This window comes from Elaeis guineensis, chromosome 11 (assembly GCF_000442705.2).
Source record: "Elaeis guineensis isolate ETL-2024a chromosome 11, EG11, whole genome shotgun sequence".
NCBI classification, from domain to species: Eukaryota; Viridiplantae; Streptophyta; class Magnoliopsida; order Arecales; family Arecaceae; genus Elaeis; species Elaeis guineensis.
Window position 1 is genome coordinate 114,145,346 of NC_026003.2, and position 144,179 is coordinate 114,289,524.

The 144,179-nt window shown below is 39.2% G+C and overlaps 9 protein-coding genes across 16 annotated transcripts in view; 4 read left to right on the forward strand and 5 right to left on the reverse strand.

Annotated features, from left to right (window-relative positions):
• LOC105054059 (uncharacterized) overlaps positions 1 to 1,281 on the reverse strand; it is an 8,099-nt gene extending 6,818 nt beyond the window's left edge. Inside the window, exons 1-2 of the mRNA XM_010935453.4 lie at positions 1,022 to 1,281; positions 1 to 3 (exon numbers count right to left, since the gene is read on the reverse strand). The exon at positions 1 to 3 is cut by the window's left edge and continues 167 nt beyond it. Of these exons, the coding sequence (XP_010933755.1) occupies positions 1 to 3; positions 1,022 to 1,187 (169 nt within the window). The 5' untranslated portion in view covers positions 1,188 to 1,281. The remainder of the gene's footprint in view (positions 4 to 1,021) is intronic.
• Positions 1,282 to 5,214: 3,933 nt separating this feature from the next.
• LOC105054058 (uncharacterized) lies at positions 5,215 to 33,495 on the forward strand. Of its 2 annotated transcripts, XM_010935449.4 has the most exons (15): positions 5,215 to 5,589; positions 5,683 to 5,764; positions 6,966 to 7,469; positions 12,915 to 13,080; positions 13,180 to 13,332; positions 16,273 to 16,370; positions 16,552 to 16,643; positions 21,999 to 22,069; positions 22,153 to 22,288; positions 22,696 to 22,755; positions 22,846 to 22,928; positions 23,018 to 23,094; positions 32,937 to 33,007; positions 33,077 to 33,134; positions 33,217 to 33,495. In XM_010935449.4, exons 1-15 carry the CDS (start codon positions 5,345 to 5,347, stop codon positions 33,340 to 33,342), a joined length of 2,022 nt encoding a protein of 673 aa, XP_010933751.1. In that variant the 5' UTR covers positions 5,215 to 5,344; the 3' UTR covers positions 33,343 to 33,495. The 2 variants fall into 2 exon arrangements, 1 of the variants encoding a protein (XP_010933751.1); XR_002165708.3 differs by lacking the exons at positions 33,077 to 33,134; positions 33,217 to 33,495 and having other exon boundaries at positions 22,875 to 22,928; positions 32,937 to 33,013.
• A 1,587-nt stretch (positions 33,496 to 35,082) lies between these two features.
• On the reverse strand, positions 35,083 to 55,230 carry LOC105054057 (uncharacterized). 2 transcript variants are annotated; one of them, XM_019853671.3, is made up of 11 exons: positions 54,655 to 55,230; positions 54,487 to 54,566; positions 52,938 to 53,125; positions 46,208 to 47,129; positions 45,915 to 46,042; positions 43,235 to 43,291; positions 43,091 to 43,141; positions 42,873 to 42,943; positions 38,194 to 38,342; positions 35,834 to 38,098; positions 35,083 to 35,749 (listed from the first exon to the last, which is right to left on the reverse strand). In XM_019853671.3, exons 1-11 carry the CDS (start codon positions 55,089 to 55,091, stop codon positions 35,199 to 35,201), a joined length of 4,899 nt encoding a protein of 1,632 aa, XP_019709230.1. In that variant the 5' UTR covers positions 55,092 to 55,230; the 3' UTR covers positions 35,083 to 35,198. The 2 variants fall into 2 exon arrangements, with proteins under 2 accessions (XP_019709230.1, XP_010933749.1); XM_010935447.4 differs by having other exon boundaries at positions 43,235 to 43,294.
• Positions 55,231 to 62,978: 7,748 nt separating this feature from the next.
• On the reverse strand, positions 62,979 to 64,047 carry LOC105054056 (photosystem II reaction center proteins PsbY, chloroplastic). The gene has a single exon (XM_010935446.4). It carries the CDS (start codon positions 63,889 to 63,891, stop codon positions 63,280 to 63,282), a length of 612 nt encoding a protein of 203 aa, XP_010933748.1. The 5' UTR covers positions 63,892 to 64,047; the 3' UTR covers positions 62,979 to 63,279.
• Positions 64,048 to 66,962: 2,915 nt separating this feature from the next.
• Positions 66,963 to 75,779, forward strand: LOC105054055 (kinesin-like protein KIN-7F). The gene is made up of 14 exons (XM_010935445.4): positions 66,963 to 67,159; positions 67,656 to 68,115; positions 68,634 to 68,723; positions 68,806 to 68,906; positions 69,055 to 69,168; positions 69,249 to 69,330; positions 69,414 to 69,481; positions 69,588 to 69,653; positions 69,742 to 69,866; positions 72,455 to 72,782; positions 73,159 to 73,263; positions 73,350 to 74,246; positions 74,760 to 75,088; positions 75,192 to 75,779. The coding sequence occupies exons 2-14, from the start codon at positions 67,869 to 67,871 to the stop codon at positions 75,523 to 75,525; spliced, it is 2,886 nt and encodes a 961-aa protein (XP_010933747.1). The 5' UTR covers positions 66,963 to 67,159; positions 67,656 to 67,868; the 3' UTR covers positions 75,526 to 75,779.
• Positions 75,780 to 84,793: 9,014 nt separating this feature from the next.
• On the forward strand, positions 84,794 to 103,420 carry LOC105054053 (CDPK-related kinase 3). The gene is made up of 12 exons (XM_010935442.4): positions 84,794 to 85,616; positions 88,658 to 88,788; positions 89,397 to 89,438; positions 89,521 to 89,629; positions 89,789 to 89,867; positions 94,921 to 95,217; positions 95,441 to 95,550; positions 98,603 to 98,710; positions 98,893 to 98,955; positions 102,794 to 102,961; positions 103,039 to 103,174; positions 103,286 to 103,420. Exons 1-12 carry the CDS (start codon positions 85,041 to 85,043, stop codon positions 103,399 to 103,401), a joined length of 1,935 nt encoding a protein of 644 aa, XP_010933744.2. The 5' UTR covers positions 84,794 to 85,040; the 3' UTR covers positions 103,402 to 103,420.
• A 3,818-nt stretch (positions 103,421 to 107,238) lies between these two features.
• Positions 107,239 to 116,127, reverse strand: LOC105054052 (uncharacterized). Of its 2 annotated transcripts, XM_010935440.4 has the most exons (14): positions 115,957 to 116,127; positions 115,435 to 115,523; positions 115,180 to 115,271; positions 114,235 to 114,904; positions 114,046 to 114,113; positions 113,869 to 113,951; positions 112,862 to 112,961; positions 112,404 to 112,489; positions 111,756 to 111,838; positions 111,479 to 111,615; positions 111,299 to 111,400; positions 110,638 to 110,931; positions 110,429 to 110,551; positions 107,239 to 107,838 (listed from the first exon to the last, which is right to left on the reverse strand). In XM_010935440.4, the coding sequence occupies exons 2-14, from the start codon at positions 115,436 to 115,438 to the stop codon at positions 107,449 to 107,451; spliced, it is 2,232 nt and encodes a 743-aa protein (XP_010933742.1). In that variant the 5' UTR covers positions 115,439 to 115,523; positions 115,957 to 116,127; the 3' UTR covers positions 107,239 to 107,448. The 2 variants fall into 2 exon arrangements, with proteins under 2 accessions (XP_010933742.1, XP_019709374.1); XM_019853815.3 differs by lacking the exon at positions 115,435 to 115,523.
• A 9,428-nt stretch (positions 116,128 to 125,555) lies between these two features.
• On the forward strand, positions 125,556 to 126,458 carry LOC105054051 (auxin-responsive protein SAUR32). Its single transcript, XM_010935439.4, has one exon. It carries the CDS (start codon positions 125,866 to 125,868, stop codon positions 126,271 to 126,273), a length of 408 nt encoding a protein of 135 aa, XP_010933741.1. The 5' UTR covers positions 125,556 to 125,865; the 3' UTR covers positions 126,274 to 126,458.
• Positions 126,459 to 129,573: 3,115 nt separating this feature from the next.
• Positions 129,574 to 134,834, reverse strand: LOC105054050 (probable methyltransferase PMT17). Of its 5 annotated transcripts, XM_019853554.3 has the most exons (7): positions 134,573 to 134,834; positions 134,163 to 134,219; positions 132,671 to 133,371; positions 132,354 to 132,564; positions 131,500 to 131,797; positions 130,880 to 131,347; positions 129,574 to 130,048 (listed from the first exon to the last, which is right to left on the reverse strand). In XM_019853554.3, the coding sequence occupies exons 3-7, from the start codon at positions 133,364 to 133,366 to the stop codon at positions 129,823 to 129,825; spliced, it is 1,899 nt and encodes a 632-aa protein (XP_019709113.1). In that variant the 5' UTR covers positions 133,367 to 133,371; positions 134,163 to 134,219; positions 134,573 to 134,834; the 3' UTR covers positions 129,574 to 129,822. The 5 variants fall into 5 exon arrangements, with proteins under 5 accessions (XP_019709113.1, XP_010933740.1, XP_073102244.1 ...); XM_010935438.4 differs by lacking the exon at positions 134,163 to 134,219 and having other exon boundaries at positions 134,573 to 134,833; XM_073246143.1 differs by lacking the exons at positions 134,163 to 134,219; positions 134,573 to 134,834 and adding an exon at positions 134,470 to 134,491.
• Between the last annotated feature and the right edge of the window lie 9,345 nt (positions 134,835 to 144,179).

The following is a 144,179-nucleotide window of genomic DNA, read 5'->3' on the forward strand; positions in this document are numbered from 1 at the left end:
GTACTGGTAAAAGGCACAAATGTAAGAATATGTAGTGGTTTCTGAAATAAAATTGCATGGGACAAGTTTGCTAGCAAGAGATTGCAAAATAAAACTGAATAACAGCACACTGCTAAAAAACAATATTTTCTATTTAACTCTTCAATTAAACTAAAGTTAAGAAATGAGTTAAGGTAAGAACAATAGTAAAAGTGATTTTTTTTTCTTTTTTCTTTTCTTTTTGTTTTTGGTGGTGAGGGCACCACAGAAAAAAGATTAAACAACCACTTTCGCCATTCATTATGTACAAGAGCATTGTCCTGTACACCTACAGGTTTGGAGATCTACGTAGACAAAAACAAGTTATAAAAAAGATTGTTATCTCAATGCGCATGTCTGTATAATTAGTATTCAAGTTTTATGTAGAATTTTTATTCCATGTGGTGATTGAAGCAAATACTTTCCCACTGCTTCCTCACTGATTCAGCATAATGCACTGTCCAATTTGTATGCCAAATCTTAATTGCAAAGTAATCTAGATATTGCTAACAAGGTAATCACGAAGAAACAAAAAGATGCAAAAAATGGCATCCGACAAACCGGTATCCTGGTTTTGTTCCTGAATAGATGAAACCAATTCTCGGTCACAACCAATCTGGCTAAGCTACACAACAAGCAGCAATAACATTCTCTACGTGACCATCAATGTCAACAATTCCTGATTCATGAATGGATTTCCATTCCTGGTTGTTTAAAAGGCTCGAGCAATTACAAGGTCAAAATAAAAGGACAGTTTCACGATTCATCGTATGCTCTCCCAAATAAGATGGATAGTGAATGAATCTCTTGAATTGGACCCCCTATTCCAATTCATCTGCTTGCATCATTAATTCCTTTCTTTTGGTTAATTTAAAAGTAGAAAACACCCAAAAAAACTTCTTTTCCAGATCACTGTAAACAGGTAAGCAAAATCAAAAAAAAATCCAAAGAATCTGGCAGAAAAGCGACAGCAAGACTACGAGAAGGGTGGGAGACGGCGAACCTTGTGGCAGGGTCCTGGTGATTCCAACGCAAAGCGGGTTGCGGGCCTCGGATCTGAGGACCGAGGAGTAGTAGAGGTATCCTTTGCATGACTTGGCCTTGGAGGTCGAGGCTGGGCTCGGGCTTTGGCGCGAATCGCCGCCGCCGTCCGACGAATCCCCCTTCATTGCGCGCGGGATTTCTTTTTGCCCTTGCTCCAATTTGCCTCACCCTAGTGGATCCTAATCAGGCGTAGAGGACGGTGATGGTTGTCGATGGAGCCTCGTGGGCGGACAGGATTTAGGTTTAGTTTGTTAGCAGACAATCTATTCAGATATTTGAAAATAAGCTTATTATTTGATATATCTTTTAGATGATAATTTAAATTATCTTAATAATATAAATTATCTTGAAGAAAAATGACTATCAAGATTATTATTTATTTGATGATATTATAAAAAAAAAAATTAGATAAAATTATGCTTAAAAAATACATATAAAACCCACCTCATCACCTCTCCTCCCCAATAGCTCTCATTCTTTCCTTCTTCTTCAAACTCTCATGTGCCCTCCCCATCCTCGATTATCTCCCCTCCATCCGTGCCCTCATTATCTCCGACTATGGCCCCCAATCCTATATTGGCATTGACATCTCCTCCCTCATCTCCATCACTGCCATCTCCGACGACGACGACCTAACCACCGCCCCTTCCTCTCGTTAGACATATATTGAGAATTTTGATTTAAATTTAGAAAATAAAATCAAAATTTTCTTTAGTAATTCAAAATTTCATAAAATTTTATGAGAATATTTTAGAAAGTTGATTTCACATTGATAATTTGATTGTCATATTAAATATGTCAATCAGAATTTATTACTTGCATGTATCAAACATAATAATCAACATTACTGATAATCTAATAGTGGCAATCTATCTTGAAGGCAATCTACATTACTTTCTAAGATTGGCTGGTGGTGCACTAAACGCAACCTTAGATACCACCACACAAATAAGATGTGTCTTGGATAGTCCTTATTCTAAAAGAAAACCAAAAATCATATAGTGCGAACACTAACAATATCATATAGGATGACTTCAAAATTTATCATAATTTTTTTAGCATTAATTTTAAAAAATAAATTTATTAAAATCAAAAATATTTTCTATTAATAGAATTATTAGTTTCGTAATTTTTTTAAAAAAACAACATTCTCTGTCTTTCTCATTTTTAATATATATTTTTTATTGATATATATATATATATATTATATACTTCCTAATATATACTATAAGCTTTTTTGATATACACTCGATAGTAATTTAATTTATATCTCCAGATAAAAAGTATATCCTAAAAATTATATTTTAATTTATCTAAAGGTATATATTAAATTATTATAAATGTATATCAAAGAAGCTTGTACTAATATCAAAAAATCAATAAGTGTATATCACCATACTATATAATAGATACCGATGAACATAATATTCTGAAAACTATATCAATTTACTTGAAGATGTATATTGGATTGCTAGATGATTAATTTATTAAGTATGTATCATTGGTCCTATACTATATATTGATGAAATCCATATTCTAAAAACTATATATAGATTTATCTAAATGTGCATATTGAATCATTGCTAGATATATATTAAAGAAACTTGCAACATATATCAAGAAGTCAATGAGTATATATCACTATACCATATAGTGTGTACTAGTAAATATAATATTCTAAAAATTATGTATCAATTTACTTACAGATGTATATTGAGTTGCTAGATGATTAATTTGCTAGTGTATATTATTTAACTGTGTATTGTGTATTGGTTAACTCTATATTCTGAAAATTATATATTGATTTATTTGAAAGTATATATTTACTTACTTGATGATTAATTTTTAGTATATATCATTTGGCCATATGGTATATATCAATAAAAAGTATATTATGAAAATGAGTAAGAAAGAGAATACTATATTTTTTATTTTTAATTATAAGATTAATGGTTCTGTTAGCAGGAGAAATTTTTGATTTTTACATTTATTCTTTAAGATTGATATTAAAAGAAACATTGCAAAATAGGAAATCCATCCCATATGATATTTTATAGTGCTCTCCTTGTATGATTTTTGTTCCTAAAAGGATAAGTTATGGATTTGTATGATGAGATCAGGCCCAATCAAACTTAGAGGATCCAAGTAGACCCAAAGCGACTGGTTAATATAATAGATCTAAGAACAAAAGGCATGTTTAGTTGAGGAGAGTTAGATTATAGAACGAACATGAAAATAACTTCCATTCAGTAGTTTCATTCGAGGAGTTTCATTCCCATTCTGAATTTAAGAAGGAAGAAGATTGCCCCACTCCTCCAAAACTTAATCCTTATTGTCCTCTAGAATTCAAAATTTTATTCAATTTTAATTTTGATTTCAGTCACAAATTAAACATATTGAAAGATATAGCCATTTCAATTCTTATTCTAATTCACTCAAATTTTAGTTGTGAACCAAAGACATCCTAAAATCTTTAAAATGTACGAGCAATCTTTATCTAGTGAGTGCATTTGGCTTGCGAACAAAACCAAAATTGAAATCGAATCGGAATGGATTGGAATGAAAATGAAAATAGCGACCCATATATTTGGTTTGTGACCTAAATCAAAATCAAAATTGGAATGGGATTCGAATATCAAAGAAGAGTAAGAATTGGATTTTGGAGGATAGCACCTCGATTTTTCCTTGGAATTTTAATAAGAATGGAATTTCTTCCCACCAAACGATTGGAATAGATGTTGCTATGGTAGATATCGATTTATTTGATCTCGATAATAACCAAAATGGAACCTTCTTGGTATGTCTAATCTCATTCACCTCAGATATTGATGAACTAAAGAGACGATCGTATTTATCCAAGAATATCGACAATAATTATGTTATCTCGATCATCATCATGCATTTCGAGCTACTATAACTATGAGATAATATGGAAAGTCATTATTGTGTAATTAAGCACGATTATAGCTATTGTCATGCAATTAATGCATATATCATCCATTTGAGTAGTAGCTACCGAACTCCTTTTATAAATAGAGATGAACAGAGGACCTTCAGGTAAATCATTTGATAGCTTCTACATACTCTCTCTCCCTCTATCTCTTTCTAATGCCTTCTGAATTCTAGTTGATTGGATTGTTGGAGAGTTTTCGTTGAAAAAGCTCCAACAAAAAGATTTTCTTTCAAGTCCATCTATTATTTGAGGAGCTACAACAATTATATTCTTCAACTCACATTGCATATTAGAGGGAGACCGACCTCATTGTTACTTCAGCCTTGTCAATTTTATCTGACCTAGTAATTTCAGCAGCTCTCCCTATCAAACATGCCTAATAATTACTATGGATAGACACCTAGGATGCTAATCCATACTTTTATAATGATCTAAATTCTACTGCTTAGAAAAATCTAAAATTTTAAGATGCTGTAATTCTGTGGAATTTTTGCATGTAGATAGTCTCTGACTCTACCATATTTATACGGTGTCAGCATATAGAAAAATAAAAGAAAAAAAATTAGGAGACACAACCGGCGTCAAGTACCAACGTTCGGACGCCAGCCCCCATTCATACAAGCAAAGCGCAAACGGGATTATAAATTACAATGGGGCAAAGAGCCCGTCAAACAAAACTAAAGGAACCAGTAGCGTTAAGATATTTCAAACGCTGGTCATACAACCTTGAGAAAAAGCCTTCTCACTTAGAACCGTCACTGGAACACATTCTATACGGATTCAATCTCACCGTCCGTTTTGCCCTCGGAACCCCCACAGACGTCGTGATTCGCCTACATCAACAATCCGCCGGCTGATCCAACATTCCAGATCTAACGTCCTGCATGGAAATGTCCGCATGCCCGCATCCACGGGACAGCACCACCTGTTTCCATTGGACGGCCCGATGGGGTCGTATCTTTCGGGGGAAGGAAGGTTTCAGCTTCTTACCAAAAAGAAGGTTTCAGTTCCCATTGGGCGGATCCACAGTTGGATCGGCCACCATCGCTTTAAGATCTGGACAGGCTCATGAATGACGAAAATTGGATTGCTTTGAGATCCGTCAGTGGGTAATCCAACGGTAGATTCGCGCGAAGGAAGGTGATCCTTCATTTGCGCGAAAGTTACAACCCCACCCCTATTTCCTTGGGTGTCTCGGCGAAACGGCACGGAATCCGGCTATTCCCGCAAACGGCTATCGGGGCAAGAGTCAAGTGCGGAAGATGAAATAGTTTGGGTGTGTATATATATGCCCACAGCCGGCCGGGGGGCTGCTTGAGATCATCGAGCATGATGGCGTTCTCGACGCTGAGCCCGACCCAGAGGTACGCGGCGGGGGCGCTGCTGGCCCTGGCCCTCCGCCAGGCCCAGATCCACCAGACCCAACCCCTCGACGACGACGACCCCGACGCCGGATCTCGGGACCGGTGCAGCAGCGCCAGCGCCAGCAGCAGCACCAGCAGCAGCGAAGGCGACGGCGATTCCTGCCACCTCTGGACCCACGAGTCCCGCGGCCTTCTGCGTCCCGTCTTCAGGTCCCTCTCCACAAATGTCAACTCTTTCTTTCCTTTTGATGCATGAAAGATAATTGGTCGGGATTCTTGATGTTCTTGATTTTGTTTCTCTAGGTTCTTGGATATTGATCCCAAGGCCTGGCCGGGGCTGGAAGAAACCGCTGCGTCATCAATAATCAAGCATCATGTGGGGGCTGTATGACTTCTTTCCCTTTTCCAATCCCTTTCTTCTCTTCCATTGACTAGTATTGATAACAAAATTTATTCTTGATAAAAAGAATCTGCTTCAACAAGAATACCAGATGGAAATTTGGCTTGGCAATGTACATTAAGTTGGTTTATTCGATAGTAACAGTAGCCACAAAAGGTTAAGCATCTTTCTCCACTAGGTTCATTGTGGGTCATGTATAGAAGTTTGAATGGTTCAGTTATCAAGGTGATCTTAACTTTTTTCCTTTTTTAATCAGATTTTTGGGAACTAAGAATTTTGTCTTTCATGTTTGCTTGGACAGCCGTAAAATGCCCATATAACTTATTCAGAGGTACAAATAGTTAAAGAAATTTATCAGTTAGGAATCTCAAATAGGAGAATTTAATTACGAATTCATAGAGATCTTTCCCTTGCAATCAATTTGATGTCTCCATAGCCTTTCCTTTTCCTGGTGCTCTGGTTTTCCTTCATAACCCTAGTTGGATCAATTGTTCCCAAATGTGATAAAAGTCATAAACTTTTTGCTAAATGATATGTTATACTTGAAATTCTTATGCAGTAGCATCAAAAGTATCAAATACTGTCATGAAGTGTCCCAAGCATCTAGCATGTCAAGAAACTAGAAATTTGGAGTCTCCGGGTAATGATGAACGTGGTTGTTTGCTAGTCTCATCAGGAGTGGTCTTTTACTTGTCCAATTCCCTAACCAATGTCTCTCTGGTGTTAGTCATCATTACAATATTTTTATTCTTAATGCAATCTGAATTTAGTTGCATTATATTGCAAGATATTAGTTAACAGTAGCTTAAGGTAACAATTTTCTTTTGAGAAGAATCTTAAGCTAACAAATTAGTGGTAGCAGTCATTGATTGCTTCCATAGAAAAGAAATTGGACCTAGGTTATAGACATACTCACTCGCATAAAGTCATTTACTTGTTTTTTATTTTTGGAAGAAACTGCTTCACAAAATTTAGGGAGTCAGCAAAACTTATCATTGCAAGTTGCTAGCGCTTTTATACAGTATTCATCGCATTTACTTTTGTAACCCTCAGTTCTTGAAAGGTTAATCAGGGTTCACATTGATACCCACAGTTTTTACCATTTTTTTAATATTTTTTTAATCTTCCTTTCCTTTACATTTTGCTAACCATCCGGGACTTGTTTGCTCTATTCATGCTTTTCCAGTATCTAAGAATAATCTTTGAAGAGGATGATGAAAAATCTTCGGAAAGATTTGAAAAAGAACTTGCTTTGGCAAAAGCTGTTGATGCTATGGTAATGAGCTTGGAAGCTTCTTTAACCTCAGCTGAGGAGAGTAAAGAGAAAGATCATAAGCATGAACGTGATAGTCACAAAAGAAGTAATTCTGGTACATTGTACAGTGCAAGTTTTGGTGCAACAAGAAAACCTTTTGATACTTCAGAAACAAAAAACTCCAAGGGATCATTCAGAGAAGAGGATTCATTGGTTCAGTTTGAGAATGTGTATGATGACAAAACAATGCTAGAAGACAATTCGGTTAAATATCAGCAGAAAGTTGCGGTCTTGTATGAACTCCTTTCTGCTTGTGTGGCTGATACACCTCAAGACAACAAGAAAACTTCTCGAGTTAGGAAGGGCTATGATGCTCGACATCGCGTTGCTCTACGGTTGTTAGCAACATGGCTTGATGTCAAGTGGATCAAAATGGTTTGTCTATTTAAACTTCTTATTGCTCATGAGCTAATGCCTCTTAGATATGATTAATGTTTTTGTAATTATGTCCTACAAATTTTGGTAACAATTTTTATGCAACCTTTTTCCTCTAGCATCAAGATGTGATCATCAATAACTGTTTGTATTGTTTTCTGGAAAAATACAAGAGTCCAAGACTACCTATTATACCTGATGATAAATCTCAATACAACATGTGGTCTCACTGCAGTCTTTCCCTCTTGATCATTTTCAGCTTAAATTTGTTGGGACAGTGGGGTGATTTTTTTGCTTTAAAGAACATGACAGAAGTCACAGAATGGCATAATGAATTTTTTCTTAATTAGAGATATTTTAGTTAGTTTAAATACAATCTGGTTTTGTGTTTAGAAATAGCTAGAACTTGCATTGCTGTGACAAGGAGAATGAGAGTTTAGAAACATAACAGAATGCATAAAACACAAAAGAAGAATAAAACTATAGCTTGATATACACATGATACAAGGTGGTTATTTTATTACAATGTTAACCATGCTGCAACTTAAAGAAGGTATAAGATCTTGGTAGTAGGAAACTTCTATACAGGTACCATACCTGCTTTGGAATCTTTTAGGAGAGTTGCTTCCATACCCAATGCATAAGTGATTCCATTTATGTCTCCCTTATTTTTTGAGATCCATTTTCTAGCATCGTACCCAAATTTGTTCCTGCACCCACTCCAACTCTAGGTAATTAAAATGAAGAGCACTCATGAAACATCAGATTTAGGTGATCTATGTAATTCTAAAATAGCCATAGTGCCATACAACATATTGGTAGTTGTCTCAAAAGCAACTGGGTCATGCCGGAAATTTGAAATTGCTAGTCCCGATGTGTGGCCATCATAATCAATGCACATATCATTGAAATTTTTGATATCCTTAAAATAAACCCAAAGATGGAATTATGTACGATGAAAAAGTACTATAAAGTATAAACCATAGCACTCTTAAATAAAACTCCTCTTACAAACTTGAATGTATTTACTTACACAATATTATACCTGCAATGATATCATCCATCATACAATACTATGTGGTTGTTGTAGCTTCAATATTCACTCAATCTAAAAACAACTCTAAAAGATTCAGCCTTCTTTCTTTGAAATGAGTCTTACAATTGAATCTGAGAAAGCTGTAAATAAATGGAATGAGCTATATAGTTCAGCAAGTGAACCTCTATCATGATCAAGAATTTAGGTTTTCATTAAAAACATATGATTCTCAAATCATAACATATAACTTAAAGTATATTGAAAAAAATCCAAGTGCATTTCATTGAAATAAAACCAAAAGCCTTAATAAGAAAAGAATTCTAAAAGAATTAAAACACATGATTTTCAGGAAGAATTTAAATAATGCATATTAGGTCACCAATCATATTTTTAAAAAATTCAGGCGAAGGCTCATTGGATCACTTTGATAAAAGAAATCTCAAAAATTGAAATCCACTAATAAAGAAGAAACAATGAAACAATGAAAACACATTTTACATCAAATTCTGATATTTCATATAATTTCATATATCCTATAAAGTTTCACTTATATTCTTGGGGCCACGTGTCCTTATTGCAAATGCAAGCAAGGTTACTTATATCCTTATGATAATTCGGATAAGACTGCTTATTATTCTCATTGTTAGTGCAAATGAGTTCATCCATAGTCCCATGGAATGCCGTACCGCCCCATACCGAGCGTATCATACCATATCTGTCTCGTACTGATACACCGTTATAAAGTGTACCAACACTACCGTACCGTACCGAACTGCGTACCAACAATATAGTAGGATTTTACTGGTATGGGCTCTAGTACTGAAACGGTGAACCTTGATTCATACCCTTGATATCCATGCATACCACTTAGCATATACCACATAGTTGGTGTTTCCCATCAATAATTCAAGTGAGGCTACTCATATGCCACTTGGATACTGGTATATTTAGATCTTCATTGATTATCCAGATGAGGCCACAAATACCACCAAGGCAAAGGTTTCTCACCAAAATTTGGGTGTTCGCTTTTCAATTTAGAATCATGTTAGTATTTCATACTTCAACAAGATTAACAAATTTCACACTAAACAGTTAATAGAAGCTCCAAAATGATGTTTTCAAAACACAAATAACTTTAGAGCAAAATTCGTAGTCTTGATACCGGACCCATATTAGTACAATCTTATTATAATGTTAGTACGTCCAGTATGGTATCCTATTTGATGTACCTAGTGGCAATTTGCTCTCCATACTACATAGTAGTTTGGTATCGGTACGTACAGTATGGTTGGTACTACCGAATGCAAACCTTGCTTCAGAGTGTTTGAATAAAAAAAAATCATTTAAAATAAGGGTCGCCAACTCGGAACTGGATGCCGTGCTAGCAGACTAGCAGTATGGGTCGGTACATCCCATATTGGATCGTATTGGGCGTGAATCGACGTGGAAATGAAGGTAGGATAGAGGAAGAACTGGAGAGAAAAATAGAGAGAAAGAGAGGGGGAGGGAGGGAAAGAGAGGCCGGCAAAAATGCTGATGATGGCCACCGGAGGGCTGCGGAGGCCGTCGGAGGGCTGTCGAGGACTCCGGGGCTCCGCCCCTCTTTTGAGAGAGGAGAATAGAGAGAGAGATAGAGAGATAGAGGGGGAGAGGGAGAGAAATGGATAGAGGGGAGGGTGGCGGAGAAGCCGCCAGAGGACCACCGAGGCCCTCGGATGGCAGAAATCGCCCCCATGGTGTCCGTAGGGTCAACTCGCCCCTATTTCATCGCGTAAATTTCTTTTATGCAATGCACAGTGAGACAGATTGGGCATGAGGCATGGCAGTGCCCTAGGAGAGACTAGGAAGAGAAGAAGATAGTTTAAGAGATTTCAATCGAGAGAGGAAACAGAGAATGTGTATTCTCTTGTTCTCTCACTCTCTGCTTGGGTCTCTTGTTTGCTTCTTCTGGATTTTCCAGAGTTCTTGTTTCTGCTTGTCTTGGATCAAGCTTCTCTCTAGGGAATGGATCAATTCCCCTCATGTGTGTTTCTTAAGTAGTGGATTGAAGTAAGGCAGAACTTGAAGGGTTGTTTAGAAGAGATGATTTTTCTTGGCTTAACTTTTTCATAAGCCTAGTATTGTTGACATGTTGAATCTTTCCCTTTCCTTGTGGTGGTAACTTGGTGTTGCATGAACTGTCTAAACTTTTTCTTCCCTTTATTATAGCTTTTGTTTTCTCCTGCTGGACTGCATGTAGGATAAATGTGTTTGTCACTTAACTTACAACGGCCTGTGGACAGGACCGGGTCCTGAATAATTCTAGCAAACCGCAACAGAATTCTCTCTTCACTTATTGATCTGCTAGGATTGCTTGTCCAAAGTTGCTTTTACCAGATACTTGGCACCTTCTTAAATTGTTAATTTATTTGAGAGCTAGGTGTGCAACATATTTAGATTTTGTTGGATTGAACTTTGATTTGGATTAAGCTGACCACATATATAAACTTGGCTTGTTGGTTGAAGATAAGGTAAGCAATAGTGGAAAGCTAAGCCTTCTCCTTGAAAGTAGGTCAATTTAATACTTTTTTGGGTTATGGCTAGTAGAGGTAGATATTGGACTTCTAGGATAACTTCGCTCACTGTGCAGATTTCATCATCATGTCCAGTTAGCAAAGGTAGGTAATGAGTGACCTTTTCTCTCATGACCAGGTCTCTTAATATATCACAATGAGTCAATAAGATGATTTCTCACTTTAGCACCATACAACGTGATAAAACAATGCTGCATAATGCAAACAATGCATTTTAAAGGGATGTTTCACCATGCATTTTAAAGGGATGTTTCTAAGTATATACACTTGCAACTAACCATACTTCCTTACATATAATGTAAGTGAACATATTTACAACATATTTCCAAGGCCATTTGTAACTTACCAACCTTCCTAACCTTGTAAACTTTGAATACCTTTCGGGGGTTTTAGTTAGCGATGGTCTTTGGGAACATTACTGGTTTTCAGGAGACCTGATTAGTTACTGAAAAATAATTTGTAATGCTTGGGGTTGCTTCTTGTCGACTAGGTAAGGAGCTACAAAGCAAAGTCCCATGTGGAGAAAATAATGATTACATACATGAAATTGTAATAGGATATAAACCACAAATAGAGACCAAGCATCGTGAAAAAGTGTGCAATGGCAAAATTCCTGAAACAATAAGGTGATTCTAGAGAATTAAAAAGCAAGAGATTGAGTGAGGAGGGCAAGTTCTTGGTCTTGAAACAATTGGAATCTCCCATGTTAGGTCCAATAATGAGCTGATGGAGCAGCTCAGAAAACAGTCTATTGCATCTGACCTGAGTCAACAAATTAACATTGTTTAGGCTTGTCCAAGATTTGCCGTACTGATCGGCATCATACAGTACTGGATGAACTGTGCTGTACCTATACCATACTGTACTGACATTCGGTAGGCCTAGCTATACCATACCAAACTGCATACCGATACTATAATAGGATGGTACTGGTTTGGGGTCTGCTATTGAGACGGCGAACCTTGGGCTTGTCTTTTATAGTGGTATTTTGGAGTTTATAGGTATGATGCACCTTAGGACTATAAATTACTCATATACATTCCATGCTAACTTTGATGACTAATCACTTGACATGAGGCTACAAATACATCTGAACATTGCCCTATTTATCAATCGGTAATAAATTTAGGCTGCAATTCTGTTATAAAAAAGGAAGATTTTACACTTGCACATAAATTAGAAAAAATCAGTTATAATTTGTGACAGATATATTATGCTGCAAATATATGGGCACTGTTTGCTATGGTGACATTGGCTATACTATTAATTTATTAAAATGCAGAAAAACTACAATGTATCTAGTGTTACTATTCACTATTCAAGTTCAAATTTCAGAAAGGATCGATAATAATTTTGCAAAGCCTTGTGGTCAAGTTTGTGGTGGCCACACTGCTGGCAACTCTGAGCATGATCGAGATTTATATCTCACAATGAGCAGGTTCCTTGAACATTACTAAAGATAATTTGGTACTTCCGAGTTATGCATGGATTTGGGAACAAAAACTCCATTAGGGCTTTGTCGTGCCTATTCATTTATTGTTAAGTTTATTGAAGAGCTTATCACATGTTATTTTGCAGCTATACTTGCATTTTTCAAATATACTGAACAACTATTCGGTTATAGGTAGTCAAATGATGTTCTTTCTTAGAAAAAATCCAGTCGTCACTTGCACTGTACAGCTCATCCATTTTCCCTATAAAAAGATGGCAACAAAATGCAATTTAGTTTCCCTCAGTGCTTCCCAATTAATTATGATGGAACCTACTTACAAGAAAATGCAGGAACTAAAGTTTCATGTGTTTTCACTCCCATTAATTGGAAATTTGGTTTTTTAGGTAGCTATGGAGATAATGGTTGCTTGCTCTGCAATGGCTGCAGCGAAAGCAGACGAGCAATCACAAGAAAGTCAATCAGAGAAAAGCAAATGGGCTAGATGGAAGCGAGGTGGTATCATTGGTGCAGCTGCATTGACTGGAGGAGCCTTGTTAGCAATTACAGGAGGTATGACACCCTCAGATTTAGAGAAAAATTATCAGATTTTGATCTGTGATCAGTCATTTCAATTATAGATTTTTATGAATCCTCTTTTTCATCCAACAGGTTTAGCTGCTCCAGCAATTGCTGCAGGCTTTAGTGCTTTGGCTCCCACGTTAGGGACACTGGTCCCTGTTATTGGAGCAAGCGGATTTGCTGCAATAGCTAGTGCTGCAGGATCAGTTGCTGGTTCTGTAGCTGTCGCTGCATCGTTTGGAGGTGGAATGGACCTTTAATATTTTCTAAATAAAAAACCTTTAAATGTTTGGTGTTAAACAATGGCAAACTTTTTGCTTCCAATATAACATTTGAAAGTTGAAACAATGAGATAAAAATCAACCTTGTAGAACTAAATTTATTCCTTCGACCTTTCTTTCTTCCCATTTTTGTTGCTATCGGGGATCTCATTGTCAATGCCTCCTTTTTTTTTCTTACCCTCTTTAGAAGGAAAAAAAAAAACTTGGAGAACTATGGTTCTTTTCTTTTTCTTTGTGTGTGCGTGTGCGCATGTGCGTGCGTGCGTTTGTGCGCGCGTGCGCGTGCATGCATGGAGTTAGTGTGTGGTTGGGTTGCAGGGGAAGTGTAGTAATTGAGCTCTAAAGACTGGAGATGAAGGCTTTTGCACAAGGCCCTTAACTTCCAAGGTACCAGGCCCGTGATCCAAATTAGCTTCACAAACCTCTACTCATGTGCCTGTTGTCATGCTGCCTTTGACAGCACCACAGTCAGAGAGCATGTTGATGAAAATCTGCAGAGACATAACATATAGAGGAGGTTATTTATCACGTCAGAAAGCCCTAGTATATCTCGTGTTCTTTACTAGAAAATGTATATCTTTGTAGCTCTTTGCTAGGATCGACATAGGAATGTGCCTGTTGTGTTGGAGGTTGCATAGGATTTGCTTATGTGCATTTTGAAAAGGTTGGCATGAGGATATTCCTTTATGATCTAATTTATAGATATTGAGAAAAATTTCTAGGAACATGAGATCTCAAGCACTAACTCAAAAAGAGGAACTGGAAAAGTTTCGCAAGCATTATGGTGGTAAAACCCAAGCTCATAGATAAAATGAATTCTGAGAAAGAATGCTATGGCATGAAGGGAGAGCCGGAGAGGTATAACAATTATGAACCCAGATAGATTTTAATCCTTAGTTATATTTATTTGGAGCATGTGGCTTCAGTGGAATTTCTTACAATTGGAAAATCATGTATATTTGCAAGATTGGTAATTCGAAGAGGAATACTGATTAAAAATTTTTTGGCAATAAAAGGAACAGTGGAGAAACCCACTTTGATAAAATCTAGTAAAACCGAGAGACATGGTTTAAGTTTCAAAAGGTCAGGAAAAGCCAGTATGATGGTGGAGGACTTGAAAATCATCTGTTTTAAAGTGGATATAGGAAGAGAGTATACTTTTGTCTAAGAAAAAAAAAAATTTCTAGGATTGGCGGTAACTTTCCATTCCTTGGGCTTGTCATTTTTGTGGAGAAATGGTGCTCATGGTTGCTTTCATAAAACACGAAGTATTACTGCACAGAAAATCTGGTTTCACAGAAGTTGAAAGTTCGGATAATGTGATGATCAAATGTGAGTTAAAGAAGTATCAAGCATATGATATTTATAAACAAGGTGTGAGTATCATTATTTTTGTAACATATGTGGATGAACAAAGTCTTTCTGTGTACTTGTGTAATTGAATGGTGATCGATGTTGGTACAAGACATTGAGTTTGAATCTGCCCTAACCCATATGGTTTTGACATGTGAAGCTGTCAAGTATCGATTTGCTTATCTGATAGGCTAAAAGTAAAATGTCAGATATTTTAATAAGCCAATCTGGTTTGTTGCCCTTGATTGGTATTGTGTCGGCACCTATCCCTGATACGGCAGATATGCTGACAATTTTGCTTGCGCCTTTTCAAAATCTGCACATTTGAAAAAAAAAGAAAAATCAAAGCTCAATAAATTTTTCTATCCTCATTATTTTTTTCATTTTCTGAAACTTCTTGGTTTAAACCATTATCTGGATCTAATCAAAGCTTTATATTTTCATAAGTTGATTTTCCCTGACCTTTCTTATTTTTCTGGGTTTTTTTAAAAAATATATTTTTGATTTGCTTGCTCTCAAGTTTTTTTTTTATAATTCTTCCCACTAGAATATCATCCACTAATAGTCCCAAACCATGTACTAGACAAAAGTACAATGAGGCATGCCGCCACCATTAGAAGCCTTGTGAATATCCCAAGCTGGAAATGGTCATAAATTGACATATTGACATAAAGACTTGAAATCATGTGAAGTACTTCTTGGAATTGTGGTGGCATGTAAGGAACAAGATGTATATATCACTTAATGAATGTAGGCTAAGCTCCTTATTTTATTCCAGATATTGCAAAACTAGGGGAACTGTCATGTGAATCTTGAATCAACTACCGATCTTACTTGTATATGGTGCTCACTAGTGGCTATTTATGTAAGGTTTAGTAGACAAGGCTGACTTAATTCATATGAGAATAGAACAGCATGTATATGTTTTAAGTTTTCACAAACTGCACAAAAGGATGACTAGTTGTTCTGAGATGTTTTAATAGCTAATGGTGTGTAGGGAGAGTCATAAGTCTTGCAGTTCACTGTAACATCAAGAATAATGTCACTACATGAAAATTATGTTAATGATTAATAAAAATTAGGACATATAATTATCTGTATATACAAAGCAGTGCATATTAATTTGCAGAATAATTATATTTTTGCATTTGATGCCATGGCAATTCCAATTATTGAGATTTTAATGCTGTTTACTATCTCAGTATGAGGTCACCTGCGTTCACATAGTCTGTGATTTTTTTCTCCATATTTCTATCTAATTGTTATTTATATGAAAGTATTCTTATTATAAAAAAAATTTCTAGACTTTCTTTTGAAAATATGAACGGATTTTAATATACAATTGTTCACAATTACAAGGTCAAAAAAAGTTACGGCATATTAGAAAAAAATTGTGCATCATACCTGTCTATATTGGCTGATAAATGTCTCCATCATCTTGAAGTCTTGCTATTACACATAGAATTGTGACAAAAATTGCACATAATCAAACATTACATCATTGTAGTCGTTAACGATCACTGATCAATGTGCTTAATTTGTGAAACAGCTGCTGGAGCTGGGCTGTCAGGGAGCAAAATGGCTAGAAGAACTGGAAGTGTTGAAGAATTTGAATTCAAACCTATCGGAGATAATCATAACCAGGGTGTAAGTTGTTCTCTATTTGCATTTTACTACATGAAATTGTAAATGGAGGGTGTCTCTGTTGCTTGATGCAACTACATGACTTTGTTAAGCCTAAGAGGCAGCTATACTAGCATTAAACTAGACCTTTTGCAAGTCCTAGAAAATATATATCTGATTCTCAGCAAACGGTTAATATTTTCAGCGCCTGGCAGTAGGGATCTTGGTTACTGGTTTTGCTTTTGAGAAGGAAGATTTTATAAAGCCTTGGGAAGGATTGGAAGATAACTTGGAGAGGTATTTTACTACTTTTACCATATATGCATGTTTTGGAATAGGTCTACGGTATTTTTACCACGGTTTCTCTACCACTGGCAGTTATTATCTTACCCGCATCAAACATTATGTTTTGGAGCTCTTGCGTGTGTCTTATCTTTTATATATATATAAAAGCACTTGCAGATACATACTTGTGATAGTTCATACATTTTCTTGTTTTTGATTGCTCGTGAAACATTTTATTTTGTAAATTTATGGATGAAAATGGCAAGATTGTCATCAGTTTTAGAGAATGACATGCTAAGCTCTCTCTACAGATTGAATTGATACTGATTTCGACCAGTTAACCAATGCCTATACATAGAACTGATTCTTAGGATGAATGCAGAGATTTATTCTTTTCAGAATACTATGAAATGACCAAGAAGCCTGCTTGACATTGTTTAAATTTATCTAAGAATACCAATACACTCTACACTTTTCACTTCTATTTTATGACACATGGAGCTTTTACCACAGTGCCTTGTTCTTAATGTATGAATTCGATATATTTAAACATTTCAAGTGGGTAGCAGAGTGTGATTGTGTGAAGAAACTTGCACTTGGAGCTGGGAGGAAACATATAGTAACTTTTGTGCGTGGGGGGCCAACTTCCTGACTTGCCCCTCCTAGGATTTTCCCTTTTTCTGTAGTCCCACTCCATTCTACTAGTTTTGGGGATCTCTTTGGATTTAGCTGTTCACCACCCGATCACATAACCTTTACATTTTTTGGTTTCCCTTTTTACATATCCAATCAAGCAACTTACATGCGATAAATGTTTTCTTCTTAAGTTTGAATTCTGATGTAGATTAAATGCTGCTAAATAGGCAGAAATTTATGATAGGAATCTTTCTTAGCCAATCTTTAGTGTTCAGCGAGTATTTTTTTTAAAGAAATACAAGTCCCAAGCATAGCAAAGAGTAACCCATGGAAACCAGTGCTCCTGTAATCCAAGGATGAGTTATTAGATGCATCATTTGAAAATGCCAACCAAATGTTTTTGGGAGGAAGGGGGGAAAGGGGTTATATCAGGTTAGCTATGACTTGAACCAGTTTTGTTTAAGAAAAGGAAGCAGGAAGAACAAACCAGGTGTTTTTCTAAAATGTCTAGATTCTCGCGCCTCCCCTGCCCGCCCATGCAACATCTCCCACTATTTTATCTATGTTTTCTAGAATCGCTTAACAACCTAATCAACATTTCTTTTTAGTTAGTACTTAGTTGTACAAAAACCCTCTTTTTCAATATATGTCTTGTTTCTCATAAGAAATGAGGTTGTTTAGCTCATGTTATTTTTAAGATAATGCTTTTTTCTTTAAAACAAAAAGAAGCAGTTGTGATTTATAAATATTTCAAGGTGGACATTATACTGAAATTTTTCAAAACTTAATTTTAAGAAATAGTGAATATGACTTTGTTAGCAAACAATTAATAATTCTAGCATCCTTTAGTGTGCCAGTAATTAAGCTTGCGCAAATATAAATGCTAGCTTATAGTCTAACAATTATTTCTTCCTTGCCCTTGAATTAGATAATGACTTTTCTGTTGATTTACTTTTTGCCTCGTAGATAACGTGATGGCTCCACTAATTATTCTCAACTGCTAAGTCATCGTACTATGTTCATTGTATAGTCATATTACTACAAATAGGATTCTCCTTTAAAAGGACTGCAGTGACACTCTTGGCAATAGCACATGTCACGGCCTAGTATTTTACATTCTAAAATAATATACCATGTAATCTCTTTTCTAAGGTTTTCATCACATTTTACAAGAAGGGCTTTTGACTCAAGGATCATTATACTGGTACCAGATCTTGAACTAGTCGGCTGATGGTATGGTTCGGTACGCCCTCGTACCATTTCGTATCGGGCTCGAACCGACACAGCGGGGTGGAGGGAAAAGGAAAAAGAGGAAAAGATGAGAGGGAGAAGGAGAGAGCCTAAAGAGACCTGTTGAGGCTGTCGGAGGGCTATTGTACCTGCAGGAGGGCTGGAGGAAGGCCGGCGAGGGGTGGGGATGGGGAGGGAGAAGAAAAGAGAGAGGGGGATGGAAGGAGAGGGAAGAGGGAGATAGAGCCTCTGGAGGCCTGTCCGAGGTTGCCGAAGGACTGGAGGCGGCTGGCCGAAATAGGTGTAGAAGCCCTTATTTCTTTTTTTTTTTGTGGGGGGGGGGTTATATGGGGTGAAATTGGCAATGCTATTGCTGACTTCACTTAATACCCCTTTTTTTTATTTTGCCGATATCGGATGAAGTTAGCAACTGTTTCAATCGGCTGCCTTTAGCCTTCCAGCAGCCTCAGTGGGCCTTCGACGGCCTTTGGGGGCTCTCTTTCCCTCTCTCCTCTCCTTGTCTCCTCATCTCTCTCTCTCTCTCTCTCTCTCTCTCTCTTTCTTCTCTTTCCTTCTCCCTCCCTCTCCTCACTGGCCCTCCTTCAACCCTTCAGCACGCGTAGCGGCCTCTGAAAATCTCTGGAGGCTCTCTCTCCCTCTGCTTCCCTCTCCCCTTTTTTTTCTTCTCTTTCCTTCTCCCTCCCCTCCTTGCCAATGTCTCATGTTGAATCTCGAAACCGTCCTAGTCCATTGCTGGTAGCTTGGTATTGTTCAGCACGCCCCAAACCGTGCGGTTCGGAATGGTTTCCTCTTCCTTGTTTTAACTAATAATTCATTGTTTATTGACGTGCTACAAATCACGTGACACATTGAGGAGACAATGCATCACAAATATTTGGACTTGCATTCTACATATAGCTAGTTTTGGATACAAGCAACATCATTAGATACATATTATGTAGTGGATTCTATTAAGAGGAAGGAGCTTGAAATTGGTAGTTGTAAACTATTCATCAAGCAGGAACATTGCAACCTTTGAGTATTGTGCATTTAAGTGGAACATGCAATTCATAAAAGGGGAAAAAGTCCTTAATTTGTGTTAATGCTACTCGAGGTCTCATAATTGAGCATAAGATCATCCTCCCTGATTTGTTGAAGGACAAATAATACTAAGCTATGATTCCTATCCTATAGATCATAAATCTCTAAGAATTTCCTTAAAGGGAAAAATAGTAAGAGGAAAAGGAAAGGATACTTGATTAATGCAAAGAACATGAAGAGAAATGTGAAAGTATGGATGGGAGAGAAAGGGTAATTTGGAAAAGGGAGAAGAGATGAAAGGAGGAACATGAAGGTGAGAGGCACAGTTTGTCTTGTTTAGGTTGGTTCCCTCATATGCTTTTTCATTTATCAAGGCAAGCATGCTTGTGCCTGAAAGATCTATATCTAGGGTTCGCCAAACCACTTAGTTCAAGGTGTGCGAAACTGTACTGACGGCCAACTGGGATGGTGAGGGGGAGAGAGGGAAGGAAGAGAGAGAAGGGGGAAGAAAGGAGAGAGAGGGGGTTTTTGAAGGCCACTGGAGGGCAGCCCAGCTCGCACTGCTGCAGAGCTCGATGGAAGTTGAAGAAGGGTGAAGGGAGGAAAGGAGAGGGAGAGGAGGTCGTTGTGCCATTGTGGAGGTCAGTGAAGGCTGGAGGAGGGACTCCACCCTCCCCCAATTGAAACAAGGTCTTCGGCCCTTGTTTCATATGTTTTTTGTTTTTATTGAGTGAAGTCGACAACTATGTTGCGACTTCAACCGAAAATTCAAAAAAAAAAAAGAGAAACGGTGAAGTCAGCAACCGTTCGATAAAAAAAAATATGAAACATGGTCCGAAGCCTTTATTTCGATCGGGAGGGCGGCTCCCCTCCTTTGGCCTTCCATGACCTTGCCGCTCCTCCAGAGGCCTCTTCCTCTCTCTCTCTCTCTCTTTACCTCCCTCTGCCATCCTCCAGCTTCCACTGAGCTCGGTAGTGGCGCAACGAGCTTGGTTGCCCTCTACTGACCTCCCGAGGCCCTCTCTCCCTCTCCCTCTTCTTCCCTCCCCCCTCTCTCTTTCTCTCTCATTCTCCCTGTGCCCCTCTCTCCGTATCGGTTTGGGCCTGATAGGAATGGCAGGGGGGCATACCAAACTATACTACTGACCAACTGGTTCGGGCTTCGGTACCAGTACAATGAACCTTACCTATATCTCTTTCGTGGGGTTTGTCACTCAAGGCCTGTCTCGCCATATGTTGTTATTTAAATTGTGTAAGTCAGATGCAATGAGAAGGATTGCCGATTAGTTAACCCATTAGGATGAAAATTCATGTGAAACATGATTAACCTATTAATTATCAAATGGTCAACATGGCCCCTACTCCCCTCAAGATTGAGTTAGATCTCAAAGCTTCCAAGCTTGAAATAACATTCAGTCAATGCTTCGTTATCAGAAACTTTGTGAATATATACTGATTGTTTTACCTGATTTATAGATAGACAACTTCCCTATTTCCCCCCCTTTTTTTTGTTTCATATGGAAGTGGAAACCCATCTTAGTGCATTTTAGCAATTATTAGATTATCAGCTACTTGCCTTGTGGTGTGTTTGCCGGACTCCAAGGACCTTTAACCATGTACTCCATATAGGCCATGACTGGACTTTAATCACGTAAGTTCATATGATGAGTCATGGATGGCAAGCAAAAGATCGCATAGTGTGCCCATCTGATGGTTTGATGTAGCTGATGAGGAGATTGTTCTAGATCACAAAATCCAATCATCATGGTTTCATTATTGGAAAGTTCTCAACAAGTTCCATGATCAGGGAGTTTTCTGTCACCTTTAAATTGGTAGAAAGGAACACTAATTTGGGACCAATCAAAGGTTTCATGACTTTCATCACAGTTGGAAGCTGTGTCATGAAAGGATTACTTGATGGATGATAGGGATTAAGGTATGGTCATTGGGTAGCAAAGGACTAAGGAGGGTATCCGATGGAGGTCCCTCAAATTTTATGAATTTCATGGACAAGAAAGCAGTACTATCTCTAATAAAAATCTGCGTTTGGATGTCCAATTATGTCCATGAAGAGTCCAAAGATTCCTCAACTCTTTACCTTTCTCTTTCTACCTTTCTTTATTGTCTTTGGAAATTAACCAAGTTTTTTTTCTTCAAACTTCTTTTACAATTAATTGTATAATTACATTTATTTATAATCTCACAGGAATCCTTTTAGTTTTGCAATTCCAAATGTTTTCTTTTGCTTTCTTTGCAGAGCAACTTGGAAATACTGTATGGAACAGATACTTGATGAACTTGTACTGCATGTGCAATATATAAGATATCTATAATTATCTATCATCAGTTTTCTTTTTTTCTTTTTGTGCTGAAAAATTGTTGACTGTAGATTAATTTATCCAGATCATGCTTGGTAGGTGCTGTATAGTGTTTCTAATCGCATTTCATTCAAGATTACAGGTATGTTCTTCAGTGGGAGTCAAAGTATATAATTGCAGTGAGTACTGCAATACAGGACTGGATCACATCAAGTAACTGCTGACTTTGTAGTTTTTCCATAGTGTATATTAGTACTGTCGCATTCATTTCTTGACATCACTGGTTACTGCTGTAGGTGTTACAATGGGGTTGATGAAGCAAGGTGCCATGCTGACTGTGTTAAGCACACTTGTTTCTGCATTAGCATGGCCAGCTACACTACTTGCTGCTACAGATTTCATAGATAGCAAATGGACAATGGCTATTGATAGGTACAACTGCAAAATTCATTAACAATTTTCAGAAGTGTTTGGATGCTTGGTCATTGTTTGCAATGATTACTTGCCTTGAGGTATCAGTCAGATTACACATTAAAATTTGCTGGCTGGGAAACAGTATTAATCACTTGGTTGGAGTTGAACCCTCCAAAATGATGGGGATACACCAATCAAAATTGAAGGGTGATTTATGGTATCCCTTGTATACAGGAAATGGGTTACATGTCAATCCTGAATCTGCAGTCTCCCAGCTTGTGTTAGTTTCTCTGCTATACCACACCATTTCTTGAGATGCTTCAGTCTATTGGAAAATGCTCTAGGCAATCTACCTGTCTGTGGCAACAACCTCTTAAATAAAAATCAAATCAGCCTTAGAATTAACTTTGTTTGGCTTGTCTCAGATCGGATAAAGCAGGAAAGCTCCTTGCAGAAGTTCTGTCGAAGGGTTTGCAAGGAAACAGGTATGTTTTTTAAGGAAAAATCATTTTTAACTCCACACGGTCTGAGCTAAATTAGCTCAATGACTTCTTTGACCTCCTTGAATTGCCCAGGCCTGTGACCCTTATTGGTTTTTCACTAGGAGCGCGAGTTATATTTAGGTGTTTGAGGAAATTGGCTGAATCAGGAGATAACGGTACTTTTAGGCTATGCTATATCCTACTGTCATTTCCTCTGGTAGTTAAGCTGCATAATTCTGTCAACTGAACTTATATAATTGAGCAGAGGGACTTGTAGAAAGGGTCGTTCTCCTTGGAGCACCAGTTTCAGTCAAAGGGGAGCAATGGGAGATTGCCAGAAAGGTATGGATATTACTGGATGTGTTTGGTGATATAAGTACTTGAAATAATTTCTGTTAGCATATATGCCTCTTCTTATCTCAAAATTACGAGAAGTAGTTGAGTTAAAATAATTGATTATATAGAAGTCATAAAGTTAAAAAATTATTTCAGATCATGCAAACGTCATTCTTTTCTAAAATGGATTATAACTATAACATATAAAATTTTTGAACTTCAATAGCAGATTTTTAGAAAAGCTTAATTTGAGTTTAAAGATTTCTGCAGACAGGAGATGCATTCCCTTTTCCTCTTTTGAAAGAAAGGAAACATATTCCCTTGTTTCTGAGATTATTATTCTGAGAGATATACTGAGAGCAGCAGCATGCTTGTGGCTTTCCACCTCCAAACCTGAATCTAGAGGGTAGTTTATCGTTCTCTTGTAGATCAAGACATTGATGGCGCATGCTTTATTCTTTTCACCCTAGATCTATTGGTGATTTTGTTATGCCATGCTATGTCTTAGTAACGTAGTTCTATTACAAAGAGAAAGAAAGGTGATTTTGCTATAAAAATTTGATCATAGTTGATGCCTTGTCTTTTTTGAGACATAAATGTCTTTCTTTTACTGTGTTGTTATATGTTTATCAACTAAAATGTGTATACATAGACATTTAGATTCCAAATAAAGTTTAGAAAACAAGATTTGAGATCTATCAAGTATCAACTATATGAATGAGTCCAGTGGCATAGGTTTTGGAAAGAGATAAGACTGGTCCAGAGAACATGTGAAAGAGATAGTTAAACAATCGGACGCAATCTTTCTAATATTTACACTAATTTGCCACTAAAAAAAATTGTTAAATAAAATTTGCTAAATTAACTGATGGCAATTTCAGTAGAAAAATTGATAGACCCATGGATTCAATTTATTAGCATATTGTCTGTACGCACACTCAAAATGAATTGCCGAGCAAGAGGTGAAAGAGTGATGGAATTCTCGTTGAGCAATGTTTGGCATCTTACTATCAGTCAACATTCCTGGCATCTCGCCAATATATTTTTCTTTCCCAACAAGGAAACCAGCAGTTTCGTTAAAATTTTATGTACATTTTAATCCAAGATGAGCACTCCTGTTTTGTATGATCTGTTCTGACTCCATATACAAGTCGAAAGTTTTTCATCAAAATGTATTACAATATATCATCTATAACCAACTCGAATTACAAAGATCTTGTTGGGTCATGCAAACAGCTGATCTAAACTCTCTTAAAAGATTATCCAAATTTCATATTCTTAATGAAGGCACATGAAACTGCACATGCACCAGTGTTGTGCTCCTCCATACCATGCTATCTTGCATCACATTTTGTGTGGGAATGTGGTATCATGCCAACTTGGAAGATATGTCAAGTAACAGAGAAGACTAATCATGAGCAATGTGGAAATATTTTAATTGCTAAATGAAAAGGCCTTTTCCTCCATCTCTAGTGAGTGACTATCGGAGACCGTTTGAAACAGTACCATTATGTCTCTTTGTGAGTGCTTTGAGATTACTGCTGTGGCCCTCTTCTTGTTGATCGCCAGTGATCTACCAAGCAGTAGCGTGCGTCGGCGCTGGAGGAGATGGCGAGCAACCTAGGGGACCGCCCTAGGGCCTCGAAGGTGGGAGACAAATCGGAATCGAGCTGGTGGAGGGCGGTGCAGGGGCTCACCGTTTGGATCTCACCAGAGCCATCATCGGAGGTGGACAAGCTCATTAGGTGGTTTTCGGAAGTGATCGAGCTTCTGAAGGAGGATCTAAGGGAGGAATCAGGGAGTTAGGCGGCCTCAGTGGTGGTGGCGAGGAGCTTTGGCAGGAGGGTGTCGGCAGAAAGGGTGGTTTGGGAGTTCCGATTGCGGGCAAGACTGAAAGGAGAGGTGGCGGGTTACAGGCTGGAGAAGGGCTTCCTGCTCTTCTGTTTTAAGGAGGCCGGATAGAGGGACCTGATCCTCCATCAGCCATGGGTTGCAGCCGAGCAGGTGTTGGTGGTGGAGCCGTGGCAGTCGAGGTTTTTTCCGACAGAGGGAGCTATCGGATCGGCCCTGATTTAGGTCCGATTGTCGCAACTCTCGATGGAGTTCTGGGGAGAGGCCACGATCCAGGAGTCCTTCACCTGGTTGGGGAGCTGTCCTCGATGGATGAGTGCATGGTGGATAGTAGGCGGCTGAGATTCGTCAAGGTGTGCGTGAAGGTCAATCTCTCTTGGCTGACCGTTGAGATCAGGGGTGCTAATCAAGGGTCTGAATGGCCCCTTCTGGCAGAGGTTCGTCTATGAGAACCTCGACGGCATTTGCCTCTGGTGTGATCATTTTCATTTGCCAAAGGAGGCATACCCAGCCAGAGGGGGAGGAGACGGTCTATGCTCGAAAAATGTCTTTCGGGCTGAAGGGAAGGACATGGGAGTGGCTATGGAAGGGCCGTGCTTGGGGTCGTGGTTGGTGGATGTCTGATGGTGGTAGCTTGGGCCAGAAGCACTGGTGGGTTTGAGGAAGAAGGGGGCCAAGTCGGAGCTAGAGGCGAGTCGATTCAGACCGGAGATGGCTCATATACGCTCGAATTGGGCTAACTCAATGGTCGGATCCAACAACTGGATCAAGCCGTCCAAGATCGCACGGCGGCGATCTCCCATCCGACTCAGGCCCGGATCAACGGCCAGATCGGATGTTGGGGGCGCCAAGATTGGCACGGGGTGCATCTCGGGCCTGAGCTTGAATGTGGTCTGACTTGCCAATTGCTTCGACCCGCTGGCGCTAGGGTTGGAACTGGGCTAGGGTCGGGCTTCGAGTTAGGTCCGCAATAATTCAGGCTTGGTTTGGGCTTTTAAATATGGAGCCCGTTTATCTTTCGGGTCAGGCTCGGGTAAACCTTTGGCCCGACCCAAGCCCAAATCCAATTTTCAGCCCGATCAGACCCTACCCCAAATGAATTTTAAGGTAGCCCGAGTCAATTAGCTAGTTCATGAGAGCCAAATAAAATCCATCTTCAAGTCTTCCTGAAGAAGGAAGTGTGCTCCAAGAAAAGCCACCAGTGGGCAACGGGTCAGGGTTGGAGCGATGAGCGCGGAGCTGAAGAGGGCCTACGAGATTGGAACAAAGATCACGGGGGAGGTTTGGCATCATGTATCGGTGCATTTCGACGAAGACCGGCGAGGCATTCGCCATCAAGTCCATCGAGAAAGTCCAGCTCTTCGATGCCGTCAATCGCGAGTGCATCGAGTAGGAGGCCAAGATCGCCTAGCTTGCTGCTGTCGGGAACCTGCACATGGTCCAGGTGCACGTAGTGTATGAGGACGAGGTGTGGCTCCACATGGTGATGGAGCTGTGCCCAAGGTTGGACCTCTTCGATCGGATCAGTCGGCGGGGGTCGTTGTTGTCGGAGGCGGAGGTGGATGTGGTGGCGGTGATGTAGCCGTTGATGGAGGTTCGATAGGACCCGAATCCATCTATTCGTCCGTTGAATAAAAGGCGATTAAAAACCCTTGCCCGTTCGTCGGCCTGCTCGGTTCTCCCCTCCCTCTTCCTCTCCCACCCCTCGATGCCACCACTGCCAGAGACAGAGATGGAGACGATAGGTGGGGAATAAGTGGGTCCATCATTGGCCATGAATCGCCGAGGGTCTCCGATTGACGTTGTTGATCCAAGTTCATCTCCGGTAAGGATGGTCCCCTGGCGCCGCACTGGCAAATCACTGTTGTCATCGCAGGGTGGTGGGGGGTGAGTTGTGTTGGAGAACGGGTGGCAGTTTGGGGCATGGTAATTGGGAATTAGGACTCCAATTGAATTTGGTATGTTCGGATCGGCCCGATTGAGTTTGGGCCAGGTTCGGGCCTGGACGCAGGCCGGGCTCAGGCTATAATTTTTAAAAAATTTTTGGGCCTAAGCCCAGTCCAAAGCTCGAAAAAATATTTCGCGCTGGCTCGGACAGGGTCGTGGCCCGGCCCAGTTTGGTCCATTTTCAGCCTTAGCTGGTGCTGGGCCAGGTCGCAGACATTGGCCCTTTTGTAGGCGGGCTGACGGTTGCATGGTGGGCAGGCTCAGGTCAACCCAAGCGTGCCTGGCCCCTTGACTTTGATGTGGGCCGGGCGCTTGTGAGGCCCAACGGGCGAGAGTTAGGGTTGAGGGGCCCAGAAATAGGTCTGCAAGAAAGAATAGGGCCAAAGCAAAGCCCTGGCCTTTCTGGAAGCCCGTGTGGAGTCAACAGCTGGCATTGGAGGCTCTGGGGTCTTCATCTTCTCAGCCAGGATCCTGGGAGAGGAGGGGAAGGCATCAATCCAGACGAAGGAGGTGACATGATTCGGGTGGCCTAAGTGAGGAGAATTTTGAGCAGAGGATGGAGCGTGTGATGGAGAGTGACCCCGTGCCTCTCAGGAGAGAGGACCCGATGCACATGGATGCATCGTTGGGGGGTCAGGATATAGCCCATGAGGATGCTGTTATTTGACTGAGATAGGCTATCCAGGGGGAGGGAATGAGCCTATCGGTGACAAACTCGACAATAGTGGGGACTGAGGCAGGCTTTTAGGCTAAGGGGGGCACTGATGCGGACCCCCTCCCCCGTAAGTCATCTCAATGAGGCCACTGATTTGGAATATCCAGAGGGTGAAAAAGCCCTTATTCCGATCGACCTTTGACAGATTGATCTAGCAGCATGGTCCTAACGTTGGTGTTTTGCTCGAGACTCGGCTCTCAAGGATGAGTCTTGCCTGTGCCAGATAGTGGATTCTGATGGCGTGGAGCACCGACGCAGTGGAGTCTAGGTGTTTGTCTGGGGGATCCTAGTGATGCGGCATTGTGGCTCGATCAGGGTGGATGCCTTCCACAGATGCAAGCAGCTGGTGGCTTTAGTCATCTTGGAGCAAACTGAAGGATCTTGGCTTCTGTCTGGAGTGTACACGAGCATCAAGTATAGGGAGCGGAGGGTGCTTTGGTCCAAGATCTTTAAGATGGTGTCGCAGGGCTTGCCTTCCCTCATCGCCGAGGATTTCAACAGCATTGTGGGGTCCCATGAGAAGATGGGCAGTAGGCATCATGTGGACAATAGTGACTAGAGAATTTAGAGAGTTCATTGGCAACGTGGGTCTAATTGATTTTGGCTACTCTGATCTTAGATTCACCTGGTGCAACAATTGACAGAGGATGGCTAGGGTTTGGGAGAGGACTGATTGGGCATTTGCTACCGTTGATTGGCTTCAACGGTTTTTGGGGCACCAGATGCAGCACCTCTCGAGGATCATGTCGGGCCACTGCCCAATTCTCATGCCCATGGTTTCGTTTGAACTCGAGAAGTTCTGGACCTATCTGAGATCATGAGATCTAATTTGGGAGGCGTGGAGGATGCTGATCCATAGGATGTGAGGTATCGGGTGATCCGGAGGTTGGAGTTAGCCAGACAGTCTCTGGTGGAATCGTCTTGAGGTTGGTGGCATCTTCAAGTGGATTGAGGGGATGGAGATAGACATTGCGGAGCTGCAGTTGAGGGAGGATCAGGATGGGAGCCTTCAGGAGCCTGACTTGAGGGAGCTTCGTCACAAGCTCTTGATACACTATTCCTTATTGAGACAATAGGAGATGTTGTGGGGGCAAAAGTTTAGGATTTAGTGGATCAAGGAGGGCGATCGGAATATCAGGTTCTTTTATTAGTCCACTATGATTTGGAGGTCTGTCAATCGCATCAGATAGCTGAGGGAGAACGATGGTAGAGTAGATGATAGTGACGAGATCAGGTGGCAGATCTTTCAATTCTTCATATCTCGATGGATGGTGCCTCTGGGTGGGGACACCCCATTCCAAGGGGTCCAATCTATTACCTATATCTCTTATCAAGAGAATGAGGTCTTGACTCGTTTGGTGTCTATTGAGGTGTGCGGAGCCCTCTGGTCTCTCGGGGAGGATAAGATCCCGGGATCGGATGGGTTCCCCCTCTTCTTTCGTCGATGTTGGCCTATTGTCAGAGGGGAGGTCATGGAGGCGGTGTAAATGGTTTTTGAGTTCAGGGGCCTTTCAGAGGAGTGGAAGAAGACGCTAATCACCCTCATCCCGAAGTGACCTGATGCATCAATCTTGTGGTACTTCAGCTCGGTCAGTCTCTATACTATCTCTACAAGATGTGTGCCAGGATCTTGGTCGAGCGGTTGAAGTTGATTGTGCTTCGTCTGATTAGTCCGAAGCATAGTGCTTTCGTTAGCGACCATTGCATCACCGACAATGTCTTGCTTGTCCAGATGTTTATGCATGATCTATGGCGAGCTCCTGCTCGTCAAAGCCTTATGACAATCAAGCTGGACATGAAGTGGGCGTATGATCAGATAAGCTGGCACTTTCTATGACGGACGCTTTAGGAGCTTGACTTTTAGGATAGGTGGATTGGTTGGATAATGGATTGTGTGGAGACTTTGAGTTTTGCCATTCTGATTAATGGTGCCTCGATGAAGTTCTTTCATTCGACGGTTGGACTTTGCCAAAGTTGTCCTCTCTCCCCCTATCTGTTCATTTTATGTGTTAATACTCTGTCTTGGATGTTAAGGGCGGTGGTTCAGGGGCGAGCTAGAGCCCTATTGGCCCGCCCTTGGGGCTCAGTTGCTTTCGCACCTTTCTGCAAATGACTGCCTTCTTATTGATAGGCTTCAGTCCGAAATGTCAGGTGCTTGGCATCCACTGTTGAGGCCTACTATCAGACCTCTGGCCAGCTTATGAATCTACATAAATCCATGGTCTTCAGTCTTAGAATGAAGATCCAGATGAAGCAGACGATTCGGGATAGGTTGAGGATCCAGGAGCAGACTGGAGTTTTGACCATCTAGGTGTTCCTATCACGGGACAGCAACTTCGGAGGACCAATTGCAAGGCAGTGGGTTCAGGATCATCTTGAGGGATGACAAGCCAATGACCTCTTCATGATGGATAGGACTATTATGAGATCGGTGGTAAGCTCCATTCTAGTGTACCTCTTGGCGAACACAATTATGCTGTGTTCCTATCTCAGGGGGTTAGAGCAGCGGTTTCGAAACTATGGGGCTTAGGGCATGATGGTCGTGGGATTCGCCTGTTGTCTTGAGAGGTGGTCTGCCCGCCTGTGAGGGATGGGGGTTTTGGGATTCAGTCCCTATTGGTTAAGAAGGAGGTCATAATCGTTAGGTGTGCTGCTAGATTTCTTATCCAGACTGATTGCTTGTGGAGCGGGATAATGAGAGCCCAGTGTGGGGTATGAAGTCAGGGGTCCCAGATACAGGCTGCTTGCAGTTGCTTTTTCATCTGAAAAGAGATTTGTGCCCACACCCCAGCAATACTGGCTCAGGTCAAATGGTTGATTAGGGATGGTACTTCGGTTGATGTGAGCCAACATGCTTGAATTTCTAGCCTACCTCATGCTCGCTGGCTGACCTACGTTAGCATCGAGGTGGACGACCATCTATATGTCTGCAACTTGTTCACTGCTAGAGATGGGCAATGGGCTGTGCTGTGCCATGCCCACCGGACCGAAAGTTTAACTGGTCATGTCAGGCACAGCCCACGTAGTGAACGGGTCGTGCTTGGAACGACCCATTTAAACAAAACCTTGGCCCGGCCTTAGGCCTAGGGGTGGCGGGCCATGCCAGGCATGGCCTATTGGCCCATTAAGCCTGCGAGCCTGATGGGGTTAACGGGCCTTTTTTTTTAAATTTTTAAAATATAAAAATAAAATAAATTATGTAATAAAAATATATGAGAGAGGAGGTATAAAATGAGAAAATTGGATCTTCAATCCATTAATATTCATAATATTAATGCATGTTAAAATTAAAAAAATTAAAGAAAAAAAATTAAAAAAAATCGACGAGTGATGAATTTTTTCAAAATTAAAAGCATGAGAAGAACTTTATTTTTTAGAATTATTAAAAAGATCAAATGATTTAGAAACATGATGAGAATCTTGTTTCGCATAAGGATCACAATTAGGAGCCCATAATGGATATAAACGGGTTGTACATAGCCGCCCATTATATGGTCCGGCCCGATGCCCATGTCTATTCATTGCTGATGGTAGAGGCTGGAGAGCTCAGGATGTTATCCAACTCTTTGGTAGTCTGCTCGCTAATTAGATCCTCGCCACTTTGATTCCTGTTCATCGTAACCAGGATTGGAGGGTGTGGGTTGCTCATGCTGCCCTAAGGTTCCCATGAGAGATCTGTCTGAGATGTGCAGGCCGGTGACAGATAGGAAGATCGAAGCTGCTTGAATTTGGAGAGTGGCTGCCCATCCTAAGGTGAAGCTCTTTCTCTGGAGGGTTGCTTGGGACCGGCTTCCGATTTTTTTCCCGGTCTGCGGGCTGGAGGATGAGTCGATAGAGCATGCCATTGTATTGTTTAAGGGTGAGGCTGATTTGGAGGACGGGCAGTCAATCTTGGGAGGTGAATAGTGGCCGTTGACTGGAGTTCTTCCTGGATGCGATCCATCAGAGTACGGCTGAGGGGATGACCTGTACCTGGGGGTAGGATGGCTTACGTCACCTATCAAATCTGGCTTTCCAGGAACAAGCTTGATCTTCACAGGCGAGGTGGTGCCTGCACATTGGTTATTTGAGAGAGCCATCTGCTTGGCTGTCGAGTATAGCCATTTCGATGTTGCCAGCCCGTCCCTTGATGTCCCCGATTCTTGGGACTCTCATGCTGCCCCTGCAGCAGTCCGGAGGGTTAGTTTCATATCCTTGAAGCCCCCTCCTTTGGGGTTTGTCAAAGTTAATTTTGATGGCAGTGTCAGGGATGGTTGGGGCTGTGTGGGTTTTGTCATCCGGGATCTGGATGCCAAGTTGCTGGTGGCGGAGGGTTTATATTTTTTTGAGCCTTTTGTCCCGAGAGTTGAGCTTCATGCCGTTTGGACGGATATTATCTATGCCACGTAGGAGCTGTGGATAGAGAGAATTTTTATAAAGGAAGATTTAGCAACCGTTATCGACTGGATTCGGGACAACATGAAGCAACTGGAGGCCCATCCGCTTCTCCGTGACATCTGGATTGCCCTTCATTTCTCAGTTGAGGTGTCTGTCCGGCATGTTTTTCAAAAGACGAACAGCAAGTCAAATTAGGTCGCATTTTATGTTGCAGAGCATTCTAGAGACTGAATCTGGAGACAGGATGAGACGTGCCTGTCAGCCTTGCGGGATCTTTTGTATTCTGACTTTATGGGCTGTGCTCACACTAGAGTGGGGTGACCACCTGTTTGTACCAAAAATAAAAAAAAAACTTGCACTACCCTGAGAAAAATTTCCAACCAAGAAAATCACTTGGGACCACTTAGGTTATCCTAACATCCGATGCCAGATTTATCATAAAATTTGTTGGTTTCCAACAATTATCCCTTTTTAGCTTTGTTTTGCAATTAACAAGAATAAGGGCATATTATCTCCTGTTTTAATGTGTTGTTTCTTTGACTTCCATTGGTGGTGATGTTGTCTGCATATGATGTGCCTAAGAATCATTGGCTTTGTTATCACTTATCAACCATGCAAGTCTAAACCTTAGATAACCAGAGATCTTTATGCAATGGCAAGCTATTGGGCGAATGCTTCAGCATATACAGCTCACTAGGTTTTAGCAGTCTGTTGTCAGTCATCTTGAGCTTGATGAGTGAAGTAGGATCTGTGTTCCTGTGAAATGTTAGCCTGATTAAAATTCATGAGTTAGACCTATTGGCATTTTTTCATTAAAACATGCTTTTAGCAGTCAAGAACATGGGAGAATCCAATAGTTTCAGAAAATTGCACCCTCAAATCTTTTTCCCTCAACCATGTGCTTCCTGTTCATATGCGGTGTTATAAATTTGAGATGCTTTTCTTCACTTGGTTGCAGATAGTTGCTGGAAGATTTGTAAATGTGTATTCCACAAATGACTGGATACTTGGAGTGACTTTTCGTGCAAGGTATGTGTGCTTGTCTTTTTGGAGATTTTCTTCCATGCTTTCTAGAAATTTACAGTTTCTATCGTGCAGTCTGCTGACCCAGGGTTTGGCTGGAATTCAAGCTGTTGATGTTCCTGGAATTGAAAATGTAAGCATAATTCTCATTCTTGTTGCTCATTTGCGTGCAATATGCATTCTGAAGATCAAATGATTACTTTCCTGATTTTCAGGTTGATGTTACTGACTTTATTGATGGTCACTCCTCATATTTGTCGGGTGTACAACAAATTCTTGAACAACTTGAACTTGATACATATTACCCTGTTTTTTCCTGCATTCCTATCAGTTCTAGATGAGGAGCTAGAAATCGATTCTTGTGGCTGTTCAAATTGATCAAAGAGTAATTTAAAAAGAGAAGCAAAAGATCCAAAGCATATTGGCTCCTCATGTTTCTTTTTTGTTCATGTAACATTGATGATATTTTCAATTAATCATAGCATTATTTTAAAGGATCGGTTCATCATATCGAGTCATATTCAGAATATGGATCAGTACCTCTTCTGGCCGTTTCCTCGTAGATGCTAACATGTACATACAATGAGAATGATATATAATTTGGGCGCTCGAGCATCATGGTAGTTCTACATGGGAAGGTATTTTGAATCCAATAAAAACTCAGATCTGAATTAGAGTTTTGAAGCACTGAAAATTTGTTCCTCCACATCAGGTTCACATCTAGTTGAATTGAATAGCAGAACTAGAATTAAGGCGATTTATCTGTCTGTATTTCGAGAGATATTAACTGGACTCGAAATCATTGTCAGATCTATGAACCATGATACTGAACCCATAAATCTCATCACAATAAATTTTATGATAATTGATTTGTTGTCACAATATATTCTATGATAATATAAACATTAATTAACTACCAGTTGCATGTCTCTTGGTTGCATAACTTCTTGGTGCAAGCTTTATGTTAGTAAAGCATTTTTCTTTGAAACGCTGTCCAAAGAAATTATTTGAGGATTAAAAATTGATTGTGGTAATTGTGAAAGCTAGAGCAGGAGGCCATCAACAAATTAGAGCTCAGCGTTGGAGAAGCGCCCAATCAATATTTGCTCTCTTGTTTCATGAAAATTATGCCGTTTCTACTGAATACCCTGCATCTACACCGATGACCAAAAAGTTTGGATGATAGAATATTGATGGCCGACTCTAATGCTTTAAAGAACTTGTTTTGAGTGAAGATCCCTTGGTCAAGGATGATTTGTCAGAGGTGCCTATCTCGGTGTAAATCCAGCCTTTCTGACAAGTGCTTTTGAAGAAAGAAAAATTTTTACACACCATCTTTGATATAAAAAATTTAACGTGGAACATATCATTTCATAACTATCATTTTTTAATACATATTTAATGTCTATAACTTTATTTTTTTATTTAAAATTTTGAATGATAAAAATATTTTTTTTTAAAAAAAATTATTATATCCTATATTAAAAAATATTATGACATTCTGTATTGAAATTATAATTTTTATAAAAAATTTTATAAATAAAATTTTGAATGATAAAAAAAAATATATATTTTTTTATGATATTTTATGAAAAATTATAATATGTACAAAAAAAAAAAATCATAATTTCAATGCAGAATATCATAATATTAACAATGACAATTTTTCAAAAGAAAAAAAAAAATATTTTCATGATTCAAAATTTTAAATAAAAAAATAAAATTATAAATATTAAATAAATATTAAATAAATATTAAAAAATAATAACTACGTGATTCAATCGGTAATGAACTCCACGTCAGATTTTTCTATGCTGCAGGCAGTGTACAAAGAATTTCCCGCTGAGGAAAAGGGACAGAACCAAATGGGTCCATCGGCCTTTTTAATGCAAATCCATCCGACACAGGTAGATACCAGCTTTAGCACAGGACTCGGGTCCTGAGAAGCCGTCCGGTTATCTCTTCTTCCAGTGCATCTTCACAAGGAGCTGCATGTCTCCTTTCACCGGTCGTGGCATATCATACAAACAGGAAAGAACGCAGAGCCGGAAAGAAAATTGTATCCTGCGCACATTTCTACATGGCATGACAAAGCAAATTCCCACCTGCTATTTAAGATCTCACATCAACTATCAGGGTGATTATGCTGTACAAGAAACAAGAAAGAAAAAAACGAGAAAACGTTCAACAGCTCCGATCATGGATGCAGATAATTACAGGATGCACCCTTCTTGCAGTGGCCACTCTCATGGAATTTACACACTCCTCTCTGCCCTAGTCCTCTCGGAATTGGTCGTGATGCCTCCCCACTCCCATCCCATGAGATTCTCCCACCACCATGCCCTGATTCTCTGCCCCTTGGGTACTTATCTCCATGGTGCTTCCGTTGACTTCCCCAGCCATCAGGATCTCCAGCTGGCAAATTCCAGCTCCTATTGCTCCCCGTCCCCCAACCAGCGCTCGCATCTGTATTACCCTGCTGTGTCTGTGCGCCCCAGCCAAGATTCTGACTTGCATTTCCTGTTGATGGTGCCCCCCAACCAGAATATTGGTTAGGGTTTCCCTCGGCGGTTGCTCCCCAAACAGTATGTGGATTTGAGTTTCCCGGGTTTGCTGCTCCCATACCCGGACCCTTTACGTTTGCCATTGTTGACGCTTCCCAACCTAAGTTTGCATTTACATCTCCCTTTGCTGGTGTTTCCCGATCACTGTTTGCATTGGGACTAACCTGTCCTAGTGTTCCCCAACCTGTGGTAGCATTTGCATTTCAACAGGAAGAAAGATCAGCACATTAGAATCATCAAACAAGACCATGATTGTTTCGGATATTACCTGACGTAGAATCAGCATCAATATCCCATCCAGAAGACCTGGAAGCTGGGGTTGGAGATGGCAAAGACCACTCACTGCCCATCATATCTTGTGGGCCTTCCAGATTAGAATAATTTATAGGCTCAGTACCTGAGAATCTCAGGTCTTGCCGTGGAGGTGCAGGAACTGTACTTGAACCATTTGGTTCCTGTTTCTGAGCTGGACCAGGTGGCCATCCATGCAATTCAGACACTGGCTTGGGAGCTGATGAAGCTTCTGATCCTTGATCTGAAGAAAGCTCCAGCACATCAAATTCAGTTGTCAGTTTAATATTTGAGACAGGATCAACTAGCTTCCGTTCTACGCCTGCTAGAGAAGGCTGCTTGTTCTGTTTTTCAGAGAAAGGCTTCTGAGTGGCCACATTTTGCATTTCAGTTATGATACTTTTATCCGCCACATCATCTGAGTACCTTGACAGTAGTTGCATGTTATCTACTTCAGGCGAAGGTTGAGAACCTGGATCTGACGGTTCGAATGCAAGAGAAGCAACGGCAGGATCAGACACCTGACTTTTAGAAGCTGAGCTATCATGTGCTTGAGGCCACTTTTTGGCAGGATCAGGATCATTAGGTACAGAAAACTCGTGCCTGTGACATCTTGGAGTTGGACTAGGGTAATCACTTTCAAAGCTCTGGTTCTTGTTCATGGCAGAGACTCTGGGAACAGCAGCATTATTTGAATAACTAGTTTCTCCCTTCTGGGGGAAAGGACCTGATTGGTTCACCAAAATATTTGGTGCGTTAGCTTCAGAAGGTTTCTGCTGACCGGGTAGCTGAGGATCACCCAAATGATCTACCCTCTCAGGAATCCAGCTGGTACCTACATCAGCCATTCTACTTATGCTAGGGACAGAAGCAGACGTAACAGACCATGAACCCTGATCCTCAGATTGTTTAGGCACATCCCAACCCCCATTAGGATTTGCTGTGGGTAAGTGATGTGCCCCAGTGAATCCAGTAGTTTGGGTGGTGCTCCAGCCAGAGCTTATAGGTTGAATAGAATCAGCTGTTGATGCAGATGTATGTAAAGAACCTTGAACTCTAGTCCAGTCTCTCCTACTTGGCTGTGGGGTGGGAGCAGGTAGTAGATTAGAATCATTTACTGGTCGGGCCTTCCATGGTTCTGCAAAAGTTTGTTGAGATTGCTGGTTTAAATAGCTCCAATTAGAATGCTGCCTGTCATAACCCTGACCAATTGTCCTTGACTCCCCAGGCCTGTCTGAATTCCACGCACTTCCATGATCCTGAACTCCGTTCCCTCTACCAGCATTTCCTTGATCCCCTCCACCTTGATAACATGGTTGTTGGTATGGATTCCAAAATGGGGTTGTAGGTCTGGGGCTGCTCTGACCATGAGGCTGGCCATACGAAGCATTATTGCCCTTGACCACCTCCATTTTTGGCACAGACAGGTTAGCTGACAGTGGAACCCATCTACCAGCACTCGCCAGGATATTAACAGCAGTTGAGAAAGTAGCACCATTCTGGCTTGCATTCCAGTTGCTTCCGTTCTGCATGCCTACCCATGTGGAATTATCAGTCCCTCTCAAGCCACCTCCATATCTATTATCTCTATTATCCATTGCACCTGCAAAATTTGTAGGCTGAGGATAGCTGTTATGCTGAGGTTCCTGCTGTGGTAAGCCATTCTGGGACTTCATTGCATCAGTCAATAATATATAGTTTTCTTGCCTGTCAGTTGTTAGCCATATCCTCAAATCAGGTGGGAAGAATTTACTCCACTTGCGCAACTGTATCATGGAAAAGGGCCCCTGGACAGTTCCAGCTGGATCTTGATAGTGCCAGACCTTATCATTCTCATTGATGTTCAAGGGTACTGAAAGTCTAGAAGGTACAGATGCTGATGTTGTTTCAGGTGCAATACCATATGTATTTCCAGGTTTTGTAACAAGTTGGTTATTATTCCAAATCCCAGCCTCCTGACCTGTTGCACTTGCTTGGGAATTTGGTGCTCCAGAGCTACTAGTCCACTGTGCATCCTTAACTTGATTCCACGATAATTCATTTTCCCTATCCCCACCACCACTGGGTGCTTCCAATTTGTCTTGTGCATCTTCTGTCAATGATCCTCTGCTCAAAACTCGGCTACCGCTTGAACTTTTTGATGCACCATTCCAATTGAAATTTGACCCTGACCCTCTGCCAATAGAAAAAAAATCCCTTCCCTTCCTACGAGATAAAGATTCTCTTGACCGACCGTACTTATCTGCATTCATACAAAGCAAAGTACCATGATTTAAAACTAAAAGAAATAACTGAACATCCGCAACTAGAATGCACCACATCTAAGAGGCGAAGTACCTCTTTTATCATCCGCTTCTTCTTCCTCAGCAGACTCATAATCCGGATCCATATGTGGGTCAGCATGTATTTCAGGAACTTCATTTAGTCTACGCATGCGTTCCTCAGGGGTACTCAGAAGCTGCAACCTTTCTACACATTCTCTAAGCGTGAAAAACAGTCAAGGATTACCAAATACTTGCTTGTATATGTTGGTTTTAGGACAATTTTTTGATAAATGAGATGTGGCTAACCAATTTTATGGAAACCAAATATTAACTCGCATATACTTCCATCAAAGTAAAATAAGTAGTAAATCATAAGTGATCGAACAGCAACATGAGAGAGAATTATAGAATAGGAAAGGCTTATATAACATTTATCTTGTAACAAATTTCAAAGATTGCCAAAAGCCCACCAAGAAGCAAGTGAGAAGAATCAGCTCCATGTAGCAAACATCAAATGGAAATGCTTCAATGAAATATCCAAGATGTATATTCTCATTTTTTTAAGCTTTTCATGCATTAAAGAAATTATACATAAAAATTGTAGCGGTTACCCATTCTCAGAGCACTTTGTTCTGAATGGTTTTAGCATGGAGACTATTTTGGACATTTAAAACAGTACAGTAGCATGGCTTGCTCCATAATTGGAGTGCTTTGCACAAACAACATGGAGACTGTTTAGGACACTTCAGTGCAACTATTGATACTTCTGAAACACTTGAAGTGCCATACAGTTTAATCCAAAGCATCAACACTACCAGCAATAGTTGGTTAGTTGCCATTGCTTTTCTCAAACTGAGTATAATGCTCAAGAATAAACAAATCAAAGGGTTAATCAACTTCCTCCCATAGCAAAATGTATGATTATGAAATGTTGTGCATGAGGGTTACCATGTTCAGTTCTTTTAATGGTTGTTGTGTTGGACATGCAGCACTCCTATGAAGATTCCTAGTAACACTTGCACAACTTTTGGTTGCAATAGATATAAAAACTAATAGAGAGCTCAACATATGACTTTCAGATATAACTTGGTAAAATGGATCCTAAGATGCCAAGGAGTTGGAAATATTTGTTAGTAAGGAGGTGAAGACATAAGAAACAATCATGTCCCTAGTGAGCAATATTACACTACAATGAGGCAAAATTGCATTTCCTTATAGAGGCCTCAACATCATTAACACACAAACTGCTCAAAAAATTTGAAATGGACATTTTTTTCCTCTAAGAGGGTTATTTAGTTGCCTGCATCTGTGCCTAGATGCACATACTAGTTTCAGGAAGAAAAATGCAAGTGTTTGGTTGCCTGCAACACTGAGCCAGATGCATGCAACTAACTTGCATTCTAAGGCCCTTTTATTGCATCAAGAGATACAACCAAAAAATGACCGCATCCTCAGATGCAGACTCTAGTTGTAGATTTAACGAGCTACCATCACCTCACTTTCTTTCCGATGATCATATGCTAATAATATTACTATGACTATGATAATAAAAAATATCATGATATTATCGTAACTCTTCTTATAATAATTTTTCCATGATAAAATAATGATTATTATCATAATATCATATAGTACTAGAATAATATAAAATTACAATATAATAAAACATCAATATTAATTAATTATAAAAACAAAATAATATAATAATTATATAAATTGATATTATATTATAATGTTATAGTATTATAATATAATATAATATCATACTATAACATATCAAATTATATTATATCATATCTTACCATTATTGTATTGTATTATATTATGTTATATTAATTATATTGATTATATATTTTAACATATTATATTATAATGTCATAAAATACAACGCACTACATAACATAATGTTATATATAATATATATAACAATATTATAATTATATTAGAATATAAGAATAATTATATGATATGATAATATGATATAATAATATTAGTGGCAGTGATCTCACCATGTTATTTGCAGGGTGATCACACCCTCTCCACATTAAACAACCAAACACATGAACTAAAATTGCAGCTTTTATAAGCAAGCAAGCCAAACAAACACTTGCAAATACAAATGCTGCATTTTCACTTCCAACTGCATCTGGAAATGCAGGCAACCAAACAACCCCTGAAAACAAGGACTTTCTCACTTGGAAAAGGTCCAAAAAGTTGAGGTACAAGACCTGATCATGAAATACATCACTCAGTAAATGTGCCACATATGCTCAAAATCATGGTATGATAAAGGTCAATTAGCGCCTAGGTGATTTTTTTTTTTTTTGCCTTCAATTGGGCTGGTTGTAATTGCAAATGATGCAATTAAGTTGCAGGCATCTAAAGCAACTGTTTGGATGCCTGCGATTGCAACTGCAAGCTGCATTTGAATTGCCAACCCCAATCTTGCAACAGAAACTATTAACAAGATTGACTGCAATTCCAATTATAACTTAAGTTGAAATTAGAAGCAACTCCTTGAAGAATTCTCTCACCACTAGCCAACCATCAAATTTTAATATTAAATAATTTTAATATATTAAAAACATATTAAATAGTTTAATAAATATTTTATCAAGTACAAATTTACTATTATAACAATATTCATAATTATTATAATATCAAATCAATTTTATAATCTTATATCACTAATGATAATTATAGTATTATAGTTAATTAATACTAATAATAATATTATTATTATTATCATAATATAATTAGTTAATTATTATATCACAATAATTTTACTTAATACATATTATTATAATAATATCAAAAATTTCTAATTATAATAATATATCTAAATATTATAATAACAAAATTATTTTATAGTGATTACAATAATCTGATGATAATTTAATAATATTATTCTTTGTATCATAATTATAAAAATAATATGAAACACTATAATAGAAAATAGACAATTCACAGTTTCCAAAGGGGTAACCTACAAGATTATTTGCATGAGCAGCAGCATGGATGACAACATCCTAGCTCATTTGAGGAAGATCCCGGCTCTTTTTACCATCTACTTACGAGGAAAGTCTCTTGTAGCATCAAAAAAGCGAACAGTCATAACTGCATTTACAATTTTCGGTTAAAGACAACCAAACAGGAGTAGCTTTTGCAGCTGCAATTCCAATTGCAGCTATATTTGAACTATAGGCAAACAAAACAGCCCCTTAGTAAATTGCCTAACCATAGGCATAATAACAATGGTGATACTGAGAAAATTAAGGGTATCTTCTCATATCCGGCAAGCATTGAGAAGTTTCAAGATTTTGAGAGAACAAAGAGACAACGTTCAGCCTACATGTGCTATGAAAATTTTATGGATGATAATGACATGCACGGCTGGTTGCTGAGAAGGCATGTCACTTTGTAAGGGCAACAATTGCAGGTTGGTAAGTCCCATTTCAATGGTACTGTGAATCCACTCTTTAGAACACTGCTTCACATGCAAAACTTTGTTGCTCAAAGCAAATGGAAAAGCAAGTAGAATAAGATGAAAATGGATCTGACAAGCCTAAATGGGCTCAAGGATATCAAGACTGCAGTAACATCCCCATAATCTAATGTCCCTTGAGGTGGCATCAAGTAACCAATAAAGAGTGAGCACATTTGAGTGTGGAAAATAATTTTGTATGGTAGAGGCCAAAGCAGTTAGTATCTCAGACTTGCTTAGAATAGGGAATAAGAGATTGTATAGCACAATCAATCAAGGGCATGTCTTAGCAAGTTTACATTAGCAAGGGAACATGAAAGGGAAATGCTAACTTAACTCACATTTTCCCCATATGAATACAAGGTAGTCTTCCTAACAAGTTTTCCTTAAATAGGCTGAAGCTATCCGATCAACACCTTTAAATGCTATCCTATACAACTCTAGGTGAATCAACAATGATCACAAAGTGTTAAAGAAATTTAAAAAGGCAAAGCTAAGACGTTGACAACATCGCACAAAATCATAGGCCTTACACATGCTTCGATGCAAGAACAATGTCCATGGACATTTCAAAATTGAGAATCATGCCAGAGTCATACTCCAAAGATTGGGAAAGAGATGTCTGGAGCAATACAAACAAGTATTATTGAGCTCAGTTGATTCTGTGGAAAGACCTTATCATAGCAGTAGTATAACATACCAAAAGCAAGAAAACATATGCATTCAAGGGTGTATGCAACTTAGCGGGGAGAGTACTATTGAGTGATGATATAGCTTTCGGCCCTAAATGCATGGCCATATATTGGGTAGAAAACATCAAACGTTCCCCCCAGTGCAAAGAGCCAAGGTGAAGCCTTAGACAAGAGAGTGTTTCTTTGATAAACAAAAGTTGCTTTGATTCAAAGGCATTCACCAATGGTGTCATGAAGAACATGTGAAATAACAGATTTATTCTCTTTTTGAATCTGATGCTGTTAAAGTTTAGCATGAAATTAGGAAAAGTGCTACAAGAATCATAATCCATTATATATGTAGCAAGTCTTCAACAGGGAAACAGGGAAGAGATAGAGATAATGGAAAAGAAATGATTCAGACAATCAAAAAAAAAAAGATATACTAATTAAGCCAAAGAACTCATCTCTAACCGAAGAATAAATTTAAAAGAATGCTAACCTAGCAAAGAACATTCTACAGTTCCATTGCAATAAGCAAGTATCAAACTTTCTACCAAAAGTAAAACCAATAATAATTTTATATTGCAAGGATATTCCTTTCTGCGACCTGTTTCACTGGCACGATCACGAAGGTGACTAAGCCGCAACTTCTCACTTTCCAACCACTGAAAAAAGAAAAATAAGAAATGCAAATTCACAAAGCAAGATTTATCATTTGGAAAGGGACATATTAACTAAAACCTTTAAAAGATAGGAAATGTTAGTAAAATTCTTGCATAAAAGTAAATATGATGCACTGGTAATGTACTCACAGCATCAACTTTGACAGCTTGAAGAACCCTAGCTTTGTTCTGAACATCTCCCTAAAGACATTCAAGTGAAAGGCATTATCAGATAGGGCCATGAAGACCAAGATCGGGGTGAACAACAAAGTTTGAAGTTTCATGTAGTATTACCACTGTCAACCGACTAATCAAACCACATTTTACGCTCTGCCTTAAGCGTTTGCATTCCTCCTTGACAAAAACATAGATCAGTCGAGACAAACAAAAGGAAACTCAAATAACACAAGCAGATGATATCAAATGTAATATATCCTTTTTATGCAAGACACAGAAAGGGAAGGACTTTCCAACACAAGGGGAAGCCGGACTTCTTACCAGCATTCCCAGACGCAAATCACAGGATGCTCAAAGCAATTAGCACCATTCAAAAATCTTGGACGCAAAGTTTGAAAAACTTGGTTCTGGTTGGGCCCACCAAGTTTTGATTTCAGGAATTTTGGTCCTAGTTTGAGAGTTTTAGTGTAAAAGAAATCAGAAAAATAGCATAAAAAATTAGGAAAAATAAAATCATCTGAGAAAACATATATCACAAAAAATTTAGAATGATTTGTAATATTAGGAATTTGGAATCACTGAATGTACGATATGGCTTTAGCATTTCAGACTGAAAGTTTAAAATTATAAATCTTTAAATCATACTAAAACCCAATGAATAAAAATATCTAATACCTCATTGCGTAAATATTTAAAAAAGGAAAATAAACAAGTATAAAATTGCATAAGAATCTGAGCCCGATATAATGATCACCGTTACATCAAGCTCCAAATACCAACATATAAATTCTAATTTGCAATTTAATCAATCTCCAAATCCTATATTTAGAGTTTAGGTATTCCATAATTGGAACTAACATGACCAACCGAAATCAATACCAAAACTGAAACCAAGTTTCCGAAGCTTGGTGGTATATTTATGCACACACAATTACATATATTGTTTACCCATGTATTATGCTTGCTTTCTGACTCCTATTCTTCAAGCAAAGTAGATAAAGATAACCATTTCCAGTATAAGCTTAAGACATATAAACATGCATTTAGTTTTAAACAAATACAAGGGCATATAACCATTTCCAATAAGACCTCATATTTATCCATCTACACAAAATACAGTTAACAAAAGTAAAAATGTGCAAGAAATAATAAAAAGTAGGGGCTTTTGCATGTATACCCTGCATATAGGTTACTGCATATCTACCCCAAAAAAAGAGTTGCAATGTTTAGAATAGCTCAATCGCTAAATTTCTCTAGAAGGTCTAACATTCATGTTTTAGGTTTAAAGCATGTCTGCTTCCTAGAGAAAAAATAAGTTCTCCTGAGGATCTAAGCGTGCCTATATTGTATAATTCACCAGACTCCATTATACAGCTATTTTGTTGCAAAATTTTCTGAGCTATTTAACAAGCAATTTTGGCTCAGATGCAGACGTTATTTACCCCTATGTTAGCGGGACACTTAAAAATTTTGGTTTTCAGCAGTGTCGAGACAACTGGAAACTTCATGAAACTCCTTGATATTTCGTATCAGGAAATAAGGAGGTCAACACAGTAATATATCAACTTTTGGCACTTTTTCTTATAAGTTTTTAGCTCCAAATAAAATTTAACAAAGGTTTTCAAGGAAGTTTCTGTATAAACAGGACAGAATGAAAGATTACATTTATACCTTAAACACAAGTTTCTCAATAAAACATGTCAAAGTGAAGACTGCCATGAAGAATTTCCCCATCAACTTCACCCTATCTTCTAAAATAAGACTTCCACAACAAACACATGAGATAAAGCTTTTCCACTGATGTATAGCACATAATGAATCATGGAACCAGTGGTCCAGATCCATTATTTAAAAGAGGGCCTTCTTAGTCCATACCAAACACAAGGATTGCCTTTGCCAGGTTTGGCAAGCCACTTTCAATTACTATTGTACCTTTTTTTTTTTTTTTTGGTGAATAATTACTATTGTACCTTTATTCTCTCATTCATCTACAACTATAGATGCTTCATCATAGACCATTACTTCAAGATGTGACCCAAAAGCCTCCCACTTCAGCAGATCCATGACATGAGCTAATAGTTTTCTTTCTTGAATGATCATGTTTATTGCTTTGACCATGACAGTGATGGTAGTCAATTATCTCAAACAATTTAAGTTCCAACCATGAATAACAACTGGTTGTCCCCAAAATAGTTTTAAAGCTACCCTCAAGATAATCTAAAAGCCCAATTACAGCAAACATAACAGCCACTATTCAAATTTTGCATCTTATGCAACATAAGTTATAAGAATCACACTCTCCAGGATGCATGTGTAACATCTCCAATATTCTTGTCACATAAAGTCGTGATTTTACTTAGCATATTCATGAGTTAAAAATAAAAATGACACTGTTGAAAATGGTGCACCAAGGCAAAATAATCAATATGGAAACAGAATAAAGCTTAAAAAAAAAAAGATAAAAGTAATCAACAGTCAGAATGATAATTAATCACTTAATTGCAATGACAGATGCTAAAGGAACCTCAAGGAATCAAAAGTATTGCATCCATACTACATCTTGGAGCTGAATTGTACAATAGACATTCTATTGCTGACTTCTGAACTCCTATGTTGCATTCCATTCCAATGCAAAACAGACGTCTGAGTTTTAGCAACAATGAGACTACTTCAACACCTAAACATTAACACCATGGCATACACAGAGATGCTTAAACCTATATATTCATTTTATTGGTTGTGTTGCTGGACAAGGTCAAAAGAAAGCAGAAACTACAGAGAGGCATCAAATACCAACCTCAGTGAACTCCTGATTTGAGATGACATCGATAGTTACAACCTCTGTCTTGTCCAAATTTAATATCTGCAGTGCAATATCAGTTGTTTTCTTACCAATTTTGTATTTTTCTGCAAACATTTGTGTCCCTGTATAGAAAAGATTAATGATAGTCATCATTAAAGATTCTGAGCTCAATTTGCATGAATAAAAGAATACATAACCATAACCATCAAGCATTGTCGCAATTTTTTGGTTCAGCTTTATGAATCCTCATTCGGCAAGCATACCTATTAGAGGGAAAAAGAACTTACCAACAACTTGCACGAGGCGATACATGTCTTGCCGCTGACCTGTACCAGGAATCTTTATCCTTACAAAGGATCCAACAACTTTCTCGTTGAACATGTCAATATCATCAATCAAATCCTCCATCAAGTTGCGGCGGAGGTAAATCAGATTGATGTTATGAACATCTATTGCTGCATAATCATCAAGATTGGTCTGTGGTTCTCTCTCCTCAATCTTCTTACGGGATTTCCTTTTCTTATCTAACCTCATTTTTGCTGTTGTATCACTGTATCCTTCAGCATCCACTTGACCGGTATCAGGATCCATAACTACTGCTTCATCATCATCTGCATCTATCTGTGATGCTTCTTTGATAAGAAAGTGTGACTCTAAAAGCTTTAACATTTCAAAATGACCCACACGTGGTTTCCCAAATAAGTTCTGAAGACGTAGATCACAAACAATTTGACTTTTTTTACGAGGATCACGAAGGTTATTTCGTTTTATATACTCAAGCAAAAGAGCCTGAACATCAAACTGCGATTGAACAGATTTATCACCATTTTTCATGTGTGCTACAAACTCTAAAAGCTCTTGTGAGGCCCACTCAGCATCTTCAGGCATGGATGTCCTTTCACTATCTACTTCTTTGGCTGAGCTTTCATCGTCAACAGTATTTCGAGAACGTCTTCTCACTTTTCTTCTTGAAGAAGTGCTTCCCTCATGATGTCCTGATGAGCTCTCAGAGCTATATTCTTGGTCATCGTTAGCATTATATAATTCATCAGAAGATTCCTCACTGTGTGCAGAAAAACGAGATCCTTTCCATGGATTTTTAGCATTTTTCAGCTCTTCTAATGTTAACACTAATTTTCTTTTCTGATCTAACCAATATTTCTTGAACAAATATTCCCAGCTATTCATGTCATTAAAATCAACACCAGCCTGTAGCAGATACAAAAAGAACAAGACATGAGAAAAACAAACTATGGTGCTACTAGAATACAAGTTAGACTTATACCTGATTCATACTAATTTAAGAGCAAACAAGTAAAAATGGGGCAATTCATGATGCTATAACAGAAAGCACATAAATAACAAAGCATTGATTACAATACTTTGCTTTTCTGTTAATAACTAACAACATAAATTCTGCACTCTACAAGATTTCTAGAGACTAAAACTATGGATTTTCAAGCACCACACTTTCTTAAAAATACTGGACCTGCAATCTGTATACAGCAATTTCCGTTTGTAATAGACAACATAAATATACCACTTCTTTAGGCATTTAGGCCTATGTGAGATATTGCTTTTAAGAAGATAAGATGAGACCCCCAAAACACATCAATCACCTATTAGAAAAAGGATCTTATTCTGAAGTTGCAAGCATTTGGACGTGTGTATATGAGTCACAAGCATATCATATAACATTGATCAAGACACATATACAGGCTTGAAGCACCAAGATGCCATGATTTATTTATATTTCATATCAAGCAGATGTGCAGAAAAAAGTATCACTTGTCAGACCAAAGTGCCGACCAATGCCAAAGGTTTTGCATAAGAAAGCCTCCAAGTGAATGTCTCAAGAATTCAGATCCCCATGAAACTTTGGCCTAGTTGGATTCTTTCAGGCAAACCCAGTCTAATTACTTTGTTTCTCTTAAAAAGTCCTGACAACTCACATTTGCTTCTATGAGTGGTCTAAATATTTAAACCATTCCTTGAGTCCACTGGTTGTTCATTAGTTGGCAACTTAATTGGAGTTGTACAACAACAGCAACTGGTAGGTAAGATTAGAAATTGAGGGCAGTTATGCTAGTAGCTATTTAAATCTATACTGAAAATGCTTTTTTGGTTGTATGGTGAGAAAATAGTATTTAGTAGTCTTGTAACCCATCTTCTTTTGCATAATAGACTCCACTGTAGACAAGGGAGAGTGTAATGAAAAATAGCATTTAAAAAACTTCTGATCACTACCAGTATTACTCCTTCCCCTGAATGATGATTTCCATCTACTTAGGTCTAGGCTTTACTAGGCTTAAGGATGGACTTTATGATTTTGGTTTGCTTATCCTTAAAATCTGATGGGAAAAATCAGATCTACACTAGTTTTGGATCTGATGGTTGACCTAAGAGCAGTAAGATTCTAATGGTAAAGCACAAGTTCGAGCAACCTCTTTAGCATGTTAACAATCACAGATAATGATTATAAGGCTGTGACTGAGACCTGGACTCAATCCGGACATGCAGGCTTAGGGGTTGGTTAGGGTCCAAAAAATGGACCCATAAAAAATTTGGGTCTGGTCCGAGTCTTGTAAAAGTGTATCCAGCCTAAACCAGGCCCAACCCGGTCATACTATACATTACGGTGTGGGATTGATTTTATGAACCACTTCTAATCCAAATCTGGATCTAATATGGACCTCATCCAAACATGGTAGTTTTCCCCATCGATGATATATAGTTTTACACTCACATTCCTTATGAAATATACCAATTATACCTTGTACATATGTCATTGGTAAATTATTTTAAGGGCATATGGGGATTAAATTTACTAAATATTGCTGCCCGCCTGGGTCCAATCTGCACCTAATCCAAATATGGTGAGTGTTGAATAGTATATGGGTCTTAACATACCTAGGCTAGACATATAGGCCCAATGGGTCTTACAAATTTAGACCTGAACCCTTATTGGTCCAAGTCCGGTTTAGAAGGACCTGAACACAAACCAACCCAACAGCATACTTAATCATTAAATGGATGAAGGCCTTCTATGTCTACACAAGGTGGAGGAAGAAGAATCTATAACATTGGGTAACAACAGATTGATGACAAAAGCATCTCTAGCCTCATTAGAGCTTGATGAGATCACAATTAGATCTTAACTCGGGTCTTTTAGCTTTCTTTTTTACCTCTTTCAGCTTTCCTTTTGGATCTTTCTTTTATGCCTCACAGGGACCCTATTGTAATAAATAATCCTTAGCATGGATCTTCTGCAATTTCATAAGTTGCCCCATGGCAACATCTTAGTTGTCCACGGGGCAGTATAATAATGGTCAAGATTAAATCTCATTCTATGGCTAGAGATCATTGTTTAGAAGGCAAACAACATGCAGAAGAAAAGAAAAAAATAGCTACTTGTGGAAGGTAATCTACAATCAAAAATTTCACCAATCAAATGTGATAATGATCAACCAAAAACAGAAGAAGCTCGAACCAAGGAAGATCTTTATGATTTGAGCTAAAATGAAATAATATCTAATCCAAAGATTCTAACAAATATCTTTATTTTATTGTACATTCCATTTGTAGATGGTAGGGAGACGCTATAAAAGCCAAATAGTGGTGTAAGTTCTGATCGCAGATGAATGAATGAGTTTCCTTGTTGCCTTCAACTTTTCGGTGGTGTGTGATCATTGATCCCCTCTTAGAGTGAGTACAATGATCCCACTACCTTCCAACCTCTTCTCTACTTAAAGTAAAGCCACCATTTCACCCTTACCCAGTCTTTCAAAACCTAAATCCATCACCAAACACCATTTCACCATGCTGTCCAAACCTATAACCACATGCAGCCCTTCAGTAAATGCTCATGTATCACCTCCAATACTTTTTTCCCATCATCTTGCCATACAACACTGCAATACCACACCAAACTCCACAACTACAAACACTTGTCCAGGCCCCAAACAGGAGTAAATTATTACCTTTTGACCAAGGACAGCTGGCACCAGAACTAGGTTGAACTTGGCATCATCAACATCAGATCTGAGGTGTGGTAGACTGCAGCAAATTCCATGTTAATGTTATCTTAATTAAGCACTCACATGGCTTTCATGTGCTAGTTTACTTCTTGACAAATGAAGCATTCTATTGGTAGGTTAACCAAATCATTTTTTTCTTCAATTCTATTGAAACCCTATCAATTGGCTGGACCACAATTCCTCTTTTTCTTATTAATAAACCCTACCATCCCTATTTCATGTGCTACACCATCATTTAAGATTTACCATAAAAGTCTTAAAATAGAAGATTGGACAAAGAAGAACCAACTTTTGCAGATCAATATGAAAAGCACTTTAATGATCAACTATTTGCAATTCGAAATTTGCACAAGGCTTCAAGACCAAAGATCACAATTCACACAAAGCATAAGATGATTAGGTTGTAACTTATGGTTAATTTTGGATTAGTGACCCAATATGGCTCCATCCAAAGGCCAATTGATTTATATATTAATAATTGAAGTAGAAAAGCTTTGGACACCCCATGCCTTTGCATCAAATTGTTCAAAACCAAAACATCATATCATGTCACTAAAACTGGTGATCTGGGAAGAGATGACTCACAGTGAAGAATCTCCAAAACATAAGATTCTTGTCTCAGAATGTTATTCTTCAAATCTACCTTCTCATGAAAGGCTTTGTTGAGAATGAGCGAATGGAAGTAATACCATCTTCATTCATAAAAAGCAGAAGCCAACTGGCATCTAAATTTTAATCATAACATATCTGAGTCTAGGCCATTTTGCTAAAATTTTTTGCTTTGTTTCACACAAATAAGATGTCTTTTTGGCTTACTGTATCAAAATTAAAAAAACGCAGAATAAAGGTTCTGCATCACAACCTCCACCAGTCATGACTATAAAAAGTAAACATGCCTGATGATTGCAATTCTACATGTACATACAACTCTAGATTTCACAAAACAGGACCTTTTTGAAATCATCTAAACCTGATACATCATAGAATATAAGTTTCAGCAGCCTTTTATCAAATATTATGCTTTTTCTTTTTTGGCCTGCACAACTGCATAATGAGACCTTCACTATAACAGCACCAAAGACCTGTGCAAACTGCAGCCTTGATAATGTGAATGAGCAAACTCAGCTAGAGAAACTAGAGTTCCCACCATCTCTGCCATGTGCCATATACACACTATTTCTGGTTTACTTATGCTAATGGATGATTTAAATCATATGAACTAAGCTCCTATATAATCTGTTATAGACACTTGGGTTACTTGCATGAAGAAATGTGGACCAGTTAGACGTTTGAAGAAGCCCACTTATTGAGATTAGAGAAACAACCACATCTATCTAATGACTGCAACTGTGTGAGGACTTCTTCATAATATACTAAATGTCAAGGACCTCAGCTCTTGGAATCACTCAAGATCTGCTACACGATAAACAATAAATTCATTTTATGATTCTGCAAATGGTGCATGAAATGTCTAATATATTCCATAATTAACAAATTTTTGTTATTCTAACAATTAAAAACATCTTTTTTTATATATATTAGTCATTACTAAGTCTATCCATAATTAACAAATTTTCATTATTCTAACAATTAAAAACATCCTTTTTTTATATATATCAGTCATTAGTAAGTCTACTGTTATTCCCGGAATTGATGATAATCAAGGTTTTAGGTATTGGTGACACAAGGTTAATTGGCCAATGGTTGCCATGGCATGTGCTGCGTCTCGCGTCATAAAAACACATAACACATGCCCACACTCCATAGACATGGGCTGGATGGCACTGGCTCACTTTTTTTTTGGAATGGGCATAGTTTGCTTTTTTAATTTGATGCTTTAAACTTCTTCCTAGGCTAGGTAAGTATTCTTTCATGCATTGAAAGTTTGAAACAATATCTTAAACTCCTACAAAGCATCATACACTAAAAAAATGAGTTAGTACATATACTAGATACCATTAAGTGTCTCTTAAGCTTATATGACAACTCGAAAAAGCATCAACATTAGCATCAATTTAACAACAATCCTTGACAAAATATCCAGTAATTATTGATAAAACTTTGGCTAAAAAATTTGGAGACCTGGATATCAAATGAATAAGGCATGCAAGCATGTTGAAGCATTTTTTTTGCTGATTAGCATCATATGAGATGAAAAAAATCTTGGAGACTAAGATTTATGAGCTTTTTACCAAACCACTAGGTCTTGGCAATATATCATATAACAAGACTTGTGAGAATTTAAGATTTGAGAATTTGCATCATTTTTCTTAAGTTGGCAAGTACACCTCCATATTTCAATGGAATTTAAATTTTTAAGTTTTTTTATTGAAGTCAGTTGGAAAGTAGTTCCTTGTTAACATGTAATATAAAAGTAAAGAGACAGCATTCATGTCAATTAGGTTTCTTTTTCCATTGTCTTCCCGCTATATCACAGGCTTTTCATGAGCAACAAACCTCCACCCACCTCCAAGGCAATGAAATAGGTAGAAAAAAGGGGCTCAGTGACATGTAGACATGTGAAAATAGCACTCAATACCAAGCAGCTCATCTAATGACCACCATCAACCAAGTGTGGATGCTGCTACTAGCCAACACATTATATGCCAGTTATCATGGACAAGCACAGGCTGGTATTTAAATCCATTATAAAATTGTTACACCCCATAATATTGAAAAAATTGATCACTATGCTTGTTAGTCTTAAAATAGATGGTAAAATTTTGCCACATAATGATTAAAGATGACTTCCAGTTAAAGAAGGAGAAAGGGAGAAAAAGCATCAAGTCAAGTGAATCATAATCAATTATTCTCTCAAATTTATAGAATACATCTTCGATCATGACTTGCAATTTGTAAGTTAAATGTATTATTTCAGATACATTCTTCTTTAAAAGGGGCCAACAAATAGAAGAATAACTATTAATTTTTTTGGAAAGAAAATAATATGTATCATGTAAGAGTCAGATCGAAAGCACACCTTATTCTCATTTCCATTCTCATTTGATTCTATCAACATTACAGTGCTATAGCAAGTATCACAAAATCCCTTGTTCCCTCTAACAGCAAAAAATTTTGCTTCTCGAATGCAACCTTTGCACAAAGAATAGGTACAAGTGTAGCACATGTAGTGAGCTGCTTTTTCACATATGCTGCATATATGCCAACCTGAAATGCAAAGTGAAAACAACCAGAAGTGGACGAAGATCAAGGACATAGTAGAACCATAGAAAAGTTCCAATGGTTTATAAACAAAAATATCCACATAAAGATAATAAAGCAATGTCTCGTTATATTCAATCCAATTTTGCTATCAAGGACAATATTGCACAGGAAAAGAGGATAATAGAAATTTGCAAAGCAATGTACAAAATTATATATATATAGCAACTAGATAATTATAAATCAAAATGGCAATGCTCCTAAAATATTTTTTCTGCCTTCTCAACTTTCCAACACCAGTTATTCAGATAAAATTTTCATGATGATCAGCTTTTCGAGGGACTTTTCTTCATTTTTTTTCTTTATAAACCCTCACCGTGCAGCAGCTATAAATTACCTCCTATTAAATTTATATCATAAATTAACTTATATAAAAATGTTATTGATTATCTAAAACAACTCCAAGCCATTTCTCACGAACACTAAGAATCTAATGCTGGAATGGAAGTACAATTGCATGTGTTATCTTTTCTTTCTTGATTTGTTTGTGGTATTTACACCCCATGGATGAGCTAATCTATGTTACCTCATGAATGAACTAACCTATGTTATAAGAATGAACAAAATGGACCATGTTTCCATTAGCAAATATTTATAATTTCCACCAAAAGATATAATAATATAATGAAGAAGTTCATAACTAGAAAATACAAAAATAAAGAAAATAAATAGTCAAGAAAAACATATGACAATAACTTTTACATTTGGTCGATGTTCCCAAGAAATTACTCCTAAAGAAAGTAATAAAGAAATAAAGTTGCTAACTGGATTCTATTTTGCCAATAAACAGAAGCCACTCTCAATCTAGGTTGAGGAAACCACGGAATCAACCAATTAAGCAAAAACATCAATCCCCATAACAAATGCATGGCCTCGCAATTCATTGTCAATTTGTCAACTTGCTTTATGTTATTAACTGGTCTTCAGTGGATCTGGCTCTGAAGCAATGTTTTTAACTCAACAACCTTTCCACAAGAAACTAAGTAATTAAACTGTTATGTCAAGATGGTATATGTTCTAGATCAATGCCCTTGGTGAAACAAAGGCTTCACTACTGTCATAGAAATAAAGCAGCAAAACTGACAGCCATTTAACAAGGTCTGCTGGACTTTTTATAGCATGCAGTCATTAAACATTTCCTCCATTCTTTTGTTCTTAGTTTCAATGACACGATATCCCAATAATTATGTGCAACTAACTAATCGCCAACTGAAATGGCCCATTCCGGATTCCAATTCTATAGGAGAGGCAATATACACGTACAATAGTGAACAAACAAATGGTAAGAACACCATGGTAAAACTTACCACAATTCCACCTTCCCCTCGTGTGAAAGAAGGCATCATCCCGGTTGACACACGCCGGGTGATACACTTTTGAACAACCCCTAAAATAAAAGGCATCATTGGAACCAGAAGACGAGAACAGACCATCAAAACCCTAGAAACGACGCACCGAGAGACAAATCCACTCACCTACGATCACAGACCACGAGATTACCCCCATCGAAGCATATGAAGCACACGTCTTCCTCCTCCTTCCTCTTCGCCGGCGGCGCCCTCCGGCCGCCCTGCCCCTTAGGCGGGCGTCCGCGCTTCCGCTTCCCGCTTGCCCGGCTTGCGGCCTCGGTGGCGGGATCCACCACCTCCACGCCCATCTGCAGGGCCGCCTCTCCCGCGGCAGCATCCCCGGGGGCGACCGGCTCGAAGGCGGCAGCCTCCTCCTCGTCTCCGCTCAAGGTAGACGGGCGGGAAGAGGGAGAGGCGAAGAGCTGCAAGTCGTCCGCCTCGGTCGCTCCAACCGCCGCTGCTTTCGCCTCCACGCCCTCCTCCCACTGGGGAAAGCTGGTCTCCTCGCTCTCCGACGTCGGCGACGGCGGGATAGGCGGGGGCACGTCTTCTTCGCGGTCCATGGACCAAGAACTATGGCTCGGGCAAAACCCTAGCGTTCGCCCTTCGCTCTGTCGGAGAGGATTATACCGGGGGTTTCGTTCTGCGCACGCAAACGGACTCCGTTGGCGAGGTGTGATTGGGATCTAGTAATATTTTTAACGGCCTTTGGGGGGGGGGGGGGTGGTTCTTGGTCGGGGTCATTCATCCCAACTCTCTCTCCCCGTGCCCTCCACACACCACCATAACAGTCGAACACCCCCGAAAATGACGCCCAACTCCTCACGGGCGTCGTCGGGTGAGTGACTAGGGTGGTCGCAGGTCGCGGAATTTATAATTTCCCGGTTCGAGGTTTATTTATTATTTAGGGTACACACACCAGAACTTCATTGTCGATTCCTTGTTACAGTGTTCGGATTTGAAGTGCTTGGGATGGAAAGAATTGGCTGCAATCAGATAAATGCCGTAGATTCGCATTTTTAGGAGTAGAACTTGTTGGGGTAGGACCTTGGCCCTTATCCCACTAGCTTTCTTCCACGTCTTCCGATCGATCAAATATGCTACACCTATCAAATTATTATGACTCAATCCGATTTGGATCAACTAGTTTTATCCCAATCGATGCTTAATCGACTACATTCACAGGCCTATTCAGATCGACATCTATCGATTCTGATTCGATGGGCTATCTTCGGTTGACTAACAATATTCTACATTCAGCATATGACCTACTACTTTCTCGATATCCTATCGACTATCCAGTCAAGTGGCACTGCTCCACGGGCTCATTCATCTAACTTTTGGACCTCAGGGCATAGGCGTCAGTCGAGCCACCGAATGCTAAATGTGGCCACCATGCTATCCCATCGAATCACATCAAGTCACATTATTTAGAAGCCATATCTTAGACGGCCGGTTGCGCATCATGATGGAAAGCCACGAGGTCATTAATTGCATCACACGTGCGGTAGTGTCCGCCACCGTGGCCATCCGCGTGCCGAACAAAAGATATATCTGCCGTCAGAGCCATTTAAAGATGCTCCATGCGCCTCCGTATGATGAGACATGCTCGAAATGACTGCCCGTCCTTCCGTCATTGACCTTAATCCTTTCATAAATAAAGATAAGCGAGAATTTCTCTAGGTACGCAAGGCTAACAAAAATGCCAAAATTCTGCTCCTCTCTCTATTGAGCGATATCTCTAACTTGAGTGTCGGAGGGTCCTCGTCGGAGATTGAAGCGTCGGAGGATCCTCATCGGAGCAACCTCCGATGGGGCTTTCCTTGCAGGTCTCGCATCCCCGGTGCTGGGCGGAGGTTAGCGCCAATACTCGCCGCCAACCCTCGCTCTCGCTCTCGACTTCTTTGACTGTGCTCCTTCTTCAATGACTAAGCATCCTCTTTCGATTTTCCATCATCTGACACTTAGATGCAACGACTCGACTTCCGGTCGACTATCCCACCAGAGACAGATCATAACAGTTTGGCACGTCAGGTAGGAAGATGAAAGAGAAAGTAAAAAAATATTCTCTTGAGAACTATCATGGCCAAAATGAGAGCGCAAAATACTTTCGCAAGTTTCGCTCGACACTCATCACGACGTGATGCACCTTCGGCGATCTTCGGAGAGCCAAGTGCTTCATAATCGATGATGACAGCGGATCATCTGTAATTCGCTGCTCTTGTGTAGTAAGTAAAAATTCTGACGGAGACCGTTTATGGCCTCCAACTCTAGCAGCAGGAACAACGACGGCTAGAAGAGCCAGCACCGTGTGATATGCTTTCCTGGCCCAGTCACTGATCTCATTCTTCATTCTACCACTCAGCTCAATGTTCCTGCCGGATGAATCCTCGACCCACTAACGTATCTTGTATTGGAGCCTTTTTGGAAATTCACATGCCATTGAAAACTTCTGTATGCTTTCAATCATTCCTTCATTCATTTTCCCAGTGTTACTTTTCTTTTAGGTCACAGATTCGCTTTAACATCTTCATTGTGATGTATAGGCCACAGTATGGGCTCTATAGCACCACGGCTAGTGTGCTCATGCAAGTGGTGACGTCCCAATTAATCCGTAGGGATGGCAAAAACCAACACCGTCTGGGGCCTGTACGTTATACTACAATTTTGTCCATTTTGGTTCAAGTGAGTACTAGGTCGAAAGTTTTGCTAAGTTAGAGCTTTGACTGGATTCAAATAACAACGCCAGTTTTGTATAGAAGCATTGGATTTGATTGGGTTAAGATTTTCAAAATGTAAATCCAGAGCCTGCTCGTCAAGACATGAGTTTGAGGCAAAGTGGTAAACCGGGTTGGGTTATATCCGCCGGGGACCGACTGCTGCAGGTGCAAGCGGAGTAAAATATGTAAGGGTTATATATATATATATATATATATATATATATATATATATATATATATATATATATATGTTTGTGTGTGTGTACATATATGTATGTATCTATATATATATATACATACATACATATATGTACACACACACACACACACACACACACACACACACACACATATATATATATATATATATATATATATATATATATGTATGTATGTATGTATGTATGTATACATATACATATACCTATATACATATACATATAGGTATATGTATATGTATATGTATACATAGATATATACATATATGTACATGTATACATACATACATATTCCTATATGTATATGTATATGTATATATATACATATATGTATACGTATACATACATACATATATGTATATGTAGACATACACACACAATATATATATATATATATATATATATATATATATATATATATATACATACATACATATTAGCAGTGCACCATAGAGATAAATTTGAGATATGGTGAGCATGATGGCAATTTGAGATAAATACCCGATAAATAGGACCAGTAGAATTTGAGATGTGTGATTGACATAGTGCATCGCTATATGGTGTACATGATATAAGATATAATTCTCCGTGCTGCACAAGAATAAGCGAGTAGATCTTAATATGATGTCATATTGGTTTGGATCAAGTATGTCTCAAAATCTCATACATTAACTTGCCCTAATATGTTTTTTGGGATATCCATATTTCTCATGGATATTGAATTTTATACGGAAGACTTTGTTTCTTAGATGTCATGAGGAAAATGCCATGCTAGGCTCTGTTTCGCATGGTGGTGGCAGTTGATCTCTTTCGAGGCACCAAAAAGATGTCTCCAATATCACAGAACTTAATTGTCAGACTTATTAAATAACCTAACTTCTGATGATGATGATGACTAATTATTGTTACGTTCTTCAAATGCTTCTAAGCAGGGGAAAACAAAAAGGCTTTTGATTCCAGCATGATCTCCTACCGGTACCATGAATCTAGCACCAAATCCTCCTTCAGATGATGCACGTAAAAGATCACCTCCTCCTCCTAAGAAGCCATCTAAACAACTTCGTCCCCATGCTATAAAGAGAAGAATAATGGCCTAATGAAGAAATCCTATGAGCTTGCTACCATTTGTGATGGAATTGTGCATATCAAAGTTATCAGACTCTAATCTATTGTAGAATTTTGGATATTATGACAACTATATATTACTTGTAGAATCTTAGTATATCAATTCATTATAGAATCTTGGATATTGTAGCGATTACATATTGCATATTGAATCTTAGCATATCAGACCAGATCAACCTTTAATGATCATGGGATCTAATTATTATATTTATATTTTGTTGCTATTTAAATCGGTCAGAGTCGGAAGATGGATACATGAAAACCTCGCACGGCAGTGTTGGCACTAGAGTGATCTATAAAACAAGTCTCAAATTGAAGGTTGTGGCTCCGGTGAGAACCTTCCGATGCTCAAATCAGAAAAATAGAGAATAAAGAAGCAGTAATGGATTCTCTGAGAGGGATTTGATTGAACTTACATGGGTCCTTGGATCTCTGGTTGTTTATATAGAAGGATGTCGGACAGCTGGATTATTAGCTATGAGATTGCACGATCCCAAAATTGTCGGTCCATTGGATATGCCAAATTGGATGAGATAATTCAGCTCTTAATTGCTCCCATAAAGTGAGGAGATTGTTGCTAGTAGCATACTGAGTGGAGGATTTGAATACTTCTTTTGAATAATCTCGAAGATCATGCCTGATCTTTTGACCTTGTTGAATGAGTGGTGTTACCTCATGGCAGATGAGAGTCCTACCTATTAATTATATAGATTGTCAATCAAGAGAGATTTTAACCTTTATATGCTCTCCACGTGGGGATATTTATTACTTTTGACCTCAGCTCATATCAACATAGATGCTCAGGATACCTCATATTAACATAGAGGAGCTTATATCAAGATCAGCTCGGCTCATATGAAGGTAGCTCTTCACAGCATATCTTTTCACAGCATAGTCATAGCCCATAAAGCTGTAAATCCGAGGCATCCATGATACCGTAACATACCCCCCACTTTTGAGTCTGAGAATCAGATGAAAGGAGTATTATTGACATGATGCCTCGGACCTAGGGATGTCCATTCATATATCCCATTAAGACGTTAATACGGATGATAAAAGCAGTTGAGAAAATGATCTTGAATTTTGAGTCGATCATAGGCCATTTAGAGCCAGGGCCAATGAAGGGCTGTTGATAGTTGAGTTGAGGGTTTTTTTAGTTAGTCTTTGTTCATCCAGAGGTTTGGCCCAGATGAAGATGACGGACTGCTCGAAAGAGGAAGCTTGATGGATTCGGAGAAATACTTGATCGACGGCCTAGAGGAAGAAGCTCGACGGATTCGAATAGAGATCGACGAGCTTTTGGAGGTCCCGTGGGTTATCCTCCGCTTCTCGTACGACTCGAGCTCTACAAAGGTCTAGTAAGTTAGCCCTCACGAGCGACGTTGTGTGCCTACGGCATCTAACATATTTTATCTTCACGTGAGAGGCAGTGTGTGCCAACGGTGAGCTTGTGCCTATGGCATCCTGTGCTTTTCGACAACGTTCTAAGGGTCCGATTAGTTAGCCCTCTGGAGGTTCTCTCAAAGGTCTCTCTCCATTTCTCATGCGACTCGGACTCTGTAAGGGTCTAATAAGTTAGCCCCATCTCGAAGTCATCGAGATCTTCTCGAGAGTCTGGTAAGTTAGTCTTCACGAGTGGCATTGTGTGTCTACGATGATCTTATGCCTACAGCATCTAGCACTTCTCATTTTCATGCGAGAGACAGTATATGCCGGCGGTGAGCTTGTGCTTATGGCATCCTGTACTTTTTGACGGCATTTTGAGGGTTTGATTAGTTAACCCTCCGGAGGTTCCCTCAAGGATCTTCCTCCGCTTCTTGTGCGACTCGGGCTATGCAGGAGTCTGGTAAGTTAGCCCCACCTCAGAGTCGTGGAGGTCTTTTTGAGGATTTGATAAGTTAGCCCTCCGAAGATTTTCTAAGGATCTTCCTCTGCTTCTCGCACGACTCGATCTCTGCAGGAGTTTGGTAAGTTAGCCCTACCTTAGAATCATCGAGATCTTCTCGAGGGTCTGGTAAGTTAGCCCTTTGGAGATTTCATAAGGATCTCCCTCTGCTTCTCGTACGACTCGAGCTCTGTAGGAGTCTGGTAAGTTAATCCCACCTCGGAGTCATCGAAGTCTTCTCGAGGATCTGGTAAGTTAGTCCTCCGAAAATTTTTTAAGAGTCTCCCTCCGCTTCTCGTACGACTAGGCTCTGTAGGGTCTGGTAAGTTAGCCCCGTCTCGGAGTTGTCGAGGTCTTCTTGAGGGTTTGCTAAGTTAGCCCTTCGAAAGTTTCCTAAGGGTCTCCGTCCACTTCTCGTACGACTCGAACTCTACAGAGGTTGGTAAATTAGCCCCACCTTGGAGTCATCAAGATTTTTTCGAGCATTTGGTAAGTTAGCCCTCCGGAGGTTCCCTAAGGATCTCCCTCCGCTTCTCGCGTAACTCGAACTTTGCCTGGGTCTGATAAGTTAGTTCTGTTTCGGAGTCGTCGAGGTCTTGAGTTGTAGATCTGCACACAAAATATGAAGAAACTTGCCAAACCAGCTCTAACTGGACCTTTTGATTTTTTAGTCAGATCATACTTTTGGAGGTAAATAGACTATTGTTATCTATTTGAGCTAGTTTGCTTCTCCTTGACTTGCTTAGATTTACCTTCTGGTGATGTTGATCCTTTGAGGCTAGTTTGGAGGTCATCTCATAGGTCTCACCTCATCTTTGTAGCTTTGGCTTGATTTTCACTTCAATTTAAATGCTTGAAGATCTGTTGTTCAAAAAGAACGACACAGAATAATAGATAAGATTTAAAAGCTTTTTATCATAGAAGTTGTGAGCACTGTTTGGGAGCTTTTTGAGTTTTGCTTAACCCCTGTTGTTTGCCTCAGTTTAGGCTTGATTTTAGCTTCGGATTAGCCTGATTTTTACCTCAAATCTACATGCTTGGACCTCGGATTTGAAGGATTTACTTCGAATTTGAAAGATTTACCTTGGATTTGAAGGCTTTTACCTCGGATTTGAAGGATTTACCTCGGATTTAGATGCTTTTACCTCGAATTTAACCTTGACGTCACCTTGAATGATGGATTTTTTAGCTTGGGTCGATTGGATTGGCCTTGATCTGAGCATCGAACCCATTTGATACTGATCCGATCTTGGATGGTCATGTTCCACCATCTCCATGCATTTCTATGCTTCATTTTTGACTTAGAATGTTGTGGGTCTACGTCCGACATGTGCTCCACTACTTTTTCCTGCAGGTTGTCCACCTGAGCCATAATAAATGAATATAGCATACCTTGGGGCCCCTCATGGGTGGCCACAGCACAATCGTAGGCCAGACCTCGACTGTCGATGATTTTCATGACAAGGTGTGTGAGCGGAGGGCATTGCACGCAAATAACTTTGGATCTCCTACCCCCCCAAACCTCGGATCTAGTCAGTGTTGCAGCGATATGATGAAATTTCTTCAATTTGGAGATGGCCAGTCTGGGTTTAGTCGGTGTCTAGATGATCCACAGGATCGGATTGGTATTGAGGCAGTATAATGAAACTTCTCTCTAGACTCTATGGAGGTGTCCACGATTGCTCAAGGTGTGACAATGGCCAGGAAGCCAGATTCGGTGAGGGTGCCGTCGCAAAAGATGCCAGTGGCGCTGTCTGGAAGGGCATGAGAAAGATCTGGACTGCTTGGATTGCGGTCATCAGATGTTGAACTTACTGGAAGAGTTGACCGAATTGGTCAGCCGTGACTGGTGCCGACTGGGCCGATTGAACCGGTGGAGGAACGACTGATTGAACCAATGGAGGGATTTTCAACGTCGACGGCTAGTACTGTGCTGATCCTTCTTTGATGGTTGATCAGGTGCCTCCTTCTTCTTGATTTGGACTCTTCCAAAGATGGAAAGTAAAAGGAGGAGTTTCAGATCTGAGACGCTCTCAGGAAACTCAAGATGGAGGGAGGAAAGATATGAAAATAAAAAACCTAGAAGAAGACCCTCTTCTTCTTCACGTTTTTCTCTCTAGACATCCTAACTTGCATCTTTTATATCTCCATGACCCAAAGGTCTTTCTCTCTGATTTTTGGATGGCACAAAGGTCTCTCAAATCTCTGTCTTCAACTAAAATTTCAGTCTGGCTAGCCGCCTGTCGGAAAGCGGCGGTATTGGAAAACATTGGTTTTCATTGCTCTTAGGATTTTGTTTACAGTTTTTGAGGAATTGAATTTGGCCTTTGAGACAACTTGCCAATGATCAAAACACCATATCCAACCTGCTTGTTTACTCTTATCCACACATTGATTTCAAATTTAAGCAGGACTGAATTGAAAGAGTGAATTCTATGTGATCAAGATCCATGAGTTGTTGGAATCATTTTCTAAGCAAGTAATAGGCGGAAAGGATGCACGTAGCTACAAAAGGAACTTCATTAGTCCTGATCATAAAGAAGTATTTCTTCACTGTAAACACCAATCTCCCTCCTTCCCTTCTATTTATTTGAGTGACTTCTACTAGAGTAATTCAAATAAAACCAATTAAAACCGTCTGCACGGTAACATCAACTTAGATGTTACTTAATTATATACAAATTCCATAGGCTTCTTTTCAAACAATAATCATCATAGAACACAAAAATTCGGTACACATGACGCAAGTGCAATACTACCACCACCTCCTTCACCCATAAAAAGAAGGAAAAAAAAAACACAGTTATCCCGACCTCATTCTATTGATCTGGTTCAGTGCCGGCTGAAGGATGTTGTAGAGGACCCAAAGAATGGCTGGAGCCACCACAAACAACAGAAGCAACCCCCTGCTGTCACTTGAAGAAGAGGCATCGGCGATCATCATGACCTCGCTAGCCGACGCACTGGGCGTCGCCATGAACCCGCCCGCTGCCAGTCCACCGCCGAGCCCAAGCCCCACGATGACTCCCTTCTCGCTTCTCATTCTATTGAGCTGGTTGAGTGCAGGCTGGAGGATGTTGTAGAGGACCCAAAGAATGGCTGGGATTATGGGAATCAGCAGTGCAAGGCCTCGGTTGTCACCCTCGGCGATGTCGGCGATCTGCTGCGCTGCGAAGGCTGCGTCGGAGCTGCTCAAGGTGGAAAAGATGGCTCCGGCGATGGCGGTGGCGGTAAAGGAAGAAGGGCCGGGTGTTGTTATTGGTTTGCAGGTTGTGAGTCCTTTTGGGAGTGTTTGAAGTGAGAGGAGGGAAATGGGCTTTCTCACTGTTGGCTTTGCAGGGTTGAGGTGGTTGGAGGGTGAGTTGATGCTGAGGCATTTGGCATGAAGCATGGCCATGGTTGCTATGGTCGACATAGAAGAAGGCTGTCTTAGGTGAAGGAACTTGAGAGGATTGTGAGAAGGTTGTGAGAAGGGGATGATGTTGGAGTTGTAGGAAAGGTGTGTCTGAATGAATGATGAGGAATTCTGGGAAGGGCAGGGAGTTTTGGGACAAGTTAGGCCAGGGACATCCAATAGGGCGAAAGGTTTTAGATCATCTTATCCTTTTAAGTTAGCATGGAAAGATATGGGCCACATGTCCACAACCCACACCACCTTTTCTTATCACCTCCTTGTCCTGGAGTTAAATGTCTTTTCCACCAAACCGAAATACGAAGGTTGTAGAAACTTTTGATTATGATTTCTGTGGCTCTTTCTTTTTCTTGATTTACTGAATCATGTTTCCAGAATGTTTGTTAGCTGTGAGGCTGGCTATTGATGAATTTAAACATTTTCTTCTTTCCCTCAATTTTATTATGGTAGCTATTCTCAGCATATTAATTCAAATTAACCTTTGCTAAAAGAAAAAAAGTTTATTTCAAATTAACCAGACTGATCCCTATAAAATATCTCGAGTGATTATTGGTTAGATCAGATCCACTACTCAACCGGTGGATCAATCTAATTGTGAAGCAATATGCACAATGATGAATGAAAAGAAAAAGAGCATGATCCATACATGTTCATGTGTACTACTTTGCGGTTGGATTGATCCATCAATTTAGTGGTGGATTGGTCCAACTAAAAATTACATCTTCATCCAAGTAGCTAAGATTTGATGATAAATGGCTTAAATTGAGATACTGTTAATGCTTGTAGATGGTGGTGATGGGGAAGGGTGCAGGTTCAAATGTGTTTTACACCTCCCTTTTATCAAAAGAAAAGAAAAAAAGCCCGGCCCATGACTCAAATGTGGAACAGTATATTAACATGACAATTGAATCTTATCCCTTGCCTCTCATCTGCCATCTTGTTACTATTTGTGAGTGCAAATCATTACAACCTAAACTTTTCCAACTTCTTATTGCTCAGCCTATGGTTCTCAGCCTAATTTGTCGGCCAATCAGCTCCACAATGTGTGTGCAAGATATTGATGGGCTCGTACTCATTAGTAGGCACAATTATTGCTTGTTTGCATTCTTCTAAGCAAAGTATCGAGTGTTTCGTGGAGAAATCAAATTTACTTGCTCTGGAATTGACAAGAAGAATGGTAGCTAGACTTAAAGTGCTGTGATCAAGTGTTTGTTTTGTAGACTAGTTATTTCTACAAGGCCTATTCACCTTCACCATGATAATCAACTATAGGAGTAGTAGTAAAGGTATTATAAAAAATTTCCATCAACTCAGGTAATCTTGCAAGTAAAATTTTATAGAACAACATATAGCAGACAAAAAATAAATAATAGGAGGTTTTGTTGCTGAGCATCAAAGGAACACGATGACCAACTATTCCAACTCTCTTTCTGTGAGACCGTAGTTTAGCTGCTAGAGAGCCACCAACCAGCCTCCCCTAAGGAGCATCTTACTTGACGAAAGTTTAAGCAAGCTTTGGCCAATGGTCGGTGGCACCAACTCATCACAACAAATTTCTCTTACCCTTTGTGTAGCTGTCAGATTTTCTTCCTCATGTTAATCAAATTGTCCTGTGTCTGAGAAAATTAACTAGCTCCTTGCTAACAGTGATCATATAGCTTATTATAATTGGATTAATATTGCACTCATAGTATTATGAAAGAGCTTGTTAATTTATTTTTGCTACAAATCTTGACATTATAGGCATGATTTCAACTTCATTTGTGGCAGTCTACACTTGAATAACATACTATTTTATTGCATGTTTTTTGACAAAAAATTTCATGACCCATGGGCTTGAGTAGAATAGTTATTCTACCCGTGTTCTTGCTTTTCTGAACCCACTTGGTACTAGAGCCTTCATCATGCTCTATGCCCAAAATAAATGCAATATTAATTTTGGTTCAACAGTAAGAAAAAATGGAGGAGAAATAATGAGCCTATTGAAATAGTTATTTTATAAGTTATGTCTATTTTTGTTTAGTTATAGGTTAAAAAATAACTCTAGAAATGGTTGTTTTGTCCAATGAAAAAAAAAGGAGACAAGCATAAATGAGGGTTTTATGCGTATGGCAGCATTTTTTTTTGAATAATTATCTTTGATAATAGCATTTTAAAATCATATCAGATACAATATCTTTCAGGCCTTATTCTTTCTTTATTCCCCAATCAAACACATGGCTGACTTGACCCTGCCAAAAATGACATTTCATGGAGCTTGTGGCGGCTAACGCAAAAATAAACACACAATATTATACAGACTAGCAAGTCAGCAATGAAATCTGCACTACAAACGTATGAAAAACAAATAGATATATATTTGTAGAATATAAATGAAAACAGAAGACAAAAAATAAAATATAAACAAAACACCGACAAACAAACAAAAAATAAACAAAATAAAGTAAAATTAAATTTAATTTCTCATGATCATAAATATTATCATTATCACAGTCCACATTATATCACATTCTGCGATCCCAAGCATCCACTTTCTATCAAAAGCATTTAACAGTGAAACACTTTTCCAGCGATAAAGATCCATGCCCTCTAAAATGAAGTCCCCATCCACCTACCAACCTAGATTGCGAAAGCGCAACACAACTTGTTGGGGAAGCGTCAAACACGTCTACTCTTGTGGGACAACCCAAACTGTGCTACCTTTGTCAAGGATCCTTGATCCTACTCATCCCAGTTTGATGTCAATTTTTTTTTCTATTTCTTTAAGCTGCCCGAGAGTTTGGAGCCCTTGCCCGGAGCCAAACTACCCTTGATCGAAGGGAGACATGACCTGACCAACAAAAGAAGGAACGAATTAATGCGAGGGCGCGCTACGGTTGCAGGGACGGTTGCATGCCGGTCCGTCCACTCTCTAGCGACCACCAACTGCCGACAGCGGGCTTCAAGCCGCTTCCACCGCTCAAATTAACGGAACGAATCACTTGAATTAATCGAGATAAGAATAAATCGATCGCGGAGTCACTCTAGCAAAACATATTTATTATATTATATATTACTCGTTCTCACGGTTTCTTGAAGGAATCCAAAGCCAAAAGTCTTCACCTAGGGGAGTATAGGATAGCGGGAAGAAGTCTCTCTTCCATGTGTGCACACAAGAACCCCACCGTCCCCTCCTCTTATTCTCTTTATTCCTGGGCGGTTCCTCTGTTCCATTTCTCTCGCTAAAGACCTATTAAAGCCATAGAGATCTCGGAGCCTGGTCAAGCTCAAGGTAAGAATACACTCTCCTTATTCTTCTTATGCCTATTCCACAAGATGAAAGATACAATAAAACAGTCATTGTGGAGTAAGCTAGAATGCCCTTGTCAAGATTCAGTCCAATGTCTTCTCGAATCGTTTCGGTGGCTTTCCAATGCTATTCTGCCCCAAACATCTGAAACAATCTGTAGGAATAAGCATTCCCCTTCGTGACTTGAGATGCTATGTGAGAGAGAACATTCTAACCAGATCAATTGCTGGATAGAGAGGCTTTACCTCACCTTAGATTTCCTCATTCCCCCTAGATCCATTTAAAAAAAAAAACCGGAAGACCCTTGTGAGAATGAACGTGGGATAAATCCAATTGAGATGCCGGCCTCCGACGACCGCACCGGCTAGCGACAGTAAAGTAGCCGGAAATCTTATTTGGAATATAAATGGAAAAAAAAAATAAATAAAACTTTACTTCTCTGGTATTTTTAGTAATTGACGTCTGAACCACTGATCAGATGATGTTTGGGTCTCGATCCATAACTACCGGGCGGCTCCGTCGAACGTTATCTGTACCTTCGCCCAGCGACTGCCGCTCTACCGCCAACAGCAACTACCCAACCGTCTTTCCCTCTTCTTCTTCCTCATTGGATTCGTAGGAAAGAACGTGTCCTTTTTATATTCTTTGTTCACCGGAGTTTGCTGCAGATGGAGTAGGAGGGAGGGGAGGAATGGGGGCGGTCGGCGGGGATGAGTTCGCGCGGCCGGAGGGGTTGGAAGCTGTGGCAGAGGAAGGTGGTGGCGGAGGAGGCGGTGGGAGGGCGGAGAGGATAGTGGTGTCGGTGAGGCTGAGGCCGCTGAGTGAGAAGGAGATCGCAAGGAATGATCCCTGCGACTGGGAGTGCATCAATGATACCACCATTATTTTCAGGAACTGCATACCAGAACGGGCCATGTTCCCAACCGCCTACACATTTGGTGAGTTATTGAAATTCTGATGTTGATCCCTTTGATTTTCCTGAAAATATTCTTTTTTGTTTCTTCTAACAATTTTGGGTGTGAGGAATTTTCCAATGAAATATTACATTCTTGCTAAGGTTATTGAATATTTAAATGGACTTCTTATAGATTGATTTGAGCTAGTGTTTGTGGAGGATGCTGTTTTGGTTTTAGTCCATTTTATATCTAGACGCTTGCAATGCCGTGAGTTTACATTTTTCACACGATGATGTTTTATAATGTTCAGTTCTTATTGGATTTGATCCCATCCACATCTTTATGTAAGCTTTAATTTTGTGGTTCCCCGTGGGTCTTTCTTGTTATCAAGTTTAGTATTTTCAGGATTATCCTTGTACCAGGAGGAATCCATTTGCAAATTTGTAAGCTTTTTTATTTTTTCCAATTCTGTGTTCCTCTGTCTCCAGAATAGTGCTTACTGTGATGATGTTTTCTTCCTTGTTGGTTTTGCTTATTCTCCTTTTTGCTGTGGATGATAGACAGAGTATTTTGGTGTGACCGCACCACAAGACAAGTGTACCAGGAAGCAGCTAAGGAAGTTGCTCTTTCAGTTGTTAGTGGTATAAATGGTAAGTATGATCATCCATCTCCTCTCTCTGTCTTTGGGTATGGAATAATGAACTAAAATGTTGATTACATATATTTTGCCAGCTAGTATTTTTGCGTATGGACAAACAAGCAGTGGGAAGACATATACAATGTCTGGAATAACAGAGTACACTGTTGCTGATGTATATGACTACATACATAGGGTAATGTAGCATCTACGAAGATCCTGACGTTTCAGCTTGTGCACTAATTTCTAGTTTGTGTCATATCCCATATTGCTTCTCTCTCTCTCTCTATCTATCTATCTATCTATCTATTTCTCAACTAGTAATTGTTTTGTTCCTCTTGCAGCATGAGGAGAGAGCATTTGTTCTGAAGTTCTCGGCAATGGAGATATACAATGAAGCTGTAAAGGATCTCCTCAGCACAGACAGCACTCCCCTTAGACTTTTAGATGATCCGGAGGTGAAGTCTTTTTCTTAAAGAACATTTCTTTCATTTACAGGTCTTTTGTGCTAATTTGAAGAAAAAAATTGTATTTGCAGAAAGGAACCATAGTAGAGAAACTTACGGAGGAAATACTGAGGGACTGGAACCATCTTAAGGAGCTTATTTCTGTGTGTGAAGGTGAAAAGCAAAACCTTGAACAAAAATGTCTTTCCAACTAATAGAGCTCTTGAAACATACATGTGTACTTTATGCTTGACCAGCTCAACGAAAGATAGGCGAGACCTCCCTAAATGAAACAAGCTCCAGATCACATCAAATACTCAAACTGGTTTGTTCTATTTTGATCTGTGGAGTGACTCTAGGAGAAATGTTACCATGTTACCTTAACAAAAGAAGGAATTGATTATTTTCTAATTGCTAATGGATTATTGCAGACTATTGAAAGTTCTGCTCGTGAGTTTTTGGGCAGAGAGAACTCAAGCACACTCGTGGCCAATGTGGTATGAAGCTTCTTCTGATTTAATTGTAATGATTCTCATATTCACAAAGAGGAGGTTGTATGAAGCTTAGTATGTTGTTGGAGTGCAGAATTTTGTCGATCTAGCAGGGAGTGAACGTGCATCTCAGGCATTATCTATTGGTGCAAGATTGAAAGAAGGATGCCACATAAATCGAAGTTTACTTACCCTGGGAACTGTTATTCGTAAGCTAAGGTTGTGGAGTTTTAATTTCTCTTTCTTTTTTTATCATTGCTAATGTATTTTGAGTCTTAGTTTTCATCTACCATGAGAAAGTTGCACGTAGATATTACTGTGGAGTAGTCTATCTGGTTTTAGTAGTTGAGTTATTTATCAAGCTGACATTCATCATATTAGACTTTTTATTGAATTTCTTATCTTGCTCAGCAAAATTACCTCTGGAAGATTTGGCAACTGGCGGCCTGATCTGCCACTTCTTATTGTTGCCACCATCCATAGGAGAAAGTATTGGAGTCTGTTATTAGTGATCATCAATCTACATGAAGTTGTTTGCCCTCGTTATTCATGCATATCAGCCTATCAGAGTGAGGGTGTTGTTCTCTTAAGAATAGAGGGATTCACTTTTTTGAACTTTTTGATGCCTGTCGTCCATCTTTCCTGAATATTTTTCCTTCCTGATATTAAAGGTTTTACATATCTCCATCACATTTTTCTCTGTTTGGTATTATAACTTTTTTCTTTTTCTTTTTATTTTTCTTCAGAGTTTAGATCTATGCAACCATCTGCAAATTAATATATCCAGTCTGCGATATTTCGCTCTAGACTTTCTCTTGTATTTGAGCTGGTCCATTGCAGTTGGACCTGCAAAACTATATCCTATAATTAGAATCTCTCTTAACCATCAGACTGGTAGGAGGCATGTGCAATGCTTATGGGTTTGCTTGACTTTGCCATCCAATAAATGGAGAGGAATGGGGATGACTGTTATCACATTCTACATAGCTTTTCTATCTGATTTTCTGCTTAACCTGTCAGAACTTACATATGCGCCCATCAGGGGAAATGGTGATCACCCTATATATTCCACTATATAGAAAGGTTCATTGAAACAAATTTGATTGTCACCATGACTTGGCTGACCTAAAGAAGACATAAACTATGACTTATGTAGACAATCCTCACACTGAACAGGACTCTTAATCTGGTCTGGATACTTCTTCAAAAATAACCTGGAAGTCCAAATATAATAGCTACATAATTCGCATAAACAGCGATATGCCCATCTCCATGATTAATATGTCATCAAGATCCTCACTGATAAACCATGACGTCCTATACAGAAATACATAATTTCAGCTAACTTTGCCAAATTCTTATATTTATCTTTGACCTTACCTTTCCCCCATTTTTTTTGCGAAAGTTATTTTTTTTCTAGAGAATGTGGAGTAGTTGTTCTGGCAGTAGGCATTTCAGTGGGCTGAGGGTGTCCTAGGCCTGAAAGCTGGGATTTAGATCTCAGGCTTGAGTTTGGACCACCCTAGACTGCACCTAGGTGTAGGAAGCCCATGCCTGACCTGACTCAATATATTATTTTGGGCCAGGCTAGGCTCGGCTCGATCCAGGCCAATTATCTTCTTCCAAAACTACAGTCTGGGTCTAGCATCAATTATGCTCAAACTCTGGCTAAGTCAGGCTTTATGGCTAATAAATCTAGTCAAAGCCTGGTTTATTCCATCTCAAGTCTTTGGACTGCTTGAGTTGCCTCAACCGATTGACTGCCCTAGTGGATGCTCAAAAGGTTAAGCCGTTTGGGCATGGTGTATGTGCATGTGAATTATTTTTGGGCACTCAAGATCAACGTTGAAAGGATCTTGGATGATGACCATGTAATTATAGTGGATGACTTGTAAGCTTGCGGTAGCAGTGGTTGGAAAGATGGTGGATATTGTGTCAAGGTCAGAGAGTGAGGATTTCCAAAATGGGCTTAAGCTGTTGGGAGGAGGGCCAGCCCTGGTTAATAGACCCATGTTGCACCCCTTTATTATTTGATATGGGACTATGACAATGGGCAAGCCCCTTAGGGAGGAGGTTTCAACCAATTTAGCCAACAGTTATTGGCTTTGTTAGAGGCATTTTGAGAAACTATATTGAATTTTCCTTAAATCTGCTAATGTTGTTTTCTCTCGTAAGTTTTCAGAAAGTAGGACTCTTTATGAGAAGTGTTGACTGTATGATCTAAAATTGACCAACATAATATGTAGATATATGATTTTCAATATTATCAAGACTAGGCAATTAGATTGTTGTGTGGTTAACCAGAGGTGGAAAGAAATTATTAACAGATTGATACTTTAACCCTGTTGATCTGTAATTTTCTATAGCTGAAGTACATGTCTTGACATTAATTTGTATTTGGGGCAAAACATATGAATTCTCTTATTTGGTTGATTTTTTGAATAAAATTAAAATAGATTGTTGTGTGGTTAACCAGAGGTGGAAAGAAATTATTAACAGATCGATACTTTAACCCTGTTGATCTGTAATTTTCTATAGCTGAAGTACATGTCTTGAGATTAATTTGTATTTGGGGCAAAACATATGAATTCTATTATTTGGTTGATTTTTTGAAGAAAATTAAAATATATGTCCCATATTGTGGAAACAAAGAAAGATGTTTTGGTCTTATTTCCTACTTATTGCTTTGATGTGCCATCATATAATTTGATGAGTCAATTAACTTTTTAGAACATTCTCTACTATATTATTGTTTTTTCGTTTTCTAGATTGCTTGATTACTCATGTGTTTATCTTGGTTGGTACAGCAAGGGAAGAAATAGCCACATTCCATATCGCGATTCCAAGCTGACACGCATATTACAACCTTCCTTGGGAGGTAATTCAAGAACTGCAATTATTTGCACAATGAGCCCTGCACGAAGCCATATTGAGCAATCCAAGAATACCCTTTTATTTGCAAGTTGTGCCAGAGAAGTGGTCACCAGTGCACAGGTCAATGTAGTTATGTCTGATAAGGCATTGGTCAAGCATTTGCAAAAGGAACTTGCTAGATTGGAGAGCGAATTGAGATATCCAAGAACTTCTTCCGGTATTGAGGCAGTAATAAAAGAGAGAGATGCTCAAATTAAAAAGGTTACAAAATAGTTGTCTAATATTTCATCTTGTCATTATATAATATTTTCATTCGTGCACGTAGTCATATGCTTCTGAACTTGCATGTGTATGTCTATTTAATGGCCTGTATGCCACATGAATTTAGTTTCTAAGCTTTAGAGTCAGATGTTGTAGTTTGCTTTTATTTGCTTATCGTCCATAAGATCAATGTCTGATCCATAATTGCCATGCTACCTGAAACTGCAGATGGATTTCTACTGTTAACATAGAAAAAGGAATTATATTCATTTTGATGGGCATCTTTATTATTATTGTTTAGGTATATGCATCAACCTGATTTTTTGAGTACATAAAGTTCCTCAAAAAATTACCATTATATTATATTTTTTTACAGATGGAGAAACAAATAAAGGAACTGATCCAGCAAAGAGATCTAGCTCAAACTCGGCTAGAGGATTTGCTCCAAGCTGTTGGGGATGGTTGTGCTTCAACTCGATGGGTATCCATGTTATCATAGTTCTAAATTTAAGTTTGAGGTACATATTTGGATGTGATGCTCTAACATATATCTCTTTATCTATTCAGGAGGAATCTAGCCGAACTTTGACATTCCAGGTACCGTACACATGTGAAGATGTACTTTCGGCATCAGAGTCATCAGATGTTGCTGATCATGATCTAGATTTTGGGTCAGCAGAATTGGGTACATCAGACAATAAACACTACCTACATGTTGCTGAAAAACAGGCTGTGGTATCACCTAGGCACCCAGTCAGCAGTCTTGTTGTTGGACTACTACCACATCACAATGAAGGTGAGATTGGTCAGAACCCCCGTGAAGATTTTGAGGACATATGCAAGGAGGTCCGCTGTATTGAGATGAATGAGACAAGCAAAAGCGAAGATTCAGAATCTTTCTTGATTAGGGGAAACAAAAATCTGCTACATCTCAGTATAGATTCTTACAAGCATGGAGATCGAGAACGAAGATTGATTGGGCAGAGGGGCTTGAGACCTCTTAGTGCAAATCCTCTCATCTTAGAGCAACATCTGCAGAATGTGAGGGACACATTTAATAGTCTTGTCAAAACATATCCTGATGGATCATCTCTATGGTCATCAGCTGGAGAGAGATCAAAATTTAGAGGCCTGTACAAGAGTAGAAGCTGTGGGTCAACTTTGATGAGCTCTTCTTCCTGGTTCCAAGAGGCAGAGCAGAATGATTGCATGCCGCCTGACAAGTCTTTAAAGGATTTTTCTGGAAAGCCTGAAGGATTGCAGAGAAGACAGATTACATTAAAGTATGATGCCGAAATGGAAAGACTTTCGAGAGAAGGATCTCAGATTTCTGGACCTAGTGCTCTTGAAGAACAGAGTGTCGAGACTAATGCTGAAGGGAACATTGGTTGCATTGATGATTTTGTTGCCGAACTTAAAGAGATGGCTAAAGTTCAGCATCAGAAACAATGCACTGGGGGTCAGGTGTGGATAAGTTTGCATGAAGGAAAATATATTACATTGTGTTGTTTCTGTGCTTTTGTTAGTCACAATACACCACAAATAATGTCATTATGGCATAATGCATTGATGTTTGCATGCTCAATAGGATATTATAGTGATTTGATTTATAATGTTTCAGCTTTATAACATTAGACCTTATTGTAACATCTTCGGCATACTTAGTTTGCTCTTGTTGCTCTTTCTAGTGGCAGTGCTAAAATGATTGTCGAATTACTATGTATAGATTATTCAGGATCTGTGACTGATTGTATTATGATGTGACTAAGAGATTGTGATATATTTTTTTTTTCTGGTTGGAAATGATCCTTCTTTAGACCTTCTTAGATAGTTCACCAAGTACGATGACCTGACCACTCAGTGTGTTCTTGCCAAGTTGACAACAAATAATGAATTTCTCGATATGTTAATAGTCATAACATAGGGACTTTTTTTTTAACATACCTGTATTGATATTGATCTTCTGTTTGATATCAGGAGGTGGAACCGAATGCCAATGAAGATATTGGAGCAGAGGGAACCGTAAGGAGCATAGGACTGTATACAATCTTAGACCCCTTTCAGTCTCCTTCAAGATGGCTGCTGGAGTTCGAGAGAAAGCAGCAAGAGATAATTGAGCTTTGGCATGCATGCAATGTTTCCTTGGTTCATAGAACTTACTTTTTCCTCCTCTTCAAAGGCGATCCAACAGATTCTATCTACATGGAAGTGGAGCTCAGGAGGTTATCCTTTCTAAAGAACACTTACTCTCAGGGAAATCTTGATAAAACAGCAGATGGAAGTCAAATTACTGCCATCTTGTCGAGGTATCATCGTGCTCTTGTGCTACATTTTCCTTCTTTTCTCTGTTATCTAAACTTGGAGTTAGTTTTGCTTAATCAGCTCTAAGTGATATTCTGTGGTGGGCAGTACAAAGAAGCTGCGGCGTGAAAGGCAGATGCTGTGTAGGCGGATGCAAAAGAGGCTGTCAGTAGAAGAAAGAGAGTGCCTCTACACCAAATGGGGAATTGCTTTGGACTCTAAACAAAGGAGACTACAGCTTGCCCGATGCCTATGGACTGAAACCGGAGATCTGGAACACATTAGAGAGAGTGCTTCTCTTGTTGCAAGTCTAGTAGGACTACTAGAGCCAGGGCAGGCACTCAAGGAGATGTTTGGGCTTAGCTTCATCCCTCAGCAATTTAATCGGAGGTCATACACCTGGAAACGTGGAATGTCTTCTCTCAAAGTGAGCAACATGTGAAAATTGCCATAGCTTGCCGACCCAGTTCCATCTGTCATGGCTTGAGGTTAATTTATAACAAGGTTTCCTATTGTGATTCTTTCGTTCCAATTGAGATGTAAAGAGGGCTGTAAATCAAGTCGGACATGATGTTGTGTATTGCTGTGCCCTCCAATTGTTGCTCGTTCCTTCATCAACAGCAGCAAGTCTGCAGTGATGCTGCAGATATAGGTCACAACTCTTGCAGCTATCAGTTTAGTTTTTGTGATTGCAATCTGGCATCCTTTCTTTTTTCTGAGCATGCAACCGGTTTCTGTAAAAATTGGACGTAGGAGACCTTAATCTGTGTGGTCTTGAACAATTGGTTGCCAGGGAAGTGGAAAATCATACCATCTAAAGAAGTTCCACTTCGACACACTCGGCAACTTCAGTTTTTATGCTTAAATTATTTTCTTTCAAAATATTTGGATCATCAGAGCTTGTGAAGGATGCGGAATCTTTAAAGATCCTTCTATCATCAGTTTTGCACATAACTAGAAAGTTACAAGCTTATCCCAAAATTTTTAGAATTGGTTTATGATGAAATGTGTGCACCTCAGAAATCTTCAGAAGGAAGAATAAAATTGCAAGGAACTAAGAAAAAGAATACAAACAGAGAAGCAAGAATTCACGAAGAAAAAAGCGCATTGCATTATCGTACCATTACGAGGCCCAAAGTTTTAGAATTCTATCATTTGCATTATCGTACCTCTTATAGGCTATAGCCTGACATGAATAAACTATCAAAGATTATGCCAACTAGAATTGAGAATTTGTCGCCCAAATTTACTGCAATATGTTTTGATTGATGAGATCGTAATCATGCATGGGATACTCATTATTAAATAAATAGCTTGCATTTTATATGCTTCATTGCTATAGCAAATGAATAGCTAAACCAAAGGGAAGATGACTAGATGAGCACAGGATAAAAACTTAAAAAATAATAATTAAAAAAAAAAAGAGCAGAGTGCGAATCAATAGAACAGATAGACCCGCAAGCGTAGCCGTTGATCTCACGGTTTCAAGCAAACAATCATGATCTGTGAGTGATGAGGAAAAAAATGATGATCAGACCACCCCAAAATCCGCCTCCCCAGTCCAAGTAGGAAGGACCGGGCGCATCACTACAGAGGAGTACTGCCATCAAACGCTTTACAAGTAATGAAGTAAAAACCAAGCGCTCCCCAAGCAGCCGCTTGCATGTATTTTGTTTGCAGTAGTTGTACATATATGACTAAATTTGCGAACGAGAAATGGGTGACATTGTATCCTGATTTCTAGTTTGCTAATATTTTGATGTCTATCCGTGAACGAACAATGAGTATGGTTTGCTTCGTTCCAGATTTTAACCCGATTCTTCTTTTCTCTTTGCCGCTCGTAAATGTATACTATGTGCATACTTGGATAACATAATTCTGAGAGCAAGTAATCCAATCTGACTTATAGGATTATTGCGTTGGATGTCGAACATACTGCATGATGTGTTGGGTGTTCGTAGCCGGGTTCGATCAGAATGTGTTATGAAGATTTCAATGTGATTTAAAGGTCAACATCTAACTGCAATCATCTACATAAACTCTTGGTATCATTTAAGGATGCCATAACTACAAAATCAAGGCTTTTTCTCAACTATTTATGGCTGGCTTTGTAAATTCTCATTGCAAATTAATGTCACTTCCCCATCATGTTCATCTAAGCTTCATTGGGACCAATAGCAGCTTTATTGTCAATTAAAAATGATGTGGCGCATGATGCATCGAGCATACTAATATCAACTTAAAACAAAACTTGAGTTTGAAAATTTAATTAATGATGGATATAGTTTTATTTGAGAAAGCAGTTAATTCTAATCAAATCTAACATTATTTAATGCAATTGTCGGACATGAACATATCATCCAAACAATTTGGGTTCGAACAAGATTCACATTCACGAATGTCTCCACTAAGACAAATGTGGCCATTAAAACCGAGTGCAATTGTTAGTATCATCCATTGCCACTCAAATAAGTAGATGAGGGTTTGATTTTAATTAGGTTCGACTCTTAAGTTAGAAGGTAAAGATTAGCCCCATCTAATCTCAAAAATGATATATTTGTTTTTATGATTTTTTTTTTAATTCTATCAGAATATTAGGAAGGTGCTAAACTAACTACAAAATAATTATAAAAGTGGTTATATATATGATAAGGTGCATATGTGGCCTCGCCGGTAACTAGACTTTGACTTTCTCGTCCCATTTAGATAAAGTATAGATGCAATACTTTATGAACAAGAGTCATTGTCATGTATCTTTCCAGCTTCCAACTAAATCAAAGGAGGTCTTAACTATAGGTGAGCACGAAACTTTTACGGTGCCCGTGCAACACCGGAGAGTATTGCAAAGCCATGGATGACCGCCATCAAGAGAGGGACAGTCATTAAAAAAGATAGTCTACAAGTATGTGCTGTGCACTTGCAGTATTCGTATAATATTGTACAGCATTATATGCAACCATAGATACTGTCATTAAAAGATGGACGACTATCAAATGAGACAGTTAATGATTGCATGCCGTGTTATATACGGCATATATCATTTAATAGCCATCCATCTTCTAATGATGGCTATTGAGGGATGCATAATAATCTACGGTGCACATGCTGCACCACAAAGGATCTTGGTCAGCCATAAGTTGCCTATGCCTTCGTGTTTCCATTTGCTTAGCCACATATTATCCATGACCTACATGCATGCAAAGTATGTGGCCAGATATTCTCGATAATAGAAGCTTTTTGGAGTTGTGAGTGAGCCGCATTGCTGAAGATGGCGTGTTAGCGAAGTTTAATGTCCCATCGGTTAGGGATGTTTCCCTCGTTAGTTTGTTGTGACAGGAATAAGCAAAAGTGAAAGAAAGGCCGAAATAAAGCTTTTGTTCTTGTATCCGCGAATAATGCATAATTAGCTAACCTCCCACGGACACATGTACGAAAGATCATGCTTGGAAGGGGACAACCGAATCCAACTGACTGATAAGTGCCGTGGTCGTTGGTTAATTTAGAGTAGGCTTTATCTCCAGACACGCAAATCTTTGTAAGAGGAAAGTACCTGGAATCAGAACGCAGATCCTTTTGACTTCCTTTTTCTAGTGGAGAAACCAGTTACACCAAAAAAAAATTATATAATTTAAAAATTTTTATTTTATATATTAAATTATTAAAAATATATTTAATTAAATTTTATTTAAATTATTTAAATTTTGACTACTTGATGCGTAGATTAAGATTTTTAAATCATATAATTTTTTTATATATAATTAATTTTGAAATAATAAATCATATTCAATGATTTGGATCATTGATGTAGGATTTTTATTAACGAGTTTTGATTTGATCGAATTTGAAAATCTAATTCTGTTCTGACTCTCTCTCCCTCTCTCTCTTTATTTATATATATATATATATATATATATATATATATATATATATATATATATATATATATATATATATATATATGTGTGTGTGTGTATGTACATGCATGTACTTATATATATGAATTTATGTTATGTAAAAAAAGAATTACTCTATTGCTGAGCTATAATGCTCACATAATAATTTTAATATTTAGATAATAATTATATTTTTTTTATAAAAATTATATTTTAAGCACAACTAAAAGAAACATGTGTGCAAACAACAAAAATCTGTGTACAACAGAATAGTGGTTGTTTCCAGTATTTAGAAAATATAATCAATAAAATAATTGTGTGCAAATATGTAATGTATTTGTGCAGGGGAAACAGTAAATGTGTTCAGTTCTCAGGTGAATTAACAAATTGGAAACTGTAATAAAAAAAAAAAGACTTAAATGTGTAAAATTCAATTAGTTGTTATAGTACAGCAGACCTCTAGCAACATTCTCCATTAAAAATAGGAAACTCTTGCATTAGTGTAGTAGAATTCAAATCCACAGCTTCCTTTGACATGTCTTCGAATGACCAGCTTCCACAATGGGGAGGATGAACTAGGTTTGGGCAGGATAGATGCAAGATTTTGAATAGACGGATTTCATGACCCGGCATAGAATGATATGAAGTAATTCCTTCTTTGCAATTTCTAGTTTTATGTATCAAAGTGCAAAATTAGAAAGTAGAGATGGACAATTCATCCAGATCAAAAGAAACAAAATAAAGTTTTGCTTAATGCTTTTGTGATCCACAGTTCCATGCGCATATCATGTTTCTCCTGATTAATGCCTTGCTAGCTTGGCAACCACATTAATGTATTGCAATTCTTAAAATGGATCAGAGAAAATATCATGGATCATTCACAGACCTTTCTAGAAACCTTTGGATGGCCTTGTCTCTTTAGCTTGTTGGGACCGGAACCAAGGAATTGACATTGAATTGAACCGATGAACAAAAGGAAAACTAGCGCGAGAGTAAGCTTACTTGTTCGCACCAAATGATGGTTTACACTTTTGAGAACAAATTAAGTAAAAGTCGATGTTGTAAGTATTGCTCTCTTGTGCTAGGGTTTGGCATTTTCGTGGAGCCTATATCTTTCGCAACTTTGATTTGGGAGAACTTTTTATAGATTGGATAGTGGTAGTTATGGATTTAACATGTCTTTAGAGCAGTAAAAGTAGATCAAATTTAATAAGAGAATTCATGTGTAGACTTATTAGGGATATTTGGTATGGGGTGATCCATCCAGGATCAAAGATGATGTGGATAGAGGTGATGAAATTATCGTATTTAATTGCATCATGGTGATTTTATGTGATGGTGATTTCAAATCACCCTCACTCTTCAAATCATCATTCAACACGGTGATAGAAAATTTGCTCTTGAGGATGGATATCCAACATAGCTCCATCATGGTGATCTTATATTAAATGAAATCATCCTCACTCTTCAAATCACCATTCAACACGGTGATAGAAAATTCGCTCTTGAGGATGGATATCCAATATAGCTCCATCATGGTGATTTTATATTAAAATATATTAATCAAAGTACCCTCACGATTGAGAGACTTTCAGAAAGAGAAAACTATTTTTTTTTTGCTGTGATATTTTTTTTTCCGTACACGTGGGGTGGATAATTGAGGCGTCTTCTTCATGAAAGAGAAGGAACGCGCATAAATATTTGGAGTGTCATTTACGGAAAGAGAAGGAAATCCTTCCTTCTCTTGTTGCAGAAAAAATCTATTTGATTTTGTTTTATTTTTTTTTTATCCCAATTCTCAATCCTAACTTCCAAACAAGTTATTAGGATATTTTTGGTATTATATGATCGATGAACTTGAATTTCCGCGGCATACCAAACAAGTAGCTTGTACATACCCAATGATCTTTAATCATTGCACTATGACAAACTAAATATTCTGATATTAGATCACTAGATATTACATCACCTTAGGATTTGGATCACCAATGATCTTAGATCACATAGTGATCTAAGTTAGGTCACCAAATGCTCCCATTAAGATTTTAAATTACATGAAATTTTAAAGTTTTTCTTTTAAGAAATTCAGCATTCAATCTTAGAGGGCTAAAATCCATTCAATCATCACATAAAGTCTTCTTTAGTTGGAATCATCTTCTATTGCTGACTTATATATTTATATATACGATAGAAAAAGATTTTTACAATGATGATGATAACGACAATGATGAAATTTCTACAACTAGAAACACCAAGTATATCTAATAATCATATCTAGACAAGTAGCACTCAACATACACAATCTATTAGGACTTTCCCCTCATGTATATGACTAGTGTTTATGTATCACTTAATTAACATTAGTACAACATTGAACTGAAGAAAGAGCAAGACATCCGATCTTTCACGCTTGCATATAACACATCTGAATATAAGAACAGGAGTCTAATGCAATATCTCGTTGTGTTGATTTTTCTTTAAGCATTATTTTATCTTGCAGGTACTTGCAAATACATATTTCTCCATGGACCATATGACATGCATCGCTATTTCCTGTATATGTAGGTACTTATTAGCTTCATTGTCACATTTAAGCGTCATTTGACAATGAGCATATGCCGGACACTTGTTGGACACGAAATTTATAGGAAAACTCTGCCTTAATTCTTCAATAGCGTAGCTGATTGGCCCACCTCAAGGTCATGAGGTAATGAGGCGTTAGGCTTCTATTAGACCGATATCACACATTGACATAACCTAGTCTCCACGTCGAAATAAAAGGAGGCGGGTTAGCGGAAGTTTTCAAGTCTAATTCCATAGCCAGTAAATTATTTTGAAAAGAACCCTAGAGCTGTTCACGGACGCATTCCTAAGCCACATCTCTTATTCTATGAAGAAAAGCTATCTTGTTTTCAAGCCCTATTTGAATATGTCATGGACCTCCTTCCTCTAAGGCTTTGATCCTTGGCATCTAATTTGTGAAATCATCCCCCGTTATCAAACCTTTTTCATTTCCATTGGTGCACTTCTTAAAGTTTTAATAACTCCATGATAGCTCCACAACAGCATATGTGCAGAACTATTCTTCTACCCATATAATACTGCTATAATGGATTTTTATTTCTTCTTTATTATTATTATTATTATTATTGTATTTGTTTACTCTATTATGATGGACATGATCAAGTTCAACGCTTAGCTAACTAACAATGTTATGAGAAAATCTTTGTCTACAATATATAAAATCTTTATACTAATCTTCAATATTTTCATATATATATATATATATATGAAACATCCACAAAGTCAAAAAAAAAAAAAAAAAAAGTCATTATGATATCGTGCAAGAAGTGTCACATTGCATGACTATTAAATGGAATTATAACATCAGTGGGATGAAGTTGCTAAAACGACCATCCCAATATTATAAACATCTTTGCTAAAAAAAAAAAATACTATAAGCATCCGTGTTTGAAACTACTTTTCATCTAGATTATAAAACACTTTGGAAGAGACGGGTGGACCGGGTCTGCAGTCCAACGAGGGGACAAGTCCTACAAAATAATAGAATTCAGAGAATGAGTCGTGCTCGGTGATTGGTTGGGAGGCAATTGGTGTAACGTGGTGGACTGTGGATTTTATAACGGTGAGGTTTCTGCGGAACGCGGGATCTGGAATTTAATAACAAGTCTATTTGAGTTTGATTAGAAGCAAAGGAAAAGTAAAACATGTAAAGAAATTGGAGGGCATTCATTTAAAGGGCATTTACTCAATCCACGAGGTGCCAGTGGACCGTGGCCCACAGGCTAATAGGGCAGGAGGGTGACAACCCACAAGGTGAAGGATGATTCGACTTCATTTACCCTTAAGGCTGCAAATGAGTCAGTTTGACTTATTATCTGATCCAGCCTGGCTCGTTTAGATCCGATTTGATCCATCCTAAAAAATCTTTGGGAGTCAGTTAGATTCTAAAATTAGATTGATTTTATTTTTTAAATTAAATTTAGATTTATGAAATTTGAATTCAACCCAATCTATTTGGTTCATTAGATCAATTTTGAATCTTCTACTCTAAAATCTGGTTAGACCCAAATCTCATACATATATATATATATATATATATATATATATATATATATATATATATATATATATTATTATTATTAAGATCCGAATTCGTTTTGAGTCTCCAAATTGTAATTTAAGGCTTGTATGAATAATATCTTTGACATAAAGATGAATTTAAAATTATTTTTATATTTTAATTTATTTTAAAAATAATATTATTTATTGTCTATTTTATGTAGTTAATAATAATTATTTATATATGGTAATTAAAATATAGTTGCTATGTTTGACCTAAAGCAGGTCCAAATCCGATCTAGATTAAAAAACTTTCGAGTTAGAGATGGATTATACATGGATCCGATTCGATCTGAATATCATATTGGATAAAAAATTTTAGCCATAGATTTGATTAAATCTAATCTAATCTTCTATTAAATTAGATTTCGATTCAATATTAGAAACTGATCAAAAAATTAGATCGAATCAGAGACTCATGATCCGTTCCAACTTGATTTACTTGCACCTCAACTTATCTTAAAGAGTAAAGCCTCACAATTGACGGATGGGGCCACGTCTTCTAGATGAGGAAGTGGAGTTCCGTATCATAGGTATTTTAGATTCTAACCATAATTTCAAAATCTTTATTTTTTTATTTTAAAAAATAATTTTTTAATGATAAAAAATTATAATTATTTAATATTTAGATCATTTACTAAAATAAAATATATTTTTTGGATACAGTTTGGATTTTCTATCTTCAGAAATACCGCGCGCTAGAGCAATCTACGAAGTAGCGGACGGCATGTGTCCCACATGATCTCAGCATGCTAGAAAAAGATCATAATCATTCTAATCGGTGGATAAGCAAAACACCCAGATGCTAGTCCGAGAATCACACGGTCCTAATCATATAGATTAACACCATCTCTTTGATAAATATTAGACATGGAGATATTAGGTATGAAAAATATTTCTATCATGGTCTCATTCTACTATTTTTCTGATCTCTCATATTTTCCATCAAAACTCTATTTAATTTAAGTATCGTCCCTTGATTGTTTCTTTTGGTTGCAGCTCGAGGCCCACGTGGTACAACCCCTCTTCAGCCAAATCGAGTAGAGCTGCATCGCTCATCATCTCGTCAATCTGCCATGTAACTGTCATTTTCCCAGCTAACTTTGTCGACTTGTCATTTTCCCCCATCTCGACATACTGCTTCTTTGTTCCATGGGATTGCAACAGCAGACACCAAACAAAAATTCATAATTTCTACCAAAAAAAAATCGCAATTTCTGTGTCAATTTCTTACTCAACCAGTTTATATAATTTTTTTTCATCCGATTTTTCACAGTAATAATATAATTTTTTGGAGCTCCGATGCGACCAGAGCCCACATCCTACGGCAGTCTGTGACATAACGTGCTCCTGGTGCGATATCTGCTCCCCAAACCGAGGAGGCGTTCTCGGCCACAGTTATCCCCACCTGGCCTCCAAACAGATCCCTCCACGTAATCCACCTTGGACCTGGCCTTGCGGCTCACCATTACTCCAAAGTGTCACCCACAAAATCATTATTAAGTATTAAAAATCGAAATCAGAAGAAATCTTACCGTCATACCCCTCTCTCCCTTCTTGTCGTTGATCCATCATCCAGCCCGTCTTTTAAAACTCTCTCTCTCTCTCTAACCACTTTCTTTCATGCCTTTTATAACGATCTCGATTACTTCAGATCCTCTGCTGAAACTAAAACCCCATCTCTATAAATTCCTCCCCTTTTTCGTTGCTTAACGCTGTCGCTGTGTCCAGCTGGCTCAATCTCTCTCTCTCTCTAAAATCGTCTCTGGTTTCTGTCTTTCTAAAGTCTCTTCTCTATCGTTTGTCCTCTCTCCTCCTTTTGTTTGACTCGACCGAGAGCGAGAGAGAGATTCATACCCAGAAGCGACGGAAAGGGTTGAGAGAGAGAGACGCGTCGAGCACCGGCGGCGAAGAAGGGGGGATGGGTCAGTGCTACGCCAAGAACATCCCCGTCGCTGAGGACGACCGCAATTACGAGCCCCGTCCTCCGCCCGCAGCCAACGGGGGCGACGTCTCCGTCGGCGGCGGCTCCGCCGCGCACCCGCCCCTCAAGGGTGGAACCACCCCGTCCCACTCCTCTGCCGGAAGCCCCTGGCTTAGCCCCTTCCGCCACAGCTCCTACTCCAGCCCACTCCCCGCCGGGGTCTCTCCCTCGCCGGCGAGGTCAACTCCCCGACGGTTCCTCCGCCGTCCCTTCCCGCCACCATCTCCAGCCAAGCACATCAAGGCCTCCCTCGCCAAGCGCCTGGGCGCGCCCAAGCACCCGGAGGGACCAATCCCAGAAGACGGTGGCGGCGGCGGCGGCGGCGGAGGGTTGGACCCCCATGCGGAGCGACCGCTGGATAAGAGCTTCGGGTATGGGAAGAACTTTGGGGCCAAGTACGAGCTGGGGAAGGAGGTCGGCCGCGGGCATTTCGGGCATACGTGCTCCGCCAGGGCTAAGAAGGGCGATATAAAGGGCCAGGTCGTCGCCGTAAAGATCATCTCGAAAGCTAAGGTGCGGTGGTATTGCAAAGGAGGTTTTTTGAATGTAAAATTCCTCCTATTATTACATTTTGCATGCTCGCCTTCTATTTTTCTGATCATTTCTACAAAAATACTCGTCCAGTTTCTCAAGTTACCTTTTTTTGGTTGTTTAACATTGGTTCCTAGTGCTCCCAGATAGTGGTTGAGATATCTTTAGATCATCTGGGTATTACAGCTATGTTTCTTACTCTTATTCTGATCGGATTGAGGTACAGAATCTCTACTTCTAAGAAAATAGTAGTTATTTTGTTGGATTAGCTTGTCCAAAGAGCTACAGTGTGCTTCTTTGCAAATTTTTCTTTTTGCTTTTCGTCATGAGATTATGTTTGTTCCTTTATAAATGTCTGTTACTTCACAAACCACGTTCGAGTTTCTGGCATCTCTGCAGTTGAAACAAGACTGGAACTATTGGCAGGTGAAATGTTTGAGTATCATGTGGTCAAAGCTGAGGTTATAAACGTTTATGCTCTGAGTCGTAACCGGGGTCAGCACTGACTACTACATCGAGTTTTCAGTTCAGACTGGAGTTTTTTCATTTTTGCTTTCTGTTATCTGGAAAGCTAAAAAACGCCCATGTCCTCATCTTATCAATTCCATACAACCTCATCCTTGTTGCAGTCGCATGTATTTTTATGGAATGGTATATCATGGGGGTCATGGCATTAAGCTGTATCAGTTATACTTTAGTTTTTAAGAAGTGAAAAGCTACATGCCACATGCTGCAAATTAATAATTGATATATGTAAGTTGTACTACCCCAATAGTATTAACTCAATTTATTTACAGATTAGACTTTTGTACATGCTATGCACATGGTCGATGAATGGAAATATAAAAAAGGGCGAAGTTGCAAAATTGGGCATTGGAACGGAGCTGTATAAATAGGTGGAGTTGCACACAAGGGCACATTTAGAAGATTAGAGAAGTGGAGTTGATGCTAAGGGATGGGGTGTGGAGTCACATCCTCAAGCATTTGTGTTATTACATTAGATATAAAAAGGATGGCCCATTGCACAAGTCTCTTGCTATTATGAGGTCTAGGGAGGGTCAGATGTACACAATTTTATGCTTGCATGCGGAGAGGTTGTTTCCGTGTTTTGAACCCATGACCTCTAATCCTAGTGGAGGAACCTTACGATTGAATCAAGGCTCACCCTTGCATTATTACAATTGATATAAAATCCATTATAAAATTAAATATTGGAGTTAAGAACTTTTCTTTTTCGACATTTAACAATCACATGCATGCTCGTACAACTACCAAATTGCCAAAATCAAGAGCAGGGTACGGGAGTAGGTACCAGTGCAGGTGGGGTGATGCACGTATTAAAAGAACACTTTAATTAGTGAAGTGCTTATGATATAGGTATAGGTTTTGATTTTCTACAAAGTTCTTGAAGTGGATACGTAAACGTAGGTAGAAGTTTCTTGCTACCAAGGGCTGGGACACATCTTGTGCCTTGTGAAAATCTGTGGGCACTCTGGTGAAATTTGAAGGCATTGGACTTGTGATAATTAGCTAGATTTTATTTATCAACATCCATGCAGAATCACAATGCATATACATCTATGTTTGTGTACACGTATATTTATTCAGCCATCTTATCAATATAAATAATCATGGAGCATCTTCAAAATGATATTCCACTATCATCTGATCTAAATACTTATATTGATTAAATTTAATGACAGCTTACATATATGCTAGCTCTAGTTTGCATATGAAAAATTGCAATGCAAAGTTAATGGTACCATATATTTGGCTAAGAAATTTTAATAACAATAATGCCTTATTTTGTATGGGTTCACTATTGTGGTTTCCAGCAATGGTGTTAACAATGATACCATAACAGCAGTGTCCATAGTAGTCTGCATAAAAATTCTGATGCTAATTCATGGATTTTGATCAGTATAGTTATTACATTATATTTGACAAGTAGCACTAATGGTAATATTGCATAACCCAGAGAGAGTATTTATTGCATTCCTTTATATTATAATATATATACATGCATATATGAGGCAAATGCCTGAAAGTAGAAGTCACATACCTAATGGGGCAGAGTATTGTTGCTAGCATGTTGAACTTTATCTAGAATGTTTAGAATCGAGCAACTGCAATTAGAGAAGGTGTGGAGTTTTGTTTATTATATATTAAATAAAAATTTAGATGATCTTTAATTTAGCGAATTGCAAACCTGTTTTGCCATTCTTTTAAACACGGTGTATATTGCTGCATGTGCAGCAGTGTGGTTGTGGTCCCCTGGATGCATGGTATCGCTTGTACGGTTAATATGTTTTCATATCTTAAATGGACCAAAAAGGAAGTCCACTTAGCATTATACAGATGCATATGCCGCCCATTTAGCATTATGTGGCAGCATATTTGGCTTCCTTAGCATTGTGGGGTTGCGCATGTAACCCACTCTTATTTAAGCCCATGCTGATGAAAATGGGCTAAGCTAATAGAATGCAGGTGTCGGACGGTTTGGTTACAAGAATCATTAGTTCATTACTAATCGGAACATTTTAATTATGTTGTTAGTTTTTGGTATTAGGTAATAAGTACTAAATGCTAAACACCAATGATAGTTGTTATTATTATTAATTTTGCTATAATTTTTCCAAAAGAATTACTATCATTATCTTTGTTATTATTTGTATTGAATGTATTTCATTGATTTTTAAATAGTTGAAAAGTACTACCACATATGCTGGCTGTATGCTTCATGTGCGCTAGCAATCCTTTGACTGCTTGCATATCGAAGCTGCTTTTAGACCACTGCTTTTTCGGATTAGAGAAGTCAACATCTAAATGTTTGGATTTAGTATCGCCTATAGTACATATGGATGTTTTCTTTTCCAACTGTTTCTAGTTAGTACCATTTGGCAACTTAATACTAGCTTTCCCTTGTAGTCTTTTTTGAAACATCAGAAATTCTTTCCTAGATTGTGCACGTGGGTAGTGTTTTTATCTAATTGACTCTTTTTTTTTTTTTTTTTTTTTTGCAGATGACAACAGCAATATCAATTGAAGATGTTCGCAGAGAGGTGAAAATTTTGAAAGCTTTATCTGGGCATACAAATCTGGTCAGGTTTTATGATGCATGTGAGGATGCCCTTAATGTCTACATAGTCATGGAGTATGTTCTTTTTCTGATTTTTTTTCCTGATATTTCTTACACCAGTCTTAAATTTATCATGACATTGATATAGCTTGTAGTCGCATATGACAGAAAACTTGTTATATGTTTTCCTTGTTGCTATAGGTTTTCTTCTTTCTTTCTTTCTGTTTTTTTTTTGGGCAAAAACTGGTAGCCCAAGCTACCACAATTTCGATGAGGAAATAAAATGAAAATTTTGGTTGTTGAAAGTGAGATTTGAACCCACACCCCTTTGGGCCAGAACATAAATCTCCTTAAACCATCTCAGCCATCTCAACAACAATATCTGTTTTTGTGAAAAATGTTTACATTTTGATGAAATTTATGTATAGACCTATGCGTGCATGTATGTATGTGTGTGTGTGTGTGTGTGTGTGTATGTACATATATATGTATGTATGTACGTTTGTATGTATACATATGTATATAAGCAAGGCATGATTTACTCTGATGATGAATAAGCAAGCAATGCATGAGTTACTCCGGTGATGAATGACTGGGATATGAACAGGTTTTCCTTTTTAAGCCTGTAATTGTCATAAAGACTTGGAGTAGTTTCTTATACCTCTTTTATTGTTGTTTGTCAGATTGTGTGAAGGTGGAGAGCTATTAGATAGAATCTTAGCCAGGTAATTTCTATTTTATTGGGTGATGAGTTTCTTGTGTCATTTGACCACTAAATAAATCACTCTATACCATGGTCTGTTATAGAGGTGGGAGGTATACAGAGGAAGATGCTAAAGTAATCGTTGTGCAGATTTTGAGCATTGTTGCCTTTTGTCATCTTCAAGGCGTTGTGCATCGTGATTTAAAGCCAGAGGTCTGCATCATGTACTATTTGTTGCATAGATGCTTTTGCATTATATGCTGTGGCTCTGTTCTAGATTCTCTTTCCTTTTGTTACTTATCTGAATTTTTTGCTTGCACTATAATGGACTTATGTTTGCTGCTGACACATTTTATCTGAACATTGAAACAGAATTTTCTGTTCACAACTAGAGATGAAAATGCTCCTATGAAGCTGATTGATTTTGGCCTTTCAGATTTTAACAGGCCAGGTAATTGCTGGCCATATCTTACTTATCACCTATGCTAGCTACTCTTGACATTTTATATTTCTATAACTATTATCCTTTGGTCATTAGGCAGTAATAACTATTACTTTATTGCTTACTATTTTCATCACTTAATGGCTTTTGGTATCTTTGTGTCCATCTTTATTCTAAATCATGCTGTGTTACAAATTCATGGATATCATGATTTGCAATGTCAGCTTCTTTCACTGCTTCCTGTTTATTGTTTCACCTTGACCAATATCTCAACATGCTTTGACATTGGAAATTGAATCTTTCAATTCCACATGATCAACAACATAGGTAATGTAGAAAAACTGTAAATCCATAGGCTATTGCTATTTACCCTCTGTTCATGGATATGCATGTTACCATCATGAAGTGAACTGAAATATTGCAACTTGGATTATTGATATGCCTGTACATTTAATGTATACTCATGCGCTCACATGGTCTTCTTTCAAGGTTAGAATAGCTGACATTACAGAATGGTTTACAACATCATGAGTCCTGGTCTGTGAGATGAGACTCTATAACACCTCATATGTTTTCCCCTCTGAACAATGTTTTCTTTTCTTTACTTTTTTTTTTTTCAATTGCATCAGTGCTATTATGATTTAGCCACAGTGAGTGTATGTAGGCTTGCAGTAACTTCTTGGTGCTAGGTGGTCATGGCATGCTCTTGCAGAAAAATCTTGAAGATCTTTGGACTTGGTTGTGAATGGCAATAAGGTTTAGAATAAGTATGTGAAGATATGCTTAACTCTCGATACAATGCACAATATTCAGCTTCAAAGTTTGACTGGAAATTTTGGAAGCTCTAATTTTTGTTCAATACCTGTTTGTAGATGTCTTATGTCAATCATCTGCATCTTAGGACCATATCTTTTTGCCTCTAGACTCCTTTAATGTAATTCAATCACATGACCTGCCTTGGTATGTTTGCCAGAGAAAAAAAAAATGATGAATCTCTGGACTAATGTCGAACAATGTTCAGAATTGCACTAACCAGCCTTTGCCTAATCTTTTTTGCTTTCCCAACTGCATGAACAAGCATAGAAAGGCAATAGGCAAACTTATTATTATTTTTTAGATGCAGATTGTCTTCATGTCAATAATAAATGTCGTTCTTAAGGTGGTGTCAACTGAGTTTTGATATCCAACTGAATCTTATTTAATTGAGTTCTGAAAAATGAAAAACTGTAGAGTTATTTCTAGAACTTTTTGTAGAAGAATATGTGGGTGGGAAAGTTGTGATGTTATAGGGTTAAGCCAGTGATATTTGCCTTGATAGTTCTTTTCTTCTTGTCTATGTCTTATTGGTTATATTTATGAGTTAATTATAGTTATAGATGTCATGTGCTGTTTTTTATGGTTACAGATGTCATGTGCCATAAGTTGGAGCAGCTTAAGGCCTCTGGGATGAAAACAGTTATCCTGTATTATTTACTTCGTACAAATTGCGTAAACCAAGTTTAGTAAAATTCCATGATATACTGTTGTCTAGATCTTTGACCCCCTATTTGGATTGAGAGAAATGGAGAGAAGAGAAGAGAAAGAGATAAACCGAGTTCCTCTCATTCGGTTAGCAAAATAAGGAAGTACTAGTGGATCAAAAAGAGAAATGGAAAGAATTCATTTCTCTCCAAATCCACTACTTTTCTCTCTAACAGTGGAGATATTTGGAGAGTAAATAAGCCAGATGTTCCAAGTATTTTTTTTAATTCCACTTTTGTCCCATAATCACATGGTCCAAATAAATTTCTTTTTTTTTTTTTTTACCTCTTCTCCTTTCACTTCCAAACAAGAGAAGAGGAAATCATGTTCTTTTTTAATCTCTTGTTCTATCTTCTATCCCGCCCACCGCCTCGCCCCCCCTCCCCCTGCTTGGGGGGTTGGGGGAAATTAGCTTCCTAGTTTCTCCAATCACTGAATTATGAGTTTTTCTTTGTTGTAAGTTTCAATCATATAAATACCAAAACATGTCTCTACAGCACTCTAACGTATGTCCGTATTATAACTTTGACATTCTCCTCTCTCTCTCTCTATCTATCTATCTCTCCCCATTGCTTGTGGGTGGGGGGAAATTACTCCCTAATTTCTCAAATAATTGAATTATGACTTTTTCTTTCTCGTAAGTTTCAGTCATATAAGTACCATAACATGTCTCTACAGCGCTATAACGTATGTCTGTACTATAACTCTGATATTCCCCTCAAAATTTATAGACCATATGGAATGAGAGTTTGCCCAAAACATAAAACTTGTAGCACGAAAAAATTAGCTGGTGGCTTAGTGGACTAGATATGTGGATTAGTGGGTGTCTTGATGTGCCTCATCTATTAGAGAAAAATTGTTATTTGCAGTATGAATATTTCTCCATGTTCACAACAGTGTGGAGTGGGAATATTAAATGTGATCCATGCCTCCACATGGGACTGGGATGCAATTTTTGTTTTCTACTCTTGTATGAGTTGTGGGTTTCACCATGCAAGAATTGAAAGCTATTAAAGAATGTACACTTTTAGGTTCATTGGCCAAATCATTTTCCATTTAGTGCTGCAAATGGCTTGAAGTAGCATGAATCTAAACTAGTACTGAATGGACAGCAAATACTGTTGCCTGTCGGTCAGAAAAATTCAATGCTTTCACTATTATAGACTGGTGCAGATCAAGCAAACTTAGACTCTACCTATCACAATGTGAGAATACATGATGTAATTTGAACTACTCGCCAATAGAGTGGAATGCTTCCAGCTAAACTATGCTCTATGGATCCGGTATGATTCAATGTATTTCTGATTACACTAGTTCTAGGTATTCAGCTGCTATTGAAATGTCTTTTGTTTAAATCATGCTTGACTCTTCTTCCAGGTTCAAACTGGTTGCAATCCTAAATTATGAATTGTTGGATCTTTCTAATTTGCTGCTCCATATATACTTGTTTGCAGTTTTAAAGAGTCATAATGTGAGCATGAAACTTGCTAGGCGATCAATTTTAAGGATATATGAAATTCCAGATCTCTTCTAGGCTACTAGCTAATTTTTCAGGAAAAAGAAAATTCAGTTTCTTAATAAATTGAAGTGTATCCCTGTTTTCTTACACTAGCGGGTTGATGTTGGTAATTCTGCTCCCTGGTATCTTGTACATGAGGTGCATCACATCCACTAGGAAGTTTCAGTCCCTTTCTTGCACCATGCTTTCACTTCCATTGTCCATTGTCTATTTGTTTTTCGGAAAAAAAATGATCTATATCTCTAACAACATATGCCATTTGTTTTATCAATGTTGACCATGCTACAACTATTTTTGAAGAAAAATATCACTACCAATGTAATTTAAGATTTTTACTTAAGATTCTTTCTGGTTGTTCTTGCTTGTAGTTTTCTTTTTAAACAGTATATTACTTATGTTTGCACCTGAACTCACTATTGCACATGTTCTTTCTTTCCTCTTTGCCTAGTACTTCTATTTGACGTTATTTGTGCCAATATTTTTTTTTCCTTAAAGGCACTATCTCACAGCTTGAGGATCAATATCTGCAATACCTTCCCCCATCCTTCCCTGTATACACAGTTACACACCCTCAACAGCGATCATAGGTGGTGAATACATCCCAGCATCTCAGAGAGCATAAAAACGTTATATATGCATAAACTGTGTTGCTCTTGTACATGCTTGAACATGGGAACATTCTGGAAAACAAAAACATTCATACTGCATATATGGGACTCAGTAATGTTCGATTGTGGTGTACCTCTTTTTGTGGATTCCTGGACTGAAACCTTCTGGACAATTACATCAACTGATTCCACTCAAAAAAGTGAGAAAATCAGACCATACATGCTTCATGCCAACGTATATCTTCTATTTTTTAGTTGTGTTTGTAGGTCCACATTCCTTAGTGCTTCAGAATCATGGTTGAATTCAAGGATAAAAATTGCTAATTGATTTTAGTGATAATAACATATGCTGCAACGCATTCCATTTTTAAAAATGGCAGATATATTTTATGTTGTTGTTCGCCCTTCATGATCCCACAGTTATCTAAATATCCTAAGCTATAAACAGGCAGCTAGCTAATGGTTCCTACTCCTGCGACCGTATATTAAGGGCTTTAGTTGAACCTTAAATTGGCTAGCTGTATCATATCAAAATCTTTTTACTGAGAAATTGTCATTTCTGCAAGCACAGATCTTTGTAACAAATAAAGTGTGGTACTTATAATCCAAAAACCCAAACATGGTATTTGAGTATCACTTTATGCAATTTATTACAGTTCTTCTTATATGCTATCTTTTGACCACTCAACCATGTCTTTCATTCACAAAGAGCTTTGAAGACCAACAAATCTTCTCTTATGATCAATCATTTCTTTACAATAAGAAGTAAAACATGCATTAATCAAAGGCAATTTTGTCATTTAAAACTTTCATATAATGTTGCACTAATTTAATAAACACAAACATGCGTGTGTGCATGGTCGGATGCTCATACATCTGCATGCTTGTGCAGATTTATACTATATTACTTCTTAATCATGCAATATTAATTTTTATTATGGAAGGATGACCTGTATGGTGTACTTATCGATGAATTTCAGAATTCTGTACATATGCCATTGTCAAATTGCTACAACGTGGTAGTACCCTTTTTACCCTCTAAAAGATTTGTATGACCATTATGAGCATTTTTACTTTGTCATTTTGTCTTTTAAAAGGTTACCATATTCATATCAGATTTGAGGAACCACAAAAACTTAAGAAAATATCTGTCACTTTGACTTGCGCACTTGTAGTTGGTAGATTTTCTTTCCTATACACATGCTACTCATGGCACACTTAACGATTGCAGATTGTCTTTAACTAAGATTAATGATCAGTTTCCACTTCCTGTTTTGGTTAGTCTGGATCCATTATTTTTATGAACTTGATTGATGTATATCTTACAGATTATTTGCTTTTATCAGTACCCTTCATTTACTTTCTTGTGAAATCATTCTCACTGGAGGCCTAAATTTCTGCTGCTTTTTAGCAGATGAAAGACTAAATGACATTGTTGGCAGTGCATACTATGTAGCTCCTGAAGTCCTGCATAGGTCATACAGTATGGAAGCAGATATCTGGAGCATTGGTGTCATAACATATATCCTGTTATGTGGTAGCCGACCCTTTTGGGCACGGACAGAATCAGGAATTTTTCGTGCTGTGCTGAGGGCTGATCCTAATTTTTATGATTCACCTTGGCCTGCTGTATCTCGAGAAGCTAAAGATTTTGTGAAAAGGCTTCTGAATAAAGATTATAGGAAAAGAATGACTGCTGTACAGGCTCTAAGTAAGAATTTCTTTCAATCAACTGATTATTTTGTTTTTTCCTCTAGGCATTGTCAGATTTGCTATTTTGCCATTTCATAGCCATCTAATTCCTTTGTCAAATTTGATCCTGAAACTCTTTCAACAGCCATTGGATATGGACTATGTGATACTTATAATTCAATTGCCGTCTGAGACTTCCAGTGTGCTTGACTGATGGAAACTGATTACTTTTCTGATGGCAGCTCACCCATGGTTGCGAGATGAGCAGCGACAAGTCCCTCTAGATATACTGATTTATAAGTTAGTCAAATCATACCTCCGTGCCACTCCTTTCAAACGTGCTGCATTGAAGGTTTGACATTCTTTATCATTCAGCTTGTTGGATAACAAAACATAGCATCTCCCGGTTTTCCATATCTGATGGCATTTATTCTATATGCCTATTGTTCTACCTTCTCCTCATAAACATAAGAAAGATATTGGGTGCTCATATTTAAAGGCTTTGGATGGGAATGCTGTGTCCACATCACATGAAATTTGGCTAAGCTTCAAAGGTTTTATCAAAAAATGCAGATACATGCTATTGGATAACAGCGCTTATACATTATTTTCTATTGTATAATCATGTAACCCAGTTGCTATGATGCGCCCATGTAATTTATACAATTTACATGTTCTAGTTTATACGTTTAGATTTTGCCAAACACTAATTAGGCGATATAGAGAGGCAAGCTAAAGGGACTTGCAATGTCCATTATTGCTTACCTTCTTCACTAGCTGTGTTTATGGAATAGGAGGATGAGCCACTGTGGCTGGCATCAACTTCAACTGTTTTGGTTTGTGTTGTGGCCTCCTAAAGTTGTTTGTTCTCTGAATTGTGCTACTGTCTGACTTTTCTTTTGATATTCTTTCGTTGATTTATTGCTTTGCTTGTTACGCTTTGAGGATGCATTTTATCCGAGGAAGGTGCTCAAGTATGCTAGGGCATCATGGTACCTGTTTGGGTATACTATTTTTTATCATAGTTCTATAAACCGAATATACTAGTTTTGATATCTTATCAGTAATCTAGTATGAACCTATGCAGCTGAGATGAACCAGTATGTAATGATACTTGGACAAAACCGCTTTGCTAAATGTTATGGTAAACTCGAAATCTTCGCATGTGCCAAAAGTTGATTGGTAACTACAAAGATGCAATAATCATTAATATGATGTCATCAGTTTTCATGAAATTTTCAAATGTGTAACTTTCAAGAAACATCAAAAACTCTAAAATTTGAAGTGTTTGGTTAACATTACCAGCAACTTAACATTTCTAAAGATCCTGGCAGCAATAGCAATTGATGGCTATGGTAGAGTTGATACGCTCCAACATTCAAAAAGAAGTAATTTTATTTTACTTTTCTTTTGGATGGTAGTACCTAACAAAACCCTAATGACTAGGTTTCCTAATTCAACTTCTATCCAGCTTACAGCATTCAGCCAATAATTTTGCTAGAAATATGACTCATACAAGCATAAAAATTCCTTCCTTTGAGACTTCCTTTAATTGAATATCATTGTTCATAACCTAATTTAACTTTTACATCTACAAGAGCAAACAACCACCTACAAGAGCAAATGGCAAAGTTGTTTATTAACATCCAACACTTAGTGCATGCATAAGGCTTTCAAGCTTAGTTGCCACAAATGGAGAGAGTGTGGAAGTGGGTTCGGGTTTTGGAGCACTCCTAAAATATTTTAGGGTAAAGAGGCTTCTTGGAAGTGGGTCTGAAGAGCCGAGCATGTTCTGAAGAAGGATGTCAGGCATATGGCTCTAAGCCTCTTAGGCATTTACATGCACCGCAAGGTGGCTTGAAGGTCCACCATAGGAGCAACTTGACAAGTGATTGAAGAATGTCTAGTTGTGTTGGTCGGATAGGTTGAAACTAGAAATTTATTTCTACTTGTCAAGTGTACTGCATGGAACCTTCGGATATATTAGTTATATTTGCAAAATGCTAAGACCTTTGACGAAAGTTAAAAAGCTATTAAAAACTAAAATATGTAGTGAATGTAATTGACAATAAAAGAATTGATTAGACATTCTAGAACTATGTTATCTTTTAAAAATTATATCATTTGATTTATTGAGAATCTTGTACACCATGTATAAACATCCTTATTTTTACTATTACTCACAAAAAATAAATCTCATTATGTGAATTTTCTTTGTGATGCTCCCTAAAACTTCGAAAGTTTACAAGGTCTCGCTTACTTTATGCAATTTCAAGATACTAATATAACCAAATATCTAAAAAAATTTATTTGCCTAGAATTTATTGCATCAATACCTAAATGCTTTAAGCCTTAAGGTCTTCTTAAAACTTGCAAAATTCAAGTTTAGTCTTGGGCAAAAGCTTCCAAGAGGCTTAAATAAACACCCATGAATGATGGCTCAAAAAAAAAAAAAAAAAGAAGACACACGACATCTTTAAGATAACATAGTTTTAGAATGACTCATAAATCATGAGTCACACGGCACCTTTAAGATAACGTAGTGTACAATGACATCATTCTTTTTTTATTTTCCTGTGTTTGTCATTTGAGTTCAAGCACAATGTGCTATGTCATGACCACCCACCGTGTCATTGGCAGTGGATAAAACCAAAGCCTAATGTGTATTCCTCTGATGAAAGGCGAGCATATGCTTCACTCTGTCCAGCCTGATTGGCAAACTTCAAGGCACTTTAAAGGCCTCTACCTTGAGGCGTGAGGTTGGCAAGCCTCAAATTAGTGTTTCTAAATATTGGTTTCAATCAGAACTCACATTTCCATCTATTTCCTACATTGGATGCAGCTTTCTTGTGGATATTATGTTAATTTAAAGGTGTACCCGGTAAATATTATTAACCAAAAGGTTAGTATTGTCCGGTCATCCACATACGAAGCCCAAGAAAATTGTAGGATTTGGACACCTTGAATCAACTCAATATATCAAAATATCCATGCACTTTAGGAAGAATTATGAATATTTTGTTCAGTTTCTTCAAATGATTTTTAGAATTTCACCAGTTTTGCCTTGATATCATTCACCTTTTTAGTTTTGTCAACTTCAAAAACTCGACTTTATAGTTCCCTTGTATCATTGGTAGTCCCAGTTGATCAACTTTATGAATAATGAATATTTTTCTTATCATGTTTCCTTTTGGAGAAAGTTAAAATCTCGTCCAGTTGACTAGGTGATTATAATGTTATTTGCATTCCTTGTAAGAAAGCAAGTTATATATTTTGACACTCTAATGGATAATTTGGCTTAATCTATTAAAAGAATTTGCTAAGCTGGTTAAACTTTCACTCATAAGCTTAATTTAATATGGATCTTTGATATCTTCTCATATTTTCTCCCATTTCCTTCACAGGCTTTATCAAGGGCTCTAACAGAGGATGAGCTGATTTATATTAGGGCTCAATTTAATTTACTGGAACCAAATAAAGATGGGCGAGTGTCTGTGGAAAATTTTAGAATGGTTAGCTCTTGGACTTTTGATATCTTACAATCTTTCTACAAAATTGTTTTAAGGGTGAAGTTTTGGGTTTGTAAGCAGTATGTTAATTTTGTTATATTTTATGTTCCTAAGTAATTTTATCCATCTACTAGTAGCTATTGGCACATTCAGGTACGTTAAGTTTGTGGTGAACTAATATGCAGGCACTCTTGCGAAACTCAACTGAAGCTATGAAGGAGTCTAAGGTTCTGGAAATCTTGAGTGCGGTACAGTTACATTTTCTTTCCTGTAATTAGTAAATAGTTCAAATCTCCTTGACAGAGCCAAATTTCTTATTTCTTCTTACCATTATCCCCTCATTTTTTATCTTTCTTTTGACCATATCAATCATTAAAAAGGTGATATTGACAGCTTTATTTATTACTATTAAGACAGTGACTTGATTTGCATACACGGAAATGTATACTGGTTTTATTTTAAGTAAAGAAGAGTTTTTTTTTCTCTTTTTTAATTTAAAAATATCGGTCATCTTATATTTCCATTTTGAGTTTATTACTTGCTAAAGCATCTTATTGGCTTCTTGGCAAACTCTCTGAAGAAAAGGAAACGTTACTAGATGTCAGTTTAGGCTCAATTAGGCAACTTTGGATCCAATTTTGGATTACTCAAGCTTGCTTTGGTGAATTTGGCTTAGGGCTTGAGCCTATCCTGAACTTGTCTAACACCTAAGCTTGATTTGGTGTATTTGGTTGGTTCAAGATTGTTCACAAATGCAGCATCTTCTTAAAGAACCTAATCTAGCATCCATTTATATGTTTAGCATTCCTAACTTTGATAGCGAAATTAGCGACTGCAATCCCAGCAGTTATAATGAACTATGAAAAATCACTCATTTTCATCAATATCTAACTGTTTTGATTGTTTTTTATATTTGATAAGTGCTTTATTTTGATAAATTCTTGATGGAGGTTGTTATATAACTGAAGCTTCAACTGTGCATGTGCCTGGTAGCACTGAGCTTAGTGCCATTCAAAAATGAAGCTGAAGCCTTTTTTGGCTTTCTTCATTTATTTGCTGAATGAGCCCAAACAAGGTTCATTACAAGGCAACCCTGAGTTGTTCATGAACAGCATGGCTTATGTTCTTCCCCAAGTATATCATGGCACGTGTATGCAAGAGAGTTACATTAATCTCCTACAAACTTCTTTGCTCAAAATCTCAATTATTTCAATGCAGAAAATAAATCCATAAGCTATCTAAATGATGAATGGTCAAAATTTGAACTACAAAAATGTAAAATTTGAACTATATCCAGGGCATGACTTATTGGCTAGGTTTAAAGTAGTTGCGTTTGGTAGCTGGCAATCTATCCAGATTGCTGGTAATTTGATATGATAATCTGGATTACTGCGTTTGGTATGCTTTTTGAGTGATAATCCAGATTACCTTCGCAATCCAGATTGCCTCATAAGAGGCAATCTGGATTGCCTTGGGGAGGGGTGGCTATCCAGATTGCTACTTCTTTGGCAATATTGTAACAAAAATTTTGGATAAAATTTTTTCTCAAAAACATCACACAAAACTTATTGCCCAATCCTCAATCTGGACTGCCTTGGGGAGGGGTGGCTATTCAGATTGCCATTTCTTTGGCAATATTGTAACAAAAATTTTGGATAAAATTTTTTCTCAAAAAAATCATACAAAACCTATTGCCCAATCCTCCCCCTCCCCCCCACCCCCCTCCGCGTGCACCCCCGATCTGAGGCTCCCCCATCTCCCTTTGCTGGCTCGCGGCTCCTCCGCTTTTGTCCCCCACCACCCCTCCGTGGCTCCTCTATGTCTATCCCCACCACTTCCATGGCTCCACATGCGCCCGCCCCCTCCCCACCCCCTAGTGCTTGCAGATCCTCACACCTCTCTGCCCGTCACTTCTCCGCGTCACCACCACACCTGTTACTTCTCACCAGGGAAAAGAAGAGTACTAGGATAAAATTATTGGGGGTATTTTGAGAATGTGATTTCACATCACCGATAATCTGATTGTCATACCAAACATGTCAATCAAGATTTTCAGTAATTTTACTACAACATTATCTGTATGTACCAACACAGTAATCAACATTACTGACAATTTAATGGTGGCAATCTATCCTGAAGGCAATCTACATTATCTTCCAAGATTGCCTGGTAATGCACCAAACGCAACCTTAGAGACACTCAAATATCAGTCTTTTCTTGGAAATGACTTATCTGGCAACGGGCAGCCATCAATTCAGAATCATCATTAAACTCTATGAGGAGGTCCTTTGTCTTTTAATCTGACTCGAGTTGCTGAGCAGCTAGTATCTTTGATTGTTGAGGTGGATACTGAAGCAAGACCACCAGCAAATGATCTAAATTACAATCCTCCTCAGTCCAAGGCCTTGCTCATTTTTGAAGCTTGTGCAACCAAATCCATGTCAAAACCAACCCAAAGCAGACCTTATCTTGTCTGTAGGACCATCAACAAACTATTCATTTACAATTCCATGGTCCCATAACTAGAGGGTCTCTTCCCCTCTTATTTTGATGCTTTTCAACATTGGCATTGAATTGAACATGCTTCAATCATGTAACTGTTCTACTTCTATGTTATTCCTTCTACTTGCATGAATCCACAAGTCAAGATATTGTGTCGATTTGCCAACATCCAATGAAATGCATATCCACCGGGCAAAATATTATTTAAATGTATTTGCGGTAAATTTAAGCAGTGAATTAGATCCTGCAAATTTCTCCAATTTCTCTCATGTCTGAAGAGCTGCATGGCAAGGATTTTTACTTTCATTGCCAGTAATTGCAGCACGCCATATCCATAAATTGAGTCAACCACTGTTGAGCTACGAGCAAATGACAAATCTGAATATATTATAAATAGGTATTATATGAAATGCTGGACTATAAATTCAGAATGTAAAAATTATAATTTATGTTTTAGTGACCAAAACACTAGCTGCATTGCATTGCAATCACCATCTTTTGTGAATTTTGAAATTGCTAGTCTTCCAAAATCCTGTCACATTTTTATATGCTTTCATCTTGACTTAGATGACCTTATCTTGGATGCTACTTTAGATTCCTCAGAGCAAGTAAAATGGTCATCCATGACAACGCTGTTCCACTGTATCTGACTATTTAGTATCTTTGCAATAACAAGAGTTATGATTACTACCTGTGGCATTCAACAATCTATCAAGTTTTTGTATGGTAGCCTGTGGAAATATTATAGGAGTTGAAAGAACACAGCACTCCTGAATGTTGCTCTCACCTCTCTTTGGATCTTCTAAACTACCATATGCAAATTATATAGCTGGCTTCCAATTGCCATTAACAACTCTGAGCACTTCAACTAAAGCTGTAAGTATCCTAATTACTAAGCCAACTTGTTTCCAAAATTATGAGCTTATGACCGTAGAAGCAGCCCTCTCCCTTTTGATGGTCTTAGATCACTTGCAACACCTGTAGTCATTAGATGAGAACAATACTCTTTCTCCATTTTCCTTTTTTCTCCATAATACTCTTGAAAAGTAAGAGTGCCTTGATTTCTCAGTTGCACCTGTTTCTTATCCTTGTTTGACAATGTCATCAAGCATCCAATGTATACAATGAAGACACGAAGACTGGAATATGTGATTTCTCTTGTCCATCATTAGCCTTGTAGCTGATCTATGGACTGATTCTTGACAACTAGTTCCTGGATTGACCCAGGAAACTCTATTTCTTTGGAAGGAACTCTAATGTGACAAATATTCTGTTGTTACGATTTAACCCAGTACTTTGTAAAGGATGGAATAGAAATTGCAAGTAATGCGGTGGCATTGGAATTTGTCTTTGAAACAAACCTTATGATGAGCTATTTTTTTTCACTCTATGTTATCCCCCATGATGTACTGCCTAGGAATATCAAAGTTCTTACCTGTCTCCTTGTACTATTGCATTTTCTGTTTGCTGTTTCTTATCTTGTCATTGCATCTTTCATCTCTTTTGAGTTACCTGGTTGCTTATAGTAGAAACATTTCCTGTTAAATGACATTCATAAAAGCAACCACATGATGTACATCACAGTTGGAGCCACTCTCATATAGAAGGATGGACTTTGAAGAGTTTTGTGCTGCCACAATCAGCCCTTACCAGCTCGAGGCTTTGGAAAATTGGGAACAGATTGCAAGTGCAGCTTTTGAGTACTTTGAGCAGGAGGGTAATCGAGTTGTCTTAGTTGAGGAACTGGCTCAGGTACCAAATAAATTTGATGGGACTTCACACATTTTTTATTTCTTTATTAATTAACATGACCAAACTGCCATGCACAGGAGATGAACCTTGCTCCAGCAGCTTATTCTATTGTTCGTGACTGGATCAGGCCATCTGATGGCAAACTCAGCTTTCTTGGGTACACCAAATTTTTGCATGGGTTGACAATTCGTGCCTCCAACACAAGACACCACCGTTAGATATCTACCGTCATTCATCTCATTGTTTTTATTCATGTCATTCATATAGTACCTGCAGATCCCTTTTTATCCTTGTTCTTTATCCTTATTTTGTTTTTCATTGTAGAGAATGGATGTAAAAAGTCCGTCTATGGTCAAGCCCGGATGTTGGTTCTTTGGGCAGCATATGTTTTTGAGGACAATTTTTTTTTCTTTTTTTTAAAGAAAAATACCATACTATAGACTCTGATGTTTCTGATCCTATGTCTATTGCCAAATGATAAAGACGGCAGATAAATTTTTGCAAGCTGAAATATAGGAGGTAATTTAGACTTGAGTTCAATAGCAGAATATCAGAAGGATGTATAATGATGGGACTCATATTCAAGTTGAAATCTTTTTTCAAACTGACATCAAGTTTTCCTGACTAGTAAGGAATGTTGTAAAAGGATCCGATCGCTTGGATTTTTACTGACAGTTGGTCCATTCTTTTTCCTAAATTTGCTTCACATGAGGTGATTACCATACACTTATTTTCTGTGATAGGCTCAACGCCAACTGAAATAGGTGGGAGTATGGTTCCCACTCTGTTTAAGCAACTCTTTACAGCAGTGCCTATCTGAAATTTTGAACAACTAGCCTGGGCATAGGGTGTGCATCGTTTGGTTTAGTCTGGTTAAGGATTTTCTTAAATCAAATCAATAAATTATGATTTATCAATTTAATAAATTAAATAAAATTATTTTATCATTCAAATTATATTAGATCAGATCATTGAATTACGGTTTGGTTTGGTTTGATTAATGATTTGATATATTATAATATAAAAGATAAAAAATTTTGAAAAAAAAATTTTAGTCAACAAAAATATCAAAATTATCAGGATAGCTTTCGGATTAATGTATAGCTTTGATGTCTGGAATCATTAAAGTAAAGATTATGTCTATAGCCAAAGAAAAGTTAGATTCTATTTTAGAATTTGTGTTAGTATGTGTGTACATACACATATATTATGATTTATGGTTTGGTCATATCTAATATTTTTGTAAAATCAGATTTTTTATAGCAATCATAAACTAAATCATACCATTTTAGTTTTCAAATCAGATCGTATTGATAAAAATGGTTTGGTTTGGTGTGATTTAACAGTTTGAATCATTTAGTGAATACTCCTGCTTGAGCAGATGTGAATAGATTAGGTGACATGATGCAGTATCTCGATCTTGCCGTTGCAAGATCATTTGGACATAAAAACCCAACTTTTTAGGTGGATTTTTGTAGCTCACAGTAATGGGGATTTGATTGCTTTCTTTGATTCTTTCAAGTTCCTACATTCTTCCCTCTCTCTCTCTAACCAACTGGGCATGGAGATTTTTCATGAATGAGAAATTTTGTGCACCATAGGTGGTGCATAAAATCCAACATGGAACGTACCACTTTATGTGATTGGTTTACGTAGCTGTCACTTTTCAACATACATTTAATGTTTACAGTTTCATTTTTTCATTTCAAAATTTTATATGATGAAAATATCTCTGTTTTTGAAAAAAATTATGATATCCTGTGGCATATTATGACTTCTTACATGCAGGATATCATAATATAGTTCAAAAAATTATAACATCATGTGGTATATTATGACATGTTGGATCAAATTATGACTTCTTACATACATGACGTTATAATATGGATTAGATTGTCATAATATAGAAGGGGTATTTTTGTCCAACCATTTTCCAACAGATATTTAATGTTTGCAGTTTCATTTTTTCATTTAAAAATTTTAAATGATGAAAATATCTTTACTTTTTAAAAAAATTATGACATCTTGTATTAAAATTATGACTTTCTGTATGTAAAATATCATAATATGAATATAAGATGTCATAATTTTTTTCAAAGAATAAGAATATTTTCGTCATTCAAAATTTTCAAATGAAAAAGCGAAACTGCAGGTATTAAATGCACATTGGAAAGCGATGATTATATGGATCAATCACATAAAACGGTATACTTCATGTCAGATTATCTACACCACCTGTGGTGCACAAAGAATTTTTCTTCCATGAATATGATAAGCAGGCATCCAGATGTGGAGATTGGGGTAAGATTTGCTAGCCTTAAGGTGTACCTAGTAGAGCTAGATTTAAAATTTTGTGGAAGATTTTTTAGATCCTCCAGAGGGCCAAAAAATCAAAACAACTAATTAGTTTTGAGTCCTTATAAATTAAATTAAAATTATTTTTTTTTGTAAAAAGCTGACTTTATACCTTTTTCATGCTCATGTCACCAAAGGTAAATTGAAACGTTAGGCCGTGTTATGGAATATGAAAAAAAATCATTATCTAGCAAGCTGTGAACAGCTTCAACAAAATATATAAACAAATCGAGTTATCTATTTTACGTTGAGCAATAAATGGAGTAACTACAGAGATAGTCGTGAAAGGCATGATGTGTAGGGATTGGGTACTTGAAAGGTTTCAAAGAGGTAAGACGAGCAGGGGCATGTTCCTCTATAGGGCACCAACAACTTGTATAAGTATTAATGATTTATGATAATTAATTGTAGGCTTAATAACTTTTCTAATCTCCCCATCTTCTTCTTCCTCTAATCCTGTCAACTAAATTGAAGTTTCCGAGATAGATTTTCTGCCACAGGGATTAACACATGAATAAAAAAAAAAAAACATTTAAGTACGTTTTAAACCCATTTTAGTATGCTGCTTTAATTTATCTAAGAGCAAATAACAGATTTAATTGAAACTGCATATTATTATTCAGGTTGTAAGGATCAATTTTGTTTCATATTGTCATTATTATTTTTTGGCGACTTTTGGAGTCGAATAATGGATCTTGATGATCACCAACTGGAAGCATTTATTAAGAACTATTCAGAACTAGAATCATCATTCTCCGGTTTGAATGTGCTTATCAAAACCTACTTTGCTGATGTTCCTGCTGATCTCCTGCGTCTCTGGTTTGATGCGCCAACGTCCACCTAATAATTTTGGTTGTGTTCCTTGGTATTTAAGCCAACGTCCACCTAATAACTTTGGTTATGTTCCTTGGTATTTATCAAAACCTACTTTGCTGATGTTCCTGCTGATCTCCTACGTCTCTGGTTTGATGCGCCAACGTCCACCTAATAACTTTGGTTATGTTCCTTGGCATTTCTTTTGGAGGTAATTGAAGCATTTGCGTGATGTACTACTTTATTATCCTGGAAACTAAAAAATAAAGGAAAATCTCAAGCTATTTCCGGGAAAATATGGCCTCACCTTCTGGTGACATTAAATTTTATTATGGAAGTAAATTATCTTCAGTTCAGTACTGGTCCCAATTAAATGTATGGAATTGGGATTTTTTTTATAGTGATATTCTATCTTAAAATGCATGAAGTCTTCCTTTCTGATCCTATTATTGAATTTTCCATATACCCGAGCATGTTTGCAGCCATATCCTTTTAGCTGTCTGCTTTATAAAGCAGCTTGTTACCTGCTACACCCATCCATTTTTGTGAAGAAATTTTATGCAACACCGCATTCCTTTTTTCACACAAAATGATGATTGACCTACATCTGTTAGAAGTAAAAGACCGAGCTCAGATGCTGCAACCACCTGAGTTCTCACTCACCTATCTTGGGTAGGAGATACGCCAAGAAATGGAGGCAGCTTCATGAAGGGCTGGTATCTTCTGCAACCCAAATACAGTACTTTCAAATCTTTGAGCCCCTAGTCTGTGTTTACCGATCATTGCCAGTATCTGATCTTCAGCTTCATATTTGGTATGACAATGATGATCATAAACCAGAGTGGTGAATCATTCCTTTGAGAGTTGTAGCTGAGAAATGTTTTGAAAACAAGGACAATCAGGACCTGTATTTTGGTTTTTGGTTAATTTTCTTTCATAGTTTAAAAAAAAAAAAAATCTGATTGAATTTAGCCTCACATTTCTCTTCAGAAGTTCCGATTTTTAACATTGGAAGTTCATTCAATTTTGCATTCATAGCAAATCTTCTGTTACTATAGCTGAAACCATCCAACAATTAAAACTCTTTTTCATCTTTCACATGTGGCTCATAGAATGGAATGTTGATGTCTTATATTTCAGAAATTTACTTCCTACGCTCAACCGTTACACCGAAACTGTTCAGCGGCACTCGGCACTCACATTAGTTAATTTACAGTCTCAGGAAAATCAAAATTGGAACAACTTAACATAGCCCAATCATCGCACAACCAACGGAAGGGGGGAAAGGAAGAGAGAACTGTCAACCTACTCGAAGAAAATTACATGAGGACCCCAGCCACATTATCAAGTACTTTCTTCGCGATCTGGAATTTGCCAGCAAAGGATTTTCCCGAGTTCGCAGCAACAACATACTGCTTGATGAAGAACACAAGGCTGCTCCTCAGCATTTCAAGCTCTGGGAGTGCAGATATTCGAGTGAAGATGTTCCAGACAAGGGCATCAGTGTTATGAAAAACAGCCTCAAAAAGCATTCGGAAATGCATGATCATTTTAGGTGTCAGCTGTGCAGGGTTTGTCAGATCTACAGTCTTCAAAATAGCAAGGGAGAGTGAGAAGCTAGACAGCATCTCTGCAACAAATCTTGCAAGGTTCATTGAGCGGTTTAACTCCATTGATTCGAGTTCCTTGAAGTGATCCCATAAGCAATACTGAAATTTACACAAAAATGGTTAGTTCAGAAAACATGAAGAAATTTTGATAACATCTGAAAAATGCATTAAATAAAAAAAAAATGAAGAAATCAGCAAACAGAGCTTGACAATATAATGACATAATCCAGAACTCGCAAATACTGATGGCCAGGTAAGGATACATCTCATACAAACAGGATTTCATAAATGATTCAACAAAATTATAAGCAGCCAGATAGAGATAAACTTGCATACATCCTTAATTACTTAAAATTATCTTCTCTCCTGCTGGCTTATAAATGATGAATTTCTTTAGTTGGAATGCCAAGACAAGCATTTTGGACCAAAGACACCATCAAAATGTTCTACAGCAAGTCCATGGCATTATACCTAGGGGTACATACGGCTAATTTTGGAAAAAAACTTGGCAAAGCATGATTATCATTTCTGAGAATGAAACAATCATGATTCCTGATGAGAAAGTAAAATGTGATGGCCCAATAGGGAAAATAAAATATTATGCAGATCACATCTCAATTATGTAATTCAACAAAAAATTCCATTCAGAAACAACTTATGACATTCCTCACACAAAAGCAGATGATAAATGACCATTGACAGTAGGATGCACCATGAGTCAACCCTCTAACAGATGTCTTTTGTGTTGAGGAAGAATGTTCAAAGTAGACCACCAAACGAAAGTTCCTTACAGATGTGGTGCTAAACTTTACAACCAGAGAAAGGGCTAGATCTAATTAGAGGCATGGAGGAGAAAAGACTGGAGGATATGGGGATAAAATTTAGTCAAACAAAAAATCTTTATATTTTTGAGTAAAGTAATAGACACAAGGTGCCTAAAGTATTTAATTGATCAAAGAAATTATTGACAGACCAGGAGAAGAATAGGAAAGAACAAATAAAACAAAAGTTCAAGACGACATATTTAGATACAGTCTGAGAAACCCCCAACACCTCCAGCCTCAGGCCCTTCTAACTCAAATCAGCTTACAAAACTACTGAACAGCTCTTGCCTCCTCCAGAACTAGAATTGACCATGATTTCAATATTCTCTTGATTCTTCTAAGCATGTGCATCATGGTTGACTTCCTAAATATCCTGTTATTCCTCTCCAGCACTTATTCAGCCATTTCCTTCTCCAATGTCCGCATAAGTCCTGGACATCCCAGCTTGCTGCCTCATTTTAAGCAAGAATCTAAAATGATTCTAATGCTATGAACAAATTCTCCATGCTTTTCCTCTTCTCAGCCACAGAAGATGCAATCCGATTTGCAACTTTTATGAGCAGCCTTTCAATAGGGATGCAACTTGAGCAGCTTAAGGTTACAGGTCAGCCCAGGTCCAATACAAGATTCAGTCAATCCACAGCTGACCTAAACCGACCTGGTCAAGTCAAGCCCAACCAAGGCTTACTTTTTAGAGCTTGTCTTTGAAAATAAGTAACGTCGTGTTAGGGTTAGTTGGACTAGTTCATGTGGTTGGTAGATTTAGCAGCAAGCAAGGGGATGAGAGCAGATAAAGAGAGAGAAAGGGAGGGTGGGAGGAGAGCATGAGATTCCGACCATTACCCATCAAGGATGTTGAGATTCATCGAACAAGAAACCTTGAATCTAGGGTTCAAACTACCTACAATTATTAATGATTTCCGAGTTTTACAATTTCAAATATAGCCATGTGGCTAGTAAGTTTTGGACGAAGAATTTACCCTGGTGGGAGGGGGCATGGGGGGCAGAAGGAAAAAAGAGAGAGAATTAGGGAGGAGCACTAAAAAGGAAAGGGGAAAAGGAGGCATATTCAGACATCGATGGATGAAAAGGGATTTGAGCGTCCATATGAAGTCATGTCATATGTTTACAATGGAAGGGTTTGGTTGGCTTGAGTTTCCGAACACTTCAGCCAAGTCTAACCTAGGTTCAAGTTGATGCCAGCTCAAGCATGATCCACCTCATTCAGACCTTTCAATTCATAGATGTAGATCTCGGACCTATAAATGGGGTATTCCCGATACTCAAAGAAAAGGGGAAGTGATTTGGACCAACAGAAACTACTGAAACTATGAAGTGACAAAATAGCTGTTGTAGGGGTGGCAATTTATTCTGCCCCATCAAGTGCCCAACCTTAAACTAATAGGGCAGGTTTTACTGACCCAGTAGATCTAGGGCCAATATGGGTAATGGTAAAACCAGCCCCGAACCTGACCCAGATATATATATAACTTCACAAATCCCCTCCTATCGCAACCACAAAAAAAAAAAAAAAAAAAAAAAAAGGAGATCCGTCCAACACACTCCATGTGGGTAATGGCCTACCCAATCCATTGCCATCCTTAAACTACTGTCTACCACTGCTAAAGTCCAGATTCAGCCATATATGAAAATGAATTCCAAAACATAATATATCCATCAACAATTAGGATAAAATGGTTCACAGAAAATAGTTAGGGTAATGGTTGTCCAGTCCCTAATATGCACTATCTTTAATCAAACTGAAAAAATAGGCCCTCATTCAGGCATGCCAAAGAGTATTCGCATTTGGACAGTTTTGGAATATCAAACATGACCATTCATAAGGCAAGGCTGAATGTACCCACCTGCAAGCTGAACTTGTGATTTTTGTCATGGCTACATAATTTGGAAGCCAAGACACTATAATACTTGTTAAACACCTTTTCTTGCAAACAGCAATCAACAAGTACCCTCATTATTTCTCGATCCTACAATCCGTTAGGAAAATTGAAATATAAGCAAATTGTAAGTGAAACCATAAAGAAAGCATGACAGAGTTGTGCAGACTAGATACCTGCTTCCCAGATAAATCCAGCCTCAGAAGCTTCTCGAAAGCATCTACATAATCTTCCCCACTCATGATAATACAAAATATTGCTCTCCTTAGGTCAGTGTTCATCCTTTGTGCAGCTGCAAGCTGTACCAACTTTTGTGCCTCTAGCACTTCTTTGTTAATTGTCGATGCCACATCTTCAACATTATCTGTTGTGGGTGCAACATCTCCTGTCAACCACCATTGACCTTTCTTATCAGGATCAAGCAGCCTGCTCCATTTGAGCCCACGGAGGAGAATATCCTCTGCTCTTAACTGCAGCAGTTTTTAAGTCATCAGCAACTGATAGAGGATACCACAATCGTGATGATGATGCATAGCATAATATGGAATTCAAGCAGAAGCTACAAAACTGACAAAGCCACAATATCCTGAGTTGCATAAAATGATCATACAAATAAAAAGACGTGCAGATTTATGATGTTAGAAGTGCAGATGATGTCAGCAACAAGAATCTACAGTGGAAACAAGATGTCAAAATTGCAGAATTTTCTTACCTTCAGCTGTTGATGGCTTAACTAAATTACTAAATAAACTATATAATGCATAAAGTGCAAAACACTATTTGACATGTGAATTTATAAAGGGGAAAAGAGTAGCATATATAAGTGACGCAAAACACCTTTTGTAGCCATTTTTTCATCCGTGTATGATGAGCGGTGTCTTCTTTTGGCCTTTTCTTGTTGTTTTTTATATCACATATTGTCTCGAGCATGAATTCCATCTGCAAGGATAATTGATCCCCAAAGATCAAAAGCATGTTCAAAACAAGATAATTTAGGAAGAACGTATGTCAGCTTACTCTTTTACTGTTTATCTTTGATTTCCCATCTTCTTTGCTCTCAGAGAGAGATTTCAACTCATTCACTCTACTCTGAATACCAAGGATGAAATCTTTCATAGCAGTGGGATCATCACTCCTTAGCTTCATCCCACAACCTGCTTTCACAAATAAAAGGTGTAAAATTAAACCAGAACAATTATGAGTTTCATGATCTAGGACTTGCAAGTTTACAATAAAATTGGTTTGCATTGATCATAAAAATATAAATTAATAAAAAAAAAAGGAAAAGATATACATTGTAGAATTGTCAAGATAGTCGACACATCCAACTCTGTCAAGCGCTTTGTCAACACAGAGAGGAGATCATATAGGAGATCACTGCAAATCAGAAAAGAAAAAATGGTGAATTTATGCATTGAGCACATGAACCACCTGGACTCATTGAGAAACAAATCAATACAATGATAATGCACAACAAAACATACATACCACATACGAACAATTATGGGTACCCACCAAACAAATCTATTTAAAGTTTAATGTATGAATAACCTTATTTAATAGATGGACCATTATATGCCAAATTCCTCTAGTAAAACTCTTCCTATACAGTGCAACTTACATTATTTGCACCCCTAAGTTCATCATGAATGCTAGAAAAAATCCTAACCACAGATAAACACAAAAACAGAAACAAGAAACAAAAAAAAAAAAAAAATTGTAGGATCATAGGAATCTTGCATCTTTGTGTAAATACTGTAGAATATTCAAATTCCTTTATACATGCCCGAACCACATAATTTTCTTTTCAAGCATATACTTGCAAGCAAATAGTAAAAAGTTTAAAACTAAGGACAAGATTTCAGGTCTTCCCAGATAGTTAGTTATAGGAGACTAAAAGCTTAGAAGCCACTTGTGCAGCTCTATTATCAACAGTACTAACCTGGAGCAAACACCAAAGATGCACATATACGACAGTAGTAATGTAAGATTACGCAAAGATAGGCCATCCTCCTTTAAGTACTCATCCTAAAACAGAACAAAAATGTCAATTAGAAAAAGCCCAGTGATACACTGTACAGAAAGCATATAATGCAATATGATATCTTCAATGAACAGAACTGATGGTTAACAACATTCGTGGATCCAAGGAATCTAACCAAGAAGACAAAGATAGGGATGAAAAACTGTTACAGAAGATGTCCAGTCAAAGGCATAAAGAAAGAGAAGAGTATCTTGCCCAGTGATTACAAGCCTATCAAATATTTATACGACAAATATACTGAAGGTATGGATGCTTAAAATCATGGTTGCTGACACTAGTTTCTCTTAGTCTCATTTTAGACTCCCAGTCATATGACACTAGTTTCTCTTAGTCTCATTTTAGACTCCCAGTCATACCTCAAATGATTTAGCAAGAGAAGCAAGGAGCTTCGCACTGAAATCAATCCCAACTAAGCATGCCAAACCTGCAACAAAAGTTGCAAAAACAGCAGCATGCCTGCATAGACAAAATGGATTAGAATTATACTACAGTAGTAAAGCAGATATATTAGAACAAACAAAAAGCAAGCAGTTTTACCTATATAGAGTGGACATAAAGAAAGCTAATGCTGATTAAAAATGGCTAGAACTTTTTAGCAAGAGTTGAATGAGCACAATCCAGAAATATGAAAACAGAAAGACATAACTATTACATGCTATTTTCCCCCCTTCAATCCTTCTTTCTTCTTCGTAGTAATATAAAATTCATCATGCTATCTAGCATGTATTACTTCTGCTACTACAAGCTATATCTCCATAAGGGAAACATTTTCATAGTTTGATCTTATCACAATTTTACAATTAATAACATACCGCATACAGCAATCAACAAGCATTAACCCTTTAACTCACTCTTAGAATGGATGATCTGGTGTAAATATTCCTCATGATTCAAACCAGGCAATTTTTCTAAGGTCATTTAGGATTGATACATAACTAACATCTTAAAGAGAAGATGCAACTACACTCTTGAAGGAAGGTGACGTAGGACTAGATCCCTTTCTTCTGATGATATCAGAAAAGAGTAGGTTCATATGAGATCAATAAGGTGTAGGAAAGATTGATAATATAAATATCTTTTGCATGTTGGTCTTTAAAAAAGGACTAATATGATTTTTGTTGGTCAACAAGTTGTCAGTGAGACTCTCCGATGCTTACTTGATTCTCTATGATATTGACACCTCCTTATACCACTTCAGTATATGAGAATGAACTATTTTTCAATTTTTTCATCAATTTATGATGACATATTACTTTCACTTGAAAATATAACAGAAGAGCATTTTGAAAACACATGTAAATAGATTAATAACCTAGAATGTGGTGCCAACTGAGCTTGAAATCAAGACAAAAAGGGACTTAACTGTTCACTGCCACGAGGCCCTCCAGAACAAGATGCTATGACCTCCTCTCCAATTATTTGACAACCAACACTGCGAGGAACTGACTGGGAAAATGTCAGCTCCAAACAAGTCACAAAGAGAGATAACAAGATTATAAAGCCCAAAAGAAATAGCAAAACATAAAATTAATATTAGTACTCGAAGGAGTGTAGCCACTTCTTCTGTAATTGACTCCACGTTTGATTCAGAAAGCCTATTCAGAAGTCCTGAAAACAAATAATTAGTTAAATAGAGTTGGATATCAACAGGACTCCACATACCTGCGAAACCAAAGTTCCATAGAAAATAATCACCTTTACTCCACCTAAGATATAATTTAACTCTTACCTCTCACTCTACGGCGAACCTGAGAAAACTCTTCTGGCTCAGCATTTGCACAAGCTGGCGAGTGAGGAGCCACATACTTCACGCTTGCATCAACTGAAGTTGCTTCCACATGTGGTTCTTTTTCGTCAGATGTATCAAGCTGCTCGGCATCCCCACTATCCATCTCAGTATCCTCCATTGGCACTTCCACAGCAACCTCATCCTCTGGCTTCTTCAGTGAGGAGACAGATGACTTCTTTCTCCCGCGCCTCTTCTTGCTTGTTGACACACTCTCCTTTCCATTACCACAATCTGACACACTCTCCTTTGCATTATCAAAGTCTTCTTCTGCTTCATCATCCATATCTCTGGTGTCACCTACCACGGAGTCCAGGAATGATGGAATCCCCCCTAAAAGCATATTTAATTCGTCATCACCACCTAGCTTCCCATTCTTCACCTTGAGCTTCTTCGCCAGCCTCCTCTCCATTTCCAGATCTTCTTCAGCACTAACCATACCCTTCCCCATCTCCATATCCAAAAACTCTTGGAATTTGGTCTTCAATTTACCCCCTGCACCCCCCTTCCTCTTCTTCAAAGAGTCTAACCTCTTCTTGGATTTCTTCTCCAAAGCCACATCTTCAGTTTGTGGTTTCGAATCCAAGGATGCTTTCTTCTTCTTCTTACCTCCCTGAACCCATAAAAACCTCACCAAGATCAGAAATCGATTGGATGTTTCTAAAAATTTCAAACTTCTTGATACAAGCTTAGTAAAACTTTTGAGGAATTCCCTTTCTACCACTTTGAAACTAAAAACAACGAAGACATTCGAAGTTATTCTCTTCCCTTTTACCGCTTTGAACCCAAAGAATCCTGGTCCACTGAGGATTTCTTCAAATTTGTATTGTTGATTATGAATCAAAGTAAAAAAAAAAAATCTAGAGAGAAAGAGAGAGATTTGATAACCTGGTGGTGAACCCACGAGAGGAATCGGTTCTTCTGCTTCGCCAATCGAGCTTCTTTCCTCTTCTCTTTGCGAGACTTCTCCCCAACACTTTCTGAAGCCAAAGAACCCCAAACAAAAAAAAAAAAAAAAAAAGGGAGAAGAAGAAGAAAAAAAGATCAAAAAGCGACTTTTAACGGGAAAAGCGACCAAAGATAGATCTTTAAGCATCGAATCGGCAGAAAAGATGGTAGATTTCTTTTCGATGGATTACGCACCCATGATCAAAATTCTCAGCGATCAATTGATGGCGCGTCGCTAAGACCCCAGAACGCGAAACGGCAAGGGAGAAGAAGAGCACTAGAAACTGAGATCGGTGGACAAGAGAGTCAGAGGTAGCATGCCAAAAAGAGAACACGAGGTGGCTTAGCAAGCCAAAACAATGATCGTTGGATCTAAGTCCAATCGTCCATGATCAATGTATATCGTAATTCAAACCTAATCGAATCTAATATATATATATATATATATATATATATATATCCATCGCTTTCCACCTCAACCTTCCTTTGGCGGCGTCGCCGCCGCATCTCCCTCCGCCGCTGCTGCCGCTTGATGCTGTTCAGCCCGCGAAGGACCAGAAGATGCGCCCACCAAGCGAAAAGCCGTGAAAATACGAAAAAAATAGGAGAGGGATCGAGGAGAGATAATCATGGCGGCGGTGTGTGGTTGTGGCGGAGCAGGCGGGGAGATAAATTAATCAATCAAAAAAAAATAGGAGAGGGATCTCAGTATCTCACCTTCCCCAGGCCACAAGATGTGGTTGAAGGGGAGACGGCATCGACGGAGGAAGAGAAGGAGAAGCGGCTCTTCTGGAAGCAGCGGATGAGAGAAGTCGTCCCGTTCCACCCTTCGGCTCTTCGACGGAGGACGCGAGAACCCTAGCCGCCTGATTCCTTAATCAATCACAATCCAGTGATCGGGAACAAACCAGGAACCCGCAAACCAGCTCTAGTTTAAACCTGGTCACCTATTGTTTGGGCTGGGCTATGGGCCCATGGCATAGTATATAGAATCTGGGCATCACCTATAGTTTGGGCTTCAGATGTAGGCCTACCGCATTGTTTATAAAAGAGAAATTCTTTGTGCACAGCGGACGACGTAGAAAATCCAGCATAAACATACTGCTTTATGCGAATGATTCGCATAATTATTATTTTTTAATATATATTTAATATTTATAATTTTATTTTTTATTTAAAATTTTTATATAATAAAAATATTTTTATTTTTAAAAAAAAATTATGACATCTTGTGACATATTATTGACTTCTTGAATATAATATAGAAGCGGTATTTTTGTCCAATCACTTTCCAACGCGCATTTAATGCATGCAGTTCTATTTTTTCGTTCGAAAATTTTGAATGACGAAAATGCTCCTACTCTTTAGAAAAAATTATGATATCATGTGGTATGTTATGACATCCTGCGAGTAGAATGTCATGATATGGATATAAGATGTCATAATTTTTTTAAAAAAGTAAAATATTTCCGTCATTCAAAATTTTCAAATAAAAAAGTGAAAACTGTAAGCATTAAATAAGTGTTGGGAAGTGGTGGCTATGTGGACCAATTACATAAAAAAAATATGTTTCATACTAGATTTTCTACACCATCCACAGTGCATAAAGAATTTCCCGTTTATAAAATCCGGGCTGGTCTTGGCGCTAGAATCTGGCGTGTTCGCCATTTGATATCATTCAGGCCCAACCCAACCCAACCCAGGGCCCAAGTCCGAAAGGTTTCAGGCTTGAATGGGCCAGGCGAGCCGTCCGGATTGTGAACAAATCCACTCCCGAGTTGAGATGCTACCTCCGGTGCTTCAAGCACGGCAATCTGGTTCAGGCCATTACGTGAGAGTCAAGGTAAATATGTCATTCACTTCAATTTCTTTTTTTTTTTCTTTTGAGAATCCATTCACTTCAATTTTTATTTTTCAAACTACGCCGACCAGCCGGCATGCATGGAAAGAAATCTTGAAGAACACGACAACCGTTAGGTGATCCCCGCAAATGACGAATCGAGGAGTAGACTAAGTATTTACAGAACATGAGAACAAAGTTGGCGGATACAATCTAAAAACAGCATGAATCATGTTTCAGAAGCCAACAAAAGGATAGATTAGGATATCAAATCCTCGTCTATTGATGCTCACATGTTTTGTAAGCCAACACTGCAGGTGCTTATTGCTAATGCAGCGGCAAGGAGCACGTTGGCATAGGTCGTGACAAAGCTACGTAAGAGTGAGGGTGATTTGTGAATTGGCAGATGTGGCTGTCACCAATTTTGTGGTTGTCATCATTGATGCTGCTCCTACCAATAATGCACTCTTTGATAGGGATTGGATCCGCACCAACTACTTCATGCCTTCTTCTCTATACCAACTATTGGTCATGTAGATCTAGATGCCAAGGATAAAGAGATCAGCGTGGCGATTGTCCTTGCTTATAATAGGCCATGTGTGGCAAATGCCAATAGGGTAGAAACACGAGTCTATTGTTTTAATCCTGTTCCAATTAAGGTTTTGGGAACAAAATAGCTATGGAAGGCCGACGAGCCTCACAACATCCAACATAGCGGAAAAAGATTCTTTAGGTCTAGCTTATGTCTTAAAGATCTCATAGCCCACGAGGATTAGGATTTTTCCATACCGGAATCCCCTATCTTCCATAAAAGAAAGTATTATCAAGATGACAAAGATTGAATAAAGGATTTTGGAAATGTCAAAATTAAAGATTGGATCAGAATTAAGAATGTAATTGAGCCGAGCAAAGTCTAATAGTTGAAAGCTTGAGCTCAATCCAACTCTAAATACTCAAACTAAAAATTCAGCTCGAGATTGATCAAATTTTAATATCATAAGCTCAAGCTCGAATCAATGAAAAATAGATAAAATTCAAGATCGACTCGATTTAAATATCAATCAAACTATATTTGAGCTCGGATTCGAAATCAAGTCTTAGCCTACTATATATATATATATATATATATATATATATATTATAAGTTCGAGCTTGAATCAATGAAAAATAGATAAAATTCAAGATCGACTCAATTTAAATATCAACCAAACTATATTTGAGCTCGGATTCGAAATCAAGTCTTAGCCTACTATATATATATATATATATATATATATATATATATTATAAATAAAAATAATATTATTAGAAATATATATAAATCTGAATAGACTTATGAGCTTTCGAAGTAAGTATCTTGCTGCTCGAATTCGATTTTAAAAATTATTTAAACTATTCGAGTTTGATAATAATCGAACTACATCAAATTTGAGTGGCTCAGGGGTAACTTGATTCATTTGCATCTCTAACCATAACGAAGAAGTCTAAGGAATCACGGATATGTACCTTTAAGCACGGTGATGATAGAAGCTTGACATCATTATTCAAGCTTGAGGTCCATGAACCGACATCGAGTAGGACGGCAATATTTGCATGCCTTGCCATGACGACTGTAGCTCTTCCCAATGCCACGAGTGTTTTTATCCACGCAGAAGTTATCCTGGTAGATCTTACATGGAACATTGTGATCTGGAATAAGAGATGTTTCATCTCCCGGGCTGTTGTCTACGAGTCCCTTGTAATGGATCATTCTTTGTTTGCAGCTTGACTGAACCGTTATGATTTTTCTATGGTTGGCTTCAATAAGATACTCAGTTTTCCTCCTTACTCCTCGGGTGCTAGTGTCTCTTTGACTTCTGTGGTTAGCAAGGAGCAACATCAGGTCATGCAAGTATTCTCTATTGCATCCCCTACTAGCAAAGCCAATCAACTCGGTGGTTTTTCCTCTAGGTATGAATAGCTCTAAATGATTGCGAAGCACCATAAATCAGCGTTACAATTATGGTGGTGTTTGGTTTGTAACCAAAATCAGAATGAAAATAAAAATTGAAATAGCTTGGAATCGAAATCGTAATCGGAATCGAAATGGCCAAATTCTTCGAAGCATTTGGTTCGTGATCGAAATCGAAATTAGAATAAAAACTTGAATCCATAGAGAAGAATAGGGATTGAGTTCTATATAAATTTGAGCCATTCCTATTTCATTCCGGAATTGAAATCGGAATGGGATTCTTCCCAATCAAACAGTTAGAATGGGAGTCATCCATTCTGATTTCGATTACAGACTCCACTCCTCCGAACCAAACACCTCTTATATTTCTTTTCAGGTGAACCGGAGCTATCAATCTAATGGATTAGAGTGGCTATGTGTCTGGCTTGACTTTTTTTTTTTTGTAATCAAAATTCAACATCATAGGAACGAACATTTTCATCTCCATATGAGTTGTCCAACATGAGAATAGACTAGTTGAGAATCTAACACTTATTCCCATTACTAGCTCTTGCCAATCGAATATAGATGCTTAATAAATAATAGATTTAAATAACACTGCTGGTCGCTACATAGCAACTGATGCACGAGGGGCTGTAGGGCTATCCCTTGAAATATTTTTTTTATGAACAATGGCCTTGACATTTAGTTCATGTAGAATCCTTTTACTTCAACGATACATGTTACATTTGTCATGTCTCTCTTTTATGATTCCTTAATTTATATCCTGCATATGTCCCGAGCTGTGCAACGACAATGATGGCCACATGAATATTTTCTATAAGTTGCCTTTGCTTTTTCTGTCCCTTTCCAACATCCTCCTATACCTAAATAGAAATTTTAGGCGCACGAACATTGCTTGCAGCTGTGCCTCCAAGGTGTCTTCATTCGTCTCATTGACACCTTTTTCATTGTATGCATGATCATTGCTTTGTTCTGGGGAATGGTCTTCAGCCATTGGCTTTGGCACTCCCGCGTAGAGAATTTTCTCATCAAACTTGTTTTTGATCATCCTCACGTTGCAATTCTTTTTGGGAATTGGAAGCTCTTCAGGAAGCGACACCATTGATTACCTTCTATTGGATGCTCGCCGTTGATCCATACATTCCTTGATGTGTCAAGTTGGGCCTTTAATTGTTCCTTCTTCAATCCTTTGTTCCAAGTAATGCAGTCATGTATGATAAGTAGTTATATTCCAAAGATTAAAATGCTTGTATTATGGAGGATGGGCTGTCTGTTGATGACCTGACTAAGCTTCAAACTAGGCTCTTCGTATACTATTTCTTTTTGTGGCAACAGAAAGTGCTGTGGCAGTAAAAGTTAAGGGTTCAGCGGATCAGAAAGGGCAACATGAATACCAAATTCTTCCATCAGACGACTGTAATAAGGATGTATAGGAATCGGATCCAGATGTTGTGGACGTTTGATGGATCCTAGACCGACGGGGAGGATAAGGTCAGATAGGAGATTCTTAGCTTCTTTAGGTCAAGATAGTCAGCGAACCTGAGAGAGTTGGGACCTTTTATGCTCCCCTCGGTTAGCTAGGTTTTAGCTGCAGAGAATGCCTTCCTGAATAGTGTAGCATCTAGGGATGATGTCTGGAGAGCTGTTTGGGCAATGGCGGAGGACCAAGCATTTGGTCATGATGGCTTTCTCCTCTTCTTCAAGTGATAGTCCAATGGTTGAGGTAATCCAACAGTTCTTTGTCATTGGACAGATGCCGGCAGCTTGGAAGAGGATCTTTATCATCTTGATTCTGAAGAGACATGATGCTTCGAAGTTGAGTTACTTTAGGTCCCTCAATCTTTACACTATTTTGTATAAGGTATGTGTCAAGATTCTGATGGGTAGGATGAAGCCATTGCTCTCACAGTTGATTAGTTCCAAGCAAGGTGCCTTTGTGGGTAGCTGTAGTATTTTGGACAATATACTGATAGTCCAAAAGTTTATACATGACCTTCAGAGAGCCCCGGCCCATCATCACCTCATAGCTGTCAAGCTCGATATGGAGAGGGCCTATGACTATATGTATTGGGAGTTCCCTTTCCATGCGATGTGGAGTTTTAGTTTCCATAGCTGTTGGATCAGTTGGATCAGGGGCTGTGTGCAAGTGTTGTCTTTCTCCATTCTGATCAATGACAACTTGATATATTTCTTTCAATATAATGTTGGCCTTCATCAAGGTCGCCTCTTGTCTCCTTATCTATTCATTATTTATGCTAATATTCTTTTTCATGCTTTATGAGTAGCAACCTTTAGTCGGGCCATAGATCTCTATGTTTCGATATGAAGAGCCCAACTAATCTCACACCTACTTTTTTCAGATGATTTTTTTTATGGTGGACCAGGCTTCAGCTCCGAATACTGCTGCCTTTAGGAGGGATATTGAAGGACTACTATGTTGCCTTAGGACCAAAGATGAACCTCCTCAAATCAGTAGTCTATTTCAATTCGAGGAATATAGATCGATGCAAGCATGCGCTCAAAGAAATTCTAGGTGTCATAGAGCAAACAAGGGTCCTGTTTTATCTGGGGGTCCCCATTACAGGGTGGAGATTTTGGAGGAGTGAGTGTTCAGAGATGGAGACATCGATCAGAGAGCAACTGGAGGGGTGGTAGTCTAGAGCCCTTTCGATGATAGCAAGAGTGACCTAGATCAAGTTTGCCCCCAATGCTGTCCCAATTTATGTACTTTCAAATACTGTTTTGTCAAAAACATTCCTCCAGAAGCTAGAGCAGCTCTTTAGGAACTTCCTGTGAGGATTATACCATGGAGTAGGTGGGGTGCATTTGGTAGCTTGGGAGGTCGTGTGCCAGCCGATTAGTGAGGGGGCTTGGCTTTCCCTTCTTGTTGGTCTGACATGATGCTTTGATTATCAAACCATGCTACGAGACTTCTACTCTAGCCAGACAGCTATTGGAGCTGGATCATGCAAGCCAGGTGCGGCTCTTGGATAGGTGATGGGGAGATCCAAACTAGTTAGAGAAGCTCCTTTGTGCGGAAGGAGATTTGTACTTGTGCACTTGATGTGATATCCCAGATGAGTTAGTTGGTGGATGATGGGTGGCTAATTGATGTCACCCAGGACCAATGGATGTCTAATCTCCTACTTTGTCAGTTGCCCACCTTTGTCAGCTCTGAGATTGGAGGCCATTTGCAGGTTCATGATCTATTCCAGTAGAATAGGGGTTGGAATGTGGAGCTTGTGATCCATCTCTTCAGTGGCCAACTAGTGGAGAGGGTCTTGGTGAAGCCTATTTCGATGGTGGAGGGCCCGGATGTTCGGATATGCCATTCATCATGCATGTCCAAGGTGGTGGCTAGGGAGTTGTATGATCTCTATAAGGATAAGCCAGTTAGAAGGATGGATGGCTTTTGGATCTGCAGGCTTGAAGTCTATCTGAGAATCGGTTTGTTCCTTTGGAAGGTCGTCTGAAAATGCCTTTCGACTGGGGCATTACTGAGAGCTCGGAGGATAGATATCCAATTTATGCATCTCGAGTGTGACTTGAATGAAGAGACGGTGGAGCACACCATCTTTACCTATTCGAGGGCAACACAGGTCTGCCATTTGTCTGTGCTCTTCTTTAAGGTTATTTGGTTGGAGTAGCTTACTCAAATTTTTTCTGGGGGTGGTGCAATGGATCACGGAGAGTGAGGCCACAAGGTTCTTCAGCATTTGAGCTGCCTACATTGCTCATCACATATTGCAAGCTCGAAAAACTGACATCTTTGAGATTAGATGGCCGTCAACGAGGTTTGTACTTAAGAGGGCTCTCATCCAAGCTTCCAAGTTTGTTGATACCATGTCATCCAGTCCATCTTGGAGGACTTGGGACGTCTAGGGCTCCCATCATGCTTAGGTAGCATGCCATTAGGTCTTCATTATCTAGGAGTCCCCATCCTCAAGTTATTTTAAGATCAACTTTGAGAGCAGTATGATCGATTGTAGTGGTGGAGCCGATTTTATGATTCGAGATCTTGATTTCAGGCTTATTGCAACTAGTGGGGGTCTAGCTCATTGGGACCACTATCCTTAAGGTGGAGGTTCAGGCTACTGGGGAGGGCATCATTTATGCGAGGCTATCCTTTGGATTCATCGGCTTGTTATTAAAAGATATTTAGCTACGGCTGTCAGTTGGCTGCAAAGGTAGGTAGGAATATTCCTATCCATTTTCTAGCTCACGATATCTGGAGGCTGTTAGAGGGGTGCATCGTTGTGGATATCTGGTACATCTATTGCAAGACGAGCAGCACCGTGGACTGGATTGCCAGTTATATTGTTCATTATTCTAGTGGAGCCTTTTGATCTAATCTCTCTATTTTGTGACTATCTTTTCGAAATTTACTTTTTCTGATCTTTTTGATTATATTCATACCAGATTTATATGAGTACCCCATCTTATAAAAAAAAAAAGAGTTTACATTGTGATGTAAACAATCTTTAGGTAGAAATATAATTTGGGTCATATAATAACGTCTTTGGATAATGATTTCTAATGCACCATCATATTGCTCTAAAAAAACAAATCGAGGAGTAGTGTTACACATATGTAAAATAGATCGTTAAAAAGTGAAGTTTAATAATCATTCAAATAGAAAATCATCATTAGTATTTTCTTTATTAATAGAATAAATTATCAGATTAATTTACATTAATATGCTTATGAATAACCCAAAAGGTAATAATATAAACTGTGAGCAAAGGTATTGTCAAATAGCACCATAATGTAACCCAAAATTGTTTTTTTGCTTCCTAGGAAAAAATGCCATAATTATCTAATTTATTTGAAGGTAAACATCTTGGAGTCAATAATTTTCCTTATCTCACCTTATGGTCTGGGTTCATCCCATGTATTTCGCAACTGGATTAGACCTCATTTCTATGTGACACATGTTCAAGAAGTCGACAATTATGATTGAAGAAAGGAGAAAAAATCGTGACAAATCTTCCATGCAAATGAATGAAGAAATCATGCTTGAGGCCTTGGTTCACAAGAATTAAGGGATTTGAAGCATGGAAATGTCTAAAAGGTTGATATACGAGTGGGAGCTCAATTTTTCCTTGAGATGGATGGTGTTAAGTAATTTTAATGATTCATATTATTGGGCACTTGTGAGTTTTGTGTTGCTTTACTCGTACTTTTTCTCATTTTGAACAATGGGGATCTTATGGATTTGAGTTGTTATCATGTGGTTGCTACTCTGTGTTGATGGCGAAGAATTCTATCATGGACTTGTATTATCCGTAATTTATTGTGATCGATTCTCTCTCATGGGTTGATACTTTTTTTGTTAGACGTTTTCTTGTAATGAAGGTTATGATGAACTTGTGCCATTGGTTGTCATGGTTGGCATTCTCTTGTTGGTCATGTGTTGCTACTCGGTACTTTATGCTTCCACCTGTTCTAAAGAATTTAGTTTGAGTAGGGGGAAGAAAAGAAAAGTTTAAGTGGCTACTGTCAGTTGAGTTGGAATGTAAAGAGAGTGCGTCATCCTTTAATCACCAACAATGATCTTTAAATTTCTCTACTAATCCTATTACAAATAGTCACTGAATTAAACTCTATTTTTTACAAATCAGCAATGGGTAATGACGTTGCACCCTCCTCAACCGGCATTTTTTGCGGTCATGTGCATAACCCTAGACCTCGGAGTCTATAAGAAGTTTAGAATGTCACCGTATACTTCTCAACGCACGACTAAATCTTCCCTTCTTTTCTCTAGAAGGTTTTAGGGAGTTAGTTGAGTTGGTGGATCGGTCCAAATATGAAGTGATATGTATGGAAAGGTCGATAGTATGCTCTTTTACCATTTTGTTTGCTGTGTATTATTTTATGACTGGATTGATCTACTAGATGAGTGGTGGACCTGATCCAACAAATGATCACTTGAGAATTTGACATCTGGTAAAGGTGATTTTGAGGATTGCTTCCTAATGAAATCTTGTTCCTCCAACCGTGTGGACCTTGTACACCCTTCCACCCTAGCACGTGTCTATTCGTGCCACTTGCAGGCTGCGGCTGGATCTCCTTCCAAATAAAATTATTGGCTAAACCTGGTCTATGATCACTAGCATGTATTTAATATTTTTTTTCCTCGTTAATACCATGTCTTATCATATATTCAATACTTTTTCCCTTCTTCTAAATAATAAATTGACCATGACCTACGGTGAACCAGGTCTAACCAATGACCTCTCCCTTCTCCGAACGCTGCGGAGGGCGACCACACGATGGCGACCCTACCCAACGTGCGGGAAAAGGAAGGCCATTGACCCATCCGTGTGAGTGCGGGGCAGCGTTATTCCATTCAACGGCATCCTAATTTGACACGGTTTCCAAGTCCAAATTCCCAACCAGAGAGCCGCGAATCTTAACCTGAGAGAGCACGCAACGGACACGACATACCTTCTCAAAGAAGGTTAAAAAAAAAAATCTAAGACGGCAATGTTGTGCCCTAATCTGATGGACTCCGTCCCTATCCCTATTCCCACTATTCCCATCTATCGGGTATAAACCTAACATTCCCCCAACCCCTTACGTTATTTATCCATCTCTCTAAGACCCAATCAGCTTCGTACTCCTCTGCCGGCAATACTGGGAAAAATAAAATCAGGACCATGTCTAACATCCCCACGTCCCTCTGCAACTCCTCCCTCACCCTCTTCCGCCTTTCCATCTCCAGCTCCGATCCTTGGCCCTTCTCTCTCTAAACCCCAACTCCGCTCCAATCTTTCCTTGCTCTTCTTGGATTCCTCTTTTTTTTTTTTTTTTCTTTATCTCTCTGTTGTCGATGAGAGGTGAAGACATACACAAACAACACCATCACCGTTTGATGAACTTTCACTTCCACATGCCGCACCTGAGCCACGGGCACGGGCACGGGCAGGAGAAGGGGATGAGTAATCCGGCGGCGATGGCGCCGCCGAGGAAGGGGTGGATGGGGATAAGAGTGGGGAAGAAGGGGGAGGAGCAGCAGCGGTTCGTGGTGCCGGTGGACTACTTGAAGCACCCGCTCTTCGTGGGGCTGCTCGACCAGGCCGAGAAGGAGTACGGGTTCGAGCATAAGGGCGCCATCACCATCCCCTGTGGCGTCGACCACTTCCGCTACATTCAGGGCATCATCGACCGCGACACCACCGCCGCCGACCACCACCACCACCACCACCTTCCCCACTTGGCTGGATGCTTTAGGGCTTGAAGATTTTATTGGCTTTTTCTTTTTTGTTTTCTTTTTTCTTTTGATATCTTCAAGAGATAAAAGAAGATTGATGATGACGATAATTTGTGAAAGGGCACAAAGTTGAGGATTGAGCCTTGTGCCTGGTCTTGTACTTTCTCATGTTTGTCCACATTTCTAGAAAATGCTTAATTTGTCTTGTTCTTTGTCTGGTGTCTCGCTTTTACTTTTATGGCATCACGTTTGCTAAGATTCCTTTTATATCTGCAAATCTCTCTCTTAATTTGTACTAAGAGACGCCCTCAAAAAATTTGTATAGTTTTTTTCAGCATATATGGAAACACGGGATTTGGATTCTTTCACGCTTGATAACTTTAAATGACTTCTGTATTTCGTAAGATTTGTAGCTCTTAATAGATATTGGTAAGTTATTCTTCTTAAATTTTCTCAGAATAAAATGTATTTTCCTATAACTTTGTGTTGATGGAGCCAAATTACATGAAGAAAAAAGAACCCAAAAGAAACATATATAAGGACGGAGAGACAAGGAAAAATGTTAAGGAAAGTGGAGTTTGATTGGAAAAGGAACATTTTAATCCCATGATTAATTGAAGAATCGACTGCTATCATGAGCTCTTCTAATTTTTCCTATTGCTTATCCTCAACGTATCCCACCCATATTTGAGATTACATGGATACAATAGCTAAAATTGACAATATAAAGGTAGAAATTATTGATAATTTTTTGTATGTTAGTGATGTCGTATTAAAGATGGGAGAATCTCCATTGTATGGCATATCAAGATCAAATTAGCACAATCAAGTCAGCCATGAATTTAATTTCTATGTCATCTTAGCAATGATAATAAAAGTGTAGCATGTCTCTTCAATCTAGCTCTAGGTCTTAGTTTGGAAAAGGAATAGAATTTCCTGATATAACTTTTTCTGTCCCAAACTAGTAAACTGCACAATAAAATGGGATAAATCTTATTTTGCATTTGCATAAAGTGTTTTGGTCCCAGCTTAATCATTATGATAGCTGAAGGCATTCTGGTTGCTTGTTCGTTAAGAAGATAAATATGCTCATACCTTGGTGATTACCTTTTTCTGACAAAGATGTTTCTGCTTGTTTCAGAAATTAGGTGGGAACTAAATGGCTAGGATTGCTCCATTAGAACAGCTATGGAATGATTAATCTTCAGAACATCTGTAACTTGACCAAACTATAGGAGATTATATATTTCGCTCCTCCTTTTGTCTGTCAGGATAAATTTCAATAAAATCCTTTATCCTTATTTTCAACTACCTTCCAAACTAAGTCTAGGAGAACATTGCAAAATATTATATTTACTCTTTCAAGCAAAAACACAGCGATGTGCAATACCATTGTAGCAAAAGTTTTAGATTCCTAGTCTAGTTTCCCACTCAACCTATACTTGAAATTTATATCCCTAAGTTGGGTTTGGTTCACAATTAGAGTCCTTGTATTTTTCATAGAAAGCCAACTAAAAATGAGCATAGCCCTCATCAAATACCCTTGTTTTCCTAATGCTAATGAATGCAAGATTTCATTCTTGGTCATTGATGCAATCACAAATAAACTTTGCCAATGAATAATATCACACTTTATTGGCTGAAGTAGAATCTTCAATTTCATTTGAGTTGACTACATATTTCATGAAGTTGGAGTAACTTGTTTATGTCTGAAAGGTTCAAATGGATATAATGAACACTAGTCATGTAGTTGAGGCATGGAAACCTCAATCCTTCTTTTATCATAAATGCCAGTAGATGAATCTGTTGCTGGCATTACTAAATAGTAAATTAAAAGACACAGCAACGAAAGAAGTTTAGGGTTGAGATCTTTGTGATCTTGAAAGGAAGGGTCTATCTGAGAGTTTGATATTTTCTTGATCGAATTATAAATAGCGATGAGAGGAGGAATTATATATAATTTTGATAAAATATTGGATGCAATTTGAAAACTCTAAAATGATAAAGATTGATCTCAATCATGCTCTATGAGTTCGGGTTACATCTTTCTCACGAAAGAATGATTGATCTTCTTTTGTAACATCAACTATTAGTTCGTATATTGCGCAAATCTCAAAGCATCATAAAATCCTTTGGCCATCCACCTGCACACATCACGAATCGACTGTTGCACGATCCAACGGTGGATTTGCGTGAGGGAAGGTACATTTTTTTTTTCTGTAAAAGATACAACCCCAGCCCAGCTCCCTGTAGCCTGCTTGGAAGGCATCTATTACTTTTTGCTTTTCACTTCTCTGCCGTGATTTAAGGGGCAAATAGGAGAGTCTAGGGGTTGGCATGATCGGATGTAAACAGCACTTAAGCTGTCACCCTCCCTCATTAGTGGACAATATAATTGATAGAGCGGCATCCAATCCACTATGCTATGCTGGCTGAGTGTAGCTTTTGCTTTTTAAAATAGAGAATTTAGAGAAACAGTAAGAAAAAGAAAGTAGGGATGCTTCTCTTTATGTCATATTGCATAAAGAGAGGCCTTTCACTTCCCTATTTTATGATAATATCCACTCAATCAAAGTGAGGTTTGGATGCGATTGAGATAGCTGCATCATGTTGTTACCACCAATGAATTGCACTCATTTTGGAGCGACGACTTACCATCGACAACTTGCATCACTTGAAATGGAGGCTAAGGATTGTTGGCTTCTTTATTAGTTGTAATAAATGATTTCACTAACAGTAAAGGGTTATATATAAATGTTAAAATCTTTGTTGATGCTTTTCATAGACAAATATAGATTATCTACAAAATATTCTGAATGCCTTTTACCATATAGATTAGCTTTGAGAAGTCAGCACATGTGGGGTCTTGCCTGATTGCCTAATGCCTCCATTTTTTAAGAAGACCCTCCGTTGATTATGCTATTCCAGATATGAGAATACTGGAGTCCATCAGGCTGTAGATAAGAGGGAGTGGGATTCTTCATTGTTTCAATTCCTTGTTATTGAAATAAAAAATATACATACATTTCTTTCGAATAAAAGGGAAAGCATTCCTCTCCAAGCTAGGTAAGCATTCATTTTCATTAGTGCCTTTCCAAGTTCTACTGCAGGGGGATGGAGACCGTGCTAGAGATGAGTACGTCATAAAGTGAGCACCAGAAATGAGAAGCATCATCTATAAGTTTTCCAATTCCCACTTCGGGAGAGTGTGCTGCAAATAACCAGAAAGGACGGTCGGCGATACAGACTGAATTTATTCCGAATAGATGGTTGTATAATCTCAGGTTATGACCATGACTGAATGCAGGAAAACAAACACAACTCTCAGTTCAAAGATGATAATTTCAATAATTGATTTAAAACCAATCATAATACCATTATATTCCCTTCCCCCACTCCCCTCTCCAAATATTGCAAGTAGAAAGCAACTCCTTTTCTCACCAAAAAATTATATCACCGACCAACCCACGACCATCTAGCCTAGCAACTCCATTTCCCAGGATTACAAAGAATCAGATGCTTCAAGCAAAAGTGAAAGACAGCAACAATGAGATTTTACAACACAAAAAAGTTTAGTTAGTCCTGTTTGGAGGGTTCAGCAGTCCAGTACGTCTTAACAGCCACAAGGATCTTTTCAGGTTTGAAGGGTCCACTCTCATGGTCCATGATCTGACTTTTCCATCGCATCCCATCTGTTATTGCCTTTACCTTTGTGAGGACCTCCACTATGTCCCGGATTATCACTGTCCCCTGTGGCCTCAATATCCTATCCATCTCCAAGAGAATGTATGTTATGTCACACCTGCAAGCCATTCCATTCAATAAGATTGGATACTTGTGCAAATCATGGTTAGTAAAGAATCAGGATTAGCATAAATATGGAAACCAAACATAATCTCATTTTTGTTACAGCTGGAGTAGTTTTCCTGCTCAAGAATGTTCAATTTGAACAGAAATCTTGATAACTACAACTAGACTAAAATAACCTGACATTTTAGTTTTCTTGGGTCCCTGAAATAACAGCATCTTCAAGTGCAAAATTAATAAGACAGACTAAAATAATGAATTTTATCTGATACAGTAGCAACCCCATACAAGTATCTTATTGAACACTTCACTTTACAGAATAATCAAAAAGTGGTGATAGATTAAGTTTCATTGGGAGCCATATCAGGAAAGATGCCATTCAAATGTATGGGTGGTATGATGATTGTGTTTGGCTCTGACATTCTGTTTTGTAGCTCAGAGGATTATGAGATTACATAGCTTATTCAGATTGTTATGGATATATTATCAGGAAGGTTTTGTCAAGCTCCATTTTGAATATTATAATAAAAATGCATATATATTTTTTTAATATATATATAGCTTAACCAAACAGCCTGAGAAGTTGGATCACTTAATTGCAGGTTTAGAACATTTCAATTACCTAAAGAAAAGAAAATGTCATATATGTACAACATTCATTGTGATGAAGCAATTATGTTATAAGAGAATACTACTTTCAATGCAGCAAAAGTTAAAATGGTATGAGCTGTAGCTGAAGGCAAAATTCGGTTATAACACCATTCAGCTGTGGATATTACGAAAGACTCAGGGAAGCTCTGAACAACAGTGAACCCTTTCTGTTTACCTGTCCTGATAGGTGCTGAACACACCATTAGCATGGAGGAGATCATAAGTTCTTGGATACGTCGAGAAAGCCTCGCACCAGTCCTGGTATGTGCCAATGAAACCCCGCTCGTAAATGACACCAAGTGTGTCCCGGTCTGAGTTGACAGGGACGACATTCATCACCCACACCGGGTACTTTATCAGTGCCGCTGCAAAACCTCCCAAGTTGGCATTCATGTCCATCACATTCCGGTAACGACCCTGAGGTAGAGGAGGAACAATACGTTTATAGTGCGTCACCCGTTCTTTCCACATCTGGTTGTCTTCTTCAAAATTCTCGGCAGTAACCCCTGGAATAGAACCCCTGCTTATTCTTGGTGGGACAGCAAAAGCCCGATAAGGCCATTTCTCCAGCTCTCCACCAGCAACTTCTTCCTCATTATTCACCTCTGGTAATGGTGTTATACAAACCTCCAGTTTCTTGTACCTATATATACACAATTAGTGCATGGGGATGCAAATGTTTCAAAGTTCTCAAGAAAAATAAACATGACATGTCGATTTACTAGTAATAAATGCTTATTCAATCAATGTTGTGAGAGAGTTACATCATGTCATCTACTGCAAAATGTTTCATACCAGGCAGCATCAGCATTGTCATTCTTGCAGATGTGTGGTGTTTTATGGATCTTGCGACTCTGAATGCATTCTATGTGGTTGATGGGCTTCTGCCAAATTGCAAGATCATCGTTCTCTATCACTTTCTTCCAGCATAGGTGCTTTGCCACATCCTCGATTGAATCTTGCTCTTGTTTCAGATCCTCTTGGGTTCTCTCCCAACCTTTGTAGTACTTCTTCCAATGGATTGGAGGACCCGACAGAATCCAGTAGCCTCCTGGTCTTAAAACTCGGTCGACCTCAATTAGGTAAAGACCATCTGAAGGAAAAGATTAGCATATGCATTTAATATTGTTCGGACCAACTTCTCCTAAAATTTCACAAAAAAATGGTAGCATATTTCTAACATAGTAAAAAGAACATCAGGGGTTTAGATAATAATAATAAGAGGAAGAATGAGAAGAACAGGAACAAACAACAAGAACAACAAAAAAGGTAGTCTAAATAGGTTTCCTATAGCCAACTTCAAATTGATGGGACAAGGCCCGATAATTGTCTGCGGAATTCTAGCATACCGTATTTTCAAAATTCTCAGCTTCTTATGGTGGAAAAACAATTAACAACAACATCCACGAAAGTGATTTTTTTTTTTTTTTTTTTTAAAGTGAGTGTTTTTTTTGCTCCATTTACTTATGTAAAGACAGACAAAACCAACCCCATAAAGGATGGAGCAGAAAAGATGAAGACTAACATTTTATCAGTTTACGGATTGGCTGTAAGTGGCTTCAGGTAGCACCAGAAAGATATACCTTAAGCTCTACTTAAGACATGTATTACACATCACATTGCAATAGCTTGGCGTTATGGTTGCTTACCGTTCTTAAACCATGGGATAAGACACCGTGAACAATGAGCCATATCGAAAGCTCGTGCTGGATATGGCATCCGCTGCGATCCTATCACTCCGATCATTGCTGGAACTCCTCGCTCCAGAGCAAATTGCACCTGGGCCTCGTGTGTATCCCTTGGTGCAAATGACATTGTGATGACATCCCTCTTGAGAAGATAAGCTCCGAAGCTAGCAACCTCCAATATCCAAACAAAACAACACATCTCATATATCCACATTTCTATACAATGAAATGATAGTCTCAATCTCGAAAACCAGAAAGCAAAGGAATGCTGAACTTACTCCACAGCCTGTATCAATTGCAGTTCTGATGCTACCATCAGTTAAAGAGATAAGTGCATTTATATCATCAATATAAGCATCGGCACCTCGTGGGAACATTGTTCCACCACCAGGGAATCTGAACCTGTCACCTTCCACTATAACCCAATTTTGGACAGCCTTCTCAATACTGAGCTCCTTGTGAGGAATGTTATCAAACCAAGCATAGTCTCTGCTCTGAGGCCACTTAAAAGGGGTTTTATAGTTTGGTGGTGCAGGGATTAAGCATCTGATAAGCTCATCCTTTTCAGGGCAATGACGCTCCCGGTATATCAGCATTTCTCGTTCGAACCTCCTCCCCCTCGTTCGGTCCTGGCAAGGTGTGTACTCACTGAAGTTCAGAGCGCAGGGTTGAAATTTCTCGACCGTTGCCAATGTTTCATTGAGGTCCAGCTGGTGGCGGGCTTCGAAATCGAGACCGGCATTTGACGATGAGAACAATGGCACAGCAGTGGAACGGGAATTGGACAATGGATTCGCAGCGTCACACTCAATTTTGTTAGACACATTGCCACTGGATTTGGGTACAGCGGGGTTTTGCCAAGCCCCAAGGACGTAGAAAAGAACACAGAGACCGCTTACACCTAATACCCAAGTTAAACGCTGCCTTCTTGAATCTAGATGGACCTTTGGAGGTCCATAGTTATCTTTAGCCATTAGACCTGCAAAGAAAAAGAACAAGCACATGTAAGGCTTGAGATCTCAAACAGCAGAGCTAAGATCTATAGCTAAAGATAAACCATTCTTTTTTTTCTAAGACAAGCCTCCAAGGCACCTTAAAGAGAAAAGAAAAATGTAGCAAGATCTTGATTAATGAGTTCACTCAAAAGACATGGATCTCGAGTCTTATTTATATTTGGAAAAAAATGAAGATGATGAACAAGAAGAAGAATGACATAGTTTTTAGTCTTGACAAATTAAAGCATTATTTGAAGGAGACAAGAGCACAACATTTCAGAACATATATCAGTAGGAACTTGGTCAATGTATCCTTTAAAGAGCAGGCACTAGTTCTATTGGTTTATGATTCAACACAAGTGTGTGGGTGGGGGAAGTAAAAATACCACAGAGATGGACAACAAGAAAGGAGATTTATGCAAGAAGATAAACATCAATAAAAAAAGATTTATGCATGAAGAGTACTGCTTCATATTTAAGAAAGAACCCAGATAAAAAACCCAGAAAGGGTCTGATATTTATGGGCACCTTAAGAACGAAAAGAGATGTAGAAGGGCTCTTTAATTAATGCAGTATAATGAACTAGAAAGCTTCATTTAATTCCAAAGACCAAATCAAATCTTGCTAGGCAGGAACAAGTAAACAGAGAAAGAGCAGACTCAGTGAAGTGCCCACTGTAGGTGTTTTCATGATAGAGATGACAACACTCACACCAAAAAGGAAAAGAAAGAGCAGAAGCAGAGAAAAGTGAAAGGCTCAGCAGGCTCTCAGGTACCTCCAAAGGCAACAGATCATGGAAAGCAAAGCTGTAGGAACTTCGCCCTGCAACACACTGCACCAAATCAAAAGATCAAGAGAAAAGCTAGACTCCACCACCACCAGGGTTCCAACCTACTGACCTATTTTATATCTAAAATCCCCACGAAAAATAAATCAACAAAACAACATGATATTTTCTCAGAAAAAGAAAAAGAGAAAGAAAACTATCACTCTAACAGACATTTATCTCTTGAAATCAAAAAGTTCAGCTACAACACCATCGCATCCATCTGCATCTTCAAACTAAAAAAAGCCCACCAAACCTTTTCCAGAGCGGCAGTTATCCTTCCCACATGGCGACCTTTTTCTTTAAAAACGCAAAAGAAAGAAATAAAAACGAATAATAAAGTACTCATACGGCCATACCTCAACAGCTTCCTTCCCACCTCACTATCGTTCCTTCTAATTTTCTTTTGCTAATCTCCCCCTCTCTATTATATGTTTGAGCACGACACGAAGCGTGGATTAGGTGAAGGGAAACCCATGATGCCTCTGCTTCAACAAGACACCATTGTCTCGTGGTATCCAGGAGGACATGAGCGGATATCTAACATTTGTTTTCTTTTTACCTTTTTTTTTTTTTCTCCCTCTGTGTCTTCTCTTTATTTCTTTTTCTAATGGCTCGCAAGATTAGGATCTGGTCTAAGCTGGGACAGTACAGCAGTCGCCGGGGGAGAATAATGAGGAGCCTGACCAGCCTCAAATTGCTCGGGAACGAATGGACTATTTCTGTTCTTTTTATTATTTTATTATTTTGCTTGGTGAGTTGAGCTCTACACCGTATCTCGATGTCTGGTTGATTCAAACTTCAAAAGTTTCAGCCGAGTTTGTGTTTAGCAGATCCCCTTGGGAGAATAGTCAATATCTGTCGTTCCAACTTTCGTGCACCCGTTGGCACCCATATCTTCACCCTCTCAATTGCCAGAGCTCAGAAGGTGGTGAATGTTGGATGACGCCAGGGGCCGAGAGTCCAAAACACGAAATTAATGTTGGAACGGTTGCAATATAAATTACAGAACAAATACAAACAATATGAAAAAGGTCGTGTCAGTGCCTCCAACGTCAACCTATGGAACCCTTTATCCCTTTTTTTAAGATTGTTTATGGTTACCGGTACTTGTTAAGAATTTTTTTATTTTTTTGCGCATCTAGTGGCAATGAAGCGGCTCCATCCGTGAAATGTCGTGTTGCACGTGGCAAGCATCCAGACAAGTGCTTCAAATATTTCAAGAGGTCCCTCTATATGGGGACTTTGGGCCCCTCTCCACTTGCCACCTTTTTTGATAGAGTATTATACATAATAATTTGAAATAATTTTTGCACGTGACTTTCACGTGCTACTTCTAATTAATGTTCTCTGGCGGTAAGCAGCTCGTGCTCCGTGTGGGGACCATGTCGGAAGATTTCACCGAGATCGAGCAAATCCATCTTTTTTTCTTTTTTTTTTTCCTTCTTTTTTTTTTTGAGATTAGAAATCTACTTTCCAATGTCCTTCATGCACTCCATGGAAAGATTTATTCCTTTTTAATTTATTTTTTTATTTGGGATTACATGCAATTTTGTGCCATTGCTAATCCAGCGCACCCTCACTTTTGCCGGGGCTAGGGCTGGCCCGATCCAGGGGCCCAGGTTAGCCAACGGATCAACAGGGCATCGGCTTATTCCCCCACCCCACACCCGGGAGAATTTTTTTGTGCACCATGGATAATACAGAAAATCTGATGTTCAGCACATCATTTTTTTTATATAGTCATCATTTTTTAATATATATTTAATATTTATAATTTTATTTTTTTATTTAAAAATTTTATATGATAAAAATATTTGTGTTCTTTAGAAAAGATTATAATATCTTGTCGCATGTTATGACTTCTTATAGGATATCACAATATGGTCCAAAAAATTATGACATCTTGTACATATTATAATATCCTACGTCAAATTATGATTTTCTGCTTCCATAATGTTATAATATGGTCCAAGATGTCATAATATGTTCTAGGATATCATAATATGAATGGGATATTTTTGTCCAACTATTTTTCAATGTATATTTAATGTCTGTAATTTTATTTTTTTATTTAAAAATTTTGATTGATGAAAATATTTTAATTTTTTGAAAAAAAATTATAACATCTTGTGCATATTATGACATTCTATGCTATATTATAATATCTTGTGGATAAAAATTATGATTTTTCGGATGCAAGATGTCATAATATGGATATAGCATATCATAATTTTTTCAAAAAATAAAAATATTTTTATTATTTAAAAATTTAAATAAAAAAATAAAATTATAAATATTAAATATGTATTAAAAAGTGATGACTATGTGAATAAATCAGATAAGATGATGTGCTTCATGTCGGATTTTTTATACTATTTGTGGTACATAAAGAATTTCTTTTTCTCCTTGTAAGAGAGAGATCAACATCCAAAGTTCAATATTTTTAATTTTTCGTATGCAGTCCTCTTATTTTTCTTTGTGCGTGTGCGTACGTGTGAGAGAGAGAGAGAGAGAGAGGGAGAAAGAAATAGAGCAATATCTGAACTCAGGTTATTAGTTTAGGTGATTCGCATCTCATTGCTAGGGATTTGTCCGCCAGAAAGATCCAGAGCTCCAATATTAAATATTATATTACTCAGAGAAATAAAAACAAGATATCTACTAAAAGAAAAAGAAAAGCAATACATGGATGAGGATAAATGAAGCAAAAAAAAAAGGGGTCATGTTCGTCAGTCAAACTCAGTCACGTGCAAAGATATGCAAATGGGCTGGGTTTTGATCCGAAATTTTATACGTTCATGACCGACCTAGGCCCAAGACCCTAAAAGGCTGCATTAGGATCCTCCTACTCTTCCGTTGAGAAATATTTTATGTATTATACGGTACCATAAAATTGATGTAAAATATATCACGTTATTTTATTGGACCACCTAACCTCTATTTTTCAATGCTCATTAAATATCTATAATCTTATTTTTTAATTTAAAATTTTGAATGATAAAAATATTCTTCTATTCTGAAAAAATTATGTTATCTCGTGGCCTGTTTTAACATCTCATAACCTATTATGATATCCTGAAGATATATTATGATTTTTTAAAAATATAAAATTATAAAAAAAAAATATTTTTATTATAAAATTTTTAATAACGAAAATATCCTTCTTCTTTATGACTTCTTATTTTTAAGAAATCATAATATATCTTTAAAATGTCAGACCGCAGGATATCATAATTTTTTTAGAATAGGAAGATATTTTCATCATTCAAAATTTTAAATCAAAAAATAAATCTGACTTATTTAATTTATGTTGAAAAACGTTGCTACGTGGTTCAATAAAAAGGAGCGAAAGGAGCGATAGTACCGCATGTGATGGAGAAAGAATTACTTCTCTTCTATTTTATAGAATTAATATTTGTGGTTCTCCTGGAGCAGTTGCAAATTATCCAGGGACAGCTTTTTTTAATCAGAGATGAGTTGGGCAGACCAATTGGGACCATGGAACTCTTCATCGAACCTGTTGCGGCCAATCGCCTCGTCGCCCGATCGTCGGGGAGCATGCACCTGCAAAAGAAAGTCCGCACTGACCGGAGGCGGCTCCGGCGGGGACCCTCCGACGGTCAAGTCAGAGAGGTGACTGGGCAACAGTGAAATGTAGACAGAGAACTCTGAGAGAGAGAGAGAGAGAGGAGCGAGCCTGCGCTTGTGGAGAGACGGGGCAGATCGATCCTTTGCACTATTGCCTTCCCCGATTTATATAGTGGAGCACGGTATGGCGCCGTCATTAATGGCGCGGACAAGTGAGGAACTGTCAACTCACTGTGGACTGTCAGAGTCGCCGTGAAAATGTCACGTCGCCGTGTGGCTGTCCCATCACCAGGGTTGACAATGCCCTCGGCGGGACAATGCCCCTAGGTAACCGCGCTGCATGTCCGTGCCAGAGCTGACAAGGTCTGGCGGCTGTTCGGCGATCGGAGGAGTCGGCCGACCCTAGGTCGGTGGCCAGCAGAGTGGCGTCGGGTTCCTCCGTCGGTCGGCGAGTTTCATGTGAGTCGGCCATCAGACCTCTGGGTTCAGTCGGTCGGGATGGATACGCCCGACATATCTCCAGTCGGCGATGGGCCGTTGAATGGCCGGTTGTTAGCCGCTGATGGCATCCGTCAGTCGGTCGCTCCGACCGACGATCGGTCGGTCTATCGGCCAGTCGGAGTCGTCCGTCGGAGTCGGTCGGGCCGCCAGTCGGTCGGGCCCTCCGACAGTCGGTCGGGCCCTCCGACAGTCGGTCGGTCCGGCAGTCGGTCGGGCCCTCCGACAGTCGGTCGGTCGGTCGGTGGGTATCCCCCCAACAGTTGCCCCCCTCCACTCCTAAGTCAGGTGGTGAGCTGGCCGATGCTTTCATTCGGATAGCGATTCCGGACGACTGGGAGTGGATTTATCGCATGCGTGGATCCGACCGTACCACCGGCTGATCCGATGTTAGACGCCTCATAAATGCCAAGTAATCCGGACCTCTAGTCGGTGTCAGAAGTCACGTCGGCGTCAGGTGTCAGACGCCACGTCTTGTCGTCGTCAGACGTTACGTCGGTGTCAGAAGATCGGGCGCCGGACGATACGGCGTCAGACGACCGGATATTCGGCGCCGATCGCGGGAGAGTGGGGCGCTGTCAGGCGTCCCTTCGGGAACGCGAATCGACGCGGGCGCATGAATGCGGAGCCGCGCTCCGCGTGCCGCGTGTCGAGGTTGTTGGCCGGCGCTCCCTCCGGCATTTAACGTGGGCGGTGCGACCGTCCCGGGACGGGGCGCGCCGAATCCTCTGCCAACCGGCGGGCGCCACGCGTCGTGCATCTGCAGGTCTTTGGTCGGCGCGGAAACATCTCGGCCGTCGGTCGGCCCTATATATATAGGACCTCCCGGACCCCTGACCCACACTTGCCATTTTGCTGGGGAAACTCTGTCCGGGCGATTTCTCAGTCGTCGCGGGCAGAGCTCTCTCGCTTCCGGAGGGATCCATCTGGTTCGTGGTCCCCTCTTCTCCTTCTTCTTCCTTCTCTTCTCTTCCTTCTTCTTTCGGTTCCGGCACAATGACCAGGAATCCGACCCAGGGAGCTCGGTCGGGGAACCCGACCGATGACTTCCGATCGGCTCCGGAAGATGAGGCCTCCTCGCTTTCGGGGCCGAACGTCGATCGGCTTCGGGAGCACTATCGCATCCCGGAGCAGTTTCGGCTCTCCGCTCCAGGGGCCGGCGGTCGGGTCAACAACCCCCCCGCCTGGCGATCTGGCGCTATACGTTGAAGACCTTCGCGCGGGTCTTCGGCTTCCGATTCCGGAGTTCGTCCGGAATCTACTAGATTATTACGGACTCTGTCCGGCGCAACTGGCGCTGAACTCTGTTCGTTTAATCATTTCCTTCGCGCCGTTGTATCAGCTCTTGCCGACCAACCCCCGCGTTTCACTCTTCCGGGCATTCTTTGTGCTCCGACCCCACCCTAAAGCCCGAGGGTGGTGGCTCTTCACCCCCCGGAAGGGTCTTGCCTTCATCATCGGTCTTCCATCGTCCATTCATGGATGGAAGAACCAATTCTTTTTTGTTTCCTCCTCCTCTCCCTGGGGCTTTCCTTCTCGCTGGGGTGTGCCCCGAACCGAGGCCAACGACAACAGTCGGGTGGAGGCGGACGACCGGGAGGACTTCCACCGACTGAAAGATATGTCGGTCCCGAAGCAGAGGGAGCTTGTACCCGAACAAGCTCTCTATGATGCCGGCTTGAGTCTGGTCCCCCGAATAGGTATCGCCCGATCCCCCGGCTTTTCTTTTTGTTCGGCTCTTGGTCCGGCTTTTAACATTTTTGTCGGTATTGCAGGGACACCACCAAGGATGAGGCCGACGGACGCCGAGATTCGGCAGTTCGCGATGAGGAAGAGGCCAGCGTCGGGGGCCGGCCCTTCACGCCCTCCAAAGAAACCAGCTCCAGCTCCGTCGACCGTCGAGGCATCGGCGACCGACCAGTCGGAGCCGGTCATAGCCCTCGCGGCTCCGACGGTCCAAGTAGAGGAGAGGCCGACTGAGGAGGCGGCCGAGGGAACATCGGCGGCTTCGCCGGTGCGGGTGGAGCCGGATGACATTCGGGAAATCGAACATCGTCCGGCGGTGCCCGTTGGCGCAACGGGGGGCGCCGGGTCGAACTCCAGCGTCCCGTCGCTGCCGGTCCCGTCAGTCGGGGCAGCTGATCGGGGGAAAGCCCCGATGGAGCCCGCAGAGGAGGATAGGTCGGGGAGCCGCTCAATGCCTCCCAGCGCATACTACCCCGAGGGTGCGTCGGCGTTGGCCGACCACAATCTTGCGAGGAGGTTGTGCCAAGGGATCCTCCTCCCAGCCGACGTAGAGTCACTGCGATCTCGGCAGGTGACCGAGATGCTGTCGCGGTTCTACCCGACGATGGTTGAGGTAAGCTTCGCATCACTTCTCCTTTAACTTAAAAATTTTCCTTGTTATGCGATTCTGACGAGGTTTTTTCCATCGGCAGCTGATCTTCACGATGTCCGAACTGGAAGTCGGGTACCGAAGGTTCGGCAACGTTCGGGCAGCCTTCAAGGAGAAGTCGGCGGCGGTCGAGGCTGAGAGGGCAATGTTGGCCGACCAACTTCAGCAATCGACCGACCGGGAGGCCAAGTTAGTCGACGAGGTCTCCCGGCTCGGGTCCGAACTCCGATCGGCCAAGAAGGAGGCCAAGCACAAAGGTCGGGCCGTGCGTCGCCTTCGACGCGAACGGGATGGTGCCACCGCTGAACTCCAAGGGGAACGCGAGCAACTTCGGGTCAGCCTGGAGAAGCTCGCCGAAGTCGAAGAGGAGTTGTCCATCACCCAGATCGACGTCGAAATGGCGAGGGTCGAGGCGGAGTCGGCGAGGCAGGAGCTCGCCCGTGCTGAGGACGAGGCAAGGTCGGCGAGGGAGTCAGCCGATCGGGCGGTGGAGGACTTCCGGTCGTCCGACCAATACCGGGAGGAGATGCTCGAATCGGGCTTCGCCTCATACCGGGTCGGGTTCGAGGACGGTCGGGACGCCGTCCATGCCTTGTACCCGGAGTTGGACGTCAGCCGCGTCGTCCCGCCGTTAGCCGAGGAGGAAGGAGCCGAAGGAGAAGGAACCGAGGAGATGGCCGACCAGCCGTCGGGAGGCGTCATCGTGGCGGAGGAAGCCGTCCCGGAGCAGGTGCCGACCGAAGTCCCCTTGCCAACTGAAGCCCATCCTTCGGCCGCCGACCCAGCGCCACTCATGGCCGAGACGCCGATCATCCCCGATCCTCCGTCGGTCGAAGAGATCGACTAGGACGGATGATCGGGCCCTGCCGACTACCTTTACTTTTTGTTTTCTGAAAATACATGTAATCGGGCTTCGACCCGACTTTGTAATTTCTTTTCATCAATGAATGAAACTTCTTTCTTTCTCATTTGTTTGCAATGCCGATCATTGCTGCAATGTTGATCGTTAGTCGCTAACTTAAGTAAGTCGCTAACTCACGTAAGTCGGTAGGACTTCGATAACTTGTGCAGCCCCGAAGGTAGAGTGATCCCGACTTTAGGTCGGCTTCCGATAGTCGAAGTCGTCAGTCAGGTGCATCTTTGAGTCGGGAGCCGACCGAACCTGGTAAAGGTTCGGTAGTCGGGCTTCCATAGATGCGTTTAGTCAGCCGTCGTCCGGCGCAGCATCGGGGGAACGATAGTCAGTCGGGTCCCCATGCCCTTGCGTCGGGTTTTGTGTCTTCCGACATACGGTAGCAAGCCGAATGTCGTTCAGCCGACCGTAGGTCGGTCGGCAAGTCGTGGATGCGACTAAGGTCGCGTCGTGTGATAGACGGTGGTAAGTCGAATATCCCTCGACCAGCCGTAGCCTGGTCGGAAGTCGCGACGACAGTCGCGTGGGCGTTTAGCCTTCCTTTGGTCGCGGCCCGATCGGCCTGTCGGTCGGTGGTCCGACCGTAGAAGGAGTATGAACTCCCGTCGCAATAGATGCATCGGCCTTTGTCAAGGGCGGATGCGTTGCCGAAAGTTGAAGGAGTGCAACTCCCGTTCCTAAGAGTCCGTCGGCCCTTGTGAGGGTCCGACGCATCGTCGAAGGAGTGTCAGCTCCCGTCATTGTAGGTGCATCGGTCCTTGTAAAAGTCCGATGCGTCACCGATGATGAAGTCGTCGGTTTTAGGTGGATGCTAGGTCCACGTCGATACGTCGAGGTTTGACCTTGATGAGCACCGATCACTAGTCGAAGAGTTAAAACTCCGAACTTTCAAACTGAACTTGTATCCCGACTATTGAATTACAAAATTCACTGGTAATATAGCTTCAAGTTGTCGGCGTTCCAAGTCCGGGGAATGGGCTTCCCCTCAAGGGTCTCCAGTCGATAGGCTCCCGGCCCGTAGGTGTCTGCAACCTTGTAGGGTCCTTCCCAGTTGGGAGCCAGCTTCCCTTGGTCCAAGGGCTTCGACACTTCTGCCTTCCTCAAGACCAGGTCGCCAGATCTGAAAAGCTTCGATCTGACCTTGGCGTTGTAGTACCGGGCGACCCTCTGTCGGTATGAAGCCATTCGGATTTGAGCCTCATCTCGTAGTTCGGGGAGGAGGTCTAGGTCGGCCCTCCGACTCTCGGAGTTGTCTGGCTCTTGGTACTGCTCGACCCTTGAAGATGGTAGGCCAATCTCGAGCGGGATCATCGCCTCTGTCCCGTAGGCCAAACTGAACGGCGACTCCCCGGTCGGGATGCGGGGGGTCGTTCGGTAAGCCCACAGAACGGAGCCCAGCTCGTCGACCCAGAGACCTTTGGCTTCATTCAGTCGGGTCTTAAGCCCGTGAAGCAAGGTTCGGTTGGTCACCTCGACCTCGCCGTTGGACTGAGGATGCCCGACCGAAGTCAATCGGTGCCGGATGTGGAATCTGGCGCAGAAGTCTCTGAAGTCTTGGTTGTCGAATTGCCGTCCGTTGTCGGTGATGATGGTGTGCGGCAATCCGAACCTGAAGATGATGGACTTTTGGATGAAGTCCTCCATCTTCCGCTCAGTGATCTGCGCCAGGGGCTCGGCCTCGACCCACTTCGTGAAGTAGTCGATGGCGACAACGATGAACTTCCTCTGGCCCGATGCTGGTGGGAATGGACCGAGAATGTCGACTCTCCACTGGGCGAAGGGCCACGGAGCGACAATGGGAGCGATTTGGCTGGCCGGTTGGTGCTGGATATTGGCATACTTTTGGCATGGCTCGCACCTCCGGACCAACTCCGCCGCATCCTTCTTCATGGTCGGCCAGTAGTAGCCTTGTCGCAGGACCTTGAAGGCTAGAGACTTGCCCCCCAAGTGGTTCCCGCAAATTCCTTCGTGAACCTCTCGGAGAGCGTAGTCGGCGTCGGTCAGCCCCAAGCACCTGAGCAAAGGGAGGGAAAACGACCTTTTGTAGAGTCGGCCGTCCATGATCACATATTGTGAGGCCGACCACCGGAGTCGCTTGGCCTCCGCGGGATCTTCGGGACTGATCCCGTCGGTCAGGTACCGGACGATCGGGTCCATCCAACTTGGTTCGGACATTAGCTGCTGCACTTCTTCGACCCGATCGATGCTCGGCTGCTGGAGGTTTTCGACGAACGTCCGACCCAAAGAGTCGTAGGCCGACGTTGCCAATCTGGAGAGTGCGTCGGCACGGGCGTTCTCCGACCTGGGGATGTGGGAGATCTCGAAATACTCGAGGTGCGCCACGAGGTCCTTCACTTTCTGGAGGTACTTGATCATGGTCGGATCTCGCACCTCGAAGTCACCCTTGACCTGCCCCACGATCAGCTGAGAGTCGGAGAATGCCCGGAGGCTGTCGATGCCCAGCTCCTTCGCCATCCTCAGGCTAGCGAGGAGTGTCTCGTATTCGGCTTGATTGTTGGAGGCCTTGAAGTCGAACCGGAGGACGTATTCGGTGACTACCCCGTCCGAA

Bases quoted from the DNA above. Each gene is read 5' to 3' on its own strand.
- LOC105054058 (XM_010935449.4), top strand. From the start codon at position 5,345: ATGATGGCGTTCTCGACGCTGAGCCCGACCCAGAGGTACGCGGCGGGG. The intron at 16,644-21,998 runs GTATTTTACTAC...TCAAGATTACAG, and splicing joins TTGGAAGATAACTTGGAGAG to GTATGTTCTTCAGTGGGAGT. The intron at 22,070-22,152 runs GTAACTGCTGAC...TTACTGCTGTAG, and splicing joins ACAGGACTGGATCACATCAA to GTGTTACAATGGGGTTGATG.
- LOC105054051 (XM_010935439.4), top strand. From the start codon at position 125,866: ATGAGAGGTGAAGACATACACAAACAACACCATCACCGTTTGATGAAC.
- LOC105054050 (XM_019853554.3), bottom strand. From the start codon at position 133,366: ATGGCTAAAGATAACTATGGACCTCCAAAGGTCCATCTAGATTCAAGA. The intron at 132,565-132,670 runs GTAAGTTCAGCA...TGGATATTGGAG, and splicing joins CAATTGATACAGGCTGTGGA to GTTGCTAGCTTCGGAGCTTA. The intron at 131,348-131,499 runs GTATGAAACATT...GTGTATATATAG, and splicing joins GACAATGCTGATGCTGCCTG to GTACAAGAAACTGGAGGTTT.
- LOC105054056 (XM_010935446.4), bottom strand. From the start codon at position 63,891: ATGTCGACCATAGCAACCATGGCCATGCTTCATGCCAAATGCCTCAGC.
- LOC105054055 (XM_010935445.4), top strand. From the start codon at position 67,869: ATGGGGGCGGTCGGCGGGGATGAGTTCGCGCGGCCGGAGGGGTTGGAA. The intron at 69,482-69,587 runs GTTTGTTCTATT...GGATTATTGCAG, and splicing joins CACATCAAATACTCAAACTG to ACTATTGAAAGTTCTGCTCG. The intron at 75,089-75,191 runs GTATCATCGTGC...TGTGGTGGGCAG, and splicing joins ATTACTGCCATCTTGTCGAG to TACAAAGAAGCTGCGGCGTG.
- LOC105054057 (XM_010935447.4), bottom strand. From the start codon at position 55,091: ATGGACCGCGAAGAAGACGTGCCCCCGCCTATCCCGCCGTCGCCGACG. The intron at 54,567-54,654 runs GTGAGTGGATTT...CTTTTATTTTAG, and splicing joins CTCGTGGTCTGTGATCGTAG to GGGTTGTTCAAAAGTGTATC. The intron at 35,750-35,833 runs GTAATATCCGAA...ATGCTACCACAG, and splicing joins TGATGCTGATTCTACGTCAG to GTTGGGGAACACTAGGACAG.
- LOC105054053 (XM_010935442.4), top strand. From the start codon at position 85,041: ATGGGTCAGTGCTACGCCAAGAACATCCCCGTCGCTGAGGACGACCGC. The intron at 85,617-88,657 runs GTGCGGTGGTAT...TTTTTTTTGCAG, and splicing joins AGATCATCTCGAAAGCTAAG to ATGACAACAGCAATATCAAT. The intron at 95,551-98,602 runs GTTTGACATTCT...TTTCCTTCACAG, and splicing joins TCAAACGTGCTGCATTGAAG to GCTTTATCAAGGGCTCTAAC.
- LOC105054052 (XM_010935440.4), bottom strand. The intron at 112,490-112,861 runs GTATGACTGGGA...GTTCTGTTTTAG, and splicing joins CTCTTGCTAAATCATTTGAG to GATGAGTACTTAAAGGAGGA. The intron at 110,552-110,637 runs GTATCTAGTCTG...AACGGATTGTAG, and splicing joins TGGATTTATCTGGGAAGCAG to GATCGAGAAATAATGAGGGT.